Here is a 134239-nt window from a genome sequence, read left to right on the forward strand (position 1 = left end):
TGTTCAGTTCATTGTATTTCTTAATAAATCAGTTTTTAATGTAGAATATGATTTGATAAGCTTATTTTTTCTTTTGTGTCCAGCAAATTCAAGGCAATTTAACAAATAAAACTACTTTTAAATTCTGCTGCATGTAATTTAGCTCACTTCCAATTTCCATCTAAATGTTGCTTTGACGTATCACAAATATGAAGTTTCTTAGAGACAAGGCATACGCTGTTTACATTTATTTAAGCAGCTATTGAATTGTAAATGGTTATGTAGCTTAACATAGTTATTCAGACTTATTTAATCTTGTGAAGACATTGTATGCATCCTTGAATTACGATATATAGTAAAAGAACTAGAATAGTTGAAAGAACTATAACAGCTGAAAATTCACATATCATTATAGCTTCACAACATGAATCAGCTTTTCTTTGGGATAATAAAAAGAGAACAAGATTGAAATGCGTGACAATGTGAATGAACACTTCTTTTCTGGTGTTGGTACGGTATTTTACATCAATTCATCCTGAAAATGCTGTGTAGATCAGGCCGTTGAACATTATCAAATGTTAAATACAGTATAGCTTGTATGATGGGGTCCATCTTTGCCTTTGCTGAGCAGGAGTGAAATGCATCTAACACTGCTGAGGAGACAGAAAGCCAACACAGCAGGAAAAACAAGTTTTAGAAGTTGTGGGAAGAAAGGTGCAAATGGAGCTTGAGTGCATGTCCATTTTCACCAGCATGACCCACACCAGGGAGCTGCCTCTCTCAGCCCATAGCACAGGAAGAACAGGGCTTGTGCCAGTGCAACAGGGGGACATGCTGCAGCCCGATGTGCTGCAGCCCGATGCAAACCATTGCAAGTCCAAGGATACAACGATGCAAAATTGCTAAAAGAAAACAGTACCAAAACTGAAGAAGCTTTAACTTTCATCTCTGATTAAACCGGAGTTACCCGGGCAGTAATTATTCTCCTCATGAAGCATAATAACACTCAGTATTTTCCCCAGGGGGGTAAGGCAATCTTACATTTTTCAGTTCCAAACCCAGAGCGAAAAGAAGATTTTCTCTGTATTGTGAAAACCTAACAGCCCTACACTGTGAGACAAACAGTGCTGGGGCACTATTGGACATCATTGTTTTAGTGATGTTCTTTGCCTCTGCTTTCAGGTGGATTGCAGAACAGTTTTTTGAGGCAGGGATCAATGCTTATGTTAGAGCTGAAGTTGAAGGGTGTAGAGAGGACACAGGGACAAAGCAGAGCGGAACATCTTCACATGAGCTTTGCAGAGAACAAAGTGGCTCACCTCCTTCTAATTTTTGTGAAAGAGGCATGAAAATAAGTTTCTTGCTTCTTTATATGGCTAGGGCTGTACACATCCGCATGTATGTATATATATGTTTATATAACAGTTACATATGTTATATACAAAAGTCTTGAATCATTCTTAAAAACTCTTCTTAGGGAAGAAGAATCAACCAACTGGAAATTAAGAGAAGGACAGTCATCCAGGCTGTTTAAAATCCTAAATCTCATTTATGGTCCTTTTAAAACAGGCTGATGGAATATGTGAGTGTTCCTCGTAATAAATAGATGTATTTTATTGTGCTGTCAGATTATTTCATGGGAAATATACCAGAATCTTAAAAGCAATCACAATCTGGTTATCAGTTACAAACTTTATTGATTTTTTTTTTTTTTAAAATGAAAATGTAACTGGGAAGGTACAATATTTGCTTTTAAAAGATGACAATTTTACTGACTTGTGTGGGTTGAGAATAAAAGAGGCAGCTGATGGAAAGTCTGCATATCTGATTGAAGAATCAAACAGAAAATTACTCCTGCATGAGCTGAAGCATAGATAAATAGCCCAGTTTGCTGTGTTTATGACGGCTGTTAGTGATCTGGGACCAGAGAGGAGGCAGGGATTAATAATATTTTATTGCTGTTTAGGGAAATTTTAAATGGAGCCATTGTGATCTTTTACTGGTTAAAGCTTCATAAGGGAATGAGAAATGACTCTTCTAGATAGTGAGTAAAGAAGCAGGAACTTCTTGCAGATGGGTTTTGCATGGGAATTGGTACCTCTATGGCGAACGTCCGTGTTTATGATGCAGAGTACAGGTACAGAAGACTACTTCATTACACATTTTTTCAAGACACATAGGCCAGAGAAAAATGTTCAGGAAAGAACATGTATGTCATTGAGAGAAATTTGCAAGTCTGCAACATAGTTCAATGGGACCCAAAGGAAAAGAAAAAAAAAAAAAAAAGTTAACAAAACCCCAGATATGTACTTAACTGCTGCTGGGAGAGCTATACCAGAGCTGGAAACTCATCTCAGAAATGTCTAGCATAGACATTTCACAGATGCTTTTCCATTTTTATCACAATAAGAAGGGAAGGAAAATGAGAAAGTGTAGAATCCAGGACATAAAGAAGCCAATGATGAGCCGCCTCAACGGGTCCAGCAGCACAGCCTGTTTCTTTCCTGAGGTGTAGTGAGTTGCTTCGGGAGGGAAACCATTTGTCTGCCATCACCCCATTTGACCTTTTTGGTCCCATGAAGAGAGGGGACACAGGACTGTGCTCTTCTCTTGGCCTTTCCCTTTGTGACAAACTAGATTTGTGCATTTGCAAGGAGAGAAGGGTGGTGGGCCTTAAGTTTATTTCAGGAGTTTTGAGGAGGCAATAGGGAGGGATATGGAGAATGTTCACTTTTGGAGTGGGCATCTGCCAGCCTGCAGCCGCTGCCTGGTCCTCGGGTCCCCAGGTGCTGCTGTCTGGCCCCATGCGCCACAGTTTCCATACAGACCCAGTGCCTGTGTCTGGGCTTCTTTAAACTCATCCTCTTCTCAGGCTTCCCAGATGATGGATTTAGTCATTCCTATTTTACATCCACTTACTCCTAGAGCTGGGGTGCCATTGCAGAGTATTGATGGAAAAGACTGCCTCCAACTCCTTTAAGGGAACTGCAGCATGCAGACCCGCTGACAGCCTGTTTCACCTCTGAATTTAATTAGTTTTAGCAGGACTGATCCAAGGCAGTGTCAAAATCAGTCTTTTATTATCGCATAGTCTGTCTGCTTGCCTGCGCAGCACTAAGCACACACTGAAAACCCATATGCAGCCTCACTAGGATGCTGAACAAATCGGTATTTATGAACAAGATAAAGAGTAAAAGATTATGACAAAAACTTCTAAAAATTTCAGGCTGCTTCTTTTAATTAAAATGACAAACTGAAATAAAGTTGTGCTATTTAAAATGAGCTTGCCAGAAGCAAACAAGTGCACATGGGGCATGATGGCTAATAAAAAGGATAGACTGCTGATGAATAATAAAGCTTTTGGCACTTCCAGCTCATTCTTTAAATACACCTATAAGGAAGGATTATCAAAGAAAAAAAATAAATTTGGTGCCTTGAACCATTATTTTCACCCTTTCAAGTATAAAAATCTGCAATTCAGGGAAAGCATAAAACGCGGAAGTTTATTTCCATTGTGTTCCTTTCCAACTTCATACTAAAAGTATATAAAAATTTGTAAAAGTACATATAGAAGTAATAAAAGTAATAAGCAGGTAAGCATTAAAACAACTGAAACGGGTTTGTATTTTTCACAGGTCTGGTTCCAGAAGACAGATGTGTGCCATAAAACTGAATCAGAATTTGCATCCCAAATTAAAGAAAAAGGTATTTGAGCTTGTTGATAGCACTAGGCATGCGAGTAGTCCCACAGATTTGGTGATACTGTTCACATGATTAAAGTTCTTTTGTCACACATAAAAGAAATTAGACACGGTTAACTATTTTTCAATGGTAGTGCCAGCTAGCATTTCTTGAACATCTGGGTGGCTGCTGTTTGATGTAAAGATCTGTATTTGCTTATATTGGGTTAAAAAAGGGGAATGGGAAAACAAGCCTGATTATGGTACTGCATTATATCTCAAAGATAAATTTATTTTCTTTTTAAATATTCAAAATTGCAGTGAGACTTATCTACAGAAACAGTGTCAACAGGAGCATATATCTGCACTCAGGTAACAAGTCCTAAAGTTTTTTGATCCAATATTTAGGGTAAGTCCAGGCTTAAGCTACTGCAAAAGTTTACCACTTCAGGTCAAAATGTTATTAAAAAAAAAATTTCCACATTATGCCTTACAGTTTTATGCTCTCTTTAAATTAAGGAACAGCTGCCAGCTCATAAGAATTTTGGTAGATGATTATCATAAAAAGTTTTAAGTGAGAGCTCTGCTAGAGCAGGTCTAGAGAGAGGTAACTTTTAAAATCAGGGCAAAAATATGAGGTAAAGGGGGATGGCCTAATATTTAGGAAATGCTCTGCAGTAAGACTTTACTGTTACTTTTCCAGAAAGGTAAGTCCCAAAGAAAAGCCAAAAAAAAAAAAAAAAAAATAGAGAGCTGGAAAAAATGTATTGGAAAAAACATATTGGAAAAAACCCAAGGTGTCTAGAGGCTTTTGCAAGTACAAGGCAAGGCAGCTATTGCCTCATGTGCTGAAATTAAGCAGGTTGGCTTCAGAGTACAACCACTTAGGTAGCACTTTAAGAAGTGAAAAGTTGAAAGATTAAAGGAAATCCTGGGAAAGGCGGGAACTGTGGTTAACTGCGGTTGGCCAGGCTGGGATAAAACCTGGCCAGTGCTGCCAGGAGTAATGATACAAACCTGATGCCAGCTGCCTGGGTCTCCAGAAACCTACATACACGCACATCATTGCTGTAATTTCAGAGCTGATCCCTGAAAATGGGAGATGCTCTAGCAGTCTTTACTAAGTCTTTCCCTTGGACTTACTGATATTTCCAGGCTGTAGATGATGGCATTGCACCCAAGCCATGTGAATGGGAGGCACTGGTGTTTTCCACCTCACAAAAGATGAACACTTTTCACAAGGCAGGAGTTCAACCTGATGCCAACAGAGCAGGGAAGGACCAGGGAGGGGCGATACTTTCTGCCTGCTCTGCCCCTGCATCAGGCCTGGCATGGGCAGCTTGTGCTCAGGGGTGTGAAACATGGATGTGTTGGTTCCAGCACCAGTGGTTGGTGACCCTTGGGGAGATCCCAGCATTTCCACGCTCCATCTTCACCTGTTGGTCAACAGGTCTTCCTCAATTTCAGTCTTACAGGATCCAGTACTTCCTACACAAACCACTGTGTTTTCAGCAGTGGAATGGACAATGGTATTTCAGAGGTTTTATGGACTTCCAGTAAGAGCAAACTAGGAGTGGGGATGAAATGTTGACATGAGGGAGTGCTTGCTTTTGCTTGCTTGCTTTTTGTAACCCACAGGTGTTAGCTCTGCTCCTCAAAAGCACCTAAAAAGCATTGGCTCAGGGAGACTGATGCATAAACAGCAGCTTCCACTCACAAAACCTCAGATTCCAAAGAAAATTTCACCTTAACTAAAACAGTAATTTTTTTCAGGAAAATAGTGCTATCTATCATGATTGCATTTGGCAAGCCTCACTAGCTTTACAGTTGTTATTTAGAAACACAGTGTTTGCCAACATGATATAATCATAAATGCAAGTCTCTCTACTTCAAAGAGGAAATAGCTTTGAAATGGCAAACGAAGTTTGGCAGATTTTGGCAACTACATTAACAGTGAATTATTACTGAAAATATTCTTTTGCTATGCAATCACTCTGTTTTCCATGAGAACTCCTGCTGAGCCAGTTCAGGGACAGCAGACGCAGTGGTACCACTTTCATAAGCTAAGATGAAGCCTTGGTAAACTATTAACAAATATCTACAGCTGTCGTCTAAGCTCTGATTTAAAATAAGATTATTCTTTGCATACTGAGCAGTTGGTAGGCTGAACTGAGATGCTTAGATTATTTGATTGATTTCCATTTCTATGATAATCCTGTGTTTGTTCACTCTAGGCTCCTGTTTGATGCCAGGGATTGGTATTTGGGTTCCAGAGGTTTCTCTCAGCCCCCTCCATATACATTGGTGTACAAGAGTTGGCAATGCAGTTTGGTTTGTTGCTTGGAGACAGCTGCAGGGACGCACAGTGGCATAAATCACACCTGACTGTTGCTAAGGAAATAAGACCATCTCCTGCTTTTCCTTCAGGCCTTGTAATAAGAGAGGGAAGCAAAATTTGTATTCAGGATATTTAAAATATTGCTTTAATTTAACAAAAGTGAAAAGGAAACTACATAATGCACATATGTAACAGCTTTCCTGGCAGACAAATACTGCATTTTCTTTCTCCTGGAGGTGATTACTGGAAGCACAGGATTTGAGCATATTGTGTGATGGAGGAGAATAATTAGACACAATCTGGATTTGGGGCATAAAAACTCAATAAACTTTTTGGAGGGTTTTTAAACTTGCAGAGCAGTGCCTGTTGCTCACTCTAACGTTTATGGAGTTTCAAATTAAAAAATAAGAAATTTTTGCTACCAAAAGCTTGACTTTAAAAGTGAAAATTAGACTTGAGAAGGTAGTTCTTCCTTCAGGAAGACCATAGAAGAAATGAATTTGTCAAGCTAATGAAGAAGCACAGATGCATACTTCAGTTGCCTTTGACCAAATGCTTGTTAAAGAGTTAGCTAAGAGAATATATTTGGGGAACAACAGAGAATCTGTGAACACATTTCTCAGTTTCTCCCAGCTTTCCCTTAGGCTTCTTATGGAGAGAAAACTGGGAAGCCGCGTGAGTGTGAAGGCTGGTCAGATGGACCTATTGCTGCTGCCGGTCCCTCAGAGCAGCGGGAAGGAGTTGGGCATCCTCTGCTCTGAATTGTTCTCTCCCCTTGGTGAAAGCGGCCTGCAAATAGCTCCCTTTTGTAAACATGACTTCACAAAAGTGCAGCATATGTTATTCTGCCATTTTTCAAATAAGACAAATGTTCTCATCTTTTATTCTTTGCGAAGCCCATGTAAGTTCCTGATCAGAACAGCATACCAAATCTATGTGTTGCATTGCATTGGAAAAAAAGTTCACCACTACAGGGAAACACATGCTTGGAAATTTTACTCTTGAGAAGTATTAAGAGGTTTAGAGATACCTAAACATTTGGAGTTCGTTACTAGTACTGGTGCTGATTTGCAGGTCTCATAATTATTTCTGTATTTTATTTTGATTTACACAAACAATAATGGAAGAACCTATCCCTGTCCCTAAGCATTCCTCATAACTTTTGAGATGTTATCTTAAACTTCCCAAGCTTTATCAGACAAAGCACAAGCAGCAACATTTATTCCCTCTTATGATTTTTTTTAATACCCTAGCTTAAATGCCAATCGTTTATCTTCCTGAGATTTGCCTTCAAAATTCAGGAAACACAGCTGGGCTTTGTAGGCTTGACCAGAATGCTTTTCCTTAGAAGAAACAAAAGCGTCAAACAATACAAATCTTTCCCAGTAATTCCTCCCTCAGATGCAGGGCAAGGCTGATGCCATGAATGGCTGGTCCTGGTGATGGCCAGTGGAGGGTCAGACAGGTGGTGTGTCCTGCAGCTTTCCCCACCACAGGGACTTTGGAGCTGTAGGAGCCACTAAGGTGAGCTATAGAAATGCCAAAGCAAAAACCTGCCCAGAAATGCACATTTAACCTCCTAAATACTAGTATGCTAATCATTCCTTCAGGTCATTAATTTGTATTGCACTACTGAGTAGACGTCCCTATTAGCCCGTCATTGACAACAACACCTGATCTGAAAAATTTACTACTATAGTAAAGAAAACGAGTTACAAGGAGAGGTAAAAGTGAGGAAACAGTGAGGGTCAGGGCAGTACATTTTGCTGCCAGAGTGTCTGCCTAACCATTGCAAGTTGTTTTGTAGGTGCTGTCGTGTAACTGTATTACGAGAAGAATTTAAACTAAATTACTGTTCTTTCTCCTTTCTCCTGCCCTCTTATCTCTCACAGACACAGGCAGTTTTAGCAGAAAGATTCATTGCCTTTTCATGCTTATATTTTAAAATATTTTCTTTATGTGTGTAAGTGAAATGCCAGAGGTTCTTTCTGTATCTAGCAAGACTTCTTTTTTTCAAGGATGGGGTGCACAGTAAAAGGACATTCAGATTAATACCAATGTACTTTCAAGAGGATTTTTTTTGCTGGAGGTATTTTTCCTTGGTTGGGAAACCATTTATCCACTGCTGGCACACGCACAGCTTCTGAGATCCTTTGCTCTCATATTTTTCTTAATTTCATTATTCATTGTCCTAGAGCTCCTCCTGTGCAGCAGAAAGAAGGTGGCACTTCAAACCAATTTTAGCTGAATATCTCTAACTTACTGGAAGTTGCTCAAACAGCTTCTCCCAACAAAGAGAATTTCTAGAATATTTTATAGTGAGAAATATGAAGAAGAGGGTTGGGGTGGTGACCAATAGATATTCTTCTCTCTGTGTTGAAAACCTCTAGTGTGGGTGATGCACCATGCACCAGCTAGACTTCCAACTTCAAGTATGCATGCATGAAGTGCGTTTCTCAAAAAAACTTTACTCTTCCTGAAGGCAGTAGGGTTTTGAAGTACTTAATTTGTCCTCTGGAATGCCTTTAGTTTGGGGCATTAAGGATATCTGTGTCCACACAGGTCAAGAATATTTTCAACCTGTGATCCCAAATTTGTTTCCAGGAAATAAGAAAGATGCAGGATATCAGTGTGTATTTCTGACTCTCATTTGCAATGGAAAAACTAGCTCCTGCTTTTCCTCCTCCTTCCACAACACTCTGGCTGTTTAGCCAACAGTGTGACTTGCAAAGCTCTTGCAACATTCCAGGGAAAGCCAAAACAGTACACATGAAGACTGGCTCCCTCATGTTTGGTGCTGGGCCTCCCATCATCTTCAAAGGGGCTAGGATTTTACCCACTGCGTCTCCTTAGTCTGTGCGTGATTCATGTTGTTTATCATCCAGACCATTCACAAACCTCCCACTGCTGCTTCCCTTTCAGCAGTGGAAAATTCTTCCAAAAATGAAATTCTAAAAATGGGACTGAGTTTTGCTGGCTTTTTCACTTCATATGGCTAGTGGAATAACACATCAATGCTCCTGTTTCTCACATGGCATATGCTTAATGTAACAGTGAGACATTATCAGTCTATCTTTATAATTTATCTGCTGCTGAATATGCTGTACCATTTCCATGTAGAGATTTTCAATAAAATGCTTATGCCCTGAATTAATGTACATTTTCTTCCATTCATAAATACGTACTGTCTGATTTTGATATGCTTACATACAGACACTGGCATAAATCTGTTGATTTACATAGAACTGCATCTCACCACACTTCAACCCAGAAAGGATCTTGTTAAAACAAAGGGCTAGCACTTAAAATTACACTAATTAAGCCTACATAAATACTTTGTTATGTTCTGCCACTGTGCTTTGCTCAGAAAGGTCTTTTCATTTGTCCAGAGAGCAATGAAACCAAACCCCAGGCTTTTTTTTCTTGCCCGCTTTTTCCTCTTCTGCAAAGCTATCTGCACCTCCTTCATTTCATGGTGCTTTTGCTGGCGCTGGGGACTGCCCTGACAGCAGCTGTGGACACAAGACAGCTATTACCTGGCTCTCCAGACCCAGGCTCCGTGTCAGCCCCAGTGCCCGAGGAGCTTTCTCTGCACCATGGCTCACTGACAGCGACATTCCCAGTACCGCTCCCGCCAGCCACCTCCCGTAGCCCCCGAGGCTAGTTTAGCTTCATCCTCAGGTATGGGGGCTTCGCAACGCTGTAATTACCATGAGGAAAACACCCTGGATCTTCCCTTAGTTGAAAGAAAACAGCACGCACACTGGCTGTATTAAGTGTTTGCTTTCTGCAGCAGCAGCAGAAATTGGAAATCCGTTGCTCTGCACACACAAGAAAGGGTATTTCAGTGAAGTTTGTACATCTGTGTGCAGATTGCTGCAGAATTCTTTTGCTTTTTGTTGTCTTCTCTATGTGAGCCCCCCCTGACCTCCACAGGGGCTGGAGCCGACATGAGGAAGGGCAGATGCTGCACATTATTACACAGCCGTGCTCTAACCTGCTCAGCCCTTGCAAAAACATGCATTGAAAGCAGCTCGTTTGTGGAAAGAACTGGGAATATTTACTGCTGTAAAGGATTTACTGCTGTAAAGGATTCAGTATTGGAAAAAAAAAAAAAAGAACAACTAAAAGATCAGATGTATATTAAGGCAAAATGATGGTACCCTGAGTTCAGGCTATGAGTCAAGGAAAGGAGCTCCCCAGCCTGTTGAGGGAAGTACCAGGGCTTTGTTTTGTTGTCAGAGTGCTGCTTTGGATTTGCAAGTGACACATCAAATTTAGAGTCCACTTTTGAGGAGACATCCTTCTCCCCTTGACAAAACAAAAAAAAAACCCACAAAAAAAAAACAAAATAAAAAAAAAGACGACCTCTAGTGCTCGCAGTGGGTGATGTGGAGGTGTGGGGGTAAGGCACCAAGAGCCACGCTCACAGCCCCAGTCCTGCAGAAATGCAGGAACACTGCCTTTCCCTCTGGCTGCTCATCCCGAACTGGCCCCATCCCTCCCATCACCATCCTGCTGGGATCAGTCTTCCCTGGCCCCTATTTGATTTAGTTGATGGCAAAAGACAGCTTTTGAAGGAATGATTTTAATTTGGCTAACGTATTTTTCAACAGGGCTCTAGATGTCAGGAAAACGCAACCAGACCTAAGGTCTGGATTCCAAAAAGCAGATGCTGAAACCCTCTTTGTTATACTATGACCGTTTGTAGGTGCCTCAGTGGATTAAGGCCTTATTTTGATTTCCAAGCTGCTGCAACCAATGAAAAAACAGTTAAACATGGGTAAAACAGGAAAACACTGCTAAAATACTGGCAGGCTATGAAGAGTACTGTATCAAAGCTGTAACCTGCATGAGCTGCTGGAAGTGTGCAGCATCTGCAGCACATTGGGGGGCAGTTTGCAGGCTTTTCTACCTGCTCAAGAGCAGTGGGAAGAGGCTGGTTGGAGCCAGACTACACCTTCTGCCCTTTGTGTTCATATGCGTGGAGAAGTCTCTGATGGCCTTTTTAACCCTGGTCTTTCCCAAGAGAATTAGGCAAATATTTTACAGCCTAGCAGATAAAATGTGTGACTTTATATTGCAAAAAAATAATGAGTTTTAATCTTAAGGGGATTGTATTTTTATTAGAAATTTCTCATGTCTTTTACTCATGCAGTGTTATACGGATCATTATGTTTTCAAACTTAATTATCTTTATAATCCAGAGCTGCACTGCATTTAATGTTTTTAGCAACTTTTCATTCTGGAAGCAAGTCGTGATGCACAGCAATTATGGCCTAATCCTGTGGGCTGAAAATTCTTTCAGAAACTGATGCCTCATTTTCAAGCTCTAGCTAGAAATATTGACAGCCTTTTGCAACGGTTCATTAGGTACAGTGCAGTCAGGCAACTAAGGTCTTAGGTGCATAATTTAGTTAGCCATGTAAGTCAATGATGAGGCAGCAATTCAAAGCAGAGAGAAGCACAGCCAAGTCCATACAAGCTGGGAGGAGCTGGATGGCAGAGGGACAGATGTTCTCTGAATGAAAAGCAAGACCAGCTCCTCCACCCCATTGCCCCAGAGGATGGAGGTCTGGGACAGAGATAAGCCCCAGATCTTGGTGATACTGCCACCTTTGGATATCAACCTTTGGATATCCATACTCTTGGGGGATTCTTTTCCTGCCTTCATTGTCAACCACTTTTTCCATTCTCTTGTTCTATCCCTCTTTCTCACCTCGTTGAGCTTGGAAGCTTCCACCTCGGGCTGGAAGAAAAAATATCCTTGGTTTCAGGTAAGAAGTGTTACGTTGTTGCACATGGTATTACCTTTGCGCAACAACTGCTTAGCACTCCTTAATATCACAAGGTGGAGTGGGGCACACCATGGAAACGCTGACTTCCCACATTTAGCTGTCAAGTCTGTTTCTCTAGCATCTCTGCCAACCTCTTCCGACTTCTTCCTCTACAGAAGCCAGGTGCACCAACCCTTTCTTTGGGGTTGAGACATTGCCCTGCACCCTGTACTACCTGGCCTGCAAATGCCAAGCTGGAACAACTGCACTGCTCACACCAATCATGCAGTGTACGTAATTAAAAAGGGACGTTACCTCTCATCCTGCTCAGCAGGCACTGACTGCAGCCTGTGAAATGTGGCTAGCATACCAATTTGAGCAGTGTGCTAAAATCTCATTAGTCCTGCTGACTATTTTCAACACCTTTTGGGAGTGCTTTATTACCATGCAAACAGCAAGAGGCAGAAATGCATCTTTCATGAAACATGACTCCAGTTGCCAAGAGTGGAACTGACCACTGTTAGCACTCTGCAGCTTGTGTTGGAAAGTCTCTGTGTCATCCATCATCCTTTCTATCTAAAAATAGAAAATACTTTTCATCCTCAGCGGCTTAGGATATAGGCACAGTAGATGCATCAGATAACAACCAACTGATACTAGTTTTCCATCCAGAGGATCCAAATCCCACTGAATTCAGTGAAGTATTTTCATTACCTTCACTGATTTTGGATTATCCTCCAACAGTCACAGAAATAAAAATAATCTGCTTATTATTGCTTAGTATTAATTGCTTAAGCAGCCACTATATATTTCCTTGCTTTCACCATTTTCTCATGTAATGCAGTTCCCATTTCTTCTAGCCTCTTTTAAGTAACATTTACTACAGAACATGAACAGTTTGACTGATGTTTTCTCTTTTTAAAATAATCCTACAGCAAAGAAATGGGAACTACATAATAGTGCATATGTGCCTCTCAGTCTTAGCCAAGATCAATTACAATATGTCATTCTGAATATCTTGATGGTAAAGCAACAGTTGTAAAATCTGAGAGTCCCTTTTTATAGCACTTAATTTCCATAATTTAACAAATTAAAAAGTACTTTACTATCTATTTAGAAACACTATTTTCCTCTTCTTCCTCAGCTGCTAAATACCTTGCCTGGTAGGTCTGAACTACGTCCTAAATGGCTCACATATACAAACTGATTGCATCTTCCGTTTCTGGTGGCCCACTGTAAAATCCTGCGAACACTATCCACTTCTGATCATCTCATCCATTTCATTCCTGCTACCTTCATTGATTTTTCTGTGTATGGTTTTGTCTTTTCTAACCACTATATGATAACATAATAAATATTGTCAATGAAAATAGCTTTTTTTCTTGACTGGATTCTGTCTTGCATTTTTAACAGTTTTTACCCTGCCTTGAACATTCTTAATTTGTCTATGCTAGCTAAACACCAAAGGTGAGATCTCAGCATCCAGACAATCTGAATTCTTCTGGAGTGTCTTGTCTATTATCATACTGAGTTTTAGTAAGATTTTAGTTAGATTGATCAAAATTTTCTCTTTACAAGGGCTCTGTTTTCTGACAAAACTATGTAGAGTCATGAGACTATCTGACTGCCTTGAAAACTTTTCACTCTTTTTTGCTGCCACTGGAAAAATTAAAAGTTAGGAGGGGGGAGGTTGGTTTGGGGCTTTCAACTCTGTTTTTTTAACCAAAGGCAGATATTTTCATATTAATAAAGTCTTTTGTAACAACACCAACAGTACATTGGATGGCTACATGCATTATGATCAGCACTGGGGCTTTCTTCTCCACTGCCTATGGTAACTTCACCACTAAACTAGCTCATGTAGCTCTTATTTTTGTTAAAACACTGTTTCCACCTTGGGAATGTGCTGAAATTCAGATACTTGAAGTAAGCTTTCTCTGCAAATGCTTTACCAAGCTAAATGTGGGGCCTCCAAGTCACAGAGACTTGTCCATGACAAAAAGTTCATGAGTTTCTACAGAAAATCTTGAAACATTGTCAGGTCTGTTCAGAAATAAAAAGCAATTTCTCTCATCCTTCCTTGTACTGAAGTTGCATACTCTGCTGTGATTTTATAGTACTGGATAGAAAATAGGGCTTTTCATGTTCTGCTGTTGCTGCTTTTGGTAATGCCATTAGAGCCTTAGCAGTAACGCCAACTTAACCAAACACATTTGTTTGTAACCAGATAAAAAAGTAGCACCTGCTGTGTTTCTAAGCAAACATCTTATGTGAGACACAGCATGACTCTGCATGACAAACTTATAGAAGAAAAAAGCAAAACAAACCTTCTTCCAGAAACCTGAGAAATACTCTGGAGAGAGGAGTAGCTATGGTGAAATTGATTTCCACCTGAGGACTGGGTAGGAATATTAGCATTCATCTTTTAGCCTCTTTATTTCAAGTTTCGAGAATTTGGTTAAACAAACTGTCTTGACATACCTGTCATTATTTTATTCTGTTATAATAAAGGATATAGTATGCATTTTGGTCTTGATTTTTATTTTCATTGACACATATGCTCCCTTGAGTCTTCTGGATATTATTGTAATGTCTCTGCTTTTGTTCTAAGGTATGCAAGTAAAAACATATATTGCATCTCTAAATTAACCCATCATGTTCACAGTGTCTGTAGTTCACAACAACAGTGTGGGAATAACATTGACATCTTGACATTTGTCAGCTGCCCAGAACAAATATGTCGCCTTCTCAGATTCAGTAACAGCACCAGCAAGGATGCTCAGATCTTCTTAGCAGAAAATAACAAATCAGAGTGCAGAATAAACATCTTTTTTTTTTTTTTCACTTGAAAAGTAGAAAGAGACATATTCTTTCCCATAAAATGAAGAAAAGACTATTCACCCTGTTTCTACAAGACTTTTTTTTCTGTCTTCTCAGAAATTCTGTAAGTTGTGAGGTAAGATTGTCAAAGTTAGCTAGGTGAAGTACGAAATTACAACAAAAATACTTGTCACCTCTTCTATTCACCTGTATGGTCATTTGAAAAATGATCTCTTCTCATTCAATCAATCTACTTACTTTGACTCTTTATGTGCTTGTCTTCCAGATAAAAACTACTTTACACCTGTTAGCCATAAAGAGTAATGAAGCTGAGAACAAGGCGGATCCACTGCATTCTCAGGTAACAGGAAGATAATTGGGAACTGAGCTGCAGACAACTGGAAGGGCTTTGCTGCCCAGATGTGACTGATGGTGTCATTTAAAGCCATGAGAGCTGCAAATAGGGTACGGCAGCCAGGATTTGTTCTGAAAAACTTCTGGTAATAGAAATGGGCAGTAGGAAGGAGGAAGAGACCAAACCCCAGAAGTAGAATCCACTGAAAAACTTCAAATATTTAAACAGTAGTAATTCTTCTGTTCAAAGCATCATTTTGAATTCATTAATAACAGATTTAGAGTAGCCTCTAAATAAATCAGATATAATAGGAAAGTTACAGAGACACAATACCCCATTAAGCCATTTTTTCTTTTACCTTTCAGGGTGGAATGTACTTTATGTAATTTAGAGAAAAAGATCCTGTTACTCCTCTGTAATTTATGTGATTAAAATAGATGCCAAGGACATATGAAAAGGCAAAGTATCAGTCTGTTAAGATGACAAAGTATAACAGTGAATGTTTACCACTAAAATGCTAATTTTTAAGAGAATAAAAACAATGGAATGCCTTTTTCAACAATGAAATTAATTTTGAGTGCTGAAGTGACATTCCTACTGGCTAAATTACTCTGGTTTTCTGTTCCGTAGAAGCAGACATGTCACTATTCATCCATGCTGTTATAGCTTCAGACTGGAGAGAACACAATACGTGATGAACAGATAGTACAATTTCAATTTTCCTTCTCCTCATGGCATCTTCAGTGAGCTCAGCATAGCTGTGAATGAAAGAGCAAAGATGGTATTTTTCAGTATCTTGGCACTGCCTTTCATTTTCGTTGTACCTGGTCTCTGTTAAGCTTTTTAAGTATTTGATTCCTGGAATCCACTTTCTTTGACAGTTCAGACCTGTGATGTGTAGGGATTTCAATAACTTGACTAAAGATGTAATTTTTTGAAAAACTTTTTACTCTTTTGAAATAGGAACAAAAGTTTGTGTGGATGGTCTGATTTTGATTTACAGGCTGCTGTTGCTTACAAATCTGTTAAAATTAGTAAAATAAGAAATTCAAGCTAAACCACAGTAAGCTGCTCTTTAGACAAGATAAGCTAAGAGTTTGCTCTGGTTTTTATTAAACTTTTCCTAAGCAGATACATAAACAAATGCAGACGTTTCAAACCACTGAAAAACTCCAAAAAGCTATCTTTCTTAGTCAAAGCTTCCACGTAAATGTTTCATCAGATTGCTGTAGAGATGCTTACTACTTTCTGTCCCATAAAGGTGTCCTCTGCTACCCTACTTCCCTCCAAATTATTTAAGCCTGCATTCCCACGAGTTCACAGAGACCCAGTGACAGATTTTAAGCCTGCTATCTTTGCAGCTACAGTGCATTAGAAACAGAAGCAAACCTCTTAAAACATGATTAGTGTGAGACATGTTAGAGGCAACCGGTTTTTACAAAGCAGAGTATCCATGGTTTGAAAATCCAGACTATGAAGAATCTTACTTTGGCTACTTAAAAAAAAAAAAAAAAAAAAAAAAAAAAGATACAGAAGCTCTAATTAGTTGTAGAAGCAAAGGCCAACAAGTTTCTAGTCAGCACAGAGAGGGATATTTACAGTTTCCAGTAAAGTAGAAGGCATTACTGAGAGACCTGGAACGATATCAGATCGTTTAGGCACTATTATACATTTTAAAATGACAGGCTTTTGCAGGCATTTGTTTTGTTTTGCTCTGAGCTACACCCAAAGCTATACAGAGGGAAGAGATCAACAGCAGTATTAACATGTTTAACCTTTCAATAAACTGTATACTCCAGTTTTATCTCAGAAAAGATAGAACACATAGTGGAGTGGATAAAAATTCAGCAGCAGTTTGCCAGGTAACGAGTGCAACCCATTAATAAATTTGCCACTGAAACTGATTTGATCCAATCATGTTCATAAAAACATTCATCACTCCTTACTTGAATGCTCTTTAGAAATGTTGATTTTTTTTTTTTACTATAATTTTTTCCTGTCCTTTGAACAGGTTGTAAAGTAACATCTTCCATCTTTAGGTCATTAGTGGGTTTTTTCTGTTTTTCTCTTTATATCCAAAATGTGGATTCACACTTTTTTTTTTTTTTTTTCTCCCCATGTTTGCTAATACCAGTGATTTTGGAAGGGGTAGATTAGCATCCTAACAGGCAGGAAGTAATACTACAAAAATTAAACCTGTCTCGATGATGGTCTGCTTACTCCTCCTCTTTCATTTACTACTTGATTCAGGTTCAACATCTCCCCCGAGGTGAACCATCTGTTCACATTTCCCCAGTCAAATCCCACCTCAAGAGCTATTTCTATTGCAAAAAGTGAGTCAGCAAAATTTCCTTTATTTCAATACCTCAGAAATATTATCTCATTTTTCCAAGAAATAGTTCTTTTATTTAATGGCTGAAGGAAGAGCTTTTCTTCATACTTGCTCTGGAAACTTGGACAGAAAGAGAGAAGAGGGTTATTGTTAGTTATTCCCTGCATTTTTATTTCTAAAGTCAGCTGTTATAGAAAATGTTGAACTGAAAACACAAGCTACAGGACCAGGCCGACCCCCCTAGGAATTCAAAGTGAACTGATAATTGACCCTGGCGCAGGCATCGCTCTCTCCAGGCAGGCTCTCTCCTGGCATTGTTTTTGACACGTCTACCAGGTGAACTTCCACATGCATATCAACAAGTTTGATAAAAAACAGTCAGTCACACTGAAGTCAAAAGATTAGGCTTGCTGTGACAATTCAAGATGGCCCACAGAGCTTGACCAGGTTCGTTTGCTCATTGGTCTGGAGGCAGTAATGTAAAATCCTTTGCTAATGACAGCATTTAAGATGCTTCTCCAAAGGCAGTTAGGTTGGGAATGAGAATGGAAGATACTACTTTGGATCACCCTTAAAGGACAATAAAAAATCATTGCCAAAATATTACAGATCTCCAAGGAGCGTTCAAGTACGAAGCAATGTTTTAATGTGAGTAACCCGTTGCAGAAGTTGTTTGTACCCGAGGCAGACAAGCCTGCCTCAGGGATCGGCTGGGAGAGGTGCCCAGGTCCCAGAGGAGGAGGCATTCAACCAACGAACCGCCAAGGTCAGGGAGGTTATTGCAAAGTCTCAGGGCTACGCAGGGGAACAAAAGCCGGGCAGTGCCCCTAAACGCCATCCCAGGAGCACATGCCTCGTAGCCGCAGCTCCGTGGCCGAGATCTCGGGTGGGCTCTGCTGCCTCCACCCGACCGGGGGGGCGGCAGTGGGGCTGAGCCGGCCGGCTGCAGCGGGGCACGTTGGCGGGTGCGACGGGCCAGTGCGCCTGTGGCTCCCGCCTAGGGCCTGGGCCGTGACCCTGCTCCCTCCCCAACCCCCCCCTGTTATTCCGGGCGGGTTCGTCCTCCCGAACACCGCCCGGCCCCGCCAGCGCAGGCCGCCGAGAGGGGACAGGGCGGCACCGGCGGGGAGCCCGGCGGCGGCGGCGGCAGCAGCAGCAGCCCGGGCGCTCTCACACAGGGCCCGGCGCGGCGCCGCAGGGAGGCGGCCGGGGGCAGCGGCCGGGCTCGGCGGGGCGGGGGGAGGTGGCGCGGGGCGGCGCCGGGCGGGCGGGGCCGGGGCCGGGGCTGGGGCCGGGCGGGCTGGAGCGAGCGGCGGCAGCAGCGGCGGGAGAGTGGCAGGGGCGCGGCGGCGGCAGCAGCGGCAGCGGAATGGCTTCGTCGCAAGGGAAGAACGAGCTGCGGTTCGCCGACTGGATGGCAGCCCTGCCCGGCAGCATCCACCGTACCCCGCTCACCAACCTGGCCATCCCAGGTAGGTGCTCCCACCTCCCCTCCCACCGCACCCCGCTCACCGACCTGGCCGTCCCAGGTGGGAGCTCCCACCTCCCCGCCCCGCGGGCTGGGGTGCGCCGGCGAGAGGAGCGGAGAGCGGAGCGTGCGGCGCGTCGGGCCGCTCCGTGCCGCCGGGGAGGCAGCGCGCCCCGGGCCCCGCCGCCGCCGCTCTCCGCCTCGGACACCTCCGTGCGCTGCCTCGGGCGTGTGCGAGCGGCGCGGGTGCGTGCGGAGGAGCCCGCGGGACGCGGTTCCTGCGGCCCCGAAGTGCGCCGCGCCGGGGGGCTGGCAGTGGGCACGGCCTCGGTCTGTCACCCGCGTGGAGAAGTAGCGTGTGCCTGTACCGCCTGGCTGGCGGAGCAGTCCGTTTGCTGGACCTCACGTACGCCCAGAATGCCGTGTATTGCCTGTGTCCGCGTAAACTTGTGTGGCGAGGTGGGGTCTGAGCGCGGGGCGAGCCGGGGAGGGATGCGGGGCTGCCGGCTGTCGCGGGGGTCGGTGGACTGCACCGCCGTGCGACTTCGTTTCTTGTCGCCTCCGGAAAACATTCCACCTCGACGCTGATTTAAGTGGAATCGGAAATGGCACGTCACGGTGCTCTGACAATAAACTCTTTCTTTCCTGCACTCTCTGCCTTTTTTTGATAATATGTTAACTATAACTGTAGACTTACGCGAAATACCTATCAGAATCCAAAACAGTAATTGATTCAGAGGATTCCTGGTCTGAGGGAGCACCTCATGTTGCAAGACCTCTTTGCCAGCATCCTGTCCCCTCTGAGGTGTCTGACAGGAAAGAGGGAGGTTTCAGAGATGCCGAGGCTGTAATGTTTCTTAAGCTCCTTATGAAAAATGTTCACTTTGTGCAACTTTTGTGTAGCAGCCGCTCGTGTTACAGCAATTTTTATAACACTAGTCAAAAGATTTTTAATCTTCAAGAAGATGTAATTGAAGCAGCTGTTTGCTAGGATGTGTGTCGTGTAGTTTCGTTTAAACACAGGCGTGCCCTTTTAAAGTCATGTGTCTCTTAGTTTGTTACAGTTTACATAAGCTGTATCTACTATTTTACTTGCTACACTAGTTTTTGCTATTGATTCAATATATTCTGTATGAAATGACTTTGGGGGGTAGGAATGCAGCATCTGTAACTATTACATCAAACTACGTTGGAGCTGTAAAAGCTTTTGGTGTTAATTAACTATTTATTAACCCACAAGCTATGGAATGTTCTTGCAGAATATTGGCTATGATGAGAAATTAGTCTGTTTGAAATTCATTGGGTCTTTACAAGTTAAATGTATTGTTTTAGAGACTTTTTCTTAGTTTTTTTATGAGATCATGATCAAACTTACTTGCTTCCAGATGCAAGAAATTGCCTTTGGTAAGCATCACCTTTAACTAGCTTCTTTGACTGAAGCATCATGGGGCCATTACTGGTGCATCTGTCTCACCAAGATCTCTCATAAACCCTTTGTAAAACGTAGGACAGTTTTTCATGGTGGGTATTTTTCAGCTCTCTGGCAGTAATGGTGTAAGCTTTCACACTTGGTTGACATGTTTAAATTTAAAAACAAAACAAAACCAAACCTACTGTGGGCTGTGAGTGCCAGTTAATCCCAGTACAGCATTAAGCAGTGGGCAAGTTCTGCAGCCTGTAAGTGCTGTAAGAGATTGACCTGTTACATTGGCAGAAGGGTTGTTCATGGTACAGCCATGCACACAGCCTTTTTGTGAAATTAGCAGCAAAACTTCTATGACTTGACTGGCATAGTGTTAAAACCTTTGAAATTTGCCCTTCTGTTATTGTAAATTGACCCAAACAACTTATCTGTCCATCTCACTATTAAAATTCCAGCTTTGTCAAATAGAGCCTTACTGGGGAGCAGGGAAATGTATTTCATATGAATTTGTCAGTTAAGGAGCCTGGCACGCAGGCTGTAGGTATCAGCACAGTTTAAATATTATCTTATAACAGTAGATTTATTATTATATTCAATGTACAGTGTGGAAATACACGATGTTAGTACAAAGGCAAACGTGGGATTGGTTTCACCCTTTAAGAAGAAATAACTTTTGAGACATGCATAAAGTTTATTTGGAAGTTTCCTCCATATGACCACACATGAACATTAGTGTTATGTGTGTGTAATAGCTGTTAACATGTGACTGCTATTCAAGTAGTTAATGCAAGGAATGTGTACAATCCAAAACCTCATAGGTCAAATCTTAATAGTTTTAACTTGGGAATTTTTAATTGTGTTGGAAACTAACAATTAATTACTAATGTATTCATAGAACCACTGCTATATCTTGTAAATAGCATTTTGTTTACATTGCTGTTTTTTTTTTTTTTTCTTAAAAAAAGAAGTTAACAGTACATTTTTATTTTTTCCAGTAGGATGTAAACTTCCCTTGTGCAGTAGGAATACTGATTTTGATCCTAATTTACCAGGATAATTCAGTTCCAGAGTGAGAGTAAAAGTCCAATGCTAATGTTGAAGAAAACAATTGGCTTGAAAATGTTAGAATGAATTTTTGAAATCATCACTTATCCAATACAGAGGATGTTCCATTATATTAGGGGGAAAATGCTGTTGTTGTATTAGAAATCATCAGTACATTTATCATTGTTTAGAAGGAGTGGTTGGAACTGAGATGATGCACTGTGTTGTTTTTGCACAGACATGCAAGTAATATTTTAACCATTCAAAGAGAAGCACAAAACACATTGTATTCTGTCGTGATTGTTTTTAAACAATGTTGTTGAAGGTATGTTATAGTCATATTACGTTTAAAAACATGATTGGTCACATTTTTTTTTTAATTGGTCAGTTGTTAAGCTTATGGCACAAATTTATAGTATTTAACACAAGTTATGCTTCCATAGTCAATGTTGGATTTTTTTAGTATTCCAGTAAATTCATTTACTCGCTTTGTTCTCTGCAGTTCAAGCCAGGTACTTTGGTTTCCCTAAGACCAGGAATTCAGTAGATGAGGCAGAGGTCTCTGATATAACATGTGCCAGCTTTGTCCATCAGAAACTTTTCCATTTGGATTTCTTCCAAATACGAGGACGATGTGTTATACCATGATATTTTCTTCTTTCATTGTACTGTCTATGTCTGTGTTCTCTTGTACTGCAAATGTCAGATTTACCTCAAGTGAAGGATACCAGTAGCAAATAGTAGTATATGCTATTTGGAAATAAAATAATCTCTTAATTTCCAGAGAATACCATGGATAGTTAATCTTCTATTGCTATGACAATTAGAACGATGAAAGGATATAATCTTAGGATTTCAGCACGAGGTGTATATCTCCTAGTGTTTGCCTTTTATGTTAGAAGATACACCTGGCTAAACTCACAACAGTTGACTAAGAAAAAGGGTGGAGAATTGTGGATTTCTGTTGTTATTGTTGTTTGTGGGGAGCGGCGGTGTCTTTAAGTAATTGCTAGAGTGTAGTTTTGTTCAATGCCTGTGTCTCTTTGACCAGGATAAGAAATATTTTTTTTGTAGATAATGTACATTTATAGAACTGATAATCTTTGTGACCCCAAGTTGAGGCTGGAAGGTGAGGTATAGAGAGCCTATGTATTCTGCTGTGTTAATGCCCTCTTCTTAATCTGGGTTCAGGACATGAACTATGGGCAATGCAGTAAAATAGACATCAGTAGGCAACATTTCCTTACAAATCGATCACCTTACTGAAAAATTAACTTTCTTATTGACAATCTGTAAATGTGTATCTAGTTTTATATGAGTCTGAGTTTTTGTACAAATAATATGTGTAATACATGTTGCCTTTTCCCCTGGTGCTAATATTCCAAGCCTCTGAGAAGTCTGTAAGAATAATTTATGATGGAAAAAAGTATTTTCCTCCCCAAGTAACAATCCCTCCACCACAATTGGTGCTAGTTTAAGATCTGCCTTATGAGCAATCCTGATATGTGTTAGGGACATTTCTGTCCTTTGGATAGTATAGATAAAATCTTCTGAGTGAATTTAAAACCTGAAATATCCCTTGAGTGCATAATTTTGAGAGGTGGGAATATTCAGGCTTTTGTTTCTTAGGAGAGTTTTCTGCTTTCTTTGAGCGGATGAAACCTTTGGCCTCGGCACATGCTCTTGTCACTGGAGAATTCACTGTGAGCAATATAATTCTCAGTGAAAATTATTTTCACAGGGTTGCCAGCTTGGCAGCCATGTTTACTTAATGTACTTAAGAGGAATGCAGAGGACCTGACTGGCTTCTTTTGTTTCTCAGATGATATTATTTTTTTTTTTTGTATTTTAACCTATGAAATTCTTTGTCCATCAGCCAGAAATAAGTTAATAGACACAGCAGAGCTAAAGTTGGCTCATTTTAAATAAGAAGCTGTTGGCAGGTGCATTTTTTTTAAGGTAACCATCTTTAGAAAGAGGATCTGAGACTTGAAATTTGTATATCCCACTAAACAACCATCATCATGCTTTGAAAAGAAAGAGCAAGACCTCATAGAACATCAGTTTACAAAAAGGATGTGTGTTAGTGTCAAAGATGTATTAAGAGATGGGAGATGGTACAGGAAGATTTGGGAAAAGAATGCATGTTACTGTAGCTGGAATATTTTAGCCATTCTGTGAATAAAGCACTGCTGAGGTAACGCAACAGCTCTGTTTCAAATATTTTAAGTTCCTGTCTTCTGTTGTAAAACCCTGAAAATGTTCCACTGATTACTTCTTGGGTGGATGCTTCTCATTCTCAGCCCCACGGGGAAATTCTTTCATCTTAAAAATGACTAGAAGTACTTCCTTCTTGGCTACATTTTCACTGTTTAAATGTTATTAGGGAGCTCTTTACTTTTGCGTTTGAATAGCTGATAAATTGGATGTTCTTAAGAGTGATTGTCTTTGAGAAGCACTTGGGACCTGTTTCATCCCTGTCTGTCCACTAGTGGTCAACAGAGTACCTCTGCTTCGCTTGCCAGTGTCCAGTTCTGTACAAAATCAGCTCCATCTAGAATTGTAAACTGCTGATGCAGGCAAACTTATAAATAAACCTATAATGCAGGTTCCCATTAGCTTTTGACATGCCTGTAAGTATCGGGAAGAACTGTTTCTTTTTTCGGTGCATCCTGTGCACAATTTCAGTGTTCTTCTACCTGAAATAAGTACTTTATGTTTTATTTTCTGCTCAGAAAATGAGCAAAGATATTCATAACTGACCTTCGTAGCTTTTTTAGTATAGCTCCCTTCTTCCTGATTGATGGTCTTCTTTTTACATCACTTATCCACAAAACCCTCTCTTGCTGGCCCTGCATGGGCTAATGTGTCATTTCCAGCCCTTTCAGAAATATTTCTGTGTGATACAATTTCCTGTGGCATTCCCATTAATTTCCCCTGTCGTGACATGTTTCTAGAATGTACAAAATGAAGCTGTTCAGTTCCTCACGCTGCCATAAAAATCACAGTTCAAGCCCTTCAGTTACTTGCCCATCTGCTACAAGAACTAATTTGAAACTGCTTTTTCTTGTTTTCCCAACAGGAGCAATTTATTTAAGCCAGCAATCTCTATCCACTCTGTCTCCTGTGGCTTAGTTCCAGCAGTGCTGGTTTCGTCTCAGACTGGCCTCGCATCCCACCACCGTGGCAGGTGTGGCAAAGGGAATGGCTTTATTACGATGTGGAATTATTCCTCTCTTTCCACCTCCTTGTATTTCGGTTTCATGTCATCTCTTGGGCAAAAACTTCTTAATTGTTCTCTGTATCCAAACTGCCCTTACCTTCTGACAATTTTTAACTTTGTTTGGTATGTGTTTTATGTTTGGTAACTCTCTACAGTTCTTACTATAGTGTAACTTGTACTGTGCCTTTCACACAAAATGATACTTGTTTCAAAGATGCTCAGACACACTCAACTGTGCAAATAATTAAAAATGCAGGTGCAAAGTAGACAAAGTTATGGAGACTGTAACTTTGAGTCCCCTAAGAGGGCTATGCAATCTATTCCACTGTTCTGCATAGTTATTAATTAAAATTTTAGCTACTTAGTTAGAAATTGATTGTATATCTTTAATAAATTATTTTCAGATTTTGTAAACAGATTTGTGTTTAACAGTTCTGCCCTTCAAAGAGCAGCCAGTTTCAAGCAGATTAACTTCCATGCCCATTTCGTCCCTTCTTAGAAGTAGGTACAAATTATACGTGCTTAATTTCTGAACAGATCTGCCTGTGCAGTCCTTATACTAAAGCCCATGGGACACTGCAAAGAATATGACTTGGAAGAAAGATGGTTCAAGATCTGAAAGTTTGGATTTTAATGGCTTTTCATTTGAGCTACTGTAGCATAACTTGGTTTAATCTTATCTTTTCCATTATTTTGAACAGCTGTAGAGTATCAGCTAATAGCTGTACAGAACTACTGAAGTGCTGGGGTAAATCAATGCAAACAAATGCAGTGAAACACTTATTTTCCCTTCGCATGTAGCCTTCCAGAAATGGGAATCACTAGTGATTTCCTCTGGGGGACACCCATCTACAAGGAGGATTGGAAGGAGGATCCGGGGAACTACAGGCCTGTCAGCCTGACCTCGGTGCCGGGGAAGGTTATGGAGCAGATCATCTTGAGTGCCATCACATGACATGTACAGGACAACCAAGTGATCAGGCCCAGTCAGCATGGGTTTATTGAAAGGCAGGTCCTGCTTGACTAACCTCATCTCCTTCTATGACAAGGTGACCAGCTTAGTGGGCGATGCAAAGGCTGTGGATGTTGTTCACCTGGACTTCAGTAAAGCCTTTGACACCATTTCCCACAGCATTCTCCTGCAGCAAGTGGCTGCTCATGGCTTGGATGGGTGCACTCTTTGCTGGGTAAACCACGGGCTGGACAGCTGGCCCCAAAGAGTGGTGGTGAATGGAGTTCAATCCAGCTGGTGGCCTGTCACAAGCGGTGTTCCCCAGGGATCAGTATTCTCTTTAATATCTTTACCAGTGATCTGGATGAGGGGATCGAGTGCACCCTCAGTAAATTTGCAGAGAACACCACGTTGGGTGTGAGTGTTGATCTGCTCGAGGGCAGGAAGGCTCCACAGAGAGACCTTGGACAGGTGGGATCAATGGGCTGAGGCCAATTGTATGAAGTTTAACAAGGCCAAGTGCTGGGTCCTGCACCTGGGTCACAACAGCCCCATGCACCACTACAGGCTTGGGGATGGGTGGCCGGAGAGCTGCCCAGCAGAAAAGGACCTGGGGGTGCTGGTTGCACTTTTGGGCCCCTCACTGCAAGAAGGACATTGAGGTGCTGGAGCGTGTCCAGAGAAGGGCAACGAAGCTGGTGAAGGATCTGGAGAACAGATCTTATGAGGAGTGGCTGAGGGACGTGGGGTGGTTTAGTCTGGAGAAGAGGAGGCTGAGGAGAGACCTTATCGCTCTCTACAACTGCCTGAAAGGAGGCTGTAGCAAGGTGGGGGTTGGTCTCTTCTCCCAAGTAAGAAGTGATAGGACAAAAGGAATCAGCCTCAAGTTGCAGCAGGGAAGATTTAGGTTGAATATTAGGAAAAATTTCTTCAACAAGAGGGGCTTCAAGCATTGGGACAGGCTGCCCGGGGAAGTGGTTGTGTCACCATCCCTGGAGGTATTTAAGAGATGTATAGATGTGACACTTAGGGATATGGTTTAGTGGTGGGCTTGGCAATGTTAGGCTAATGATTGGACTTGATGCTCTTAAAGGTCTTTACCAACCTAAATGATTCTATGATTCTATGTTTTCAGTGATGAATAATTTGTGTGCTTACTTTCACATATTTATTCTTCTGATAGAAAACTGTACTGGTGCTGCGTATGTTTGCACAGATAGACCACTTGAGGTCATATTTCACATTTTTAAAGTAAGGGTTCAGTTTTCTTACTGGCTATAGATAGGTAGCAAAGAAATAGTTTGCACTAAGAAGCGGTTGGTTAATCTAGAGTTTTAAAATAATTTGGGTTTTTTTCTACCATTGGCTGCATGGAAGAACAGCTAAGCAACAAAACTAAATTGCTGTTTATAATACCAATAGTATCCCCTCCTTAAATTGTCGTCAGTCCATAATACTTGAAGCAAAGCTGAAGATCTTTCTTCCCTTGTAGATTAGTGCCTGGTAGATGGGGACTAAATGCTGAAAGGTGCTGAGTGCTGCCAGCTCCCTTGGAAGCTGAGAGTCTTCTGTCTTCGATCAGGTCAGGTCCAAGTATCCAAAGAGAATCTTCACTGTGTGATGTTCCTACTGTAGCAAAATGTCACAGCCACTTAAAAGTTGGGGTTTTTTGAGGTGGAACGTAATATATTGTTTCCTCTGTTTGGAAGTACAGATTTGGTCTTTTTCTGTCTATTTTAAAACCATTCCACGGTTTTCACCGTGATCTAATTTAAAACAGATCACTAGAACAGCTTTTACATGCTTTACCACCTTTTAAAACATCTCTGTTCATATTAAATAAAGTTTAGCCTTTGCTTCATCTAATCTCTTATCTGGTTAGCTCACATACCTCACATGCTTACATACTTCATCTTAGTGTTTCAACTATGAAATATAATATTGCAGAATAGCTAGAAATAGAGAAAGTAAGGGAAGAAAAAATGGATTACCTTAGTTGTGGTTCCAGGCTTCACTCTTCTCTGTGTGTGACGCTTAGGATGTTTCGGATGACTGGGATGTGTATGACGTGCTGCTTCTATGAAGGCGAAAAGCTATCCACAAAGTTTATTGGATTAGAAATTTTGGTTATGATTTTAAAAAAACAGGATAAAGGCTGAACTAACTGGGTCTTTAGGTAAATTCTGTAGCTTGTTTTTGGTTGTGTTTGTTTTTTTTTTGTTTTTTTTTTGTTTTACAGAAGTACCCCCAGTGAGATGAATGGTATACTTTATACTTTAAGTTGTTGTCATGCTATCATCCTCAAAGTATTTGTGTTTTGATAGAAGATTTTTTTTTTTAAAAAAAACCTTATTAAAACGCTTGGCATGTGTTTATACTTTGGCAGCCAGGCAACTTGGTTTTGTAACTATGAAAGTTTGCTAAACTGGGACTTAAGCGAGAGCAGGAAAAATGTAAAATATATGAGTTACATGTAGTGCTGTGCAATCAAACTGTCAGTTTGGGAGTCAAAGTGTATTAGTTTGTTGTTTTTGCAAAATCCTTTTGTTAAGACCTCATATTCTTCTCATATTCTTCCAAAAAAATATGCTTCAAACTAGTCTAGATGTTCTCACCAAAGCCAAATGACATGTTTGTACATCTTCTGAACCAGCACATGACTGGAGTTGTCTTCTGATGTTTCACTCTGATGCCTGCCATTAAAGGATAGAGGACAAATGCAAGAAGTTCTAGTCATTTTCATTATCTATAAAGCTGCTGCATGATCTTAAGAAGGCTGTTAGAAATCTCTGACATGTTTTCTTCTTTGCAGACCAGGGCTGGTAATTTCAAGAGGACCACTGATACTGAGGCTGGCCTTGTTCTTAGGAGGAGAGCTGAGTTAGGAAGTGTGCTTCATGGGTTGTGGAACAATTCACTGACCCCTAGGCAGTGATTTGGGAGGAAGGCTGTTTGTTTTACACTGCAAAGCTCACTCAACGTTTTGTTAGAGTGCTGCTCTTCAGCCATGTGAATGCTACCAGAAGTTGCTTTGTTGGCAGAGAAGATTGAGTAGGTACTGATTCTAGTTGCTAGCACAGGAATCCCAACATATTTGCTATTTTAGGATTAGTCTTCTTTCTGTTGAAGACCTTACATTTTGCAAGATTATCTGTTCTAATTCACAGAATCACAGAATGTCCTAACATTCTAACAAGGGAGCTCAAAAGATCATCTAGTCCAACCCCCTTGCCAGATTGTGTAGATCATGTTCACAAATTCTGTCTCAGAAGCCGTGCAAGTCAGCGAGATGGTGTTCCTTATACCTCATGTGTGCATATTCATGTTCCGATCATGTGACCCAAAAATGTGAGCCTTTTGCATTGGTTCCCTCAGACTTGAAGTGTCTGCTTTGACATCTCAAAAGTGGCTTTGAAGCTGCTGCAGAAGACATCTGGCCGTTGCTTTTTCCATTGCTGCAAAGCAAGGAGGACAATGTTGATGCTCCTATTGCACTGCAGTAGAAGTCAAGCATTAGTCAGTGCACTGAGGTGAGCTGGGGCTGGAAGAAGCTGAGTTTGAGCAGAAATTCCCCAGTTATCCTCAGCCACAAAAAGGAGGAGGAGGGTGTTGCCTGGAAGTTCTTCTGGAGGCAAAGATCTAACTTGGGCATTGAACAGCAGAAACTGTGGATTTGTCTGCATTCATCTCTGTGTCCTCACTGCACTAAAAAAAGTGCTTTTAGGGGGTTACATCACTGGATCCCCAGAACCTTTTCTCAGCAGGTGCACACTGAAATTGGCTGTACTTGTGGCCTCTGTGTAATGGGTTTCAGAGTACACCACAGGAGTCAGCAGTGTATTTTTGTGGTCAACAAAGTGCATGTTCAGTACTACTTAGGCCATGTAAGTATGTGAATTTTCTGTTTCTGGAATTTTCTCTTTCTGGCAGTGTTTGTGAGTTGGTTTTGTTGTTGTTGTTGTTGTTGTTTTTTTTTTTTTTTTCTTTTTCCTGACACTTCGGCTTTTGCCCCATTTATTATAGTTCTCTCACCATCTCCAGGGTTGAAGTGCAGGCTTTTCCAAAGGTGTGGAGATGCTCAGTTTTGATGAACTTTAATCTTCAAAGCATTGCTTGGTTGGAGTTCTGGCTTACCCTGCTTCTGATGAAAAACTGACAGCCTTTATGCTTTCCACTAGGAGAGGTTGCCACAAAAGGGTCCTGCCTGGGATGTGAACAGGGAGCACATGTATTTTGACCTTCTACTCATGCTTCAAGGCTTATCTAAAAGTGCAGGCTTTTGCTGCGAGAGGGAGCTGGACTCGTGCCGTTAGCTGAGTGTTATTTAGTGCATATGCCTAGTGAGTGTTTTGAGAAACATAAGTTGACAATAAATAAGGAGAAATCAAGCCAGCTTCATTAATTTTTGGATGTAGCTGTTTTATAGGGGAAGCAAGCCAAGGGACACTATGAAGGACAAGAACAGTGCGTATACATATGAATGCTATTGCTTATAGTGTGCCAGAGAAAGGAATCCCTTTAAAAATCACAATGAGAAATATGGACAAAACTGGGATTTCTCAGATTGGTTTTAATGAACTGGCTGTCAATGATGCAGGCTTTTCTGACTGGAAATTGTGTGCGTATGAACTGATAAAGCCAGACACTGACTTGTTTGAGACCTCGCGATGATGCAGTGGTGATAATGCAGAGAAATGGTTTGCTTTTATGCCATTATGTATTTGGCCCTGTTGCATCCTTCTGCTCTACAGGGGTCAGAACAAGTCACTGAAAGGTTAGCTGGTTTGGTCCACCTTATGATTTCAATTTCTAGCTGTTTGTACATGTACTTTCTATACCACAAATTTCTTACAGTTACCTTTGAGGCTGCATCCTTTACTAAAACAGGAGTAATCTGTACTGTAAGAAAGTGGCTTCAGTTTTGCAGGAGAGTCCTGTCAGTACATGGACAAATAAACGTAATGAGTATTAAACTGAACCAGGGTTACATGGTGTGGAAGATGCAAGAGTGTAGATCTAAGGCGAGGATGAAAAGTGCTTTACTGAAGGAGGTTAAAGGTGCAGTTAGTTTAATGCACTGGCTCTGGTGTCTTCTCTGGCGTATGTCAGGGAAAGGGCTTGAGGGTGAGGTGAGAATAAAGGGATATTCCTCCCACTACATGTACCCCTTTACTCTCCTGGCCTGTGGATTCTTGAGCTAAAAGGCTGCATCCAAATTATTATGTTGTATAACCCCTCATGGACTGCTTTTCCAGTGGCTTTCAAGGGAAAGCTGTGTCCCTTAGTGCGTAAGGGAGATTGGAATAGGGACTTCCCCTATTCCCCTTGGCTGCTGGAGAGTGTGAGGTTTGTATGGCCATGGGGAGAGGGCACAAGAGGGTTTGTGACACTGGGTCAGTGGTGGGAGAGCATGACTGGGACAAAAGAGGACCGAGACCAGTTTGGGTCACTGCTTCTGGGACTGCTTAGGTTTTTGACACTGAATGGGTACTGGGCAGAGCAACAGAACCTGTGCTGGGGGCAGCGTATGCAGCCTCAATGCCTCCTCCCCAATGCAGCATGGATGTTTGTCTTGTTGTGGTCTCCTGGGGCATGTGGATCTTGTCCATCACTGTGGAGATATAGGGGCATGGCTGGAGGACATGCTCTTGATGCTCCTGATACACAGTAGCTTCTGGCAATTTACAATCCATGTAAATCAACATTTCTCTGCTCTGGAGGAAACACGTATCTTTCTGAATTGCATGCGTTGTGCCACCTGCCCTAGAGGAACTAACATTTGTGGTGGCCTCTTTGCAGCCCAGGCTATTTCTCAAGTAAGTCTTCAAGTCTTCACAATAAGCCACCAGTGTAATTTTCAGAATTGGATTTTATCTGTCTTTGACATTGTTTTCCCAAGTATGCCAAGAGAGATAAGGTTTCTTAATCTTTAAACCACCTTTCTAGACTGTGAATTAGAGAGGAGGTGATGGTGTTTTGTTGTCATTTTAAGGTTTTAATAATAGGTGTTTTCATATTTTGAATGGTTTCAGAAGTGCCAATAAACAAATTTAATGCCTTGAAAGCAACTTCTCCAAGTCGTGTGAGAGGTAATGCCCTTCTCTTTCAAAATTGCTATTTCTAGAAGAGCATGCTGTTCCTGGAACACCGAAGCTAAAAAGCTAAACGGAATACCTTTTACAGCACACTTTCCTTCAAGTGTAATTTCAATTTGGTCTTAAGCATGAGATACAGGCCAGAAATACTTCGTTAGAGAATATATAAAGCCAGTAGAAATATGGAGAAGTATTCTTCTAACGGGGGAATCACATTTAAAAATAAGTGGGGATAGGCTAGCAATCTTCTGTCTATCTTAGATAGTAATTTTTGAGCACTGTTTTAATCTATGAGGCAAAGTAATATGTTTTCAAAACTCCCACCAATTTATGGACAAGGAAGGCAAGATCCAGGAGGGAGAGAAGTAAACATTTATGCTTTAAGTAAGCACTTTTTCATGAGTTCAACCTAGTTCACGGTTGAATTTGGGTGGCTTTTTTTTTGTTTGGTTTGATTTTGGATGGTTTATTGGATAACAGAATTCACTGACTGCTAGGAGAAATTTTGACTTGTCTGACTGGGTCTCGTTTTCCACTGCCTTATACCATGTGTTAATGCAGATCTGTCTGAAGTGTCAGTAAATCAGAGCAGTAACTCTGTATTTTTACTTTATGCACTATGTGGTGTGGAACTGAGTCTGTCTGGATTAGTTCTTGATGAATAAATTGCTCTGAGCAGCTGAAGAAAGCAATGCTGATTAGATGATGGACTTAAATATGGCCCTCTAAAATACCCAGTGAAACTCGTTTGTCAGAAAGACGAGTACCAGCTTATGTCACTTCCAGTCTTTAAGTGAACCATAATCTGTCTTCGAAGTGAAAAAATCAAAAGGTTTACAATTCAGCCTTATCCAAAAGTTCCATTGTCTTTGATTATAACCTAAATATAAATTAGGGAACAACCAGAGAAAAGCAGGATTTGGGATTTTACCTATTGCATTTTGAAGTTGACTGGCGGACGCACTGTGGTGACTAATAGTGCTAGATCAGTTTGTTATTGTGGTGAATTAAGGAACATGCAGAAGCGGAGGAAATAGCATATAATCTAATCTTTTTTGAGACAGTGCGCTACCGAAATACCACTAAGTAATATTTTGGGTTTGGTATGCATTATAATGATACTAGAGCCAGCTGTCCGTTCATCGACTTTCTCTTTTTTACTGTAAAGTTAAGAAAATATATGAGGCTTTCAAAAGTATTAAGATTTATTTATAATATTTAGGCAGCAGTATCTGAAAGCCAAGCTACATTATTTTCAAAGTCTTAGCATATCTTTTAAAATGTTCATATAATTGAAGCCTGGAGAACTCTTGGGACAAGTAAAGGTTGTAATTTCTGGTTTTTGTCTCCCAGTTAAAATGTAGCAGTCTGTTCCTGGAATTGCTATGGAATTGAGATATATGTAGAAACAGAAAATATTCTCCAAGAAAGGGCTTTAAAATGTCAGTGGTGTTTTTGAGGTCATGTATGGTTGTTTCATGGCAGCAGTATCTGTCTGTTTTCTGAAGCCCTGGAACACCAAGGCTCTTCATATCTCTTTTGAACAGCTTCTTACAAAAGACCAATCCTCTTGCTGTGGTCTCTGATCTTGGCTGGATTTTCATGAAAAATTACTAACTGTGGGATAGTTTGAAGACAAATAGCTTAAATAATACTGAAGTGCAAGGGGAGAACAGAAGAGCAGCTGTCAGAAACACTGTGTGGATTTGTGTATTGCATTAAAGGTAAGGATTTAGAATCAGAATCATTTTGGTTGGAAAAGACCTTTAAGGTCATCAGGTCCAACCATTATCCTAACACTACGAAGCCCACCACTAAACCATGTCCCTAAGCAACACATCTATATGTCTTTTGAATACCTCCAGGGGTGGTGACTCCACTGCCTCCCTGGGCAGCCTGTTCCAATGTTTGACCACTCTTTCAGTAAAGAAATTTTTCCTAATATCCAATCTAAATCTCCCCTGGTGCAACTTGAGGCCATTACCTCTTGTCCTGTCATTAGTTACTTGGGAGAAGAGACCAACACCAGCCTCATTACAACCTCCTTTTAGATAGTTGTAGAGACCAATAAGGTCTCCCCTCAGCCTCCTCTTCACTAGGCTAAACAATCCCAGTTCCCTCAGCCGCTCCTTATAAGACCTATTTTCCAGACCCCTCACCAGCTTTGTTGCCCTTCTCTGGACCCACTTCAGGACCTCAGCGTCTTTTTTATACTGTGGCATCCAAAACCAGACACAATACTCAAGGTGGGGCCTAACCAGTGCCAAGTACAGGGGCACGATCACCTCCCTGCTCCTGCTGGCCACACTATTGCTGATACAGGCCAGGATGCTGTTGGCCTTCTTGGCCACCTGGGCACACTGCTGGCTCATGTTCAGCCAACTGTCAACCAGCACCCCCGGGTCCTTTTCCGCTGGACATCTTTCCAGCCACTCATCCCCAAGCCTGTAGCGTTGCATGGTGGTGTTGTGATGGAGTTTTTGATGCCTGGACTGGGCACTGAGAGAAGCAGTAGAGCTAGAGATGTTTTAGACATCACAGTGCAAGTGACCAGACTAGGTGACTTTGATATTAGACCAGCTAAAACATTCAACAGACACATCTCTATCAGTGTGTAAAAACACTGATGATTGGTGATATGGCTGATCTAGGACAGGGCTTCTGACTTCTGGGCTTTGCTAATGCTTCCAGAGGGAGATGTGAGATCAGATGCAGTAAAGTGTACTTAGAACCAAAGACATGTACTTAAAGTTTGTCTAAAAGAAATGATCAGAGCATGGAAAGTGTATGTATCATTTAGTTATCTCCATAGCCTCCATACTAAACAGAAATTGCGAGGGATTCATATTCTGTATTATGACAGGATGTTTTCAATGTTTCATGGACCAGAAAACTAAATGGCTTGCTTAAAATGAGGGAGGCTGAGGCAGGAATAGGAAACGAACCCAAGTTTTATAGATCTTAATTTAGTGACTTGGCCTTTGAACCATGCTTTTTGCTAAGCAGTAGTGTAATTTAGAATTAATGTATTCTGCTCTGACACTTGTCCTGGTTTTGGCTGGGATAATTTTCTTCCTAGTAGCTGGCACAGTGCTGTGTTCTGGATTTAGGATGAGAATAATGTTGATAACACACTGATGTTCTAGTTGTTGCTAAATAGTGCTTATCCTAAGTCAAGGACTTTTCAGTTTCCTGTGCTCTGCCAGTGAGGAGGTGCACAAGAAGCTGGGAGGGAGCATGGCCAGGACAGCTGACCCGAACTAGCCAAAAGGGTATTCCATATCATGGAATGTCATGCTCAGTATATAAACTGGGGGAGTTGGCCAGGAGGGGTGGATCATTGCTCAGGGACTGGCTGGGCATTGGTCAGCAGGTGGTGAGCAGTTGCACTGTGCATCATTTGTCTTTCTTGAGTTTTATTTTCCCCTCTTTTTGTTATCTCTCTTGTCATTGCTATTATTTTATTTCAATTATTAAACTGTTCTTAACTCGACCCATGAGTTTTACTCATGTGCCACCACCAGTTCTCCTCCTCATCCCACTGGGGTCCGAGAGGAGTGAGCAAGTGCCTGCGTGGTGCTTAGTTGCCGTCTGGGCCTAAACCACAACAACAGTGAATTCCAGAGTTGTGTAATAGAGGACAAAGAGTATGTCCAAAGCTTCTAATGACAGCTGACACATTAGGTTTTTCATGTCTGGTACGCAAGACTTGTGTGGTTTGCACTTTGTCATACCAGCAAGTAAAGAAAACATTTCACAAAGGAAAGCAACACAAGTTCATTAGTCATCAGAGGGTGTGATGGCATACGGAGCACTAGATTGCATTGCCTACCTCTGAGGGGGTCTCTGAAGAGAAGGACCAGTCAGAGGTGAGACTTAGCGTAAGCAATTGTGGTAGATCCCCATGGGTTAGTGGGTGAGCTGCAGGAGATGAGGTTTCAGCCCTTGTTTGAAAAGCAAAGAAAGTGTTTCAGCAGCTTCAGCTAAATGGGAGGTTTGCAAGGTCTACAGAGGAAGGGCTGGCCAGTTAGCAACAAATTCTGAGTTGCATTAAGGGTTGCATGTGCCGTCCTTTGGAGTTCCATGCAAACACTGCCTTCCTGTTGTGCTGGGTGTTTCCTGGTGCCATCCAGTAGCACTTCCCCTTTCACCAGGTGAACCATAGCCAGCTGGTTTTATCTGTGTCCTTCAGTCACCTGTGCAAAGAACCAGGGTGTGGGATTTGTTTCCTGAAGTGAAGACTGTTGAGCAAGGCGTGTATCACCGTAGTCTTTACTATGGTGTGGGGGGTGGGACAAGGTGTGAGTGCTCAGAAGCCTCCTCTAGCACTGTCTGAAAGCTTGAAGGGAACAGTAGTTTCATCCATTCACCCAAAAGCATGCAAGAGAGAGAATATAGTAAATTAAAAGGGGAATAAATATGCTGAAGGCTGGAGGGATGAGGACAAGCCATTTAGGTGACAACGCTAAATCTCTGTCTGCAGAGATTAGGTGAGCGCTGACAGATTTAGCTCCATCTCTTTGGAAACTGTTGCTTCAGAAAGCATCTAGAGCGCAGCCCAGGATTGGTTTGCTGACTGATTTCAATTCTAAGACTTCAACAAAAGTGAAGGCAAATGTGTGCTCAGAAAGGCGGGGCACAGGTATTATGCTGCTATTGGGAAAATAAGTGAAATTTACAGTAACAAACCCCATGTTTTACTGCTAAATAAAAGGATATACCCAGGCACTTTACCAGCTGCTAAGGTCATTTGTGGGCTCTGAAAAGACTGCTTTACTTCTATCATTCTTATTTTCCAGAAATATGTATCACTCTGATATCTGTATCTATTATATTTTGTCCTCGGGACCTCTGGAAAGAGCTGTCTGTATACCGTTGCAGCCCAGGCCTTTCTTTAAAAAACATGAAAGTGACAGAATTTGCTGTGGAGAAGTTTAAGTAAAACGAGTGATAAACCATACAGGAAAAAGGTTTCTGTGAGCTCACAGGAGAATGGGGCTGTGTTCTGACGATTCAGTACTTAAATAAAGTTATTTTGCAGTATTGAAATATTCCATGAGTTCCAGGATAAGGATATTTAAAGTGAAACTGTTGATGGAAGATTTTTTTTATAGCTGCCACATTTAAATCAGGATGTGGAATTGCTGAGGGTCTAAAATTATTTTTGCCAGTAGGCCTGCACCCGCTGTTAGACACTTCTTGCTGCTTCCCTTGACAGTGAATTCATGCTGACTTTAGAGAAATAAGCTTTGAGTAATATCTTTTCAGGGGGAAATGACTTTGGCAAAACCACAGGTTAAAACTTGTTTACTGTTATCCTGTTATGTATGATACTTACTAAAAAAACCCAATAAAATAAAATCTTGGTGGTAGTAGTGTTTGCATCCAATCAATCTGAATGGCTTTCAGGTGAAGATGGCACTGAATTGGGTAAAACTGGGCAGGGTGTTTTTTCGCTGCAGCAATGTCTGGGCCCTGTTTCATTAATAACCTAGAAGAGAAAAAGCTTGTTGTGAAAATATGTGAGTAATTACAACTAAAAAAAGCACATGAAGAAAACAGTAGCCCATATTGTACCACAGTGAAATGAACTTCATTTGGATAAAATCAACTAATAAGCTGGGGCTGAACTGTAGAATTGTTCAAAAGGCAGGGTTTTTTTCAGAAGAGGGTTTTAAAATGTGATAAATCAGGAGGACATCTGGAGGGTAGCGGTGGCTGGGAAGAAACCACCATACTCTTAAGCACAGTGTGTAGCATACAGATGGTAGTCTGGTGCGGCTGCAAATGAAGTGTGGTGTTCATTGTTACTGGAAATACAGATAGAAACGGAAACTGGAAGTGAAGTGACAAAGGTCTTTGAGAATCTCAGTCAGTGTGAGGAGTAGTGAAGCACCCAGATACAGCTCTGGAAATCTGGCTGAGATCAGCAAGAGCTGACAACAGGAAAATGTACTGATGGTGGATTAATTTACTATGTGATTCAAAGCAAAGAAATGAGGTATGATCCCTTTGAGTGTCTTTAAATATTGATTGGAAAGAGTGCCTTGTTGTAAACTGGAAAGTTACCAAGTTACCAGGTGAGTGCCCTGCCTGACTTCAGAAACCCTCTCTTCCCATCCTTTACTCATCTTCAGGAAACCTAAGCTGAAATGTGGTATTCTTCAACCAGCCTCAGTTGTAGTAATGAGCAATAAATCACAACAGTTCATGTGTAAAAACTTGAGGGCTCCTGGGGGATCAAGCTTATGTAATCTTGAAGCTGCAGCTTGGCACATCTTCACCATCACCTGTAGCTATCTTCAAATCTCCCTTCTCTTCCAGCAGCTTTAGCTGTCAGGCTTCTTGGGGAAGTTACACTGCATGTTGATAATGTCAGATGGATTCTGCTGAGCACTGGTCATCAACTGTGCAGGGGACTTTCTGCTGCGGGTTGGCAGCATGTCCGTGATGGTTTACTCGTAAGGTAACCTTCCATGGAACAATTCTAGAAACCTTTTAAGAGATGAGAAATGTTCATCCATGCCTCATTGATGTCTCTTGAATTGAGATCATCTTCTCTCAAAAAGTATTTAGCAGAAGTAGTTTAGAGAGTAGCAGTGAAGATGCTTTTATAATTCTTCATCAGGGACAAATTTGGAGGGATACTGTAAATTCAGCGACTTTGCTGCTAGTGCAAACTGTAGGTGAGTTACTGGAACTGTGCCCTATAAAATTTGATGCTGCTAATGCCTTGATGTTGTTGGTTTTGCCATGCTGTATAAAAACTTGGGCAAGCACTGAAGAGTGGATTTTCTTACATGACTCGATCTGTTCTCTGAGCTCTTCTCTGCAGGGGGCATCTTAAGCTCTCTCAAAATTCAGTGCTCCTTTTCAGTGAAGTTTTGTGCTGGGTAGCTCCATCTGGTAGAGCCAATATCTGTGACCTTGGAGCCTCTCTAGATAGTTGTGTGTGTAGCAGGGCCTAGCCAGTTGAATTATAGCCTGATAATTAAGCAAAAATCACTCCTCATCAATAAGTGAATTTTGGATTCCTTTTCTCTTACTGGTGGTGTTTTTTACATGAACAAGCCTACTGGTAGGACTGCTTACACCATTAGAAACCCCTTACAAACTGGAGGATGACAGCTGTAGTTGAGCCTTAACTATTCATGGATGTAATTAAGGTGAGAATTAAATTCATGCCTTAAGCTTTGCTGGAATCAGAGCATATTCTCGCTTAGAAGAAACTCTGAAGCAGGGAGGATGTAAGGAAATATATTAACAAATAAATGCAATATTACTTTCCAAGGTACAGTAATACTTGGCTGCCCTGAGACATGGGGGCACAACTGACCAAACACTGTACCAGGGCAGTTCCCTGACAGCCATGCTGCCTGTATCTTCCCTCCCATCCGTCTTGAGCTAGACAGGCTGAACCATTATTTTTGTCTACTGCCTACATTGTCCTTACTGTTCTGCCAGCATTTTAACCTTAACCACATGGAAGAACCTCTGCAAGATCCAGGCAAAGAGGAAATTTGACCTCTCCATGTGTGCTTCTGGGGTGCTAGTTGTGTCCACTGTTGCAGAAACACTTCCACGAGACAAAGGCAAACCAGAGGTTTGATGATGTGGAAAAAATGACTAGTGCCTCCCTTTCTGAAGCTTATGTTGTGAAAATATATACTTTAAAAGAATTACTGTTAGTTTTAGTTTACACAGTTCCTGAATCTGTGTGTTAAAATGCTGTTGTGCCTAGCAGAGAGCCCACATGGTACCAAATTACCCTCTTCTCCTTTAGAGAGTGATGCTAATTTTCTGAGCTGTCCCTCTGCAAAGGAAAGAAAGCACCAAGCCAAACCCTACACAATTACCACAGTATTTGTTACTCTATTCACACTGCTTGAACAACCCTTCCATCCCAAATACAGTCCTTTTTTTACCCTTGTAAAGACATTATGCCTTTCAAAGAGTATTTGAGGTTCATGTATATGGCAGGGTCATTCTGTATAAAAGTGTATTTCTGACTGTGCTAAGCTCCATAATCACATTTCTCTGTTTGGCTAAGAAGAGAGTATTGCTGTATAATATGTCAGAGTAGGATTTCAAAGCTTCAAGAAGAGCAAATGGCGAGGAATTGCTTACCTCAGCCAAAGGAGGGGGAAGCTGGCGATATCAGGAGAAGAGTCTGAAATCTTTGCTGCTCCTGTGTGTTTCAGTCTCAGTATCCTTGGGGGTCAGTTGAAGATAATGTCCCATAAATTATTGCATGATCTGCCCTTTTAAAGCTTTTAATGACACATTGTATTCTGACACTAGAAATTATGAAACGCTTAAGAGACCATTTGCTATATCAAGACCATGAAGAAGGTTGGTGTTGGGAGACCCTGTGAGATTCATATTTTTGATGGAACGCTCTCTTCCTCAGAGTTTGAAAATGTTTCTGGATCTGATTAAAGAATATGAGCAATGTTTTTTCAGAGTGTCTCTCCAGTAGGATCGTAACTATCACAGCGTGCTCTGAGGGTAGTCAAGAAGTAAAATATAAATGTCATTTTTACTCCATATATATCCAGCTTGGAATTAAACTGTGCATTTTTACCAATGAGACTGCTAGCAAAACTGATAGATTGAGAAGTGAAATCTTTTAAAGCAAGATTAGAGTCCTTTCCAGAAAAAACACTCTATCTCATAGAATCATTGAATGGTTTGTGTTGGAAGGGACCTTTAAAGGTCATCTAGTCCAACCACCCTGCAAAGTCCAACCCCCCCTGCATCTCTGCACGAGGTTTTGTGGTTGCTGTAGAGTCTGTTGAATGGAATTATTCTGTAGCTTGAACCAATTCTGTGCTATGCAACAGTCCAGCATAAATAAACTTTACCTATTTTGGCCTTAGAAGTCTTCAAAGAGACCCTGATCTGAAATCCCCTAAGACTGTCATTGTTTATTTTCCAGTAAATTCCATATTGTCAGGAAAACAACTTGGAAAGTAACAGATGCTTTTCTTCATTGGCAGTCGACAAAAGACAACAAAAAAGGAATACTTTATTTGCAATGGAAAACCAAGCATTTTCGTATTCAAAAAATGAAAAGTTTTACTTCAGTCATGAGCCAATTTAAATGTGTTAATTCAGTAATGGCAAGATATATCAAACCCAACGGATTTGTCAGGCATTGGAACAGCCTGCCCAGGGAGGTGGTGGAGTCACCATCCCTGGAGGGGTTTAAGAGACGGGTAGCTGTTGTACTTAGAGACATGGCTTAGTGGTGTTGGTAGAGCTAGGACAAGGGTTGGACTCGATGATCTTGAAGGTCTCTTCCAACCGAAACTGTTCTATGATTTATTTCAAACCAAGATGTTATGTTTAAAGTGCCATATCAATAGCTGTACTGCCATCTCCCCATTGTCTTGCTGCCCAGCAGTGACTGTATGCAGAGCCTCAGGGAAGAGCAAGAACAGGGGCAAGCAGAGCTGCTGCTTGCTTTATATACTCTTGCAGTTTCCAGCTACTAAAAATGGCATAAACTTTGCTTTTGTTTCACTGAAATATTTGTGCATCTTCTAAATCTTCTGGTGATCCTGAATGAAGAGATGTGTGCTTTTTCAAGTCCATGAAAAAAATCTTCAACTAGTTCTGTTCAGAAAGCTTCTAAGGTCAAAGTAGCTATTTATTCTCCAAATTTTTCCAGATCTTGAGGGTTTTCTAACTTCTCTCTAGGTCATTTTACAAACTTCTTGTAAAGGACACTTCTTGTAAAGAAATAATTTGCAGGGACCTGAACACCCCTGTACAGAATGCTGTACTTCACTGAAGCTATGCATATTAAGCTCCTATTTTAAAGCAGTTTTAAAAAACGAACAGATTTCTTGCTGAAAGCTTCCCTTTCTGTGACTTTTTTTTTTTTTTTTTTTTTTTTTAAAAAAAAACCCACTTATGTTACATATTTCAGTTTTTGGTGAGTGTGGACTTAGATTAGAAGAAGGACTTGTAGGATGGAAACCCTTGGCAAAGAGTGAAGATGAGCTAGAAATACTCCAGAACTAAGTATGTTTTTACTTCCAGTGTTTTAAATACACTTCTCTTGTGGAGCTGGCTGTTGTAGGCTGTTTTATTATTTTTTTGAGTTTTAATATGATTTTGATGTGAATCTGTAGATATTGTCAGTGAATTCCCTTGGGTGTTTCAGCATGTAAGGCTGCTTTCTTCTAAAATAATACCTTGCAGGCATTCTTGAACAATAAAATGTGTAAGCTTGGATTGATAGGTGATCACACATGAAAAAATAATGTTCTCTCTTACTGATTTAAGTAATAGAAAATATTTTATGGAATGGACAACATGTCTTGTTAGTTTATGTCTAACAAAAATAATCTTTTTTCTATTACCTGCGAGACCTGCAATGTGTGGTAGTATCATTGCTTTGCAGAATCTTCTGCAATCGCTGTCAGAAACCAAATCATTATTTCTTCCTTTTATTAAAAAAAAAAAAAAAAAAAAAGCCTGCAAGAGGCAGAGGCTATTCCTGACAAGGTTATGAAAGAATATTTCACTGCAATGCCAATTTTACTGTCTACTTCAGGTGGAATTTTACCTGGATGGTTAAGCGACTGGCTTACTTGTACATGCCCTAAAGCACTGAGTCTTTTTTCGTCTTTTAGGAGCAAGTTTGTTTTTTAGGAGCTAGAAAAAGGCAGTGATATCTGAAAATACTCATTTAGATAATATGCAGAGAATACGTGGGCTCACACGGTATTCCCCTCCAGACTGAACAAGGAGCAATAATTGTGACACAGTTAATCAAGGGTGTTTAATCATGGCTACAACAATTTCTTATAACTGGGGTTTTGTCTCATATTATTTCTTCCTTCATAGTCATTAGACTTACTTGATCAATTTGTACAACAAATAGCGCAATCCTGTTGACTTGTACAATTTTTACTTTCCTTACTTTTAACTGTCCTTTGACATTAATTATGAAGTGTTTCATTTTCAATCTTTTAAAAATCAAACTATTATTTTGTAGTACTGGAATTAGGTAATTTCTTTTGTCTTTTTATGCTTTTTTGACAGAAAATACAATGTTTGGTACGCATTTTCTTTTGGATATTTATTTTTCCCTGCAGCAGAGTAAGATCTCAAATATGGACAGTTTAGAATGAATTCATAAACGTCAATTGTTGTGGGGTAGATCGGGGTAGACAGACCAGATTGTAACAATGAAAAACATGTTGTTTTCAGATATAACTTGTATTCAGTTTTTCTGGCTAAAGTATAATCTTTCCCATATCAGAGTTGCTTAGATAGGGCTTTGATCTCAGGATGTTTTATAAAAGCTCAAATTCTAAAAGCTTACTCGTATCCTCAAAACAGAAGAAGTCAGAATGTGAATAAGGTACAATGTGGCTGTGATGCTGGTTCAGTAGGTTAAAAACATTTGGGATATAGTAAATTGAAAGTACGAAAAGGTACTTCTTGAATGCAGTGACCCAGTGAACTTTCCTGAACACTCACATAACCTTTCTTACAAGAAGCAATTATGTGTGGGAAACTAATTTGAGGGTTTCCTTACCGCTACTCATAAAGGAATAAATGGGTGAATCTGACTGATAAATAGGCTGTAAAATGGAGACAGTATTATTAGTCCCAGTCAAATTCAGTGTTTCAAAGGAAACTGTGGACTAAGCTACCTATATGAAGAGGGAATCTGTATGCTTGGAATATGTGTAAGAACTACAAACGTGAACAGCTGGGCTATGAGATAATGAAAGAAACACCTATAAAGCACATAAAGGCAGTGAATTTTCTCAACAGGTGATCAGCAAAACGTAAAGGTAATGTGCATGAGAATATTTTCTAATTCCTTGTTTACAGAACAAGCACTGGAATCCCAAGAAGCAAATGATATCTGTAAATATTTTTCAGGCTTCCAGGTGCTTAATGACAGGTGGAGATTTACAGCATGCGAATATTTTCCTGTAGTATTTAACGTATTTAACAAGTAAATATCTGCCAGTTTGGGATTTTTACTGTCATTTACTCAGGTAACGTGTATATGAGTTTACTCTCACAGCAACTAGTAAAAGTTTAAATGTGGATTTTCAAATGCACCTGGAATTCACGAAACCACGCCATTGAGAAGTCAGAATTTGGTCAGTGTTGAGGTCCATGTATGTGTTTCCCGAGGCTGGCCTATATGAACCTTAAGTAAATTCCTGTGGGCTCCCCTGAGTACAGCAAGTTTTTTCTGTTTTCAAGACATTTTGAAAGTGGCCCTGCTATGTGACCATGTTTGTGATGCTTGCCCCTTCCTGAACGCAGGGCAGATTACTGTCTGTCTCTGGATGTCCTGATTTCACCACATCTTCTTGAACTGTTGGAGAGGGCAGTGAGTAGGATTAGGATGTAACAATCACTGGAAGGATCCATCACAGCCTTGTAAGGGTGGCTGTACACATTGCAAGGTAACTCTTTAGGCTCCCATTCAAAGAAGTCCTGCACACTTTTTCATTCATATATATACGTGAATGATTTTTTTAATTTGTGTGTGTGTATGTATGCATATGTGTATATGTATGCATATTTGTATGTGTGTGTGTGTGTATATATATATGTATGCATAGAATTCGTCCATTTTTTTTTCCAACTGCTGAGCTAGGCTTTTACCTGTAGTGATCTTCTCGATCATCCTCTGTGCACAGGTAAAAGTGCTGTATGACTTTTCTGCTCAAAGTTCATCACTGCTTCATTGTACATCGGAGCTGGCAATATTTAGTGTGCTTAGCTCTGTGTTGGACACCAGCTGTGCCACTGATTTGAGAGGTGGTTATTAAAAGTACCTGAAGGACTAACTTCTCTTCATCAAATATTGTAACCAGCTGAACGCAGGGCTTTGTAGCTAACTTACCTCCTCAAAGCTGACTGAAAGTAGTAATATCACTCGTATTTGGACTTCAACACTACTCGCTCACCTTTCCTCCAGACAGATGCTTTAGTGACTGGGGTTTCTTTCTTAAATTCTGGAAGCTAGCTCTTTGAAACACATTGTTAAAAATGGACTCCCAGGGGCAGGTTGGTCCAACCTGTCCCTCTCCCTGCTGTGCATATACAAAGGGCTTGAAGATTAAAGAGCCTGGGCTTGCTCTGCACTGTAGTTGGGCATAGGCCTCGCATGCTGAAAAGAGTAGTTAGAAGACATACTATTTTAAGTCTTGTTGAATTTGTGCAGTTACATACAATCACAGAATCACAGAATAGTTTGGGCTGGTAGGGAACTTTAAATGCCCTCTAATTCAAACCCCCCTGCAATGAGCAGGGACATCTTCATGATCAAATGCTTGCTAGAGGCCAGCACAATGTTACTTTGCTGTGTCAGCTCCTTGTTAGACCAACCCTCCAGGTAGAGGAGCTGAGACTCCTTCTGGCAGTAGCTGTATTACTCTTCCTGCACTGGGAACAGGTATGCAAACCACTCATAAACATGAACAGGGATTTGAAAAATTAATTTTCTTTCCATTTGTGGCTGCCACCAGCGGTGATATGCAGATTTGTCTTTTTATTCTTAGTCTTTTTCTTCTTTTGCACTGTTTTATCTGTCCGTCTCTTGTCCATGTTTCAGACTGTACAGCGTCCAGGACAGAGGCTGGCTTAGAACGCTTAAGTTCCACACAGGGGTAATTTTAGCAAAATCCTAAATTCTTTTACAAAAACAAACAAAAATCCCCAAACCCCAAAACAAACCAAAAAAAAAGCAGGGTAGAGGACCACACTTGGTGTCGCACTGGCTGTTGGACTTTTCTGATGAGTGAGTGAGAGTACAGGTCTCAAGAACTAAAAAACTATCCTGGGTCAAATCCTGATTGTTTTGAAGTCTGCCTTCTTGAAGACAAGGCAAAACTTTTCTTCCCCAGGAAAGCAGATGATGAACCTGATGAACCTGATAGCCTTCTATGATGGCATGACTGGCTGGGTGGATGAGGGGAGACCAGTGGATGCTGTCTGCCTTGACTTCAACAAGGCTTTTGACACTATCTCGCATCACATCCTCATAGGGCAGCTTAGGAAGTGTGGGATAGACGAGTGGACAGTGAGGTGGATTGAGAACTGGCTGAAGGACAGAGCTCAGAGTGTTGTGATCAGGGGTGCTGAGTCCAGCTGGAGGCCTGTAACTAGTGATGTTCCCCAGGAGTCAGTACTGGGTCTGATCTTCCTCAATATATCCATCAATGACCTGGACGAAGGGACAGAGTGCACCCTCAGCAAGTTTGCTGATGACACAAAAGTGGGAGGAGTAGCTGACACACCAGAAGGCTGTGCTGCCATTCAGCGAGACCTGGACAGGCTGCAGAGCTGGGCAGAGAGGAACCTAATGAGGTTCAACAAAGGCAAGTGAAGGGTCCTGCACTTGGGGAGAATTAGCCCCATGCACCAGTACAGGCTGGGAGCTGACCTACTGGAGAGCAGCTCTGAGGGGAAGGACCTGGCAGTTCGGTTCGACAGCAAGTTAGCCATGAGCCAGCCATGTGCCCTTGTGGCCAAGAAGGCCAATGGTACCCTGCGGTGCATTAAGAAGAGTGTGGCCAGCAGGGCAAGGGAGGTTCTTCTTCCCCTCTACTCTGCTCTGGTGAGGCCACATCTGGGGTGCTGGGTCCAGTTCTGGGCTCCCCAGTTCAAGAGGGATAAGGAAATACTGGAGAGAGTCCAGTAGAGGGCTATGAAGATGGTGAGGGACTGGAGCATTTCCCTTATAAGGAAAGGCTGAGAGACCTCGGTCTGTTTAGCCTGGATAAGAGAAAACTGAGAGGGGACCTTGTTAATGTTATCAATATCTAAAGGGTGGGTGTCAAGAGTATGAGGCCAGGCTCTTTTCATTGGTCCTCAGTGACAGGACAAGGGGCAATGGGCACAAACTGGAACATAGGGAGTTCCACATGAACAAAGCTTCTTTATTTTGAGGGTGGCAGAGCACTGGAACAGGCTGCCCAGGGAATTTGTGGAGTTTCCTTCTCTGGAGATATTTAAAACCTACCTGGGCATGGTCCTGTGTGATCTGTTCTAGGGGAACCTTCTTTAGCAGGGGAGTTGGACTAGATCATCTCTAGAGGTCCCTTCCAACTCTTACTATTCTATGATTACCCCTTCAAAGGATAAAAAGCTAGGTTTCATGTGATGCTGAAGTAATCACCTGGTTAATAGATTAATAATTTGGATGTGTGTTAATCATTGCATTGACTCCAATACATATGTGTGTTATGTGTGTGTTTGTATACGTGTACATATAGTTTTGTGTGTTTGTTCATTCAGGTGACTGTTGAAAGTTCCTAAGGGATGAAATTAGCATTTTTTTTGCAAGCTGCATGAAGTATATGGAACAAATGAAGTGATAGATGAACAAGCTGTAAAAGGAAAACTTGTTTAGAATGTTCTTACGTCTTTTTAGGAAACCCTCAAAAGCTGAATAATGCTTTTTCAGAGTAAACATTGCCACCATCTTCTCCAATTCTCTGTTCCTCTGTTCTCCGTGTGTGTGGCACTGTTGAACACTTGGGCACCCTGCACCAGGTGATGCAGAAGCAGCAATATGTGTCTTACTCTGACAATAACCCATGTGGGAGCTCTCAGAGAATGTACATGTGTCTGCTCAGGTATTTTATAGTAGTGATTGCTGTACTGTTTGACAAAGAAAAAGAATGTATTTGTCAGGCAAATTATTTTTATTTATTGGATAGTTCATATCTTTATGTTTTGTGAATGAAACTACCCCAGAGAAGTTAGATTCAATTACCAGATCCTTGCACAGATGCTCTACTGTAGTGTCTGTACATCTTCCAGGTTTTTAAAAGCTAAATGACAATTATTTTCTTTCTCTCAATATAAATCTGTCTTGGTTTGAAAAGACAGGTGTCTGTGGAGGAAGGCAGGAGCCTCCCTTGAAATGGAAAGTGCAACCCCCTTCCCTCCAAACTATTATAATTTTGAAATTAACGGGCCTTCAGGCAAAGATATGGGGAATAGGAATAACAGTTCTTTACTAATATATATATGTATATAACACAAGGCAGGGAAAAACAAACAACCCACTGGTTTACACTGACAAGAGTCAGGAATACAACCTGACACCCTGTTAGGGTGGCAGTAGCAGTCCGATAAGATGCTGGCTGCAGTCCTCCTGAAGTGATGGGTGTAGTTCTGTTGAAGCAGCGATCAGGTAAAAGAGTCTGGTCTTCCTCCGAAGGTCCAGTGGTCGGCAGGTAGCTCTTGTCCTCTGGAACTCCAGTGGGGGGAAAAGCTCCTCTGGGAATCCAGTGGAAGAAAGGCTGCTAGGGTGTTCAAAATCTCCGTTTTTATTTGGCATGGACTGCTTGGCTCCTTCCCCCCCCTCCCCGGGCGGAGCATCTCACAATGGGATGGGGAGTCGTGAGGCAGTTCCTTGATGGGCCATTAACAGGAGATAGCCCAGGAGCGAGTTACCGATGGGTCAGGCGATAAGGCATTGTTGTGCCCAGTAACAGGAGATAGTCCAGAGGGGGGAGGCAGGGAGCACCGCCCCACCTGGTCTCAACAGCTCCTGAAGATGGTAATAGAATATATTTTTTTTTTCTTTTGGCACATTTTACACTGTAACCCAGGACAATATATTTTTTTTTTTCCCCAACACCTGTACATTCTGTCTGATTTGGCTGGAAAAGCTGCTGGGGGGAAGCAAATTTGAAGAAGTGTGGATTGTGTTTTGGTACAGGGTGACTTTAATTCTACAGCTCCTCGGCTTGTGAGAGCTACAGCCCATGTTCCCACTGCAAGTGGCTACCAGGCACTTGAAACAGCCCCATGCTTTGATCATGCCAGTTTTCAAGATTACACTTAAGCTCAGTAACCCTGTCTTGGGGGCATGATCCCTGCGAATAACTCAGTGTTGGTATTTCCTCTTAGGTTATAAAACTATAAGATTTAGGGCCACAGATCAAGTAGCATCTCTTTGCCTTGAAGCCTTCTTAGTAACTAAAGCATGTCTTTGGCAAAGCTCCGTCTGTGTGAGGACAGCGCATATTAGAGTGGGCTCCTTCTGGACTCTGACCATTAATAGCAACTTCACAGAGAAGCTTCCCTGGAACACATGTATTTTGCTTGTAGACTAAAGCATGGGTCATCAGGCAAAATAAAAAATGCCTGTATGCAAAACATCCTCTACATTTCCTTGGCTCTGCTGAATATCTCCTGCACTGTAGTCAAGGTTATTATGACACTGTTTCTATTTCTGGCCCCTTGCACAGCCTTTTCTTCTGTTCTTGTCTGGTCTCTTCTGATCTAGATGATCTGCTTTATTGCATTGTCTCTTCCTGTCTTTTCTTTGAGGTTTTCCCATTTATGAGTTCTGATTTTTCAATATCTTCTCTGTCTGTTCCCCCCACCCTAACCCCTCCCGCTCACGGCTGCTGAATATTTGGGTTGGATATAGTGGTTAGGAACCATTAGCCAGATAGTCAACTTTGGCCAGGAGTCATCATTGCCAAGGATCAGTAATTACTTTCTCTGGACAGACACAGAGATATTTCAACTTCCTTCTTGAGAAAAGAGGCATGGAGTAAAAGTTAAAAGCAATTCAGTGAGCTGCTACAGTGAGACTGGAATATGTAAGATGATGCAATCAGATTGCCCTCATTCACCTGATGTCACAGTTTGTTTCCAGTTCTAGCATTGCTCTGGTGGGTTTGAAGGGCTTTAGAAAGGGTGGTGCTTGTGGAGAGAGCAGACACCTCTCCAGGGACAATGTCATGAAAAATGTGTGCCTGGTCAGAAGTCCGCAAAGGATAAATGGACCACGTTTTCAAGCTGAGATGGATGCAGTCTCTGTCACTGCATGTGTCACCAGCTGGACCAAATGAAGAGTCTTACTTAATTTCACTGTGATGTTGCTTTTGAAGTGAAGTTTTGCATCTGTAGACTGAAGAAAATGGACCTTGTTTGCTAGGATTCATTAGAGGTAAGAAAATTTTTCAGTGTGGAATACAGATGTAGATTTAATCTTTTAGCAGTAAAATGGGCACTGGTTTTAGAGGCTTTAGGCAAACTGTGTCCTTCTACTTTCTTCGGTTAAATGCTTGTCATCCTCCCCAGCTTTGCTGTGATTGTTCTGGAGGATGCTGCTGGATATGTGCTAAGGACATTCTCTCCTGAATGGAACTTAATAGGGCTTTGAAATATTGATGAATAAAAGGTTATTTTTTTAATTCCCCATCAGTCTGAACTAATTGGAAGTCAATGTGCTTTTGTCCAAGAGACTTTCTGACATTATATGGTTTAATGTGTCTGCGCATTTAAGTAAGCGTGGAGCTGCGGGATTTTGCTTTCCCGGAGGCCAAGGTGTTTAGTTTAATAGAAGAAAATGGTTTTGTGTGCTTCTATTCATAGTTATGCCAATGGCCCAAATCTGCTCTTGCATATTCTTTGACTGTCATCACATAATGCTGCTTCCATTGAGCTAATCCAACCATAAGGTCTTCAAGAGCTCATGCCACAGATCATATCTTAATAAATTAATACTGAGCTCATCTGAACAACGATATCCTGTAAGCACAGTTGTAAAATGTATTTGTATTTGTGTTCCTTTTTTGTGCTGAATCACTGACCTGCTATGGCTTCAGTTTTGAATGCTTCATTTATGCTTGTAGCTTGGAAGACCTGAACAGCTAGGGTGATGGTTTTCTCACGTCTGTCCGCATTTGTGTTTTGGTTGCCTGATGGTTTTGCTGAATTAAAATTCTGTATTTCTATTATGTCTCTATTTGGAAATATAGAATGATGGTCACAAATCCTGATTTTCATTAGTGGGATAGAACTTCACAAAATACAGTGGAAAAGAAATGTTAATCTCTGTTTTTTGTAGTCAAATGTTTCATTTGAAATGGATGAAATACAGCAAGCATGTTATAGCCTTTTCATGCTGCCAGGATAAAGAAGCTTAATAACACTACAAGATACGGTGACAAAGAACTGAGGAAGATGGGGAAATATTTCCTTCTGCCCCAGGAAAATACATTATGCAGTGACTGCCACTGTGATATGTGCCTGACTGAGCCAAAACCCAACATAGTAGGTGCTTAGCTTGCATTTCTGTTTGAGTGAGCATGGACTATGTTTGCATAAGCAACAGCCTCTCAGTAGGTATGGCCACAAGGAGAAGCTGCTAATGGTAAGTCACCAATATATCTGCTTCACTGGTAGTTGTCCAAAAGATCAGTTCTATTTGTGTATTTGCCATCGAGGCATTTATGTGAGGCCATCTCTAGCATTATGAGTTTAGCCACTCCACTGCCAGAGAAGATAAACTTGGACTCTTTTGCTCTTGCCTCCTTAATGCTTTTTTCCTGCAAAACTGGGGAGATGATTGCTAGTATATGCACGGTAATAAAGCTTGTCAGACACAGCCAGCCAAATCTTCTGAATTCGCATTTAATTTATTCACAGCACAGCATGCAGTAGAGCTGATGGCTGCAAGTTAATGTGCTGCACTTCAATGAGATAAGTGTTCACCTCCCAGGTTTTGAGGTTTATGCTAGTTTTATTTGTCAATGTGGCCAAAGCCAGAGCTGTAAGGAATCACAGCTGTACATGGAAATATTTTATTTACTTAGGTGATGCTTTTGGCAGAAAACGATGAGGTAATTAAATAGTGCTGCTTCTATTTTAGAACAGGATTTTTTTTTTTTTTTTTTTTTGAGCCTGCAGTTTACAATATGTCATTTTCAGTGTTCTGGCTTATAAGTATTACCTAGATAAAAATATTCTATTCACAATTTCTCTGTACTTGTGGAATTAAATTTCCACCTGTCTTTGAAAATTGATCTCCTCTTCTCCTTTCGTTTAGAGGTACATATTACTGGGGACGAGGAACAGGGGGAGAAATATAGGAACTCTGTAATATCAAATGGAAATGCAGAAATTTCAGTGTGACAGAGTGCACTGCAGTCTCCTGTTAAACAACAGATTATATGGCTGCACTCCAGTTTTGAAATCCAGTTCATGCCAGTCGAGTCCTTGCATTAAAACTCAGTCTTTTAACAGTGGCAGTTCCTCCTTGTTAACTAATTACTGCATCCATAATGAAAAGAAGATGAACGCTAGTCAAGAAAAATGAGGTTATGATGCATCATTAATGAGACGATTTCTGTCGCTCGATGGGAACACGCAGAAGGGTTGGGAGGCATCTGGGAGCATCACCCTGCAGATGGCTGTCGAGTGCCTGCCTTTGCAGGTCTGCTGTCCGAGCCAGACCACCCCCTTGCCTCAGGGGGGGCAGAGAGGAGCACAATGTGTGGACATGGTGTCTCTTATAGCAGTCTTGGAGTCTGAACTGTTTAAATCAATGTAAGTGTCCTCTGAGAGTCTTGCACTGATTTATCTAAAGCCAGTTAAAATATCATTTTAAGTCTTACTTGTACTCGTGCCACTCTGTGGTGGACTTGGCAGTGCTAGGTTACTGGTTCGACTTGATGATCTTAAAGGTCTTTTCCAACCTAAATGACTCTATGATTCTGTGCAGAAACATTGCTTCTGTACACAAAAGAGTGCTTGGAAAGGAGCCTTTGAGATGGAGCTAAGATCTTTTGTGTATGTTAACTGTTAATGTCTAAAACCTGTCAAACTGAAGGTCAGATTGATCTTTCGCTTCACCATTGTACCCTTGCATTATGTTTTCTGCAAAACCAAAGCCTGCTAGACTTGCCACGTGTTTCAGCAGGAATACAGCCGTGTTAAGGAACCATGTAGTTCTCTGTCAGTTTTGTGCAACATTTTTGTGACATAAAGTATTGTCTGTTTGGATACAAATGCATAAATAAGTAATTATTAGGAAATAGGCTTCAGTTGAAATGTGCCTGATATTAGTTATGATCTCGTCTCCTCTTGTTTCTTTGCTGCTAACAGAAGGTTGAGGGTGTGGAGAGGGATGAGGAGGAAGTGTATAGGAGGCGATGTGCCGCTGAACATAATTGGTTTTGGGAACAGGGACAATCAGATTTGTGTCCAGCCCTTTGCTGAGAGACTTCAGAAAAAGATAGACAGTCTATATTTGGAAATAGTAAACTGTGTTTGACAATCGAGTCAGGCAATGTAACCCATAGGAATCACAAGATTGAGCTGACCTTCTATGCTTTTCTTCAACCAAATTAACAAACGGTTGATTTCCAATGCCATGCAGGTGGAAAGAAGTACATAGACAAAATATCAGCACATTTGGCTATCTGTAATGCTTTTTATTTATAGGAATCTTTACTTTGACATGTGTGTGTCTTCCCTCAATGCCAATAGCGTATCAAAAGTAAAAGTCACACACGTGTGCAGGGAGGGGTTGTGAAAGTGGCTAAGGGAGAAGAGAATTTGCCTTTGAGCAGTTGCCACCTCTATAGCAAGGCAGTTCACGCAGCTTCTGAGGTTTCTTTCTCCTCTTAATGATGGAGCCTTAGATATTAGAGCAGTCTGAGATTAATAGTTGTTTATGTGGCAGAGGAAAAGGTAAATTACTGCCACGAGTTGCCAAGTGCTGTTTCCTGTATTGTTAAGAGCTGGCGTCTGAACTTGTTACCTGTTGATCAGGAGTTAATGAAGTTAGCTTAATGAAGAAACTTAGATTCACAAAAATATTAAAAGTTTAAGAGGTTCGAGTTTTTATTAGCCTCCTGCTGCTCAAGAAATGGTCTTTTTAAGGACTTTGCTCAGAATTTGTGTCCAAGAGTGTTCAATCTGGTGTTATTGTTATTTTTCTTGATGCTTTCGTAGGATGTTCATTTATTGCTGGCGGTGGGTGTTTTTCATCATGTTATTAAGATTTCATTTTTGGTTTTTTGTGATTTTTTTTTTCTGGTTTTGTCTGTTATCAAATTATTTTGGCAATGTTTTAGGGTTTGTGGTGTAGTGCTTGGTTTTGTTTCAGGAATGGTTTTTTTTCAGTGTGTTGGAGCACGTTTCCTGTTCCAATTATTTCCTGTGGAGTTGAGTAGCTGAGTGAAAGAGATGATTTCTCAGTGTTTGAAATTCTCTACTTAGTTGTATATTGTAATTAAAAATGTGTAATACTTAGAGATTTGGGGGTATAGGTATTCCAGGTATGGTGTGCAAATTTGAGAACTAAATGGTAATGTGGCTTCATTTTTCTTAATTTTAGGCAAACTCCATTTAGACACCAAATTCAATACCTTCCCATGTTGTGGCAGTTTCCTTATGGCTGTGATTGTCCCAGGCATGTAGAAAAGATAGTATCCTTTGAGTACCGGTGGAAATAATTGGATAAACTTTTAGGTATGAAACCTTTCTTCAGGCCTGAAATGGAAGCAGCAGACTTCAGGCTAAGTACAAAATTACAACCTTACACTAATGCTAGTGCCATCGAAGAATAAACACAGTCTGAGTAGCTCAGTTGGTGAAACATAAAAGTGTTACTGTCCTGTCTGAATATGAAATGGAGTCCAGCGTGACTTGTGCTGAGCATATCCCAAAAGATGCTTTGGACTGCCAAGGACTGACCATCTAGGCACTGTTCTCATGTGGTAGGGAGAGAAATACCAAGGTGTTTTTTATAATTTTAGTTTGTCCAAAAAGTGTTACAGGGTGATACCCTGTTTCTCCTTGTAGGATGTCTGTCTTGTAGCTTACACAGAGCACTCAGGAGGGGTTTATGGTGGTTTTCTCTGGTCTGTGTGTGGCTATGTACTTTCCTCTCAACACAGCTTGTGTAGAACAAATGCGCAAAGAGAATGGCGGGTGTTTCTGCAAGACTTGTAACAGCAACTCTGGTCTTACAGGCTGTCCTTTCTTTTGACCTTATCCACACTGGCCTACCTGTCACATCAAACATAGGGTACTCACCCCTGGTTTCAGAGCCCAGCTTGCCCCAACTGTAGTCCTGGAAGCTGTGGAGGATTGGTTCTTGCCCGCGTTCCTGTAGTAATGGCCCCTTCTGTTGAACCTGAGTCAGCATCTCCTACAAGCACCATAACCTTGTCGCTGATGCTTTTTCCTGTATTTCCTGGAGGGAGAAACACTGTTTCAAAGTAGGAGTCTTGTTCCAGTCTTTCCCTAAAATTGAGCTCTTCTGTGATGTAAAAGCATGAACCACTTAGCAAGCAATTTATGAGCTGTGACTTTTTTTTATGCTGTTAGTTATTATATGTGTTTGTTTCAGCTCTCCTCTTTTGATTTTTATTTCTACTTTGTGCATTTATTTTTATTGTTAGATGGTTAGTTCCTTTCAGAGATACAGGCTTTCTGTGATGTATCTCTGTAGAAGTTTCTCCAACTCGTAACTTGAGCAAGGCAGTCGTGCTCTTTGGTGAGGACTTCAAACTATCCCAATGAGATGTCACTGCTATGATTGTACCTCAGTGAGACAGAAAAGAAATGGAGATGTCGCTGAATGTGGGAGAGTACATTTAAAAATAAAACAAACAAACAGAACAACAAAAAACAAATAAAACAAAACAAAAATCCCCAAACCTCAAACTGAACATTTCTGCTGCTCAGTTTGAAATATTGTGGGCCTGGATTTTGCAGACTTCTTTCACTCTCAACTGTTTTCACCCCCCTGCAATACACACCTATTATCACTTAACAATAGTCCTTCCTCTGGACCATGTGGCCTGATGTCTGGAGTTGCTGAGCGCCTTCAGATCTTTCTGATGTTCTCTTGTGTGTGCTCACAGCTTAGTTGCTAAGTAGTGATTTAGAGCAAGGACATTTTAAGTTTGTGCATCCATACAGGGATTATATGTTGTGTGGGCGCACATCCATGAGACTGACTCATTTCTGGGCAACTCTTATTGCTTGGGAGATGCTGTGGTAAGTAAGACTTTCTATTCTTTGCCTGTCTGCCACAGAGGAGTTTTCAGGGTCGTAGTTTTAGACTTTAAACTTCTAAATTCCATGTAGATGTACTTTAAATTCTTTTAAGGTACAATTTTTAGCCTCTCAAGACCCTAACTTGTCCATTAGTAACGCAGGGATCATACTTCCCTCCCCTTAAAGATGCCTTCATTAACAGCAGAAGTATGTGTGCTGGGATTTATCTTGTCTAATTTTAGCTGCCTGAAGTGAGATGTTTTTCTCATTTAAAGAGTGGAGATAAACAATCACTTCCACTGGTGAATTATCCTAACTTATATTAGATGTCTACATCTGGACAAGATAAGTACACACCAGAGGTCTCTCTCTTTCTGTTATCTCTGTAGGAATTTAGATGACTAGTACCAGTTTAAATGAGGGTGCTTACTTTTAAGTTGTTACAATTGGATGATGTGGTCAGGGTGATAAACATGGACCAGCTAAGTGGATCTTCATCTGTGTGATGAAAATAAATACTCAACACACTGTTGCTCCTGCAAACAGCATGTGTTCAGCTGGGGGCAGTTTTACTGCTAGTATTTTGTAGAGGTTTCCTACAAATCCACCCATACTGAGATCCTGGAAATCTCTATGTCTAAATACTACTGTACGGTTGCAGAAGTGAGATCATGAAAACATTTTTTTCCTTTGGCTTGGTTTCAAATAGTGACATCATTTTTATCAAACTGCCTCTATTAGTGCTTTAATTCAGCAAACAGAGATTGCTAAGTAAGGTTCCTTTTCCAGCCAAAATGTCAATCAGAACTGCATGCTCTACTGAGTACTGTACAAATTAACATTTTAACATCGCTATTGCAGTAATTATTCTGAGCATCTTTCTTTTATGATAATCATAAGAAAAGGGATGACTTGTTGCTGATTTTCCAGACTCATTTTCTCTCTATATTAGTGTGCTCTGCCGACATCTATTTCCCCTCGGGCTGTGCAGTGTTCCTCTGCTGCTCATACCCAGCTGGGAGCTCCCTGTCTTAGTTTTTGAGTTGCTGCAACAGAGGGCAGGAAGGATCCAGACAATCTTTGTGTATGTGAACAGGTGGTTTGAATGTTCAGAGGATCTGATGAATAGACAAACATATGATTTGACTGTTAGGTAGATGATTTGATGGCAAACAAAAGGTCACATACCAGAAAACTCTTAACTGGTGGCATGAGGGTGGTGACTGCTGTTCTGCTCACAGTTCATTTTCCTCCTGCACTAAGGGGCTGATTCTGCCTCCATTGCAGCTATTATTGCTGCACAGGATGAGCAAGCTCTTTTGGGTGGTGTGCCTGTGCGAAACTACTAAATAAAGCATGCAGCAGACAGGGATGGATTTCAGCACCAATTGGTTGCCGTGTCTCCTGTTTTTCTTTGTGGGCCATTTATGTGTGGCATCATACACAAACCCGTGCCAGGCATCTGCATTTACACTTGCCTCATCATCCTTGGATGCTTCATTTACTGTCCAGAGTGCAATGCCCTTGCATGCCTCTTTGGTGCTGCTTGACTGTTGAAAACCAATCAATGCCATGAAATCTGGCTTTCCATATGCAAATAATTGAACTATCTTGTTCCTGGAGTTCAAAGGAGGCTCACTTGTGGAAAAACGAAACAATTAGTGTTTAATGTGGATTTGTACCTCTGCACAGAGAGAGGTATGTTAGTGAAATAAGGCAAAAGGTGGAATATATCTTTTGCTTGGGGATCAGGTGCAATTCTGGCCTTTTTTTTTTTTTTTTTTCCCCACAGCTAAGTACTTGGAGTGAGAAGTACCTGTGCTTGAAGTGCACTGCAGCAAATAAGAAGCCATTGTATTGTCAGTCTCTGCTCAGACAAAATAGCTTGCAATTCAAAAGCTTTTCTTCTCAAGGTTTTGTGCTGATTATTCCTTTGGCTTTCATTCACCTGTGCTAGGTTTGCTTTTTATTCTTACTACTTAGGGAAAATTATGGTTCACCTAGCAGATCCAGCAAACTCATAAAACTCCGCACTTGATAACTGGGCTGCATTAAACCTGCCTGGAACAATGCTCGGAGATCAACTGTGAATGTTGAAGAGCTGTATAGTAATGAGATCTGAACTTCAGCAACACTGACAGCTATGTCACTATTATAAAGGGTAGAACTCTTTAATTTCAATTTAAAATTCCTGCCTTTTCAATTGCAATAAGACTGCATGTTGTAGTTAAGCACTGCCAGGCTGAAAAATGTCTGTCTCTTTTGGAAAACGTAGATGTCACTGACTCCCAGCAGTAGACAGAGTCCTGTGAGTCAATGTTTCAGAGGTTTTTGGGAACAGAAAGATAGAATTATATACTCAGAGGGTTTTCAAAAGAACTGAGGAAGATTAGTTTCTGTGTCCTGTTGAAATGTATTTTAAAAAAAATACTGGTCCCTATAGCAAAGGCATTATTTCTTCCTTTTTTTCTTTATTGAGTTCAATGAAGAGAGATTTTAATACATTTAGCTATTTGCAGGTGGCTTTCAAACAACTGGAGTACTTAATTGGAAGACAGGTATGTCATAATTTAAGTTGTGAAAAGAGATCTTTTTTGTTGCTTTAGGGACTTCTGTAAGATTAAAGCAATTGCATGTTGATAAAGATGCAAAACTGCTTCATAACAAGTGCACTGCAAATTTTCTAGACAGTGATTATAATGTGTGAATTAGAGCTAATTAAAGTATGTCAGTAACATAATGTACAAAATGGCTGATTGCCAGTTGTGGGAACAGATTTAGGAGCTTCCTGCAAATTTTAATTTTTGATGAATATGTTTAGGTTTCAAAACATGCCTTCTGAAAAGAGATATTTATTCGTTGTTTATATGTCAGTGCTGTTGCTAGTAACAGAAAATTATAGACTAGGCATTTGTCATAGGTGAGAAATAATTTGCCATGCAATTATCTTGATACTTTCTTTTTAAAATATTTAAAATTTTCACTGAATGCAAGGGCGAATGTTTTACGGTTGTGAGCACAGCACAAAAGCAAACTTCTGCAAAAAGGCCTCCTGTGTTTTCTGTGGGATCTGTTGTATCGGTGACAATGCTACTGGGGCAGGAGGGGAGGACAATGTCCTCCTTGTGGCTCCATCTGGAGCACCACATGCCTCTGAGGATGAAATGCAGGCTCTGCAGGTGCCGTCATGGCTATGTTCAGCTCGCTGAACTGGCAGCAGCGCCGAGGGGCTGCCCAGCTGCCTGTGGCACACGAGTTTGCCGGGTGGAGGGTAGCAATGCAGCATGGTGGCTCTTGGGTGATAGGAGTATCCTTATGGTCGATGACAGCCATTAACAAGAATATTGTTAATCTGTTGACTGAGTGTTTAGTCACACCGGGTACAGCCTCAATTGAAAATTCGGTTCCTATGCAGCACTTTTTGCTAGGAGACTTTTAATGAGAGAGAGTGTATTGACATCCTTTTTGCAGGAATTACAATTGAGCAAGGAAGAGACTTCCATGAAAGCTAAGTGCTGAATTTGTCTTCCACACTGCTGTTTGGGTCACAACAGTGTGTCAGAGAGATGTGGGATCCTGAGAGCGTTGGCTCCACGTACTCCATGGCTTCAGTGATGTACTGGCAGGAATGCAGTTCTGCATCCAACGCAGAGGTTAAGGTTGTGAAAAAGCTTTTTAAACAAAATTAAATACAAAGATCTAAGTCTCTATCCAATTTGATCCACTTTTAGATTATTGCAAAAGGCTTTCTGGATTGATTTTTTTTTTTTTTTCCCAGTACAGCTGCTCCTAAAAGAAGTAACAAGGATTTTATTTTTTGAAAGATCTTAGTTTCTAAAAAATTGTCAAGTTCCTGAATTAATATATATAACTGGAAGAAAGCAGAGAAAAAAAGGACACTGTCTGATAAAGACTCAGATTTGAGTGCCTCCTTGAAAAATGGCAATAATAGCAGTATGGAACAGCTGCTATTGTGTTTGGCTGGGGAGTGGGACTGTCAAACTGAGATGCTGTCTGCCAGTGCCCGTTTATTAAAGAATTACTTAATGGTTTAAAGCAAAGAGTCTCCTTTCACACAAGCCACTCCTATTGTCTCACAAATGGATTAGAAATGGGCTGTCTTGAGAAAGTCCTTTTAATTGTCTTGAAATAATATATACTCAGGATGGCATACAGCTAGAGTGGAGAGGAAGGGTATGTACAGGCAGTTTGGTCTGTGATATTACTCTGACAGGAACAAGGGCAACATCTACCCAGAAGAGAAGGGTGACACAGAAGTTATTAGAGAATTCAAAGGAAGCATGAAAGAATTTGTGTTGACATCATCACTGCATTGTAAGTGTCAGCTTTACCAATGTTGTCAGCTTTACCGGTCTCACCAGCTGTGGGATTATTGCAGATAACAGTATTTTGACTAAGCTGAGGAAGTGTTACAAGTGAAAACACAGTTAGTCTAGGTGGACTGCAGTCATTGCCATGATGTTAAGAGAAAACATGGCGCTTTTGGGCACATTCAAGACTGAAGTCATTCCATATTTTTATGCTTTGAAATGTCCTTAAAATACTAATTTATAAGGTTTACTGTATCAAAGTTAACTTTTGAACCGGGGGGATGAAATCAGCTGAAATGAGTTAGAGGGAGGATGAGGGTAATATCCACTTACATGTTAGAAAATTATTATGAAATGTATTGATGTAGTGTTAGTATGAAACAGCTAAACTACTTATTGTTTTTAAAGACATAAGCATCTACAGTGTAAATTAGATGTATCCTGAGCCTGGACAAAGTGCAGATCAGCTGACTGTTCATTCATTTAATCAATAGTACTGCCTGTGCTTTTTCATTGACTTCTTAATGCTAAATGGTAAACACTAACAGCCAGATCTGGAGCAGTCTAAATTGGCCTAATGGGTCATTAGAGCTGTACTGATAAATACCAGCTGGGAATCTGGTGTGCACTGTAGACTGGGAACTTAGGAAATGGAATACTGTTATTTTATACCTTGTTTCTTTCATTTTTATAGTCCTCTGTATTGTATGGTGGCTTATTTAATTGCTGTATTGACTCAAGCAGGGATACTGTTAGCAACAAATAATGCGAGAACTGGATTGAAATTGGATGGCTAGGCACAGTGTGTTTGCTGGGACGCTAGGCTGATCGATCATGCAGGGCTTTAAATTGCCTGTTCAGTGATTGTAGAAGAGATGAGTAAAAGGCAGGCATTGACATTGAATCCTCCCTATTCTGTGTGTCTGCTTGTTGCCATTCTGTTTGCAAAATGAAATTACTAGTCTCTTTATGTTCCTGGATCAGAGATGATGTGCACCAGGTGATGTGGCTGATAGACACGTTTTGCAATCTTAGGTAAGACTTTTCCAGCTGTAACACTTATAACACTTGCTTGTATTATGATGTGGTGTGGTTTGTTTTTTTTTTATTTGATCTATCAGCTAAAATAGCATCCAAATGAGTCCCATTTCCTTCCTATTGGTTGAGATGGAGAACTTTCTTTATGCCTCTGGTGTTTTGCTGTGTTTTCTTTTCTGTTCTTTTGTGATATCTCTTGGTCTTCACGGTCAAAAATTAAATGTGTCACTTATGTGGATAGTGAGATTATTCAGAGTTATAATTAAAAGCATGGACACTTTGGAATGGGTATTATTAAACCTCATATTTTAGGATTTAACCTTATTCAGAAGTCAGGTTGTGAACGTGTGGGGAAGAGGGGTTGGCAGATTATCCCTAACCTCTGTCTGGAGGGCTGTTAAACCTCTGCTGGCGTGTAGCCCCTAGCAGGAAGAGAATACTGCCTCATCACAGCATGGCTGGTCTGACAGTGCTTACTTGAACCACGCTGGGCTGCAAACATACTTGCATTTAGCTTGGATAGGATTTATTTTTGAACCTCTCCATTTGGTTGCAGAGAGGTCTCCTGTCTGTCCACACCTCACATTCAAGGAGTAAAAATGCAGCTCATCTTTGCTTATGTTTCCATTTAGTAGTGACCAAATAAATAGTTTTATATAAGCTTGTTCTCTGGATTATTATTCTACAACTGGCTGCATCTTTTCACTGTTCCTCTCTATAAAGCCTCTTAGCTCATTGTCTTCTAGTCTTAGTGTCATCTCACTGCAAGAGGCTCTTTTTCTGGCATGGATCTCGTGTTTCACAGGTGATGTAGTCGCTTATCTTCACTCAGCGTGCAGCCAGTCACATATTTATCTTCTATACATGCTCCTGGAAAAAGGATAGTTTACAGTGGCTCCATGGGACTGTGGAGATCTTCCATGAGAATTTGAGCAGCAAAGGGTAGTGCAAGAAGGTGGTGAAAGATGTGAGGGCAGCATTGGCTGTGAGGAAGACATGCTGTGATGTCTGCCACAGATTCTGGGTGCCAGCAAGTTCAGAGTGTGTCATTGTCTGATTGTTCGTGATGCCTTACAGCCGACATCTTATGAAAGGCACAACCATCTTGAACTCTTACATGCAAAATCTCTGAAATTATTTTTCTTGTTCTGCAGTTGGATGTAAAAGTCAAATACTAGTTATGTGGAGGAGACAGTGAGGCCTCTTAGAAAGGTTATTTTTCCTCCTATATTTTTCCTACGTTTTTTTTCCGTACCTTTCCACGGAGTCATGTTGTAAAGCAGTGGTTGCACATAGTAAAGCACAGCTGTGCTGTATTCGTAGGCCTCTGGGCTTGAGAAGGCCAGTGGCACCATGGTGTGGTAGCTTGGTGAAGAGGTTATGTTTGTGGCCAGCTGAATGAGCCTGTGTGCTTCCTTGTGGTGGCACTGCTGCAGTTGCCCATTTTCATAGACTCATAGAATGCATTGGGCTAGAAGGGACCCCCAAAGGCCATCTAGTCCAACCCCCCTGCAGTGAACAGGGGCATCTTTAGCTGGATCAGGTTGCCCAGAGCTCCATCAAGCCTGATCTTGAATTTTCTTGAACCCTATTGAGTTACAGCAAAGCAAACTGACTGTAGGATAGGCCCTGGGCCAGAGGGGTAGTCCATTTGTATGTGTGTAGCTGCTGACTTCCTAAAGGTCAGGCTTCAAGTGCTTAGGGCTGTTTTTCTGGATTTTTGCAGGAGAAAAAATGCTTTGGCAAAGGCGACGTAATGTTTTCCATTATCATCTCTGAGCCCAAGGGGAAATATTTCATTATTTCCTTCTAGTGAACATGAAGTCAAACATTACAGTGTCTTTACTTATAGTTGAGGAGGCCATGCATGAGAGAGACTTCTTCCAGAGCACCTTGCCTCAGGAGACATATCTTGCATTCAGCACAGTGGCTAAGGGAGTTATTTTGTTTGTAGCAGTTTGTCAAATGTGACAGGCAATACACAAAAGTAGAACAATGTCTGCTGTGAAGATTTAGGGCAACAAAAGGATGAGGAAAGGTGCAGAGCATGGGGAGTGGTCAAAATATAGCGCCTTACATGCTTCCCTCTTCCTCCTCTTCCTTTGCAGTATTTTACATCCTTTTGTTATCTGTCAGCCTTGGTGTGGTCATTCAGCTAAGTTTATATGGGCAGCTTATTAAAAGTGGTCTTTTAAGAGGGTTTGTATGTGAAAGACTTTGAGAACTGACTCAGACAAGGGAGTAATATTTCTTCCACCTGCTTTCCCAGCTGTCTCCCACAAGAATCAGATGAACTGCTCAGATTTGCCCCAGCTTTTCGAAGTCAGTGACTGAGAAAATGAAAAGGAATCCAGCCTGGATTTCATGCATGGTAATAGAAGACTCTATCAGTATCATCCCTAGGACAGCCCATACTGGAATGCTCATAAACTGAATGTCAGCGCACTCATTACAGTGCAGGAGGAGTCCTTACTCTCTTTGTTGCAGGTGTCCTTGCAGCAGAGTTTGATGCTTATACAAACAACTGAAAAATCTTGCATTTTAAAGTTCTTGTGGGGATCCATCTCAAATGGCAGTGTCTTTCTTGTAGGTACCTTAAAAGTAACAGAAAACCTGTTTTAAGACACCATTCTTCCACTGGCTTTGCAATGCAATCTCATTTTATCTGGCCACACTTCTTGGTTTTCCTTTTCTTGGGCTTAAAATAATGGGCAAAGATGCAGAAACTGCATATGCTGTGTAAGTAATTTCTGCCAGCTACAAGATCACTAGAACTGTTCAGTAGTGCTGGTCAGATTTAATACAAAATACTGCACTGTTTTGTCTTGTTTTGTTTTCTTGTTTTTTTGTTTGTTTGTTTGTTTTTTTTTTTTTTAAAGAAGGCAGATCACAATGAAATAAGAACTATACTGAGGCTAATACACGTGTCAATGCAGCCATAAGTTAGAAGAAGGCTATACTGTATATGCCAGAGGAAAAAGTTGTAGACCAAAAAGAGGAGAAATGCAAAATCAAGTATCCGAAATGTTCTGTGTTGCTGAAAAGATGTAGTAAGTGGTGCAAGAGACATCTGGATAATCAGAAGCAATTAAAAGGAAATTTCCCATGTTACCCAGAGTATTAAAGGACTTTTTATATGGAAAGAAATCAAATAAATAAAAGCACAGGAAGCAGAGGTTGTCTGATTTGATCCTGTTTTAGAGTGTGAACATCGAATTACTTGTGGCTATACATAATAAGTAGTACTTCTTGTGCGCATGGAGAGGAAGAGATATGAACAGATCAATGGCCTGCTCTCTTTTTTTTATAAGCCTTCTCAGTTGCATACTGCCCTTCAAGGCTGTCCTGTCAATGGTAGCATTAGGATTATGAACAAGAATTATGATCAGAAGGCACTTGCTGTGGGGAGATGCCATTTCGCATGCTCAGGAGAGCTGCCTGGGGTCATCATAGCTTCTCGCTAGCCCAAAAGCTATTGCCTCACAATTCAAGTGCTGCTGATTGCCCCAGGAGATATGACTTGGGTGCTGATGACACGCTCAGCCAGAGTGAGCTGGTGCTGGAATAAAATACGCCCCGAACTATTCCTGGCACATTAATTTTATGCTTAGAGTCAGATACACCTCTTGCTTTTTTTTTTCTCTCTGAAATGTTCACATTCTTGTATGTTAGTCCCTGAATTAAGAAGAAAAATAGCTAATATGGTATTAATACAGAGACGAGCGTTTAACTAAATGTCAGATCTGATAGAGGTCTCTGATGCATCTGAACAGGCAGCAACAAGCTTGCAGAGCAAAAGCAAAAAAAATAGCATAGTAATTTGTTTGCAGTGTTCCCAGAAAAGCAAAAAACTTTGAAAGAATTGTCATTTGTGAAGTGCTGATGATAGACAATAGCTACAGCTCTGCCCTCAAGTATTTTATTTCCAAGTGATTAGGTAGCTAATTCATCTTCAGATTATAGTTGTCCACAAAATACAAGGTTGTATGTCATGCTTATTAATGTGATGTAGAATATTTTATTCAGTCTTCATATATGCAGTCAAATTCATAAATGATAAGGCCATGGCAGCCTGCCTATAAGAGCACTTGACCTACACCACGCAAGCCATGGTGTTGTGTCTGATCTGCTGTTGAAGGTTTAACTTTTGATGATCTTAAACTGTATATTTTATGTGCTTGGTCAATCCTGATGTAAAGATTCTTTTAAAAAATGGGTAGGTACTCTTGCTGTGTCAGAAATAAGAGCTGATTTACTAATTTTTGTTACATTGAGTTGAAGTTCTTGTTCCATGAATCCTGCTGGGTTTTAGCCTGATAAGTAAAGGGAGCCTTCTTCTAGTAAAGAATTTGTGCTATATGTATGCTTAAAAAGCATTGTGAAATCATGTTTATACTTTCACTTTATTGAACAAAATAACTTTTTAGTAGCTTATTGTAGGGCAGGTTTTAAAAGTTTTAAGGCTTTTGCAGCTTTTAAAATTTTCAATGCATTGCACAAGTGTTCAACAGGGTTTTTTTTGCATTTGGTGTACACACAAGTGATATCACTGCCTTCCTCCTCCACCTTTTCTTCTGCGTACAGCCAAGAGGTTTAGATCACATTTGGAAAAAAAATAGTGAGGAAGGCATACCAACTGGTTCTTTTAGTCCTCAACATGATCACTTCCACTTCTACATCTGTAATGCAAAAATGTTCCCCATGTTGTTTTGCATTTAGATGTCTGCAGGAAATCTAGTGGCCTTACTTGCGCTCAGCGGAGCAGCTGTGTATGGCTCTAGGGGCTGTGGAAATAAGGAGAGGTTGTGAGCAGTGCTGCTACCCAGAGCTTGCCCTGCTGCCACTGTGGCATTGGGCAAGGTCTCTACTGAGCTGATTAAACGTGAGAATTAGTGTGCTCTGCTCTGTGCTGTGGCCTGATCTTGCAGCCCTTTTTCAGGTTTCCAGTGGTGTTAATTTAACATTTGTCTGAGTAAAGACTGGCTTGTTTAGAACCTGCATTTGATGAAACTAATAATTCACTTAATAGTGAGCTTTTAAAGTACAGTAATCTGGGGCTCTTGGAAAACCCCCACCATTCATGTGCTGCTCCACCATGCTGCCTTCTGTGTGCAGCCTGCATGAAGTCTGCAAGGAAATATATCTGGAGGTGGTTTGACTGGGAAGAGGTAGGAGGCTATCTACGCTTAGCAGTTTTTCAGAAAACATTACAGCACCTCCTCCTACACAAATAATTACAGGACAGTAAGGAAGTTGCTAAGTGAGAGGGGAAACATCCTCTCAAGAGGGCAGCATGTGCTAATTTTCTGTTAAAGAATAATTTCTTACCAGAATTGGCCTTGTGATGTCCGTAGTTGTGAACATGCTCATACTGTTTGGAGAGCTAGAAATATAGTTACAGCTTGTTTTTTCTTATGTCTTTACTTTTCAACAGAGTATTGAGAATTTGAAGTGTGGAATTAACTGATATAGTGCTCTAAGAGCCACAGGAGCTGGTCTTTGCGTTTTCAGGAGGGAGCTGTAAGGGACTGACTGTGGACACTTTTATGTACATTAAACATATTAGTGTGAATTGAATAATGAGTAACCTAATGAGATTTTTAGCCAAGCTTGCCTGTTGTACTGTGATAATTGCTAGTTATCTTGGGCCTTAAAGCCTTCCCCACCTTTCAACCTGTTTGATTTTAGAAGTGAGTTACTTATAGGAAAGAAGCAGTGCTTAGGTGAGGCGCTGATCTTGGCTCAGTCTAGTGACCAGAGACACTTCCCGAGTACAGGCACTGACATAGTCCACAAGCTGTCTCTTATAGAACGAGTCATAAATGGTAACAACTTCGGCCTGAGTAAAGAGCGGTTCATCATGGTTGTGGAGATACTGGCAATGTTGATAGTTGTAGGCTTCCCTTGGCAGCAATTGTAGCCGTGTTCAAAAGCACAAAATGATACTCAGGAGTATTTCATAGGTGATAAGGAGATGCCAGAGGAGCAAGAATAAGTAGTTGCTTAAAATCCTTTATTGCGCACGACATTTTTCCTTGTTTATAAGAAGAACAAAAACATAGAGTCATTCCAGGTCTGAAAGTTGGTCACTACATATGGAATGCTGTCTCCAGACTGATGGACTACCAGTTCTTCTTTCTTCCTAGCTAAGAAGCTGGTTCGGGTAGGTCTTTTTGACCAGTCTTCAATGATTTGTAGTAATCTGTGTAAACATTTTTCTTTCTTTCACTAGCTTCTCTTTGGACTCAGGAGTAGAGGGAGTTGGATCGGATAACCTCTAGAGATGTCTTCCAAACTTTTTGATTCTATGAAGGATAAACTCTGTTCTGTATCACATTTATCAAAGAGCAGTTGCTTTGTGCTAAGTTTTGAACATTCTGTACTTCGCCGTGTACAGATCTAGGCTGTGTCCATTGATTCAGTGGTAGTTGTGCTGTGACATTCGGTGTGGATTAAGGTGCTCCAGCTGAGATGTTTTGTCTGAGAAATGCAGAGTTCCACCTATGGCAGAACTAGTGTTAGAAACCAAGTTTGGCAGAGGTTGATGAAATAGGACTTTGAAGTGGTTTTTAATACAAAGTAGTTCTACTCACCTTTGCAAGCAAATCATGTTAAAATGTTTGCATACTAATTACTGTTCACCTATCTGGTTTCTCACATTGTCCCTTTGACACTCAACTTTGCCTGCAATAGCAGCGCTGATAAGGCAGCACAACGCAGGCTCCTGGTGCTATGTCTCCAGGCACATGACCAAGATCCAAGTTCTGGTTATGTGCAATTCCAATGGCTGGTCCAGAACTCGCATGGTGATGGAGGGAAAATGCAGCTTTATCTCCAGCAGGAAGAGGGTAAGGCTTGAGGGGAAGGCTACCAATTCAGAGAAGTAACAGGGCAGGAAGGAAGCAAACGGTTCCTTTTGTTTTCCCACATTATCACCGAGGTCTTCAAGGCAGAAGGGGTTACAAGCAGAGGAAGAGAAGAGTTTGTTGGAGGTGATAGGTCTTGCACAGAGGACATGGGCAGACTGATGAGTGGATAGCTGATGGGGAAATTGTGATTGTCCTGTATTTGCAGCAGCTTCTAAATTCTTGAGAAGAGAATAGTAAAGTAACAAGTGTTGCTTTAACAGCTTCATTTCTGTCACTCCTTTCACCTTTTTTGTTTACATTCTCAAACACAACCAGAATATATTTTCTCTTTTGTAACTACCTGCCTCTTCTTGCTCCTTGATTTTTGGTGACTTCAATTTATCTGGTGTTAATGTAACTCCAAAGAAATTTGGAATTCTCTTCTTTTGAAAGAAGCTAAAGCAAAATGGGGCTCTTTCCTGCAGACATCAGTGCACATAATTAAAATCATTCAAACAGTTAAGTGTGCTTAGAATTGGGCTCTGGATTTGTACTTTGTCGGTAATCTCCCATTGAAAATCAAGGTTAATTCATCCCTGTAGTTACAGTTTGAAAGCATTAAAATGCTTCCTTAAAAGTTAAACCTTTTGACTTTGGAAGATTTGACTGTCTGGATACAAAGTTGTTTGTGCTGTATGACCTGGAAGAAGATTTTATTTTAAAAGTGGAATGATTTGTATTCATGTTACCTCACAGACATTTCAAATTTGTTTAATAGGCTTATTTAAAAATGTCTTTATTTTGGTTTATGTCTATTTTTTCAAGAGAAACTTCAGGGCCTTATATACAAAAAGTGAAATAGCTCTTCTGTTTTCAGTTGCTTGAAAGGGGGTGTTTCAGTTTGGTTTGAGTTATGTGTGGGCTAGCTCATCACCTACAAAATGCAGGCTTATAAAATATTTTTTTCTTACTTTTTGATCTGACAATTCACTTGAATAAAACCCAGGTATTCTTACATATTAAAAAAAATCCTGTCATGTAAAGAAAAGTCCAAATTTTTATTTTTAATGAAAATCCCAATTTCCATGCTGAGACCAAGTTACAAGAATGTGTGGTTGTTTGGCTGGCCAGAACTCTGGGAATAGCACCCGCTGCTCTGACTTTCTGTTGAGAAGGTTTTCTAAACAATTCTGCTGGTGCTGCAGGCAACCTTGCCTGAAGAGCATGGCTAATTTATGGACAGTGCTGCAGGAACTCGCAGGCAGGGAGTTGCAGAAATCCCATGCGTCTGTTGGAGGTTGAGACTGGGAAATGAGACAGTGGGTGAGCTTCCTCACCAGGTAGCTGCACCCTTAGGTGACTGTGCCAGTTTGGGTGGCTGAGACCTGGGAGGTGGCCAGCTCAGTCTCTGCAGACTTCCTAATTCAGACATAGAACAAAATGAAAGTTTTGGGGTTTGCAAGGAGAAAGCTCCCTGGTCTCTCTCTAGGGAGGCAGTTTTAGGCTTCTCAGTTCCTCTTCACCAAATCTAAGTTGACTTGCATGGGGCTGTCTGTCCATCTTTAACTGGTTTACCTAGAAACAGCAGCATGGTGTTTGGAGAACCAAGCTGTTTCTCATAGGGTTTTCATAGAGGTCATGAGCCTAGCAAGATGTTTTATGGGCATGAGAGCATTGTCTGTTCACATTACATCATAACTTACTGTGATCAGATACACAGCCAGTGGGCCTATGTACACAAGGGGTCAGACATCTACTCTTGTTCTGACTCTTGATGACTTCTTCATCATCTGGATTTTTTCATTACCTGAGGTAGTGTCTGCCTCTCTCCCCGTGTCTTTGGATTGTGGAGGGCTGAGTGTATATAGGTGGCTCAGCCTTGTGACCTTTGGTTGGTGTCAGGGATGTGCCACTGGTGATGAACACTGGAAGAACAGCTGATAAGTGAGGCAGTTGCCTGTGGGGAAGCTGAGTCACTGCATGATCACAGAATGGTAGGAGTTGGAAGGGACCTCTGGAGATCACCTAGTCCAACTCCCCCACCAAAGCAGATTCACCTTGAGCAGGTCATACAGGAGCACATCCAGGCAGGTTTTGAATATCTCCAGAGAAGGAGACTCCACAACCAGCCTGTTCCAGTGCTTTGCCACCCTCAGAGTAAAGAAGTTCCTCCTCATGTTCAAGTGGAACTTGATCTATAATATCTTTTTTCCCCAATTTTTCTTTTGCTCTCCTGGGTAATCCTTTCATAAAACTGAGCTTGTATCACCTAAGCTGTTTGAATGCTAAAGGTAACTGGACTGTGAGATCTGAATTATATTGCTCTGTGAAATCTGAATTATGTTGCTCTTGGTAGCACCTTTTGGCTTCCTGAGATGTGCTGTGGCTTTGGTGGAGAGAACAATGCTCAGCTGTCTTAAAAAGGTGCAACACAATATTGAGGTGCACCAACTCTAGTGTCCATGACTAGGCTTGAAATCTCACTGCAGCTAGGTAAAGATTCATAGGGGTTTGTCCTTGTTTAATTGACTTTTCAGGCCAAATAAGATAGTTAGAACAGACCAAATGAGATTGCAAGAATATCTGCATTGGTCTCCTGAGTACCAGACATCATGAATTTGTCCTAGCTGTTCTCCATAACATCCAAGAAACGTGTTGTGATCTGCTGTCCATCACTGTAAAGCCCTCATTGATGAAGATGTTTTCAAAGAAGTCAGGCTGCACTGCATGTGACATTTCAGCAATAGTCACAGAGGGATGTAATCTCCTAAATATAGGAAGACAACAGCAGGTAAAGCTTTTAATGACACCCAAAGCAGTAGTAAAAGACTTCACTTGCAACAGCTGTTGGGTAATTCCCAGCACAGAGACAGGAGGAGCTTGAGATCTATGGGAGAAGGGGAAGAGAGTAAAACACGCCAAAAACTGTGAAACTTCGCTTCTATCTGAGGTTTTCCTGTGACTTGTGGATCTTCAGGCTGTGGTTGCTGCTGTCTGGAGCATGTTGGGCAGCACTGTTCGATTCAGTACCTCTATTTTAAGGTGCTGTTTACCAGGCTGCTGTTATGAGGGATGGCCAGAGAGGAGGGATGGCCAGAGAGGATGGTGAGGCAAGGGGAGGGCAGAGCAAGCTATGCTTGCCAGCTTTATGAATGATATGTAAAAGCTTAACCACCAAAAATAGTATCTTTGCTGTGCCTCTGTGGGACTGAAGAAATGATTCTGAACTGAAATGCACTTTCCCTGAAGGACCTTTTTCAGCACTGAGCCAAATTATTTTTTAAATGGGGGGTTTAGCCCTCCAGGGAAGCCATAAATATGTCCACAGCTGAGCTGTAGTGGTTATATATTCCCGATTGTCCTATTATGGGAATTCAGTAAAGAAAACAGGAGACTGTTCTCCCTAGTAAAAGTACTAGCAGCTGTTTTATTGCAATCTAAGTGATACTGAACATTTTACTCTTGAATATCTAAATAGTGTTTGGCCACGTCAAAGTTCATGAAAATTTAATGTCTCAGTGGTTGAAATTGTCCACTTCTGGTTTTGGATCATAGCTGGTGCAGACATTTTAAGTGTCTCTTGATAATTGCTCCTAAGGTTGAGAGACAAGAAATGAATCTTTTTTTATCTTGGGGGATGGGGGAATAAGCAGACACAGACTAATTTATATTGGAAAGGAGCTCCAGAAGTCATCTGGTGTATCCCCTTTTCAAAGCAGATCTAACTTGAAGTTAGATGAGACTGTCAAGCCAACCGTTGAGAATCAGGGATACAGAGTCCAGCCCTGCTGGGCTCCTGCTCCAGGGCTTAACTGGTTTTGTGCGGAAGTTGGTTTTTGCTTATGTCCAAGTGAACAAGTCTTTTTTTGCAGAGCTGCTTTCTAGCCAGTTGGTCCCCAGCTGAATGAGATTGTCTGTCCTGGGTCCATCTTGCCTTTGAACTTGTTAAGGTTCCTGCCGTCCAGCTTCTCCGCTTGCTGAAGTTTCTCTGAATACCAGCTTTTACCTTTAGAGTGTTAACCTCTTCCTCCAACTTAGTTTCACCTGCAAGCTTGCCGAAGGTGCTCCCTATCATGTTGTCTGTATCACTGATGAAGATGTTAAACAGAATTGGCTTGTAGTCAGCTGCAAGTTGTCATGACCTAAAGTGAGAGAGGGCAGCCTTACAGTGATCTTGGCCTGCACCTTCTGCATGTTAACATGAATCCTTTCTTGTCCCACCTATTTATGTGTGTCTAAACTATGTAAGTAGTCCTTAATTCAATCACCTTTTACTAATGAGAAGCTGTTTAAAAAAGAGAAAGTACTAGGCAGAGAGACATGGTGTACTTGACAGCAGACCTTGCCAGTGAAAACTAAGGCAAGGAAGATAGATACCAAGCTCTTCAGTTGTTTCCTTGTCCTATGTTGTGAGGTCTCTTGCCCTGTTCAGTAGTGGTCCACCATTTTCCTTGCTCCCTTTTGTTGCTGACGCATCTGCAGGAGCTTTCCGTTGCCTTTCCTGTCCCTTGCTGGTTTCCCAGCTAAGGTGTGCCTTTCCTAACTCCCTCCTGCATTCCTCCTCTGTTCCTCCCAGGGAGCCTGTCTCTGCTTATGCCTTCTGTACATGTCTTTTTAAGTTTGAGCTTACTCGGGAGTTATGCATTTAGCCAAACTTTCCTCCTGCCTTACCTCCTTGTTTTCTTGCACACTGTTCATATGTTTTAGAAAGAGGTTTTCTTTCAAGTCCAACTACTTCTCCTGAGTCTTTTGGCATTTACGGTAATTCTTCCACAGTCTACCACTTACCAACTTCCTGAACAAGTTAAGATTGCTTCTCTGAAATCCAGAATCTTTGTTCTGCTATTTGACTTCCTTGCTTTGCTTAGTATTTTCAATTCTTGTATCACCTCAGAGTCACTCTGGCTAAGGCTACTATCAGCCTGCATGTCCCTAGCCATTTCTTCCTTACCTCATACCCTGTCCAGCAGCACGCCTTGTCTACTGAAAGGAGTGCCTGCAGAAAAGAAGTCTTTGATGCTCTCCAGATAGCGGGTGCCCTGCTGTTCTGCTTTTCCACCAAATGTCTCAAAGTTCCCCATGAAAACAAGCCCTCTTTGTTTAAAGCTGTTTAAAGAAGGCTTCGTCCACTTTCTCTTCTTGACTGCGTGGTCTATACCATGTGCATACCATGTTTACCCCTTGTTTGCCACCCCCGTGATCCTGATCCACAAGCCTTCATCCTTAACTCCTTGGATCAATGATATGTTGTGCTGTTGAAATAGTGGGGAAAACAGCATGCAGTATCTTAAGAAAGTGCTGGACTCTTAGTAAACTGGTCAGAAAATATGTTTGCACACAAGAAGAATATCAGCTTGCTTCTTCTCCCTGCGTCACTTGGAACAAGTAATTTCCCGCCTTTGTTTCCCATGTGTCAGGCTGTGAAGTCTCTGTGATAGAGATTGTCCCATACATCAGGTCAGTGTGTCCCCTGCCCTACTATAATAAAGATAGCTGAAGTGCAAGCACTGCTGCCTTCCAAAGTTTGCAGGCATCATTGCATTAGTATTTCTGAATGTACCTTACATCCTGTCTTTGAGAGCTGAAATTTGGTGATACAGAGAACCTGCAAGTCCACTTCCCAGTGGCGAAGTAGGATGGGAATGTCCCCATGCACCAAAGCAAGGTTGGAAGGAAACCTGGTTGCTAAAAACAAGTGTATGTTCTTACAGGATTCTCTCATTACCAGGAACATAGTGATCTTGGGTATGACAGTGGAAAACATCATACTCTAAATTGCTCTGCCGAGTGTAAGGAATTTGAATTTCCTCCAAGTTACATGAGTAAGCTGGTTAGGACAACAGGGCAGGATGGAGGCAAAAGGAAATGTAGATGAGTGCATGATGAAAATAAATATTTAAATAACCTGTTCAAATTACTTATACATGTGGAAAGACAGAACCTTTGCTGTATTCTTCAGTCATGAGGAATCTTTACATACTCTTGAATAGCTGACATCTGCTTCGTTCAGTGTCAACCATGTTAAGTCAAGCCTTATTTTCTTTTTGTGGTATTTAATAGGGCTTCCCCCTTTGGATTACAAAACATGGAGGTTCCTAGTGCACTGTATGCTTTTCTCTGTACCTTCCATGTAGGAATCCCTATTTTTAGGCTTCAATTTGTGCATGAAGACCTTAATTAAGAAAAAATAGTTTTCTAAACTGTCCTGCTTGTACCGTTCAGTCGTTTCTAACTGTGGTGTTTCCTGCCCTCTAGACTCTCTTCTTTGTGTTTCGCATTGCCAGTAGCTAAAAGCTACCTGCTGATGAGTTGTTCACCTTAGTTTTCTGCTATGAGAACTGTGCTGCCTCTCTCGGTTTAAGTAGTTTTAAGTAGTGGTTGGCACTATGTTGCGTATTGGCCACAGTGGTCATGTTTAGCTACCTCTTCTGCAACTTCAGGTTGCCAGTGGCTGTACATCAGACAATAAAGGACAAATGGTTTAGTTAATACCATTTTGAGCCTACTGCTGCAATCATTTGATCGTGTTTATACATGTACTTATTCTGACATAAAATTCTACTGAAATAAGAGGGGCTTCAATGGACAAAGTGAGGGTTTTCAAGATCCGTTCCTGGCTTATATCGGTAGCTATGCCTTGTTTTAAACAAGACTGGATTTACTTTGATTTCTAGATTAGTGCAGGTTACACTGAGCAGAAGATTTAATGTATCTCATTGATTTTCCCTGTTATACTGTTGAAACACAAGTCCCTGCTCTAGTCATTTGTTTTACCATTAAAATTCTGTATGCAGATCTGGTCTCCTGGGATATCATTGTGCAACCAGATACTCCATGATCTAATCAGATTCTGCAAGGAATATGCTATTGCTTCAACACTTAGCAGGGGAAAGCTTCATCAAAATGGAAAATTTATCTAATATTTAAAGTAAAATGCAGTTCAAAGAGACAACCATGAAAACCAGGGGTGTATAAAATTCTAAGACATTTCTCAGATTAAACAAAGACAAATCCAAGCCAGAGTCTAAGATGATTTGTCGTGACTCCATGTATTGTTAAAGAAGAAAATGTTATAGCTGTCACTTCAGTTTATAGGTTTGTTCCAGCCGAGTTAAAATAGCTACACAATCAGAAATGACTGACTAGCAGGATTTCGTTAATGTGATACTTATTTGCCACAGTATGCGTGCTTTGGAAAGTAATTTTGAAAAGCACCTACAAAAGCATCAGTCACAGGCAAGACTTGTGCTCTGAACTCATTTTGATGCTAGGATTTGGATCTCTGAGGCCAAGTGATACAGTCCATTTCAGAAATATAAATCCTGCTGACCTTGAAAGAGTTTTGCAAGCAGTGTGACATGTAGGCTGAGGAGCAGAACTTCTGTCTGTGGTGAGTCTGACCAAGAGCATCCCCTCTGGCTGGGACAGTGGGTGTGCAACTTTGCCTGCAGCCAAACAGTATTTCTGTATAAACTGCCAGATTTCACCACCAGGTATTCAGAAGGCTAGTGGCAGGCAAGGGTGATGAGCATCTCCTAGAGTCAGCTCATCTCTCCATAAAGCAAGACAAAGTCGCTTACAGAGGAATGATCATGTATTTGCACGTGGCCTTAGGTTTATCAGCTGCTTTCATGTAAATGTCTAAATGCTGAGAAAAATAAGTTCTTGGATTTTTGTTTTGTCGTTGTCTTTTTTTTCTTTTTTAAAGGACATACCTTGACACAGAGATAATTTTGCATAGCAAAGTGTCTTACATATTTGTATTCCACTTCATTATGTTGTGGAAAATGATAACTTCTGGACATAGGCATGTTAAATAATACATCTTTTTCTTATCAAGAGCATGCAGTGGAGTTTCTGTATTTTATCAGTGGAATGCAATGCTATCCTTGGCTCTATCTGTTGTACTTATGTAGCAGAGGAAAGCAAGGAATTTTAGAAGTAAATTTAAGAAGAAAACCAGCATTCAGTAACTTTGTTGATGACCAGATGAGACTTGAAATAAAGAAAAGGTCAGAAAGGTTGACATGTCCTTGGCATTTTTCGATTTTCAACATTTTTCAATGTATGTGGGATGTTGATGGTTTGTTCGGGTTTGTTTTGTTTTTTTTTTTTTCCCCTGTGGTTCCACAAATTAGACAATGCACGATTCAGTGTGCAGGGCCAGACTCTCCTCGTTGGCTCTAGGGATTTATTATGTGACTAGCTTTGCTGGAGTTACACCAGGATTGCTTTGACGTTCAGAGCCCGCTGACTTCAGTGAACTTAAAGGCACAAGTAAGAGCTAGAAGAGAGTGAGGGAGTGCCCAGACAAGCAGTGAAACAGGCACTACCTTTCCCTCAAGTTCCTGTGAGGTGCTGGTGAGGTAAGTGCTGCCAGGCAAATGTAGTATACTGAGGAAAAGGGTAGAGAAGGAGTGCATTGGTGAGTGGTGGTACAGCTCAGAAAATCATGTTTATTAAGAAAGAATCACTAATGACTTTTAACATATGAATACGATACTAATCGTTTTCCTCTGTTGTGTTTTTAGGGTCTCATGACTCATTTAGCTTCTACATTGATGAAGCCTCTCCAGTTGGTCCTGAACAGCCAGAGACGGTCCAGAATTTTGTGTCTGTTTTTGGAACTGTGGCTAAAAAGCTGATGAGGAAGTGGTTGGCTACACAGACCATGAACTTCACCAGCCAGCTTGGGGCAGGTATACGGTATTTTGATCTTAGAATTTCCACCAAGCCCAGAGACCCAGACAATGAACTCTACTTTGCTCATGGTTTATTCAGTGCCAAAGTCAAGGAGGGTCTGGAAGAGATCAATGCGTTTCTTGCTGACCACCCAAAAGAAGTGGTCTTCTTGGACTTTAATCACTTCTATGGGATGCAGAAATACCATCATGAAAAGCTTGTCCAAATGCTCAAAGACACGTACGGAAACAAAATGTGTCCTGCTATATTTGCCCATGAAGTCAGTCTCCAGTACCTGTGGGAAAAGGAACACCAGGTGCTGGTGTTCTACCACAGTCCAGTGGCTCTCGAGGTACCATTTCTTTGGCCAGGCCAGATGATGCCAGCTCCCTGGGCAAACACAACAGATCCGGAGAAACTAATTCAATTCCTCCAGGCATCAGTCACTGAAAGAAGAAAGAAGGGCTCCTTTTTTATATCTCAAGTAGTGCTGACGCCAAAGGCTAGTACAGTGGTGAAAGGGGTTGCAAGTGGTCTCAGAGAAACGATCACAGAAAGGTAAGTTTCTGGCAGGTAACACATGCTGCCTGTGCTGAATATGTGTGTTGGTAATGCTGCTTTTCCAATTCCGTTTAAAGAAACTCCAGCACTTGTGTTTCTTCCATGCTACTGTGGATTAGTCAGAACTTGGACATAATGCTAAAAAATTTAGAGAAGAACATTGAAGGAGAAGCTTTTGTATCTTGAAATAAAATCTGACACTAAAGCCTAATGAGATCTTGTGGGATAGTTCCTTTTTTGTTTTTTTTTTTCCTGAATGCAGGTTTTTTCATTTGTTCTGTTTTTCAAATGTGGTTTCTTACCATGAACACTGAACATCTTGCCTTGGATTTTCTTATGTGGACAAAACTATCTGAATGATCTACATAATATCAGTTTTTATTTATGCATCAGGCTTCAGGTATTGGGTATGTAATTTTTTCACTTTGGCTCATCAGCCAAATGAAGCCTGCACTGCAGAATTTGCGTCCTTAACTATCTTTACACACCTTAAAGATGCGTGGCTTTTCTTTCTGCATACCATCACATGTTATATCAAAGATACCAAGACACCATTAGAGTGAGTTTGCCTTCTAAAAGGCCTTCATTTATCACACAGGAAAGAGACTGCAGACCATTGTAGAAGTTCTGTACATGGAATACTGTGTTGACAGGCCATTAGTTGTTACGTTATGAAAAAGCCGTCTGTGTAAGATATGTATTATTTATGCCATTCTGACTTTGATAAATCACAGCCAATTTTCAGCTTAAAGGCATGTATATGTGACTACGTTCTTGACAACTTGGTAGGAAACCTGAAATTTAATGCCAGGACACGAGAGCTATTTTTTTTTCCCTTAAAGAAAAAAAGATTTGCAGAGAATAAAAAATGTATAATGGGAGTCAATGGCCTGCTAATGTTCTGCTCTCTGCATGGATGCGCCTGTGCCAGGAAGGTCTATTTGGAATATTGTCCCCTTCAATGAGATGAATGACGCAGTGTCTGTGACACTACAACCTGCAAAGAAGACATGCCTCATTTTTGAAAAAGGTTGAGTCATTTTTTATGGCAGCTTTACCAAGCGACTAACAACTTGAAAAAAACAGGGAAAAACTTTACCTGAAATGGTAAAACACTGACACAGAAGGTTTTGTAAGCAGTGGATATGATTCAGAAGTGCTTGTGCGACTGTACTTGCAGTTGTTTGTATGTCTTCCACATACATTTTTATAGGCTCCATTGGACTGGGGATCTCCTTTTCTGCTGAGTCGGAAGAGCACTTCTCTGTGTGAAAGGTACTTTGTTGAGGGATTCTACTGTTAAGCACTCACCTTGTCATTCAGGGATTTGTTTTCCCTGGTAAACATCTTTGTGAGTGTTCTTTAGAACTTGAAGTAGCACAGTGAAGAAACTACCAGGTTCTTAAAACTTGCTGCATCAAGAACACAGCCGTTAAAAATCCCTTTCTTCATCTCTGGGTCATAATGTGCTTCCTTGAAGCTGTTTAGAAAAAATAAAAACTTCAAATGGTTTCTGAATGTGTTTGGCTGAGCTCTGAATGACTTGAGCCTTTGAACTCTCTACAGCAAATTTTGAGATTATAACTAACTTGAAATATCAGTAAATAATTGGGCTTGAATGCCCACAAATGTTGTTCTTCCAAATTGCAACCGAGATTTTTCACATGAGCCATTACTCACATGAGGTGTGTATCACATCTGCTGCGTGAATACTTTTATCTTCTTTGTATAACTCTTTTAACCATTGCAAAAGAAACGGACCTTTAAAATTATCTCCAAAGCCAGAATTTAGTCTTCCAAGTGTGGCATCTCATTCTGAATTTTTATTGGTGTTTTTATTCCAAAAATACACTGCAGGAAGACACAGGCTTGGAATGGTGTTAATCTACATGGAAACTGACTTTGTATATTGAGTTAACTGCTCTAAAAGTAAACATCAAGTTTACTTAGAACTCCTCCTCATTTGATGATGATCCTGTTAAAAAATAAATGAGCAATTAAAGGATGCAACACAATTTGTAGAATTTACAGAATTCTCTTCAATCTCACTGCTTTAATGTTTCAGTGACTTAGAAGTATGTAATCCATACTAAAGGAGCTGGGGCATGTATTCCATCTGCACTGTTTGCTACTTTGAACCATCTCATAATTATTTGTAAAAAGATTATTCTGTCCTTTTCAGAATAAATACATGGATCAAATGCCATTATTGTGTCCAGGTAGACAACATATGTAGTTTTGTTGCCAGTTGCTGCATAGATTTATATCTTTTATAGTATTTTCTGCTCATTAATAAATGCTAGCGAAGAGCTTTGCATTAATAACGCAGTATCTTTCCTTTGGCAGCCGTTTTGTAAGCATATTTAGGTGGGGTTTTTCCCTTACATTGAATTTTGAAAGATCTGAGTGTGGAGTAAGGTTGAATTTTTCAATGAATTCTGGTGTGGGTCATGTCTCCCGTCCCGTCCTCCCCCCCAGATTAAATATTACATTTAAGAAATGTTCCTTTGGCATTTTCAAATAAAACTTGTAGTCGTGCCTTTTTTTTCCACCATCTGTGGAGTGGCCATTTTAATTTACTGTATTAGCTTAAGTATTGGCTTAATTCTAAAAATAGTGCAGGGTTTAGATCCTTTCGGATCCAATAAAGCATACCAGATTTGGATCTCTGAAGTTGTTTGTTAGTCACAAGATTATTTACAATTTGAAAAGCAGTGGCCACCTTAGAGGGAGAACCTAGTTTCTGTCAGTTGCAGCATCTGTCAGACAAGGAAAACTGCAAGCAGACATTATGCAGTAATCCATGCTCCTTTCTGCTGCTTTGTAGCTCATGTTGTGAAAAAGCACAGTGAAATATTCCTCTGTAGCCAAGATAGTTGGTTTAATAGCCGCTTGTGGTGATGTAGGTCCACATGTTCAAACTGCAGTAGAGCAGTCTCCTAAGGTGATACCGTTCAGAAGGAGAAGCGATGATATTCCTCAACCTGTTCCCCACAGCACAGATATGCAAGATGGGAGGTCCACAGTAACCTTGATTAAAAATAAACCAAAGTTTCATGCTTCCTAAGACTGAATTCAGTAGAAGATGTACCAGGACTGTTTTTTACTGATAATGCTTGCTCACAGGCTTTGCTGTCATCACAGGTGATGCTCTGTGGGACAATAATTTGAAAGAAGGAGAAAATATAAAGTCATCAGTCTTTCTATCCTGCACGTATATGAGAGGGAAAAGCCATTTCTCATAGGATCTTCAGGACCACAGCTCAGTGTTACAAAACTTCATAACACAGCTTTCATCTTCATTACTTGAATGAGGAGAATTGCTTGCACGCATGCATGTTATGTTTCTTTGATTTGATAAAAAACTTTGAGAACTGACAATATGTTTTCAGGCTTAACATTCTGTCATGCACGGTTTAGATGCCAAGAAATGCTCTTTGATTAGCAAACAGTACATGCCAAATGAATTATGTTCCTTCTGCTTATTGAATTAACTTCACAGTGAGGCAGCTGCCTTTAGTATATCTGAAAGACGGTTGTGAAACAACCTTTTGATGAATGTAAAGCTGTTCTTCATAATAATCTGGTTTGTTTTCTGATTTGCAGTGAAATTACTAATTTTATCTCTGATACTGGAGACAAGCATGATATTCTCTTTGTCTCTGAGACTGAATAATATAGAAGAAGGATGGATCTCTTTCAGAGGATGCAAAAATCCTGTGGTACCTTTAAAGCTTTTGAGAAATAGAAAAGAAACACATACGCAGCCAATTGTCACTTGATTTCCAAATTAATCTCTAAGGATAATGTTCCCTGTAGCTCACATGTGACTAAATCCTTGCCTACCATGCTAATAAAGCTTCCCCCTTAGCAACCAAAGCAAATAAAATCCTGCACATGAGAATGAACCTTTGAAGTGCAGGCAAAGCAGCCACACTATTAACAAAAGGGGTGATAAGTAGGCCACAGAAGCTGTCTCGAGAAAAGCCCTCTCTGGGTGCAGTCATAAACTAAGCAGGGTCAGATTTAGCTAGCGAATAGGTGGCTGTTATATGAAAAATAATCCCTGAAGTTGCAAGAAGTGGGATTTTTTTAAAGTCAGTTACTCAGGGTGCACGCCTTCTCCAAGCCATATCTCAGCCAGCTGAATTTTTTAGAGTTTCTGTGTTGCTGGAAGACTGGGATTCAGTGATATTTTGATCCACACTTGGTACTGACTAATGCCATACTTAAACTATTTTATAGGTGAAAGAAAAACAACAGAAATGGCAATTGTGGCAACTATATTTTGCTAATTGTCTGGGCATCCTTCCTGCTTGTAACCTTGATGTCTGTCTCCATTATGAGCTGCAGGAGAGCAGCAGGCTCTGATGAGCTTGTTTGGGTTTAGGACTTGGCAACCCCCTAGTAGCACAGGTGGTGTGTGAGCTGTTTAACTGCCAAGAGGAAAGTATAGTCTTGGTCCCTCACTAAAGTATATAGTACAAGCATGCTTGTCCCTCACTGCATTTTACTTTGGAAGTGGCTGTCTTTTTTTTTTTTTTTCCTTTCTTTGTCTTTCTTTTTTTTTTTTTTTTTTTTTTCTTTTGACCCCAGAAGGCACAAACTATCATTCTATTATATTACTAGGGAATTCGAAAGTACTCTGGGCAACCCAGCAAAATCCTTAGGATTTCTGTTCTTCCTCAAACTAACTGTAATTACTTTTCTGGTCTTTCCACACAAGAGGCAATCTCTGTGTGTGCACACAGAGCAGCACAGGGAGACGTTGGTTTCATCTGAAGCCTCTGTCTCCCATGTCAACAGGCCCACACAATACAGTCCCGAATGGGCTGTGTATGTTCAGGCTGATTTTGCTGGCAGGCGTTTTAGTGGCATTTCGTCATTGGAGCATCTGTCTGCACAAGGATTTTAGTATAGCGTTCCCTTGGGAAATGCTGGGTGGTTGTGTCTCATGGCTTTGGTCATGAACCTGGAATAGTGTTAAAATGCCACAAAATACAAGAGCACAGGATTTTTAATAACTTTGTCAGGGAAGAGTATTTATCTACATACCTATTAGCAGTCTGTGGGATTTAGTCCAGAAAGGAAGTTGGCAAGGTGATGACCAGCTCTGTGACCACCAGCATTATCGGTGGCTTAGCTTAGGGATGTTTGTTTGGGGTAGTTGTCTTGGTGTTTTCTTGTAAGGGGTGGAGGAGTCTTTTCCTCTCTTTGGCCTCTTTGTAACTTGTCATGTTATGCACCCAAACACCTGCTTGTGGTTACAGTGCATGCTGTGTGACTACTTGTGAAGATACTTTATGTGATCCAATCATCACACTGAGCACAGTCTGACCCTGCATATACAGAAAGCAGAAAGTGTTTTTCATCATGAAAGGGAAATGTTCATTTCCTTGGCCATGCTGCTGTAAGCTGTCACTAATGTCTGCTTGTCTCACAGATTTCATGCTTCAATCTGCAGAGCTACTGTAGTGAAATTGCAAATGGCTCATTAAGTCACTTGGGTTTTCTTTGGTCTTTCTGACATTACCTAGATCACTAAGGAAACTCTACAGCTAATAGGTGCTAACAAGTGCTGACCCCAGGGGAAATGCATTTGCTGATGCTGGGCCTGGGTCTGCCTAGCTGCTTTTACCTCATTGTGAAGGGAACTGTTCCTTGATAAGTTGGTCCTTCTCCTCTCCATTTATAAGGTACAAAATAAGCACAGAGGTTTACACAAAGAAGCGTTCCCAGATTCATTCACAATGTGGCTTTCAAGCTGATAATGACTTTCTGTAATAAAGACATTTAATACAAACTCAAGCAAGTACAAACTCAGCAGGTATGACAACATCCGTGTCTCTATGCTGTATTAGCCTGTGCATGCTGCAAACCATTGCCTTCAGGACTATGTGAGTAAGTGGATCTATAGGCCTATCCTTGTCATTTTTTAGACAGAGAACTGGGCAGTTCTGGACTAAGTAACATGCAGTCGCTATATGTTTGGAAGTTTGAATTTTTAATCTCCTGTAGCTGCTCTGTGGTCCTGGAGTGGTACGATGTGGATAGAAATTGTCAATAAATTCCTGTCAGTTCTTAAAACTCTGTTACGCATGCTGTAGCATTCCTGATGGATTTGGGTAATTCACAGCATCCTCCAAAGCCTTAGTTGGCTTTCAGTTGTACTGTAGAGAGAATGCATCCACACTTTCCCTAGAGAAGTCACCTGCATATCCCCAGTTTCTGCAGTGGGTATCTCCGCTTGGATGGTAGGCTAAGGAAGCCTTAGCTACAGAAAGCCCCTGGGATCTGTTGTGAGAAGGTACACCAAGCCTGCAATTAATTTGATTAAATGCTTCCTCGTGCTTACAAACAAGTAGCCTTTGTGGACTGAATGAGCAGTTAGGCATGCAGGCTATAGCCAGAGTTGTGTTGGTGCGAAGCATGAGAGGAAGCAGAAAAGGATCTTGGCATCCAGGTGCCGCATTTGTACAAAAGAAGCAGCTGGAACATGGGAAGTGGAAAAGGACTTGTAAATAGGGAAGGCAGTCAGGCCAAAGGTCTTGTTGTTGTACTGCCTTCAGTACGATGCAGAATTGCATAGGCTATAAGAATGCCCATGGTTTTCTTCTGTTAAAGCAGAGATGATAAAGCTTGTTCACTAGGAATTCAGCAGTGTCTGTGGGATGCTATCCAATTCTATCTTAGTGAGCCACTGTCATTGTGAAAAATGCTGGATTGATACAATATAAAGCTTATTTTTATTTCTTTTGTTCTTAAAGCCTGGATATGTTTAACCTGATTTTATTGATCTTTACGACTTTACTCCTAGGTAAATGTTTCATAATTCCATTTTTTTCCAGGATTGATTTTTTTTTTTTTTTGGGGGGGGGGGGGGAGGGGTTGGGGGCAGGGGGTGAGAGGCTTAGATATAAATTTCATGTAGTCAGAGATGATAATAACAATTTGTCTGTAATTATAGTGATAGAATTGCATGTAGTGCCCCAGGCTGTACAGTTGCTTCAACACAGCACAACCTATTATAGTAAAATGTCTTTCAGTATTTATCTCAGGCACTAAGAAAAATAATAAAAGACATGTCTTTAGGACACTGAATGATCATACAGTGGGTTTTGACCTTTGGCAAAATTTTAATATTGTAGCTGTTGATCTAAGTTTTTGTAACTAAGCAACTGTCATCCAGAATGTATTATATCATAAAATAGTATTAAGATATGAAGGAGACTGAGTGGTTAGAGTGCAGTAGGACCCATGCTAAGATTCAGGCACTTTCCCACTGAAAATTTTTGTTTTCTGAGCTACAGCACAAAGGAGGAACCTTACTATCACTTGTTTCATGGTGGGGTATTGAAACCTGCTTGACTTTATCTTTCAGACAGTGCTGTAGTGCTCTCAGTTGTGCCAGCAAGCACTGTTTTGTAGTAAATAATGAAATCAGATCTTAGTTGATGGATTCCTTAATTTTGCTGCTGCACAGCAAGGGGGGACAGCCACGGACCTTTATTTCCTTCCTACTTGGACTTATATGCTCTCAAGTCTGAAACTGGCTTGTCTCCTTTCCCAGTGAGAGACATTCAAATTACAGTTCTGAGGCAATGCTGTAATCCAAATAATTCCTACAGGTGTGGAGGTGTACTCTGTTGCTTGAGTAACTGGGAAGGGATCATTTTAGCCAGTGCGTTGCTGCCTTGTTTCCCAAGGTTTGAGTGGATATTGCGAATAAACTTGCCTCCTTGTGAGCAGGCTTTTTCTCAGAGCTAAGTTCATTACAGTTTGCCTTGGTTTTGCTACTTACCGGAGGAAAGCAACAACAGGGCCACCCCTGTGTTCCATGCTTTTGATTGAGAAAAATGCTGAAGCAGTGAGGACTGGACTCTTCACTACCCGTCCTTGCTGTCCCCACAGAGACGTTGGCTGTGTGGGGCTCATGACGGCCTTTCACCATCTCTCTTTTCCCACATACGCTCTTTTTTACTTTGTTTTCATTTCTTCCTCTATGCTGTTGCAAGCAGTCTGCACAGCAAGTTTCACTTCTACTTCAGCTGCATGCACGGTGATGGTTAGGATTTGGACAATTAAGATGAAATAATTAAATCTGAGTGTTACCATCAACCCTTAAAGCTGCTACTGAGAGGACTTACGAAAGGATGTTTCATATCCAGAGATGCTGGTTCAGGCTGTGATCGGGTGCTACGTGGGTGGTCCTGAAGCTCATTGCTGGAAAGTCATCAAGGTACTTGGATGTGGCCTAAGACAGGCACTATTTCTCTGAAGAGTATGAGCGTGTGGCATGACAAGTGTCTGTGCCCAGTTTGGTCCATCTGTTAAGCATCCTCCTGCAGAAGGTAAAGGACAGGACTCAGCTGAGAGGGGTGAGTAAGGTCACCACTGCGGCACTGGAAATGAGAGCTGTGCTCTGGCCTTGCTCTCACACCAGGCATAGTAAATTCTTTTGAGCCTGTTGCTAATCTCAGTTCAGAGAACGTTTAGCTGGTAATGATCTATCTCATCTAGAAGCGTTTGCTGCTGGCTCCCTCTCAATCAGACAGCATTTCAGTGCTATTACTGTGTGGCTGCCCTAGAACAGAAGAGACATAAATCCAACTGAGAGGTTTTCTGTTGGTGGAAAGCTCCCTCCTTTGAGCTCTGCAGTCTGAGGAACATTTGTGATAGTAATTCGTATGATGAACATTTGGGGTTTTTTTCCTCTAAGCTATTTCTTATGAGAGTTATAGGTGAGCTGTTGCTTGAAAAGTATTTTCCTGCTCAGGCAGGCATTTTTTTATTCTCAAGTAAATGGAAATAATGCATTGGATGACTGACCACAAGCCTCAGTTACTGTAATTCCCTCTCAGTAACCTTCTGGGCTTCTCTCTTGCTTACAGCAGCGTTTACCATACTGTCCGTGCAGCTCTTCTTAGGGTATATCTCTTCTGAGACGCAGGCTCAAATCAGCATTTTTTTTTTTTTTAAGTAGTGTGTATTTTTCTATAGGCCTATGTTGTGAATTCTTGTCATTTCTTAAATAATGTGTCTGCTGATGCATAGTATACCAGCATGTTGGGCTACAACAACAGAGGCTGTGCTGTCTAGCACTGGGTGGAGGACTGCAAGGTCTTTCTGGCTGGGCTTTGATTCTTGATGAGAGGCAGATGCTCAGCTGAGGCTGACACCAGCATCTGATGTGAGAGGTCTTTAGGAAGAGGGGGACTGAAGCAGCTCTATGATGAATGTTACAGCTTGATCTGTATCCCACAAGAGGAGTGTGAGCCACCGCAGGGACTCTCATGCTCAGTGCATGGCTGACATGACAAGTCTATGTTTCCTTGTGCTGATGGAGCAGGTCCAGCAGGACTCCATGTCATGGTGAAGGAGAAGGGAATGACCGCTCTTGGCAAAGTCTCTTCCCACACCTCTTAAATGGATGGACCACAAAATGGGGACTGGGGGAGCAAAGTCCCTCTCACTGTAAGAAATGATCAGGTTTGTGACCACCTGAGGAACCTGAACATACAGCAGCCTATGGGACCTGACGAGGTGCATCCCAGAGTCCTGAGGGAATTGGCTGATGCAGTTGCCAAGCCACTCTCCATGATGTTTGCAAAGTTCTGGCAGTCAGGTGGAGTCCCTGGAGACTGGAAAAAGGGAAACATTGCACCTCTTTTTACAAAGGATAGAACGGAGACCCCTGGGAACCACCAACCTGTCAGCCTCCCCTCTGTGCCTGGGAAGATCATGGAACAGATCTTCTAGAAGCTGTGTTAAGGCACATGGAGGACAGGGAAGTGATTTGGGGGAGGCAGCATGGCTTCACCAAGGGCAAGTCCTGCCTGAACAACCTAGTCGCCTTCTTTGATGCAGCAGCTACCTCAGTGGACAAGGGAAGAGCTATGGATGTCATCTATCTGGACTTCTGTACGGCCTTTGACACGGTCCCCCACAACACCCTTCTCTCTAAACTGGAGAGAGATGGATTTGATAGATGCACTGTTTGGTGGGTGAGGAATCAGTTGTATGGTCACATCCAGAGAGTAGTGGTCAATGGCTCTATGTCCAGATGGAAACTGGTGACGAGTAGCATCCCTCAGGAGTCTATACAAGGACCAATGCTGTTTAGTATCTTCATCAGTGACACAGACAGTGGGATCAAATGCACCCTCAGCAAGTTTGCAAACACCAAGCTGAGTGGTGCAGTTGACGTGCCTGAGGGATGGGATGCCATCCAGAGGGACCTGGACAAGGTTGAGAACTGGGACAACTGGAACTTCATGAGGTTCAACAAGGCCAAGTGCAAGGTCCTGCACCTGGGTTGGGGCAACTCCCGGTATCAACACAGGTTGGGGGATAAAGAGATTGAAAGCAGCCCCGTGGAGAGGGACCTGGGGGTACTGATGGATGAAAAGCTGGACATGAGCTGGTAACGTGCTCACAGCCCACAAGGCCAACCATATTCTGGGCTGCACCAGAAGAAGCATGTCCAGCAGGTCAAGGGTAGTGGTTCTGCCCCCACTACTCTGCTCTGGTGAAACCACACCTGCAGTTCTGTGTCCAGCTCTGGAGTCCTCAGCACAGGAAAGACATGGACCTGTTGGAGCAAGTCCAGAGGAGGGCCATCAAGATGATCAGGGGGCTGGAGCACCTCCCCTATGAGGACAGGCTGGGAGAGTTGGGGTTGTTCAGTCTGGAGAGGAGAAGACTCAGGGGAGACCACCTAGCCTTCTGATACTTAAAGGGGGCCTATAAGAAAGGTGGGGACAGATTTTTAGCAGGACCTGTTGCAATAGTACAAGCAGTAATGGTTTTAAACTAAAAGAGGGCAGATTCAGACTAGATATAAGGAAGAAATCCTTCACTGTGGGGCTGGTGACACAGTGGCACAGGTTGCCCAGAGAAGCTCTGGCTGCCCCCTCCCTGGCAGTGTTTAAGGCCAGGCTGGATGGGGTTTGAGCAACCTGGTCTAGTGGAAGGTGTTCCTGCCCATGGCAGGGGGGCTGGAACTAGATGAGGTCCCTTCCAACCCAAAATGTTCTATGATTCTATAGTGGATCACCTCTTCTATGAGGACAGGCTGAGAGCATTGGGATTGTTCACCCTGGCAAATAGAAGGCTCTGGGGAGACCTTATTGTGGCCATTCACTACTTAAAGTGGGTTTATAAGAGAGGTGGTGACAGACTTTTTATCAGGGCCTGCAGTGGTAGAACAAGGAATAATGGCTCTAAACTAAAAGAGGGTGGATTTAGACTAGGTATAAGGAAGAAATTTTTTACAACGAGGTTGGTGAAATACTGGAACAGGTTGCCCAGCGAGGTGTTAAGTGCAACATCCCTGCAAGCATTGAAGGTCAGGTTGGACAGGGCTCTGAGCAGAATGATTGAGTTGAAGATGTCCCTGCTGATTGCAGGGGGGTTGGACTAGGTGACCTTCAAAGGCCCCTTCCAACGCAAACTATTACATGACCTCTTTATGTCATGTCTCAACAAAATATCTATTCCAGCTTCACTCCAGGAGGATTTTAGTTTATTGTTGGTGCATCCTCTGCAATCCCTTGCTGTATTTTTACAAGTTATAAAATGCATTTTTTAGTCCACCTTTTCCCTGATGATCTGTTTCATTTGTGGTATAGAAACCCTAGTTCATCAATGTGGAGTTCTCATTAAATAAAATATGAGATCAAATCAGAAATTACCAGTATTACTGGAAATATGAGACTTCTCATAATGTCTACCTATTTTTAGTGCTGACCAGAACCCTTAAGATTTCTCCAAATTATCAAATTATTTTTTGTTTTTAAAGCTAATTTGAGATCACATCAGTAGTATATTGGTTAATATTTTATTTTCTTTTTTAAGAGTTTGGTCTATAGTTGTTAGTTTGTTAGAAGTGGCAGCAAGTGCATGTTTGTGTAAATTGTTTCAGCCCAATGATTACAGAACCGTTTGTTCTTTTTCCCATTGGTACAGCTTTTTATTGAAAACGGCAGATATCTTAAAGTCTACTCTCTTTTTCAGTAATGCATCCTTCAGTGTTTTTCTCCAGGGAGTCTATTTTAGCAAAATACTTGATGTCAAAACATTTCAACTTTGTACTTCTATTATTTCTATCTTGCCTTCAGATTTATGTTACAGTGTTAATTCCAATATTTAGTGCTGTTTCTTATATTCACAGCTTTTCGTTTTTGTATTGAGAAATAGGTCTTGAACTTTGTTTGATGGGAAAGGCGAACATTTTGTATTTGCTTTCTAATTTGAAACAAAACCACGTTTTGAAATGACGGAGTTTCTCACAGAATAGCAGTTGTTGGTTTTAGGCCAGATCTTTTTAATACCACAATGGAAGTCTAGCACTGAAGTACCCAGCCTTTACTTGCCGCTGAATATCACTGTTGATCAACTGACAGTCTGCAGACAATATCAAATTTTTTCTGTCATGCCTGCTGTCCATTTTAATTTTGGTTGTCACTATTGGAAGTTACAGATTTATCCATTAGCTATGGGGTGTATACCACTGGCCAAGCAAAGCAGCAGTATTATTAACAATAATAATTCACCTGGTGTGCATGGAAATAAAGACTGTAGGACAGAGTTCTTCAGGGAGACACTATCATCTAAGTAATACTGTTGGCACATCCTCATGACTTTTACCGTTTTTGGGAAAAATAAGTCAGAACTTGTTTTTCATTTTTCTCTAAGAAATTTCAACAATATTTTGGCCAAAAGTGAAATGGCCTGACAGCTCTCTTTAAAATTTAAAATTATTTAATGTGAAGGCGGACAGCCTGATGGTAAATGTAGTCTAGAGTTAATGATTCAGGACTATGCCATGTGGAAGAGTCTGACTCAGCTTTATGACTATCTGAATTTTGCTGTCAGTCATGTTATGTTGCCATTGATTGCATCATCTAGATGCTTCAAGACTGGTGGCTGTAAGTTTGAATTAAAAGAAAAGATGCATATTACCATTAGATTACAATGAATGTTAAAAAGATTGGCTCAAAGGTCAGCAGAAATATCTACCAGAGTGAAACAAGCAGATGTTATTCCTTCCAGTGGATTCCTTTGCACAGTGCACTAAGTAAACTGTACCAATGTTATCTAATGATAGGCCCTTGTGAGTTGGTTAAAATAACTGTATTAATCCTGCTCATCTTCATGTTAAGTTCTGCTATATTCAATGTGGAGCCTGGAAGTTAGTTTTTCATACAGTGTTTGAATTGTCAGGATTCCTCTTGGAGCGTTCTTTGTGACTCCTGATATCACTGGGGAGTATGTTTCACTCATCTAAAAACGGCAGGAGAAATGGTCTGAGCCCTCAAAAGCTTTCAGGAGAAGGCAAGACTGAAGAGCTTAACTGGAAAAAGTCATAATTAAAGATACAGAGGTTAATGGAGAGTAGGATAAACGTTGATGAGGTTTTTACCAAAGGTGGATGATGTCAGATGATCTTCATTTGTTTTTGTAACTAATTCTGTTGAAATTTTACAGGAAAATTTTGGGATTTCAGTAATGCAGCTGGTAAAGTGTTAAGTAGGTTATTATTAACAGAAATGAATATGGGAATCAGAAGTGGAGCTGGGACTGGTTGGAAGTACCAGACTGAAGAGAAGGTAATTGTAGCATTCCTCAAAGAGCCTGGTTGTCTTTAATATGTCCAAGAAGGACCTTAGATTCGGCTGTAGGATACTGCTAGTGGAGTTTGCTGATAACACAAAGTAACAGGCTATCATCATAACAGAGGACAGCTGAGGGGTAACATAAGCAGTAACTGGATGCTGTTTAGGAGGCTATTGCTTCTGGGATCCATCTGGTTAACAAAGCTGGTTTAGCTGTGTGAGGCCAGAGCTAGAAGCCAGAAAATGTATAGAAGATAATAAGCAGGTTAGTCTTCCTCTCTGGTGAGATGAAGCAGTTGTGGAGGAGGAGCTAGTGGGTGTGTGATGACCGTACACCACCACAGCCTGAGGTCCAGAGGCAGGCTGGGGTGCTGGGTGGCAAAATCCTAGGTGGCAAAACCCTAGGTGGCAATGACAGCAGTGCAATAAGGATCCTTGGTGCTGTGTATCTATTTGATAGACACCATGCAAGGGAAATGATAAAACTGGCTTTGCATATGAAGGCTTGGGGCAGAAAGAGATGGAGGAAGTTCAGTCCGTGCAAAAGGCAGTTGCTAATATAATCAAAGGAAGCTACAGCAGGAAGCAGAAGAGGTGGTGCCTCAGATGGAGAGAGGTACAGTGGGGAGGAATTTTCATGCTAAACAGAAGTTTGCTGGAAGAAACAGATTTGTGATCAGCACAATTGATACTATTTGTGAAATTGGGTAAAACTTGATGAGTTAATTGTATTTGAGCAAAATATGTAGGAAAACATTTCATCTTGATGTTTTCTAACTTAATGTTTTAGAAATATTGAAGTATTTTGACAGTTTCAAAATAACTTTATTTTAAAATGACAATTTAAAATTATTTTAAGACTAAAAAGTAAGAAAAGCATGTTTAATTGGCTAACATTAACTAGAAATTTAATTTTTTTAATTAACTGAAAAACTGTATGTTCCTATGTAATTTCGTCCCCCACCATCTCATTTCCTGACTTGTTTTTGTCACAACGTCATTCAAATCAGAGCTGTAATTATGCCAAATTTCTGTTATTTGGATGTGCAGCCTGAAGCTCTTACTATATTCTCTGCTTCTTCTTGCTGTCCAGATAGCAGCAGTGATCAAAAATTATTATTCCCCTGTGCCTTTTATCAGAGATAATTATTTTTGTCATAACATTTAAACCTCGTTGAGTGTATTGCTTCATTGTAATCTACTTGCTGACGTTTCATGAATGAAGCAGATTTCCACCTTCTCTGAAGAATCGGAAAGTGTTAAATTCATGGGAATGCTGCAATACCCATGTCTTTACTGCAGCTTTCTCTGATTTGAGTATGGTTATTTTCCATTTTTCAGCATGTTGTTCAGTATGAATTATTCTACAGTATGTCTGTCTGAATAATCTATTGTAGAATATAGTGAGCGAGGTACTATGGCAAACAGCTGCATGCAGTTTTCTGTACTTCAGTTGTCTGTTCTCTGCCACTGCAGACTGACTTTATATCTCCACTTTATGGAATAAAAAAATTAGGACCACTTAGAGCTTTTTATCGGAAACAAAAAGGAATTTGCTTTGCTCTGTATTCAATAGCAAAGGATTCAAATATAGATGAGATTTAGTTTAATTTCAAAGCATCTGCAGGAAGAAAACATTAATTTTCATGCTACACTATTAAACTAAAAAAATTTAACTTATTTAAGTAAGTAATTTAAATTTATTGTAGCATCTATTTCAGTGGAAACTGTGCAACGATGTGTGAAATTCTGTTACAGGTCATACAGTGGAGTAATAGTGCTGGCTGTCAGAAGTTTGTTAAACAACTCTGCCTTCCACCTAGCTGCTCAGCTTTTTCCTCATAGTGATACATACATTTTTACTAACTTTTCTAGTTACTCAAAAGTGGAATTTTCAGAATCACTCTGATAATTCATCTGTGTTCCAACATTCTGTGCAGGACTAAACACTGGTAAAAATCAGCTCTTCTTGTTCGCTCTGGTAGACCCTATTTCATGATTCTCCACATTAAATATGAGAGTATTTCCTCTATGCACAACCTTTTATAATTTCATTTTGTTTTGGTTTTATTCATTGCCTTTTAATTTTTCTCTTCTTTCTTACATCATTCAAATTTTACATGCTCAAGAATGTGAGTTTTTTAATGAAAGGCTGATCCAGCAGCAGAAGTGAAACTGTGAACTGGGGAGTAGCTGAGCAGCTCCATACCTTCAGTCCGCTACCAAGTTCCTCAGCAGGAGAGCTCTCTGAAAGGTCCCAGGTGACACATGGTGGCAACTGCTGGAGAAAATGGAGCCCTGGGCCCAGTCTGATGGAGGAAGCCTTGGCCATGAATGGTCTGGTACTGGCTACAACATACACCTGTGACAAAGCAATTCCCACTCTGCAGTCAACTATAACACCTGATATGAATGATTGATTGAGCGATTCAAGTGTAATGAGTTTGTGACTAAATCATAATTATTTTTTTAAAGAACTAGAAGATAGGGGCAAAAAAAGCCCCAAACCTGTAGCTGTTCCATTGATTGGTGACAAATGTTTTCTTAAGTAAAGTAGGGGTTCTCTGTGTTTCACAGGCATTAGAATTAAGTTCCAGTTCCTATTTCCATAGCCCACACTTTTCATCATGTCTGTGAATTTCTTAGCATTTCTTGAATGGTTAAATTTCTGTGTGGAACTAGGACCAGGACCTACTGGTCTCAAGCAGGTAAACTGTGCCATGGGGAGGCACCTGGATGAATGGGTGTTCAGGCTTATCTCTGTTTGGGCCACAAAAAGTGTAAAGGAATAATGACTGAACACCACTCAGAGCTCTCTGTTCCTCTCCATTTTCATAGCTTAACACTTGCCCTACTGTTATGAAAATGGGAGATGTTTCTCCCCTGACTCAGCTCCAAAGAGATAAATGATTATCATATAATCATAGAATGGTTTGGGCTGGAAGGGACCCTAAAGACCATCCAGTTCCAACCTCTCTGCCCTGTGCAGGGACGCCTTCCACTAGACCAGGTTGCTCCAGCCCCCTGATCATCTTTGTGGCCCTCCTCTGGACTTGCTCAAGTAGGTCCAAGTCTTTCATACACTGAGGGCCTGAGAACTGAATGCAGCACTCCAGGTGGCATCTCAGAAGAGCAGAGTAGTGGTGTAGAATCACCTCCCTTGTCTTGATGCAGCCGAGGATATGGTTGGCTTTGTGGGCTGCAAGTGCACACTGCTGGCTCATACTCAGTTTTTCATCCACCAGTACCCCCAAGTCCTTCTCCGCAGGGCTGCTCTCAATCCGCTCATCACCCAGCCTGTATCTGTGTTTGGGATTGACCCGACCTGGGTGCAGAACCTTGCACTTGGCCTTGTGGAACTTCATGAGGTTTGCCCAGGCCCACCTCTCCAGCCTGTCCAGGTCCCTCTGGATGGCATCCCTGCCCTCCAGCATGTCGACTGCACCACACAGCTTGGTGTTGTTGGCAAACTTGCTGAGGGTGCACTTGATCCCACTGTCCATATTATTGACAAAGATGTTATACAGCAGCAGTCCCAATACTGACCCCTGAGGAATGCCACTCATCACTGGTCTGTACTCAGACATTGAGCCATTGACTGCAGCTCTCTGAGTGCAACCATCCAGCCAATTCCTTATCCACCGATTGGTCCATCCATCAAATCCGTGTCTTTCCAGTTTAGAGACAAGGATGTCATGTGGGACAATGTCAAGTGCTTTGCACAAGTCCAGATTAGAGGAGCAGTTGACAAACTTGTCTAACTTGATCTACTGGATCACTGAGAAAAGCAAGTCTTTGAACACAGGCACCCTCATGGCAGGCAGTAGTTTTTTAATCCCTGGACTATCATGTGTTTCTCCATACTAGCATAGCTATGTGTGTTACATCAGTTGTGATGTAAAAGCTAAATGCCTCACTTTGTGTGGTAGCAGTTACAGCTTTTAGCTCTGACATTGCCCACTTCAATTCCCCACTGCATTGACCAAGAGAGTAGCCAGAATACTAGAGCTGCCTCATTAATGAGATTCCTTATACTACAGGGCCCACTGAGTCCTTTCCCAGCTGTCTGCACTCCTAATGCTGTTAGTTAATGCCCTAGGTGCGATGGCTAAAAACACAGACTTGGGGAAAAATAGGATGTTGAACATTAATCATCTCCAGAACCACCATTTTCTGCTATTAAATGTCCCATTGCATTTTTGTTCAAGCATAGAGGTTCATGTTCAATAAAATCAGCTGAAATGTTCTTTGAAGGGAGGGCAGGAAAGGCTCTTTTGAGCTCATTTCTGCCTCCCCTTAAAAATAAAACATAGAAAGCCAACAATAGCTCAATAGGAAAGTGAAGACATCTGGCCTCTGGTGACTCTCCAGAGTAAAGTACTGTGATCAATTACGTTAAAATATTAATCTGACCCCAGCACAGTAGTCTGTGTCATCTGATTAGATGTGTTTCCAAATGGTATAAAGCAATTGAAGATGGATGTTCATAGATAAGCACTTCAGAATAAATTCAGGGCTGTTGGACCTTAATGTAGGTTGGTCTTGCAACATGACACCTCGTGGGCAGGGCGGTTAAGGATCCAGGGAAAGGAATTCCCACCTGTGTGCCTTTGAGACTATTAATAATAAAATTTCATCTGGCATTGCCCAAATTTTCTAGTTCTAGTCAGTCTGGCCTTGGTAGTGCCAATTTTATGGCCACACTACTGTTGCCTAGAGAGGATCTGAGGAGTAAGAAAGTGAATCTAAGGAGTTTCTTCCCAGCCCGTTCATGCTGAGCTCATGTAAATCTCTATGCTTCAGTTTATTTGTTCCTTTGTTGTGTCAATTCAGTTTGGGAGGTCCTGTTAAAAATCAAATCTCACCAATGAACTGGGCCATTTGGGACAGAGGTAGAGCAAAAATAGTTGATCTGTTTCTGTTAATCCAGACTATTTCCATGTGCTGGTTTTTATTTTGTACTTAGAGGTCTATTAGCTTAACTGAGAGAATGGTAGATTTTGATCAGGGAGCAGAAACAAACAGCTGGTATGTAAAAGAAGAACACCTTTTAAACTAGTTTTACCACAGAGAAAATTACGGTAGAATGATGTACTGTGGAATGGTACCTAAGGTTCATGTTCTTGAAAGAAGCTTATTTACTACTGAATAGTAAATCTTTAGCTGGCGCGGAGTGAGGACACGGTGAACACTCTTAAACAGCGCACCTTAATGCCATTATTTTTGGTGGCATCTATTTGTGGGTACTCCAGTTGAAGCTAATGAGGTTGTATAAGGATGTTTACATGGGGATGCTCTGAATACAGTGGAAGATTGTGACATCTCCATCACTGGGGGCTTCTAAGTACAGACTAAATCGAACATTTACCAGGAGTGGTTTGTATCATTGATCCTTGTGTAGCTAATACTGCCCAGGATGGGCTGGATGAACTTGAATGACTTTTCAAGGTTCTTTCCAGTCGTGATTTTTATGATTCAGTGACACATAAGACATACACTGCTCCCACTGGAGTGATGAATTCTCAGCATCCTTGAAAAGCCAAAGTCAGCATGTGCTGAATTATGGCTCCGAAATTAATTGGTGTCTTGCAAATTTGGGTAAAATTGGGTGGAGCGTGGAAAACTTAGATAGTGTACGGATTCAGATTCAGGCTCATGTGAGTACATTCTCCTGTAGAGGAGCACTGTTTTCTTGAACAAATGTGCAAAAGGTTGCAGGGAGGTAGAGTGTGTCCTTTGCTGGAGAGGAAAGAAATGCCACATGTCACTTTGCCCTGAGCAAGTGGACCTGCTTTAGTTCTCGCTGGTGTTACTGGTAATGGGCACTTAATGATAGGCAGCATCGCACTCTGTAAATGAGACCAGTTTCTCACTCTGGATTAGGTTGTGTTGGCTCTCTGCACTCCAGAAGAAACTCTGCCTTTAGTGATCAAACTCTCATTAAGTGAACAGCCCTTTGGCTTTTTGTTTACCAAGTTGCTTTTCCTCCCCCTCTCCCCTGAAAGCTCTGCAGAGAGGAGCGGCTGTTTCGCCACGGGAGGTCCTGTCTTAGAGCGCTGCTGTCGTTAGTCTTCTGTCACGTTCAGGCTTTGATGACTCAGGCATAAAAAAAAAAAAAAAGCCACTACCCCTCTTTCTGAACTAAAATAGCCTAACAGCAAAATTTTTAAAGCAAATTTTAATGCAATTAGTTAGGTCATATTTTCTTTCTGAAAGCTTGTAATTGGACTCACAGTTTTGCTGCTTGAACTGAAGCTACTTGAATGTTTAATTATTATTTTTTAAACAAAATTCAATACCATTGGAGTCCACCTGAAATCTTTGATAGATTAGAAAGGAAAAAAAAAGAAAAGTCTTGAATATTCAACATCTTTGAAAAGGGCTGTGCATGTTTTGTAGTTTAGGGCAATGTTTCTCAGCTGAGTTCTTTAATGCATCAGAAAATGGTTCCTGAAAGAAGTGGAAAACTTAAAAAGAGATTTGTGCACATTTCTGTTTATACAAGCAAGCAAACACAACAGGGAAAATAGAGGTAATAAAATAATTGCCAAAGCTGAGCCTGGATTTTACTGGATTGTAAATGAAAATCACTGTAGCAATTCTTTATGAGAAGGCACACGGCTCCTCAACAAAAAAAGGCTGCAAACTGTGATGTAGAGCGTGTTTGCATGCATGATGTAAGCTTCCTGATACGCAAGCCCTGCCCAAATGATTAGTACCTCTGACTGACTGAGTGAGGTGCCACCTAGAGATAAAAGCTTTGGTCTGAGAGGAAATACAGCCACATTAAATGTCTCTGTATGACACTGCATTGTCCAGAGCAGGTAGGTCCCTACTGCCCAGATCTCCTCTGCTGTCTCCCTCTTATGCAGACTTTGTGGCAGGTCTGAAAGCCCCTGCAGGAGGCTGTTGGGCAGCGTGGGTGAGGGGGTGGATCTAACCCTTGGTGCCGAGGTGCAACAGTGGTGGGCTGGGGCTGGAGCACAGCCCTTCCCATTGTGTCCAGTCACTTCGCTTTCATCCCTCTGCTCTCTCACCCTCAGGGCATGAGGGGCCGCAGTCTGGTACCTCCTAGTCTCTAGTCAGTGCAAATAAGTGATATATTCCAAGTATTGCTTCAGGACAGAAAATTTTTGACCAAACCCACTTAATGTGCTGTTCCCCTCTTTCCCCGTCACTGCTCAAGCGCCCCAGCCCTGTGGCTTTCCCCTTCCCTCTGCCATGGACTTCAGATGCTCGTGTGTGGGGCAGCGCTGCACTGGCCTGGCAGTGTCAGATCTGGCCAGCCCTGACCTAGGTTGGTGGAGCTGCTACAGGATGAAAACAGTGTCCCAGATAGTGGGGTGAGAGGAGACTCCTCTCTTTCTGCCTGCACAGGTTTTGCTGATGAGCACGCCTTCTCTTCTCCCTGGATCTAGGCTAAGGCAAACAGCACCCTTCTGGGTGAGTGGCTTAGCGTTACGCAGTGGCTTTTGCAATTAGGGGGTTAGAAATTATTCCTTCCAAGAAGTGGGATTGTGGCTGCAAGGGCTGGGATGCACAGCTGCGGGACACAGCCAACTTCAATAAGTTTAAGGGCTGGCAGTATTCTGCATCTATCAACTTTTCCAACTTCCTGGCACTTTGTTTGTAGCCTGTAAATGTAGGACTTTTAATCTTGTATGCCCTTCAGAACATTTACTTATGGCACCCAAACCTCACAACATATCTCTGAGGCCAGTAGTACTCCTGATCAACTCATCTAGCTGTCACTGCATCATTGACATGAAGGCAGCTGAGGCACAGAAGGGCTGCAATACTTGAGGTTGCCCTCAGGAGAGGGAGAGCCTGTCCTGCATGCAGTTTCAATAGAGGAATTGCTGTCATCATTACCAGCATGACAATGTTTTATTAGGAAAGCTTGTTACACTAGCCGAATGGAGCTGTGGATGTAGTTACAGTATGACTACATGCTGTAGTCAGTGGGGTAACAGCAGAGATTACTGACCTTGCAAGTGCAGTTTGTACTCACATGCCTGGGCTGTCCTCAGCCCTTGCAGGGCTGGAATCTGAACCATTGGTGCCAGAGCTTCAGTGAGTCCCATAAGCATGGGCGTCAACATCCAACATCCTCCATAGGAGAGCCAGGACCTGCCCAACACAGAGGCAGTGATGCTGTCAGGGCTTGCAAGCTGAGAGGCTTGCACATGCTGGTGCACAAAATCATTTCTTATCAACATTGCAAGGATACCTATGAAGATCACAGTATGTACTGGATTTCTGTGAGCACCATCATGTAGGTGGCTGCCACACAGCGTGGTTTGTATTCCTCTGACTAAAACCCTTAATGAGAACAATTACTAGTTTGAGGCTTGCAGAGAGTGGAAATTACAAGGAAGGGTGAACAAGGTTTTTGCTGCTATCACAAAGACACCCTGAGGAATGTTAAAGCAGGCTTATTCTAATTTATTGTGAGCATGTGGGATATTTGTACTGAAACTGAGCAACGTGTGGTTTCTTATAGTCATTGATGTAATCCACTTTTCAAGGTGGCACTATGGGAGGAAGATGATCTGTATGGGTTTTTTCTATGAATTCCTGTCATAAGCAGATTTGCATAGCCTAGATCAAATCTTGAAGGTCAATGGAATCTTTTGTTCTGTTTTGTTGGGTTTGGTTTTTTGGTTTTTTGTTTGTTTGTTTGTTTGTTTGTTTTTTAAAGGGATTGTGTTCTTCAGCTTTGGTATGTAAGTAAGCTTTTTGTTGCATAATCTGATTCACTTTTTGACTTATCTTTGAATGTGCTCTAGTCTTCTGAACAAAGAATTTCTGTGACTTTATCTAACAATTTGCATGTGAGCAAAGGGTCTTGCAACTGTGTCCTGTGTGAAATAATTGTAAAATGTGAATAATCCATTTAACTACCAAGCCTAACTGGGGATGAAATTGCAGGGCAAACTGCCATTTAAGATAGAATCATAGAATCACAGAATAACAGGTTGGAAGGGACCTCAAGGATCGTCTAGTCCAACCTTTCAAGGTAAAAATATAGTTTAAATTATATGGCCCAGCACTCTGTCAAGTTGAGTCCTAAAACTGTCCAATGTAGGGAAATCCACCACTTCCCTTGGGAGATTATTCCAATGTCTAATCAAAAAGAGGCATGACTATCTGTTAAGGCTGGCTTAATAAGAACACAGTAGGAAAAAGAAAACTTAGTATTTCGGTCTATATGGCTAAGTGTATAGATAGCAAACTCTATGGTCTCAAGGCACAATTACGTCAGAATCAGCTTCAGAACATATAAAGGACACCAAAAGAAGTTAATTATGCCTCAAGGGGGTGTAAAATATCAAGAGTATCAATTTATACAGAAGGAAGGAAGAAGAAATCTGTGCCTGCCTGCAGTCAATCTGTTCACCTTTAAACCTGAAACTCTTTGAGCTTAAATAGGATGATATTAAAGACAAAGGCAACATACTGCCATCTTAGAAGTTCAGCCTTGTGTCTTTGTCCAGTGTTCAGCAGTATGTCTTGCATGTGAAGATGCAGTAGAGTTTTCAGCTGCTCTGAGCTGCCTTTTATCACCTTGGTGGTCCATGCTGTTACGCTGATACTTTTCCTGGTTCTGATTGCTCATAGATCTTTTCAATCAGTCCAGGCATTGCTGGGTATTTAACACCTGACCTGTGCCTGTTACAGTTCCACGGAGCAGCTTTCCAGGATTACGTAAACTTAAATCTAAAGATGCTGACTGGGTTCTTATATAGCAGAGTGGTTAAGCTCAGTTTTATGAGCTTATGTGCATACATACACAAGTTTCAGTCATATTGAATCAATCAGTGAAATGAAATGTGTTGCTGGACTTAAACATGGAGCTTATGGTAGATTTAAGCACATTTTGCTGACACAAAACCTTAATGTTGTGGGTTCTCCTCTAAATTTAGAGAGAGGCCTAAATATAACTTCTTGGGTTTTTTTCTGTATTAAATTGTTTTAAAAAATGACTGATTCTGGTGGCCACTGACAAGTACAATCAGTGGTTGCTAATAGTTAGTTCTTCTTTAAATCTGTTTTCATAAAGCTTTTGGGAGCACATTTAGGTTCAGCATGTTCTGCTTGATTTAAATTACTGTCAGAACAACATTTTACATGTACCTTGTCTCTGTGAAAAAGTCTGTACAATATGCTGACTGAGAAGGAATCACAGATTTATAGATTTTAGAGCAAAGGGAGAACACAAGGTACACGTAAACTGATTACTGCCCTGCCCAGTCTGTAGGTTATTTATTTAACTCAGCAGCTTGAGGTTGACCAAGAGTGTATTTTTGGAATGACATCCAGGTATGATTTAAAGACTCCAAGAGCTGCAGAGCTTGTCAGTTTTTGGGAGTTTGTTCCAATGTCAATTACCATTACGCTTTCTCTGAAAGATACCCTTTCTCTGAAAAATCTGTACCTTATTGTTTGGAATTCTGTTAACTTCGGTCTTCTGAAAACTGGATCTTGCTGGCTGACTTTTTAGCAGGTCTGGGGAGCCCTTTATTTTCCCAAAGATATTTCTTGTGATCATTAGTTTATATTTTCGTAGTGTCAGAAAAATTTCTTTATACTCGCGAACCGAGTTAGGCTTTTACACCCTGGTGTTCTGTGATAAGGGTCTGACATACTAAAAATATGCCATCTTAGAAAAGCATCGATATGACTGTGGTAGTTCCTGTTTCTACTAACTACTGGTTTATGATTAAATATAATTCATGACTAGCATATTAATACTGGGAAAGAAAGGGTATTTGGTATATGCTGTACTTATACTGTAGAAATCATGGTTGCTCCGATGTCCCCTAAAATATTATTTTCAATATTTTCTTGAATGTGTCAAACATGCTTTGCAAATGGCTTGAGTTCTCTGTTACTTCTTTTTCTATAAACTTCATTCCCATGGAGTCATGTGGCTGGATGATATTGAAAAGGCATCTGGCCCATGTCCTTGCCCCTAGGGAAGATCAATAATTACTGTAATCCTGTATGATCTTCCTTTCATTTTTTTCGACTGAGAAGTTGAAATACAATCAATATATTATTTCCATAGAGAATTAAAATTATAAAAAGAAACACTTTCAAAAAGCCTGAGCAGTAACCTGTGTCCTTTCTCACATGGTTCCCTTAGAAACCAAGATCAGTGGGAGTCATTGTTGGTAAATCCTGCATGGATGCATTTGTCTCACTGCTTTATGAGTAATTATTGTTCTTGTTTTCTCCTTAGGGCTCTTCCTGCAATGATGCAGTGGGTCCGAACTCAGAAACCAGGAGAAAGTGGTGTGAATATTATCACTGCAGATTTTGTAGAACTTGGTGACTTTGTCAGCACAGTCATAAAGCTCAACTATGCCCTGGATGAAGGTGAAGATGACACTACTTGATAGTGCTATAGTATGTATGTTGTTGCGTTATTTAGAATGAAAAAAAAAAAAAAAAAAGATTGCATTTTAAAAGAATTATCTTGTAAAACACTAATCTTCCTACAACACGCTGAGGTGTTTAGGGCTTTAGTGGGTGGCGTAGGTGAAATGTTTTAATCAGTTATGATCATTTTTTACATTTGTGTTTCATGTGAAGAGCAAAACTAAATATGTTTACAGTGTTTGATAAAAGAAGGCCATTTACATGTTTTCCATTAGGTACCAAATGCGATTTATGTGTCTTCTATGGTTATGAACAGTGCCAAGAAATTTGCTGCTTTCAGAGCAATGGGATGTATATTGCCCTCTGCCTGTCGACAGCAGGACAGTATATTTGACCTGAAAATTTTAAGTTGCTACACATCATTTATTAGGTGGTTTAACTGATCATATTTATCAGTGAGCTACAGGTTTAAATGCCTTTGTGAAGTACATCCAGAGTCACGCCTCTAACACACGCATAATCAGTGGACAGTAAACATGATGTATTGGGTAGCTTGCACAGAGCACAGGCTAAATCCTGCTTGCTTTTCATACTCAAATGGGGTTTTCCAATGTCGCTGCCCCAGGTCAAGTCAACAGCAATGCTGGCCTAACTCTGTACTAGGAGCTGCAGTGCATATTTTCCCTAGTTCTAGCAGGAACAAAGTTAGGCCAGCTTGGATCACTGCTTCCTCCCAGGATTAATCTTATTAAGAAATTATTAAGAAATTCTTTACTGTGTTCATGGTGAAGCACTGGAACAGGTTGCCCAGAGAGGCTGTGGATGCCCCCTCCCTCCAAGTGTTCAAGGCCAGATTGGAACTGGATGATCTTTTTTGAACTGGATGATCTCTAAGATCCCTCCCAACCCAAACCATTCTGTGATTTTATGATTATGTAAGACCTTGATCCACTGCCCACTGAATTTAATGGGGAAAATTTCCTGTGTTTAGCATGGAATTGGCATAGGATCAGTAAATTGTGTAAGGTGGGCAGGATTTTGTCCCATAGTGGAAACCCGCTTTGTGCAGGACTAAAACAGCACTTATAAAAAATAGGTGTAGTCTAAGCTTCTCTTTAAGGCAGCTACAAACGCAACACTTCTCTGCTGATTACAAAAAATCAGTGCCAGTTTCATCAGTGAAAAATTCCTGTACTAAAGAGTGTAGTAGTTAATAAGTAGCTAATAACAATACTCTATAGTCCTTAAATTGTTTGTGGGATATAATACTGCGTAACACAAGGTTGGGAGTCTACTGAAGGCACTGTTTTAGCAGCAGAACCGCTGATCATCCTATTTCTAATGAAATAGATATAAAACTCAAATATATGGAAAACTTAGTGATTTATAAAATGAGAGCATTGCCACTGTATGACAACCTAACTGGATACAATGCAATCAGTCATATCTCCTGGACACATCAATGCGCAGGCACACAGCTTTGGAAAGCAGAACATTTCATTTGGGCAAAACAATAGATGCTGTAATGTCCTAAAAGGAAAGTGTTCTTTGAAATATTGCAGGGCTTTGTGAGATAAGACTAAGGTCAAGTTTCTGTTTATATTACTAGAACTTTTTGTTCAGTGAGAAAAGAGAATGGCATCATACAGTCCTTTGCGTTTTTCTGTCAGATGATAAGGAATACTATCTAGCATCAGAGTTTAGAAAAACAGAAATGCTCTTGTCAAACAGATGGGCTACAGGGGATTATAGGGGTTTTTGTTGTTGCTTTTAGTTTAGGAAGAAGTGGAATAAAATAAGCACTTGCTGCTATTTTGCACTGAGAGGGTGCCTTGGAAAAAGTGTGCGTGTGTGTGTACTATAAAGAAACGTTTATGTGTAGTATAATGATATATTTAAATCGTTTCCAACCAAAATGATTCTATGTATATGACACAAAGACATCCATGCACACTTGCATAATGATATTTGTGTTTCTGGACAGAAGTATTTTGTATATTTGGTTGAAAAAACTGTGCAGCTGTTGCGAAGTTGTGATGCCTCCTTCTTCAGTAGCATCTTCTTCTGTATAGGTTAGGACTGTAAGATTCATCCCCAGTGAAACCTGTGATCTAAACCAGTTAGGTTTTTTACAGTGTTAAAACTCCACTTGAACTGCCTCAGAGATTTACCAAGAGTCACAGCCCACCGTTGCATTGAACAACGGGTAGGACTCTAGTGCTTTCACCCACAACTAAGCAAGATACAGGGTGGTTTGATGCATTTTGTTTTCATAGGCTTTCCAAGCAAAATTCATGTAACAAACACATAAAGTGAAACATGAGCATATGGGGTTTTTTTAACTCACCCTATGTTAGTGTCCCGCATAGAAACATGAAAATTGTTGCTTATTTATTGGCGATGTGGTGTGAAATGCTCTTTTCATTTTTCTGTTTAGCTGGATTTGTTTGCTTCCAGACACAAGGTCAACCTTCAGCTTCTTAAGCATAGTCAAAAGCAACATTAACATATCTTTTTAATATAGTTAAGTAATCTGAATCCTTAGGTGGAGCAAAAAGCATGTTTCTTTTTTCTGGGTTCTGATTGAAATTCAGTTAAATCTGAGAACGTCAACAACACTGAGTTCCTTCTAGGACCCCCCTGCTCAAGCACACACCAGACACAGCGAGCTTTTTACTTGCACAGAGGTGTACTCAAAGCAAATGTTCTGCTATATTTAAGAAAAGTGTGTGTGTGTGCGTGCCTGTATATATGAATAAATATATAGCTATCTTGAGCTTGTTAGCATTGTTATGAAATGTTTGCTTAGCGTCAGTTTTATTCTAATTCTCATTCGGATGCTGGAAAATAAAAGCAAAGCAAAAAAAAATCCTCTGACAAGAAGGATAATAGACAATTCATATAGTTTCTCCATTAATGGGGAAAAAAATTCTTAGCAAAATGTTAAATTTTGGTCAGAAAAATTATGTTTTTATTTAGCTGTCAATCTCCTTTCTGTTGGAGAAGCACAGCACTTTATGTTAGGGACAGGTAAACAAACTTGCCTTAATTACTAAAACAAAAAAGTGCATATGGGGGCATACTATCCACGCTTTTCTGTTGGTTTCATCTGCGAGGCCTCAGAACTGTAAGTCCTGGTAGGGATGCATTCCCTCGTTGATATTGCTTGGGAGATCTCATGAGAAAAGAACAACACAGAAGGGACTATGCAGCACAACTGGACCATTCAAGAGCCCAGTTTTGTCACTCGTATGCAGTTAAAACTCTCTTTGATTTCAACCAGAAATGTGCTTGTGGGGTTGGGTCGGATGAATTGTTCTGACCTGATTAGTTTGAGAGGTTTCCACATATGTATTACGAGGAATCTTGCATGGGAAATTACATGAGTGTAAGTCCATCAGAGAAGAAATACCTGTCTACACTATTGATCTTCATAAGCATCTAGTTACTCAAACTGGCAGTTCATTCTCCGCCGAAGCAGGTTTTTTTCTTCCTGTGCTCATTTTTGCCCTCACTATGTTCATTGTATGCACATCAAGTGGTGTTGTTTTCTGATGTTTTCATGTGATTCCTTCACCCTTTCTTTTCAGTCATACTTGAAAAATTGCGACTGCACTGCACAACACATGCAGTGTCTCAGCTGGTGTAAACCTATCTGGCTCCATTTTTCAGTTTACACAAGCTGAGATGTCTTTGTTCGGTCCTAATCCAACAGGCAGCAATTTGGACCAATAGCAGCTTGTCCCGGGGTCTGATTCCTCACTTGTGTGGAGAGGGGTAAGATCAGAATCAGACCACAGAAGCCTAGTTTTAAAATCAGTGGATTATTTACATTCCTTTGCTGTTGGCTACATTACTGATTTTGTAGGTCCTGCCATTTCAAGACATTCTTTTAAACATACACGTGTGTGTGTGTGTGTGTGTGTATATATATGCGCATACATATGTGAGAGGGAATGTATGAGCCTATGTGCTGGGCTAAGTTTTTCCATCATACTAATACAAATCTAGACTATTTCTGCTAACTTCAGAGTAGTTACTAAACCTTCAGCCTGGGATGAAAGGGAGTAGATAGTCAGTATGTAGTAAATATATACTGTGTTGCAAAGGAAATTTAAAATTGTGGAGCTTAACTCCGCAATATCAAAAAAGTGGAGTGCCCTGAAAACACAGCTCCAGTGCTGTTTATCCTGAATATAGTATATGGAGCACTAGGTATTAGCAACTGAATACACTATGGGGATCTTAAGAGTTCAGGTAACACTATTTTAAACTTCTAAACTTCTTTTCAGTGAAGTAAAAGCTAATAGTGTATGTGATGTATTTGCCATATATCAGTGGTAGCTTCTGTGTTACATACAGTTAACGTTGTTCTGAATTGTATATGTTTAGCCAATGATGATGTTAAAATATACTGTATAGTATGTGCAATGTATTGATTACAAGTATGTTGAAGTTCAGTGATCTATTTAGTTTTTAGTGTGCTGTTGTTTCGTAGGGGTGTGTGTGTATGGGAGTATGGGTTGTCTACAATGTATGAGGAAATAATAATTAATCCTAAAGGAAAAGGGCAGTTATGTAACCTGCCTTAATGCATTTTCATAATATTGTTTAAATCCTGTAATTATCAGTTCTGATTTCAAACATTACCGAGGATTGTCCATAGGGCTGACTCCCTCCCTTTTTGGCGCTAAGGAGTTAAACTTGAAGTTACTTGGAGCTCACTTACATATTGGTAAATAAAGAATTGAATGTTTGCCTGATCAACTACCTTGATTGTACAAGGTGGCAAAGACATGGTTTCAAGTCAGCTCCTGGTGATGCCAGTGGGAATTGTGATCATGTAATTGAATGGCCTAAAATTCATCTTCTGGGATACACTCATGATAGGAGGGTAGTGATGTCTTGGCTTTGGGGAAGTGCCTGGATGCTATGCAATATTGTTCATGACCCATGCTGGAACGTAGCTGTAAATTTACAGGAAGAGCTTCAAACTCTGCTCCAGTCTAGGTTGGACTGTAAAAACCTTTATGTAAAAGTGGTAAATGTCAGAGGCCGAACAGCCTGGCCTGGCCTGCCCACGTACAGCATTCTGCTTTCAGGAGCCGCGGCAGCCTTAATTAAAAAAGCTGTAATAATTCTCAGTGGCTGGCAGGACTTAGTGGTCTGCTTAGGAATCTCTACATTGCCCACAGTTATGACCCCTCTACCATTCCCACAGCTAAGTCTCGCTCTCCCTTCATGGTTTCTGTCTGAGATGCCTTTGTCTGATGCCAAGGGTAATTCTGAAAGAACATAGAGAGGGTCCACCTTGTGCCTGGCCAGTTGGACTGAAGAAGACAGAGCGTGTATGTTTTGTGTGAGGTCGGCTTCAGTCAGACCCACCTGGACAGTGACTAAGGGAAGGCAGAAGTCTTTCAGACCCTCTTCTGTTATCTTTGTCTAGTTAAAATGCAGTATCTTCCCACTCTTCTCCTTTGCCTCTGCTCAGTGCTCCTTATCACAACTTCTGCATACACACTCCTTTAACTGCCATCTGTGAGCAACACTGCTCAAAGTGAGTGTTATATGTTTGTCATCCTCAGTACACCATAGCATTCCACAAGTTCGTGTAAGATGTAAGTACGGGGCTAAAAGATGGCAGTGTCCGACACCTGATATTGCAAGATGGTTTATTTCCACACTCCAACTCATGTACACATGTCCTCTTAGATGGGCCTCACCTTGGCTAATAAGAATTCAGTTATAAACTTTCTCCCTCCAAATTAAAAACAGATTGGATGATATGTCAGTGAGTATCTCCTAAGATGGACGTGCACTCAGGCTTTTTTTTTCTGCAGTGAGATGACACATAGTAGTCGCTTCCCTCAGCTCTGGGTCCTACGAAAGTCAATTTGATCAGGAGAGATTCCTCAAGTAGCTGAAATCAGTTTAGCTGTGAAGCTTGGATCCTTAAAGCGGAATCCTGCATTTATGTGTAATTATTATTATTGAAAATAAAAGTGTAATTTTAAAAAGGAAAATAAGAAATTTCTGGGCTTGCCAGGACAGTTGTTAATTTTTGACTGCCTCAGTCATCAGCAGCTTTATGATCATGTAGGTGATGATTAGAATGGTATTGCCTCACTGCCTCCTGACACTGTTCAGGGTCTCTGTACAGAAGCCTTATTATTGCCAATGAACATTAATGCATTTGAATGACTTTTCTCCATTTTGGTGGGAAAGACGATTGTGTAACACTGAGGACATGGAGCTCCCTGTGTGTTGTACCCTCAAAGGTTCACAGAGCTGCACCTTCTCTTTTTAGGATCTATTCAATGGTACTTTATTAAATGTTGTGTAAAAAATGCCTACAGTTCTGTATAGCAAATGTGAATTTTTATGACAAGAATGTGTATTTAATGTAAAAAAAAGAGTAATATAAAATCGTTTCTTTGTATCCAGTGAAATATCTAATAAAGCTCTGATACCTGTATTGGTTTATGGCTTCATTGCTGCATTCAAGACTTTACGTGTAGGAGGCTTCTTAAACACAATTCTGAGATACGGGGTGGAGTCAGATAGACCCAGGCTGTGCTATTATGTTAGGGGCCTACATGGACTACCCCATGAGGGCATTGCAATAGGAATACCATTTCCATCTGGTTACTGTGGAACCCTTGAATACCACAGGACACTGTGATGTGTTTGTGCTGCCTTTTTACCTGGCAGCGCTTTACAGCTGCAATTCGCCTCAAGCACCAAAGCATATGACCCAGCTCTGTAGCCTGCATGAGCCCATGCTGCTAGTCTTGCCTTCTTGTAAGAAGGAGGGAGATGGAAGGCAGGGACCAGACCTCTGAAATGTTAGTCTGTCCCTTTGCTCCCCTAGGATCTCCCAGCATTGCTGCCTGGAGCTCATGTAGGTGCGGTGAAGAGTGCCCACCACTGGTGCAACCTCAGCTTGCCTGCTGGCACTGGTGGAGCAGACTAGGCACTGCCTCACGCCTGGCTCCAGGACGTGCTAGCCAGCGGGTGACTTCCCTCCGTCATCTCCCTCGTGCCTCCCTGTGGGGTTTGGGGACCTGCTCCTCAGAAGCAGATACAGGCTTACCAGGAGCTGTCTCTGCCCAGGAGCATGGACAGCAAGGCTGGGCTTTGCGGCATCCTGCAAAGGTGAAGTGGGACATGTTAGAAGCTAAAGCCTTTCTGCATGGCGACGGTTTGGAGTTTAAGGTTTGTATTACTTGTTCTTCCTAGTGAGGCCAGAAGTTTGTTTTGCAGGACAGACCCCTTTTGCTTGCCTCTCCTACAGAGTCAGGCAAACCCAGCCCTAGTGCTCTGCTCCCGTGCTCTTCATGCCCTCTCCCTTGGCCTAGTTTGAAGACAAGGAGCCAGGTGCAGGCTGCCAGGGTTGCAGAAGAAGATGCCGTGGAAGACAAGCAATGCCAAGGAGGCCTCTGTGTCAGTGCCTCACTGCAGAAACCCGTGAATTAAATTTGCCTGCTGCTTAAAATGTCTCCCCTCCTCTTCCTATCCCACAGGTACTCTCTTACTAACATGAGTGTATGGGTTGCTCAATACACACAATGAATTTTCCTCATTGCAAAAGTGGTTCTCTTCTCTCTCCTCTTTTTTTTTTCCTAAACTACTCCAATAAAAGAATCGGCAGGCTAACTTTATCCTGCTGTTGCAGTACCTGCTTTATTCCAAGTATGGGTTGCCTCTGTGCTGTTAATATAGTGGTCTGATGATATGTGAGAACGCAGCCAGCTGAGATGCTGATGTCTTTGAGAAAGCATGTGTAATGATAGGTGAGACGGGTATTTAGTAGATGGTTCTGATTCCAGAAAGTAATTGTATATTAAACCACTGGATTTGAGAGCGGGGGAGGGGGGAATAGAAAAATGTTTTACTCTCATCAGTTTATAATTTGATGAGAGAGTTCAATTAAAATGCAACTATTCTCTCAGAAGGTCAATTTTAAATAGATTTTATGTAAATAAGCAGTTTATGGGCATAGGAACAATGTAAGTGATAAATAGGACTTCTACGTTTTGGGCCCAGTTTCTCGCTCCTTAGTGCTCTAGCTGCAGTTTCTGGCATTATTCATTTATTTTTGTTTTTTTTCTCCCAGCAACTGTGAAATTTCTGAGGAAAAAATAATCGCATTGCTTGAAATCAAAGTAACTTAAATAACTGGTCTTAATCATGTTTAAATCTTCAAGTACGAAATAGCCATACAGGTAATGAATTTTAGTCCTGCTTTTGCTTTTTTCATCATATTTTTTTTGTTGCCTAAAAACAGGTTAATCCTTACAGGTAACCATTAAGCAACTAAGTGGGGTAGCACATTATACTTGGTATGTCTTTGCAGGAGGGTGAGATATACACACGGGTAAACAAGTATATTTTAACATACTTTCATATAGATTGTTATTTCATCTTTTATTTTGTGAGGAAACAGCAAAAAGCATTTCTTACCAATTAAATTAATTTTTTGAGTTTTTTCATGCTGTCTCCTGAAGATGATTAGAGTGAATTAACACATATAAAATCAGCACTATGGCTAATGAAAAAGTATTCTAAATAAAACGAAGTTAAATATGCTGGATCCCACAGAAAATCTCTAACGCTGAAATCTATGGAAAGCCATTTACTAAATGAAAGAAGTTTGATCTAGGGTTCAAGATTTGAGTAGGATTGGGTTTTTAACAATTATCAAATTCTCTTCTTTTTTTTTTTTTTTTTAGGGCCAAACCACCCCCAAAACAGGTATATACTTTTTGTTCAAAGATAAGAAGAAAAAGGAAGTCTTCCTGGCTTTTAAGTCAATTTTTTTTCAGCTTTGAAAAAGCTAATTACTGAATTAAACTAAAGAGAGGAAAGCTTATTGATTTCTGCTGTAGAGATCCCACATGCCAAAAAAGTCTGTCACTTCAGGAAACTTCGTTCCTCAGTGCTTAGAGCTGGGGACATCACCCACTTCAGCTTTGTACATTTGTCTGTGTTTCAGTGTGAACACAGTCGAAATTATTTTATTGTACTAAATAATAAATGTAAGCTTTAATTTGGATAATTATCTATCACCAAAGCTTCCATCTCTCCTTTCAATGGTGGAAGTGTTACCCCCAGTTTTCATATAGTCATTAATAGCTAGCAAACCTTCCCAGAAATGAGGGAAGCTAGAATCAGATCTGCAGCTCTTGGGAGAGAGGGGGAGTTTGATTCTTACCATGGTGAAGAGCAGCATGGTGGGGATGGCACAAATGGCAGAAGGAGCTGATCAGCTGGAAGGGACCACAATGAAGGGATGTCCTGGGGGCTGTGATGTGGAAAAACAAATGTATTTGGGGGAAAGTCAATCAGAAAGTGGAAAAATCAAACGGCAAGGGGCTTTTTTCATCTGAGAGAGGAATTATAGCCTCAGGAGGCATCACATGGGAAGGAACTGGGTTTGCTGCTTCATAAAATGCAACAATAAATGCTCCAGGTTTTGCTGGGAGACGCAGATGTGAACACCCTGCCTGGCTGATCACACAGATTCAGCCCAGCCTGAAAGACGTACCTGAGAACTTTCACTTTCACATAAGCATAGTTGAGCCATGGCAATAAGACTGAACAATGAGCTGCAGGCAGATAGGAGCTTGAAGGGCTTCAGAAGAGCCATTGCTCCCTCACAGCATTCAGATTAAAAGGAAGAGCTTTAAAAAAATCCTGTGCTTAATTTGCATGATGCACGTGGAAGTTGCTTATTAACGCCACTCGATCTATGCAGATACATGCACAGGTGAGGAAGTGTCACCCTCATTAGCAAAACTATTGTCTGACCAAACTGCTTCCATTCCCTGAGTAGCTGTCACATTTCTGAAACTTATAAACATCTTAAAATAAAGCTTGTACAATTTGCAAGGAAGAATTGGAGGGCCTGAGCTGGGGTGTATTTTAGATATATTAGGTACTACATGGATGAAACAGCCAGAAAAGATCTTACTTTGGAGTGCAAAAGCCTATTATTAGCCAGTTGTCTGAGTCCTCTGTATTTGCTTTTCTAGTAACTCAACAAAAATGTGAAACCTGTCCCTCAGCTTGCATTCAAATCCAGGAAGACAGGGCGATACCTGAATGAATTGCTTGTTGCCAAGCTTGCAAGCCCTGCCTGCCCCATGCAGATCTATCCTGCAGACAAGGCGCTGTGCGTGACAGCACTGACGCCAGCCAGGGTTTAGCACTTTCATCTGTCTCTGGTGCTGTGCTTGTCAACCTGGCGGTCATCTGACCAGAGCTATGAAAGATCTTGCAAAAGGTTTTTGAGGATTTGTTTCTTGATAGGGAATCACCATTTATTTCCCTGCAGTAATGGGAAGATTTGTCCATGTTCATTAGACTACTTGACCCAAAATCTGAACGAACTCCTTTTCAGGTGTCGTGTGTCTGCTACACCGTAAAACTCACCTCTGTTCTTCCGCTAATTACAGCATTAAGAAACAGAAAGCATGAAAAGTTGTCAGAAATAAAGCATGCTGGATGTACTTTTACATACTCAAGCCTTGTAACTCATATAGAATCACTGCAAGCTCACAAAGTGGCCAATACATTTTAATAATCTCATTGCCATTGGATTGTTTCAGGAGCAAGTGTCTGGGTTTACATTTTACCTGAAATTAAATATGCCACTGCAGTGAATACAGACAGTGAGTTGCTGTAGCCTATTCTCCAGGCTATTGAAAAATGTGTATTTGTCATCTGGTTACCTTTTGATCCTCTACTGACTGTTAACATCAGCACTGAAACAAACTGTAAATAATGGAGCAATAAAATTCATTTGCTTTGGCAGTCAAAAAAGCAAATCACAGTAGGGATCATGAGGAAAGAAATAGGAACAAACCAGAGCACATAATTATGTGTTCATCTAAGCAGTATCTGCATCTCAAGTACTGAGTGCAGTTTGGTTAGCCAGTCTTAAGTAGTGTGCGACAGATCTGAAAAGGACTCAGAGAAGGGCAATAAGGATGAGCAAAGTTGTGACTAACTTCTACCTCAGAAAAGACTAGGTCAGGACTCTTCAGACTGGAGAAGAGGTTGTTACAAGGAGGTATGATAGAAGGCTGTGAAACCACAAGAGGCATGGAAAGGGTGGACTGCAACCTGTGGCCCACAACTGGAAAGAGGCATCAGCTGAATTTTGCTAGAAGCATGTTCAGAGTAAACAAAAGGAGGGAGTTTCACCTGCTGTGTATTTACATCAGAGAGCTCCTTGCTGTAGATGCTGGGGCAGGTACTGAATGTTTTCATCAGCCTAAAGGGAAAAAAGGCAAGTTCATGAAAAATAAATGTATTTAATGTTACTAAATACACAAACAGTGGATTCATCTCAGGCAGTTCCTAAACTGCAAATGGCTGGGGGCTGGGAGGGTGCTTAGGAGCTGTTGTTTCATAACAGAAAGAAAAATTACTTTTGTTAGTAAATAAAGCATAATCTTTCACACAAATCAAAAGCTGATAGCACTTGCCTAGTGATGAATACAAAAAAAGTTAATTTATATTATATGGATGTGAAGGTAAACTGCTTGGATAGCCCACCCTTGAGCTCTCCACTGATTTGTTATCATAGGATCACAGAATAATTCAGGTTCATCTATTTCCATATCTAATCCTTCCTAATACCCTTGGCTAAACAGGATTCTCAGATGCTGAAACATTATCTTGGAGGAAAAGATCCTGCTATGCCTTCATTCATCTATTTGATGTACTGTTTTTCATAAGACTGCCTGTCTATTCACCCAACCCGCATTTGTGTGATTGTATTTTTGTGGGCTAAAGGTTTGCACATGTGATTTACAGCAGAGTGGAGAGGCAGGAGTACTTTATTAGCTGTAGTCACAGCTTGTCACAGGGCCTAGTATCAAACCAACCTGCATGCCTTGTCTCCATAGTCCAATCTAACAAGCTATTATGTCTTCATCCTCCATGTTCAATGAAACACAGACCGTAATCACCTTTTCCAGATGAAAAGTGAGCTTCCACATTGAATGCTTTGGGATGATTAACTACATAGTTATACAAATGGGTAATCGTACCCACAATTCATGGACTTGCACCAAAATAGCAGTGCTCCAATTAATCAAACCGTTTAAAGACAAGTTTGTCATCTGCTTGAATTACTGCATTCTTGAAGCTCTAATATGGTCAGATTAGGTACTTTTTGTAATACGAGGATTATTACTCTGTACATCTGTTTGGGCAGACAACGTACTCTGCAAGAAAATCAGGTAATCTGTATTCTTCTTACTAGAACAGGTAAATGTGCAAGCTAAACTTGGCTGAACCTTTTTGTACATGTGCATAACCAGTCTGCATGTAACAGGGAAGGGAGAGGGAACTTCTTCCAAAAGCTGCTTGCAAAATCCAACAGCACCACCATAAGCACTGACTACATAGTCTGAACACTGGGATTTTAGCTTGCATATAGGAAAATCGAAGTTGAAAGTGAGGGAACAGTTGGGGTGATGAGCTGCCTCCTCTCTGAAACGCAGCAAGGCAAAGCTGGTGTACCTCAAGGCTAATGAAATGGGGTCTGTAAGATGACACATAGCCAGCTAGTGCTGGAAGTGAGGACTAAGGCTCCTTGTATTTAGTGCAGAAGAGGGGCGTAGACCACCCAGCCAGCCATTATGGAGTACTTCAGATACAAGAAAATTAGGCTTTGGGTTTTATTTGCAATAATTTATTAAGAGCTGATGCCCTGGGCTACCTCACTGTTCTGTCCAAAAGAAAGCACATGAGGTAGGATCTCAGCTTTCTGAGAGCTCAACTAAATGGTTCTGGTTTTATAAAATTTGGCTGCAATTTAGCCTGATGATGACAAATTGATGATTTAAAATCAGAAATAGGAGCAGGTGAAGGCAACTGCAACCCCACCATTCCTGAAGCCGTGTAAGGTGAGGCTGTTTGCTGTGAAGGGAGTAAACACTGCTGCTGCTGCTCCCAAATGTTTGCCATCTTTCCTTGACTTTGTTTTTAATAAAGCCTGAGTCCTAATTTAGAGCTTGCTAAAAGGACTTGACAAAGAGAAATGTAAATCAACAGTCTGTGATGAAGCTGCTTTTCAACTTTCAGGGCTGCTCTTCCTCTGCATTGGAAGTGTCTGTTGTGCAAAGGCTGCAGTTAACAAGTAAGTGTAAAATGTGTTAGTTTGCCTGTAATCATAATGCTGAACACAGTAGAGCTCTGAGGAGCTTTTCTCTTGATGTTCTCTTTGTGCAGCCAAGACTAGATTTTGGATTAAATAAATACAACTTCTAGAGTTTAAAAGGAGCTTAATATAAAAGACCAAATTACTGATGTGAGAACTTGTATATATGTTACTAAACTAATTATTCAGTGAACCTCCTGCTACTTTTTTTTTTTATTTCGCACTTTTACCAAACATTCAGAAAAAGTTCTTGACCTTCTAAAAGAACTAAATGAATAGCTTGGAGAATTACAGTGACAATTTTGTAGTGACTTTTAGTCCCATAGCATTATGCAGAAGAACAGTGAATTGGAATGGAACATCTCACTTTTCAATATCAAACCAAATGCTTGACCTGCTACAGCTGCAAGGAGCTCTTTTTTTTCTCTTTCTTGGGCATCATGGACAAAACCAGAACAAAAAATCAGTACAATTAACTAGCAGTGTTTAGTGCCAATGCCCTTCAGCTCCTATTATAGCCTTTGCTGCATCTATCAGATCAGGTAAGTGGCAGGAAGCAGTTTAGTGGGACCTTTGTGTGAGCAAAATATCAGTGGTAACTTTTAGTCTTGTGTGTCTTGTGGGACCCAGTGTATGCTCAGAAATAGTTTGTTAGTAATTATAGGTGGGATTTATTTACAGGTCTGTGCAAGTTCTCTCTTACTTCAAAACAAGTGGTAAATATTGCAGCATTAATAATCTGAGTGCTATTTTGATGCATCAAGAATTTATGATACTGAGTTACAAGAACTTCAGTTTTTTGAAAGGTCATGTAAAGGAGCTGAGCCAAACTATATTTACAAAGACTTGTCAGTAAATCTATATCTTTTTATCCTCTGAGAAAAAAAGAAACACTGATTCTGCTCTGTGAACATCTGTAAACATCTACATTTATGTGAGCGCTTGCCTATGAATATGCATTTAAAGGGAAGAGAGATGACGTCCTCCAAGAAGTAATTGTCCTGTGTTTTTATATTTTACAGCCTTGCCTATGGGTTTGTTTTTTTTTTTTTAATGTTTTGTTGTTTTGTTTTGTTTCTTCTTTTTGAAGTTTGTTTCCTGAAACATACAGTTTTTCAACACAAAATTGCTAATCTATCATGTCAGACAAATATTTTGGTGGTGTAGGAGCCCTGGGATCCGTCCCCAGGCAGCTTGCCAGGAACAGGTCTGTGCCGGCTAGCATGCAGCTCTTCCATTCTCTTCTCCTGGGGCTCTTTTATATTTCATTGAGCATTTAAGTACCACAGACATGTGGAAAATAAGATATCACGATTCAAGTCCATACTCCCTTAATAACTGGGCAAGATGGAAGGGAACAAAATGGCTTGGGGATCTTTCTCTTGCTATTTTTGTGATTGTGAAGGGGACGTGTAGCTTCAGAAGAGTAAAGAAGAAAAGACAAAACATGTTCGTCTCCTGTTGTCTCTCATGCACGTTTTCTTGAAGTGCAACACAAAACCTGTGTGGCAGATGGTTCAGAGCACATTGACCTACCAAACATAAAACATTTTTCATTTCTGAGTAAAAATAGATGTTGATTCTCCCTGTCTGTGTTATATATATTTGTGCATGCGCAGCTGTTTGGAGGTCAGGTCCAATCTCTTAACATGGGATTGCCTTGTGCTTGCCTCTTACAGCATTTCTGGTGTGAGGATATACCCCCGTTTTGCTCTGTTTTGCCTGCTTTCAGTTTATTTGCTCCACTACCTCAGAGCTTGCCTGACATTTATACCTCTACAATGTGAGGTTGAGATACTGGTGCTCTAGTTTGCTGGCACTTCATATTCGTTTGGCAAAAGCGTAAAGCCTTGAGAATGGGAGCTTCTCTGTGGATTTTGCAGGCAGCTGGGTGTGACAGTGGTGGGAGACTCGGGGTCTCGCATGTGCCCAGCTGCCCATGGGTAAGCAGAAACAGCCTTCCCATCCTCTAGGGAAGGCAGGCTCCACTATATCATGTTGCAAAGGATTCTTTTAAACTACAGTATGACTGCCAGTTTCTATACCTTCAAGCTGTTCTTAAATAACAGTGTTCTCTTTGTCTGTCTGACTGTTACGTCTAATCTGTGTCATTTGAGATCCTATTAATTGCATTTTTATGACAGATGGAGATGGCTCTTCCATTTCTTTGCTGTGTCTCAAAGTTTGCCTTCAAAGGTGCAGTCGGCTTTCCTGTATGGGTAACATCACCCTGGTAGTTCCTGGATATGTCAGGATAAAAGCATGGCTTCATAGCATGTCCAGATGCCTCAATGTTGCAGCTGCATGTCCAGATGACAGATAGCATACTTTCTTTAAAACACTGTCTGCAAGCTACACTAATCTTGTTGCTTTGAAGCTGATGAACTGTCCAGTTCTGAGTGTATTTGCATATTGATGAAAGAAAGAAGAACTTTCAGGAAATTCAGGAGAGACATCTGACTCTGAAATGACCTCCTTCTTCAGATCAGACCTGGGGCTTGGATAGTTCTCAGCCTTTAAGGACCCAGTTCTTGTTTACTACAAATCTGCGTGATCCCTTTGCAGTTACTAAACCAGCATTGGATCAGCTTATTGCCTGGCTCTCATCTATGCTTACATCTCATTTATGTTTGATCTCACTGAATCCAGCCCTCTGGGAATCATCAAGGGTTTAAAATACTGCCGTCCAGGCTGACCTGCAAGTCCCATGCAAAGAATGTTGCACTGGCATTGGGGGTTTTACAGAAATTTTGCAATGGCTAATTGTGAACTAAGCTATCCCCAGACACCTCTGCTGGTCCTTCTGTTTTCAAACCCAAAAGTTTAGCATGGACTTTTTTTGGCGGGAAAGGGGACAAGCAAACGTCCATTTTCAGGACAGTGCCCTCCTCTTCCCTATCCCCTTCCTGCCCGAAATGTGCTTGTGAAACCTAAATACACTGAAGTTTAGTAGGATTTAGAGAATCTGGGTCGCATAGGTCTGTGATAGTTCCTGTCACAAAGTTACTCCGGGATCAAATCAGGTGAAAATGGGCTACTGGAAAACAAACAATTAATGTGCAATGTTGGCAGCTGTAAGGCTGCGCAGACAATTTAGTGCTACCTGCCAAACATTCAAATGCATTTATGTGGTACTTTGAACAATTCAAGGCTTAAATCAAGATCAGTGCTTTACAGTGGCTTAGAAACCTATAATACCCTATATTAAGGAGCTAAACACATGTAATGCGAGATGTGTTTGTTTTGTCCAAATGTTCCTAACTGTTGATCTGCAAGCGTTCCGTGCATTATTTCCATTGCCAACCACTGTTAAGGGTGGCATGACTTGGTTTTTAAGTCTCTGTTGCTTGATTCAGCAGTGTCGTTACACTGTCATGAATTATTAAATACAGTAGTTGTTACTGCAACACTAATCCATACAGTCTCAGTGTACGTTAGCCCTGGACTTAGCTCTGCATACTAAGGCATTAAATGGCAGTGTTTGCTTCCCCTTATAAGGGGTGATGGTGTGGCTGCAAACCACTCACCTGAATGCAGATAACAAGGTTCTGCTGTGACTTAATTAATACAGATCTAGTTTTTGTGGTTATCCCCGAGGGCTTGAAAAATATCAGTTATTGCTCGTCTTTGTAAATTCTCAAATGAATAGTGCAATTAGGCTTCAAGTGATATTTAAAAAACTAAATCAATATTTTTGTAGCACCTCTTCAACATTCTTGCCTTGTGTTAAGCAGAAAACAGTAAGCCTGCCTATAATAAACACACACGCGTGCCTATATACACGAGGCGTTATTTGCATCAAATAAGTTGTGATTTCTCTTGGGAGAGCATTCAACACAAGCTCCCTGTTGTACAGCACTGTTCTCTCACTTCACCCTTAGCTGCCTGTGTCCTACAAATCCATCATGTATAGTTTCAGTTCTATTTGCTTTATTTAATTTAGCAACTCTACAAGACTGCCTCCAGATCACATCATCTTTCATTTTAGTCAGATTGTGAGGATTCTAGAAATGGGAAGTCTTTATGCACAGCTGCTACGAGGTATCAGCTGGATCACATCTAATTAGATAGTGCACACTCTGGGTAATTAATTTCTTTTTTAGGCAATGTGTCCTTCTTTTTTTCAACTGTTCTAATTCTTCCACGAGACCTTCATGATCACCAAAACAATAAAACCAAATTCCTCTGTCAGTGAAGCTGAATCTCACCTCATTCATTCGTAAGAAAAAGGAAGCTGAGTTAAGATGATGATAATGTCGTGTGGGAAATTTAGTTTGCGTGCAGGGATATGGTTAAAGGGATTTAGCTTGAACATTTAAACCCTATATTGTCAGTACACAGGTGACAGAGGCTTGGCTGACTATACCTAAAAAGTAAGTACTGTCTATCATGTCCATCAAACCACAAACCCCTGATCAAGGACCGAAGCAAGAAACAAAAAGAAAGAAAGGAGTTGATGAAGTTCTGGAAGATATCCCAAGATAAGGGAAAACTGTTGAGAACAAGATAGTCTGGACCATACCCACGGTGTCCTTAAAAGATTCTTGGCCAAACACAGTCAATTAGAGGAGTTGTCAGGACCCCTGAACAACCACCAGAGACTGTATGAGACCCTCAAGCATTCACACATCAAGCCTCGACCATGATTCAGCATAATGCAAATTACTTTTGAATATGTATTAGTTAGCTGATGAATAATGTATATTTTCCATGAATAATGTATGCTTTGGGACATAAATGCAACCAGCAGGTGTGCCCAGGTGTGCTTGATTTGTGGACTGATTCTATCAAGCACCCAGGCTCTATATCTCTCATGGGTGTGTGGAATTGGCTTATTGCACACCAGGTAAAGAATCCACTTTTAGGACAATACCAAACCCCTAATATTTTATGCAGGTAGCTTGTTCACAATTAATTAACACTCCTTCATGGGCTTGGTCACACAGAACATGGTGGTCTTTTCTATCATCTTCTTCTCCAAACTTCCAGCTCTCATCACTGCACTAATCCCTCCTCTGCATACTCACTTTCTGTTGCACTCATTGAGCACCTCTGACATTTCATCTAAAATAAGCTTCTCACCTGGCTTGCTCTTGTTCTTGCTTTTAATTAAAAAAAAGTTCCAGACACTGTGATCATAAAATATCAAAAGAATCTCAAAATGAAGAGTCCTTTACTGTTCTTCCCAATGCTCTGCTTATGACCTTGCTTTTAAGTTTGACCTTTTCTAATATTTGTCTGAAGGAACAGCCTGTGTACACCTAGAGATGGAGCTAACCATGGCTGTGGCACTGTCATTGTACTGTGCTGTTTGTATTCAGCTTAAAAAATTCAGGGCACTAGCCATGTTCTTACCTCTGCAGAGCAGAATTAACACTACAGTGTCAGCTGGACATAAATGACTTAAATTGCCTTTAATGAAATGAAAGGCATTTTGCATGAACTTCTTGGTTGGGGTCAATAGCAGAAAAAAGAAGGCAAATCTCTGATATATGTTGCTTAATTTGTTTCCACAGGTTCCCTTGGGCTAAATTACTGTAGTGGTGCAGTCAGCTTTCTTCACAAGGCCTGCCATCATTAGCAGTGGTAAAAAACTTCTCATTATGAGTATCTTTACAGGGCAAAGGTAGTGTTAAGCAAGTGTTCATGTAAGGTACCATGTGTCTGGTGATGGCAATATGCTGGTGCTGCACTAAGTGTTCAGCTCATTCCAGGTTCTTTCACCAAGACTGGCTTCAAACTTTGAAAAGCAGAATTGTATAGCCAAAAACATGATCTTGGAACATCCCTTTCGTATTCACCACAAGGCCTACATGCCCCTCCAGTTGGCTGTGAAGCAGCTTGTGGTGCATCAGTGGAGAGGGATACAATGGCAGCCTGGAGCAGCCTGTGGAGGAGAAACCATAACCAGTGCAGCCTAGAGCGCTGCCAAGTCTCTGTGCATACAGGGTGGGTGAGTGGATGTAGGGACAGATGGATGGAGAGAACGGGACCAGTGGAGGACAATGTCAGCATGTCGTTTCTGCACAGTAAACTGGACAAGCAAAGATGAGTGTCACAACTAGGGTGGTTATGTACCAGGAACCTATACAAAAGCTGGGAGCCAGGGTTGTCTGTGCCCAAGCACTGGGAACAGGAGGATTTAGTGGAGAAAGTGTGGGTGGGAAAGCCTCAAAATGCCTGCAGTTAGCTACATTGATGCAACAGGGGCCCAAGCGCGGTGCAGTAGCAATAAGACCTCCTTCCTGTGGAGTTAAATCCCAGAGAGCAGCATGGGCTTGCATCTTCATCAGCTTCCTCGGTTAGCAGGCTCCTTGCATCCCGCATCCTTGTGGCTCACAAGTGCAGAACAAAAACCCTTCTGGTACATTTCCTGCTTCTGCACATCACTGTCCTTTCTCTCCAGTGTGAGTTTGTGCAGCTGGCAGGGAGCAGAGATGGGAACCCAGGCTGCGCTCGGCTGTGCTGCAACATGTGATGAGAAACAGAGCTGGTTGTCAGCGATGTCTTTATCCAAGAAAATTAATAACTTGAAGATCATGTAGTGGATTTAGAGATGAATAAATCTTTTTTTTTTTAAATAAGTGAATAAACCTCTGGGTCTAAAAATAGATGAGGAAAAGGGCAAGAAAATAATTGACTTGGCATAATCCATAGAAAAGAAGGCACGGGACTGGGTGTTGTAATTTCTTGTTCCTAACCTCGTATTTGGTTGTCTGGACTACGCATCCCTCTGCTGCCCTATCTTGAATTTCATTAATTTAATTACTTCAATAGGAACAAGAGCAAGACCTTAGGCCAGGATTTTCAAGGACAGGTGAGGGAGCCAGAGACTCATAGCTGTTGGAAAGCCAAGATCTCAGTTACTTGTAAATGATGGCTTAGGGAATTTGAAGTTCACTTATTCGTCTCTTGCTTGCAAAGCAGGAGGTCAGAAGATTTAGGTGGACCTTAGTTGAGCCATCAGTTGATTGTTGTATTTGTTGGTCATTGCTTGTAGCCATCATGTTCCTTGACAGATGGGTATGTACATATGTTTTATACAGCACATTTTTGAGACAATTAAAAAAAAATGTGAAACTAAGAGTTGTGTGACAGGTAGACTTAAATCAACAAAATCACAATATTACCTACTGGATCCACCTCTTGAACACCTCAAAATGTGTTAATATAGGTAAGGCTGAAGATAATAAACTCAAAAACTACTCACTGAGGACCTACTGACACCTTGGGCAGGGGAAGGGACAGTCTGTGACTGCATAGGCATCCACAGCGGGGAGCAAGGAAGGAGTTGGTTTTCCCTCTTCATCAGTCTAACTGTGTGAATTTCCACCTATGTGTGCTACAGAGGACTGACTTAGTAGTGTGAGCAGATCATGTAGATATAACAGAGTTCCCCCTTTATTTTCCTGGATATGCAAGTATTTATAACGTGGGTCAGCAGATTAAGGCTGTCAGATGCAGCTGACCTAGGAGTTGGGTCAGCCTAAGGGTCTCACCATGCACTCTGAAGCAGCTCAGTGGGAAGGGTGAGGAGGAAGACATCTGGTAGAATGACTGCCTGACCCATATGACATTTTTCTCCCATCTTCATATAGGTGTTCAAGGGGTCATGCATGCATGGATGTGCAAATTTAATGTGTGTGCCACAGATACAGAGGCACACATTAAATTTGCACAGCCAGCTGCACTCTGCATGCAACTCAGGTGCAGGTAAATGCACATGCAGCAAATTTGGCATGCAACTCGCCTTCAGACACACAAATGTCAGCATAAGGCATGAGAATTAGAGACCTACGCCTGAAAACTTAGCCATTAACGTGCAAAGGAATTTCAGTATCATCAGAGTCCCATGTGTTTTGTCTTGCCATAAATGGATCATGAATAAAACATTCTGACTCAAGGAGAAGAGCACAGCTCCCATAATTGCAGATGAGTGACGTAAAGATGGCATGGCAACACCACAAACTCCATCCCACTGTAGGACATGCAGAGTGACAGAGAAACAGTAATCTTGGCTCTCTCAGAAGAGCCATCTCAGGAGCCTGTCTGCCTGCCACGAAGGCACCAGCAAAGCATCGTTAGATAAACATACAAAAACAGCTCCTGGCTCTGCTGCTGGGATGCCGGACTGGGAGTTTAGGTCCATCCCGAGGCTTGGGTGGAGATCTGACAGCACGCCTTTCTAATGCAACACCTCCATTGACTTTTGGATTTCATCAGTAAATTCTGTCCAGCATTGGACAGAATTGCCTTATCTAAAAAACGCATACATATAAGTGCTTATTCATGTTTGCAGAACTGTATTTATAAAGGGGACAGAGCTGACTTTGAGACAAAATTCCTTTCAGGATTTGTGGAAAGCTGTGGTAACTTACAACTCTCAGTGTGCCCATGGCAAAGATGTTACTATCCAGCTGGAACTGTGGTGTTATGTGCTGTCTTTAAAGCCTTTCTATAGGGGTAGGGACGCTAATTGCAGAAGATAGAGTTGATGTTTTGTCCCGGGGAAAGCAAAGCAAAGTACCATTTCCAGATTTGCCCTTTGCCTGGAAAAGCTTTGCATAGGGTTCCTGAAGAAAGACCTGCTGCTTGCTGCTCTACTTCTGTTGTGGGTGACCTGTAAAACAAGCACACAAATATGCATGCATGTGTCTGTCATTCCAGCTGCAGCTCTGAATAAAAAGATCTAACCGTGTACTTGTTCAAGTTACTTTCTAAATCCACCATGATTGGTAGTGTGTCATGCTTCTTGGAAGTGGCCTGTTTCAGGTCACAGAGCGTAATTAAAGGCAATTAATGCAATTACTCACAACTGTGCTTCTGATAATGCTCCAGATGCCACTACGGCACTGTGCTTCCTGCTGCTGGCTCTCAGAGGCTGTGCCTTTATGTTTTCCTAGTGTTGTCATTGTGGTTAGACCAGTAGGCTGGAAATGGGAGAAAAGTACAATTTACTCTTCCTAACTCCCCTCACTCTGAAAATTTCAAGTGTGCTAGGCAGACCTCAAACCCATTTGTCTATTCTTTTTTCTGTTCACTGAATGATGCAGAGTAAGGAGACAAGGGTGAAGACTGCCATGGAAAATGGTCATAGTTGAAACGTTATAAAGCACTTATATATAAAAAATATATAGTTTACAGTAGTCTGTTCTACAATTAAATATGTACTAAATGTGTTGATTTCCACTAATGAGTTTTATAATTATGGAATAACTATTCACATGGACTATAACTTCAGGCAGTAAAATCTGAAAGACTTGAATTAGCTGAGAAATTCAAACTTTTTGTTTGGAATCCAGCCCTGTCTTTCCCTTTTGTCTCAGGCACTGCCAAGTAATTTACAGGTCAAGAAAGGCTAATGGAGATATAAACAAAGCACAGATGCCTCTCACATTTCCTTTATTGGGCTGTGGTATGAAAATAGCCACCGCTTCCAGGGGAGGGCACATGCGTAATTAGAGAAGTGCCTCAAGTCTCCTGCTTATCTGCAGAACAGGTACACCATAAATCATCTTTTGTCTTCAGTGGGTCTGGCTTAAGGAGATGAAACCTGCCTGAATTCACTTTCTGTCCTCTGTGTTTATTTTTGTAAAGTAAGTGTTGGCCTAGCTGGATGATCGTTAAACTCATTAAGTCTCCAAAGAAGGATTGACTACTGTAAGTTCGGTTTTAAAAGCTGTCTTAGGTAGATAGTGGGATATCTTTGAATCGCCTGGTGAACCTGTCAATCACTGCAGGCACATTAAAGTTCAGCATTTCCCACTCGCACCAGCATGAAACAGAAATAGCTAAGCTGAATGGTGCTGAATCCATTTTATAGCGATGCAGTTGTGACTGGGTTCATTAGCACCAGGTCAGGGTTGCCTCGTGTTCTCCTGTTCCTCTCCTGAAATGTAGGTTCGGCAGTGCTGGAGCCTAGGCAAACAGCACTGTCCTGCTACAGCTGACATCTCTGAGGGCCAGCTCCTCCTGCTGCTGCTGTTGCTGCGACAGGGGCGTGGGGTGGTCAACGCAAGCCAAAAGCTTCGGCAGGGAGGGCTGAGCCCATCTCCCTGCTTCCCACAGGGATGGTTGCAGGAAAGGGGAGTCCGTGTCCTTGGAAAGATGCAGTACAATTCATCCAACACTTCCTTTGGAGAAGGCTGACTGTTAGCAGATGCCAGCAGCTGATGGTCAGCTTCACAGCAAGCAGGTGTCTTAGTGCACACATGTGTATTTCAGGACATGACTCCAAATGAGCAGAGGTAAGCTAGCCTGCACGTGCACCTTGCAGTTCACTCCATAGTTTGCAGAAGCTGGGTTTGCTGGCTCTGGGACCTTGCTAGACAAACAGTCCTGTCAGATACAGATGGGCTCTGTGCAAAGCTGAGGCTGATGTTCGGCTCTTTAGTGGTCAGCATTGCCCTGCAATGAAGAGGCAAAGAGACTGGGTCGTATATGTACCAGCCAGCCAGAGGAACACCTTTCTAGACTGACAGTTTTCATGAGCTCTGAATGATAAACATTTTCATCTCAGCTGACAAGAGCAATGGTTTGATTTTTAGGTCTGCTTAAATATATCACTGGTCAAAGCACAGCAGGGTTGCAGCAGAGACCTTGGGATCCCTCACAGCTCAGGGCCCTTTTAAGTCATCCCTGCCCCCCATGAAATTTAGGCTGTTCCACTGAGTGTGTGGCTTGCAATGCATTTTGGAGAGCCAGCCTTTATGTGGATGGTATGACTATAAAGGCAGGTCAGAAACAGGGTCTCCAATATATGATATTTAGGATGGTTGTTCTGATACCAAAGGGGAAGCAGCTTCTGTGTGCATAGGGGGTTATTTCTGTTCTGCATTGTACAGCCCATACAATGCCCGGCAACCCTCAAGACTTTCACCCTCTGTATGGTTTCTCCTATCCAGCTTTGCAAAGCATATCAAGCATAACTCAGGTACCTACTGTTCTCAGCCCAATCTCATCTCAGCTACCTACTTCTGCTCCCATCCCTATTGCCCTCAAACACACAGTGGACTAAGGATTTTCCAGCTGGGGTCAGCATCCCTGGCCAGCCCAGCAGTACTGCAGCACAGAAGCTGTCCCTGTGTGTTGTCAGGAATGTCACTTTTAATGTCATTGCAATGTACAAATGACAGGAGCTTTCCTACTGAATTAAATTACACCTTCTTTTGATATTTAGAACATGTTCACTACAGTCATATGACTATCGGGAAGAACAAAATATGAAATAACATACCATTGGGTAAAGAGAGAGCCTTAATCCAACTGGAAACGGGCTACTATGGCGGGCTAGATGAATGCAGTTAAGTTTCCACACAATAACCAAAAGAGTTTTCATAAGAGTGCTCAGTGTGCCATCATCCACTATATCAGGTTTGTAGACCTTTGCATCTTGTGTCTTTTGACAGCTACAGCATGTGCATGTTTGCTTGAAGAATTTTCTTTCAGTCATGGCTCCAGCCACGGAGGAGAACCCCTACAAGCAGTGGCTATAGTCTAGTCTCCAGTCAAACCTCCTCTGTTTTGTGGGAATTGGTGTGAGGTATGCCAGGGCTGCTTTCCAAATGGATAACAGTCATGAATGCACATCCTGGTTGTTGGGGAAAATGAAGACTAGGAAAAGCTGCAACTTGGGTGGCTTCTGAGTCACTGAATAATCAAGGCTAACCCCACCTCCTTGTGTGAGAAGTAGAAGATAAGAAGTGAAATCTTACATTAATGATCAGTTTATTATTCACAAAGCCATTTAGGAGTTCAAGTTGTGTTTACTTGAGGCCCTCCCTTCATTTCAGTATCCTGAGACTCCTGAACACCCCCATGGAACCTGGCCCACAGGGCTAAATCCAGAACGGCCACAGAGTTTCACAGTGCAGTCTGACACCATCCTCAATGTCACCCCACTCTGCACAGACATGACAGCAATGCTGAAGGTTTGTGTCCAACTCAGAAAGAGAGGGTGAGGAGGACATAATACAGTTGTGCTTCTGGCAAGAGTAAGAGAACTTAAAGAAGTTCAGGGTGAGCTGTTATCAACTATCTCTGGTCTGTCAGTCCTGTGTAGACTGGGATTCGAGCTACAGCTCTGAATTTTCTCCATCTTCCTCTGAGTCACTGCCAAACACCATTCCTGATTTGCCACATAAAAAAGCAAGTTGTTTGTTCTCTTGGCTCTGTAATGTACTTCAGGTTTGACCTAGAAGGCTCATATCTGGTGGAGAAAGACTCCTTTTGTGCGTGGCATTTGTCTTTTTTTATTTTATTTTATTTTTTTTTTAATCGTGACAAAGTTACCCATCATATAGAAACTTGGAAAAAAAATATCCATCATTTGCAGAGATGAATCAGCAGAGCTCTTGATCGGTATCAATTTACAAACCTTGCCTAGTGATCAAGTAAATTAAAATCTCTCACCCCATTACTCCTGATTCATCCAGTTTCTCAGTGGGCAGGTTTAAAAAATCGCATTTTAAAATATTTATTGCGTCAATGTCAAATGCATTCTGTATTTTATATTTGTAGTTTGATTTCAATATAGAAAAGCTCTTCAAAACTTTGTCTGTTGCTGCTCCCTAGTGGTGAAGTTTGCCTGCAGTAAAACTGCAGGAATTTTGCTGATGATTGTGCAATTCCGTATCTTAATTGCTTTAAATTTAAGTCCCTCAAATAGCCTGTTTGTGGGTATAAAGTCATTCACACATATCAGTGCTTGCAGGACTGTGCTTTCACGTAGCACAGTGCGGTTATGATGTGAATAATGTACACAGCAGCAAAAAAAAAAATCCTTTTTCTTTCCTAGGATTTGTTCATTTCTGTCCTTAGCATTAATGTGCTACACAAACCTCCCAAATGAGATGAGATATGCCACTCTTGTTTCTTTTCTCATGCTGTATCAGATATAAAGCCAGGCACTGATGCGTTCAGGATCACACACACACACAGACGCATGGAGAATATTTCTGCTCTCAAACCCATCCTGGAGATCCATTTCCAGCAGAAAGTGGTTTGGTTCCCAGTAGGGTGGTCATTCCTGTGCTGGACTCCGTGGATCCTTCCCCACAAATGTGCCACGCTGTGCACAAAGCATTGCCTAAAAGGACTTTGATGAATGCCAAACTGGCATCAACCCATGCCTTTCTCTTGGGCTGAACTTTGCCCACTTGAGAAATATCTGAGAGAGGAGGAAACCCCACAGCCATGAGTCTACTCTTGCCTGCAAAATAGCTGTACTCGGCCAAGTGCCACACCTCCCTAGTGCGGCAGGAGCCAAAGCACAACCATATTGCCCCTGAGCAACAGTAGTTAAGACCAAAAAAAGTCTCCTCTTCCCTCAACCACTGCCAGCCGTGGTACAGGAATTACTCTGAGCCTGAGCTGATGGACAAAGCCTTGCAGACTGGATTTGCACTGGTAAATCTTCATTGTGTCAATCTGTTCCAGCACAAACTCCCCTTAGGATTTGGTTTTGGGTTTCCCAGCACATGCTGGGATTTATATTTACACAGGCAAATGAAAGAACAAAATGAGAAGTTGGTGCAATCTATATATCCAGAATAGATGTATTTTAAGTACACATATATAATATATATAAAAGTATATAAAACATGTCTATACCTTTTAAATCGCACCACTCTCAAACACTGAATCCCAGTGCAACAGTGTCGGCTCAGGTTCATTTATGTGAAAGGTTGCTAAGCCTCTATTGCAGGAAAGCGAGTACCACAGCACCACATGTGCAGAGGTGGTGGGATACTTCTGCCGCAGGGAAGCTGTCACTAATCCTGGTCCAGTAAAGGACAAGGCTGACTCTGATGGTTTAGATTTTGCTGAGAAATGGAAATTGTCCTAGGACTTCGAAAGGCCCTGAAGAAAACAGTGAAGTCTGAGGATCACCTCTTTTTGCATAAAGGCAGTGAGTCTGAGCAGGGAATGGGAGCTCTGAGAGAGGACCGGTGATCAGGGATGCACCCGGCTCCCTTCACCTCTCCCCTGTGGAGTGGCTTTTGGGTGCTGATTTAATCAAACCAGGTGGTTACCAGATGCTTTGATTGATGATTATCGAACTTTTTTGATAGTAAATACTGTTTGCCAGGGATACTTATCATTTCACATTGCTCCTTTTGAAGATTTTCTACCCATTTTTTTCTATCAGGCAGGATCTTATCTTCCTACCTTCAGCGTTTTCAGCACCATGTTGTCTCTTTCAGCCAGTCTGCTGGTAGGAAATTGAAATCAGTCTGTGGAACCCATATAGGAAAATTCCAATTTCTAGTATTTGCATGCACATTACTAGACTTTGCCTCCTGGTGCAAGAAAGCCCAGTAGAGCAGATGGCTCCTGCCACGGCAAAACGTATTTCCAGTGGTGTGGAAAGAGCCTTTTCCCCATGACTTGGGTTAGCTTTCAAGAGTTGGTTCCCTGGGAGTTTCCAGGCAGGCGATGTGCACCCTGGTTCCCTCTCTGCAGATAGGGAGCAGTTGCCCTGGTAAATATTGGGGAAATCAGTTGTGCCACAAGCCGCTGTCTCCTGAACTCTAGGTGTGTTCACAGGTACTCATGGTACTGCCATCTGCGTCAAGCATTGATAGAGCTGCAGAGTTGTTACATAAAATGACAGGTATTTTCTCCTGTCTTTTGTCTAGAATACCTGCTTAACTATGGGGTACAAAGGCGTCACAGCTCTGCTGTCCCTTCTGTTCGCTAGCACTCCAGAAGTACTGTCATTTATTGTAGAGGGACTAAATGTAGATGCAGCTTCCAACACAACTTGCTGGGTGGTGTTTCAGGGTTCCCAAATCTCCAGCCCTATTCACTGTCTTAAACCTCAGCATCCATCTCTCACTACAGCGCTCTAGTGCCTATGGGTATCAAGAGAGAGTTATTTTGCTCAATGACTTAAACAGTGACTGGGAGTAATTTAGGAGGTGACTGCAAACAGGGACACCATGGTCTCACATTGCCACATGACAGATGATCGGTATAGGACAAAGTGATGGTACCAGCTCATGTGCAGTGATGTCCATGGTCCAGCCATGAAACACGGGTAAAGCCCTTGACACTGGGTTGATGACGCAGAATGAGAGCATGGGGCTGAAAAACTGCTGTCTCTGTCCTGCATTCAGCCCTCCGCAGGCTGGGTGCTGCTGTGGTAATCTAGGTGGTCCTTAAAAGCCTTGATGGAACAAAACCCACTGACTTCCGTGATGGTGGAAGTCATGTATCTCCTTTAGATTGCACAGGGAAACTTGCCCTTTATAGCTCTTCCTCAGTGAAAAAGGGAACACAGCCACATTTTGTAGCTTGTGTTATTTGCTGGGACACGAGCCTCTCTCTGACTTCTCCTCCACAGAGGAATCCATCCCAGTAAATGTTGTGCTTATAGAAATCAGAAATTACATAAAACTTGTGTTATAAATTATACCTTTAATATAATTTATTAAAATTATAAATTACAGATTGGTCCAGGTAGCCTATGCAGGGGTGGTAGAAAGACTCCCCCAAGATCCTGCCTGTATCTGTGGGCCCAAGCTGCTCTGAGGTGCCTACTCTGCACCTAAAATAGAGATACCATGAACAGAAAATGCTGGTTTCTCCATCAACAGGCCTCAGGAGATGTGTATAGGTTTCTGACCACAGAAGGGAAAAGTATCATTGCAGACTCTCTGTCCCAGGAGCAGGGAGCCCCAGTGCTAGCAGCTGACTATTACAACCAGTATGGGGAAGGGGCACATTTTTGACACCAGAAGAGGCTAATGGGTTTAAGTTTTGGCAGTTCCAGTTGATTTCCAGCTCCTTCAAGACAAGAAGAGACCTCTCCTGGTGCATCTTTTAGGAGATATATTTTTCTCAAGGTTCTTGCAGGTTTGTTTTAAGTATTATTTGATCTGGATGCATGAAAAACTGAGAAATAACTGTACTGAGGAAATTCTACTCTGTAATTTGTTCTTGTCAAGCTTAATCACCTTGATTTAAGCACTCACAGGGTTGTAGGAAGGGGGCGGTGTATACATGTGATTCAGGTTTTTCTGTGTGCACCACAATCAGATCTTTTTAGAAGAGAGAACTGTGGGAAAAAAATTGCAAGGCAGTGGAAAAATATGTCCATACTTCTCAAATTAAATTCAAGCATTTTTCAAGTGAAAATTTCTACTTTTTCTTGATGAGGAACAAAAAGGAATAAACCACTCCCATTTAAAAAATGTCATAATAAACACGAGTTTTCACATCCAAAAAAATAGAGAGAAGGTATTTTCAATGAAAAATGTGAAAAAGGCAATTTCCATTAAAGTTATGACAAATATTTCAACTGGTCTCTTATAAAAATAATGATCAGGGTATGTTTCACTGGTCACTAAAGATGCCATCTCATTGGACTTATGAAGTGTTAACCAGGAAACAAAAGAGTTAAACAAATCACTTGTTTCATTTAGTAGTGTGGTGGTTTAACCCCAGCCAGCACCTAAACACCACACAGCTCTCTCCTTCCCCTCCCAGTGGGATCTGGCACATCCCCCTAGTGGGATGGGGAGGAGAATCGGGAAAAAAAAATAAAACCCGTGGGTCAAGATAAGAACAGATTAATTAAAAACAAAACAAAACAAAACAAAACAAAACAAAACAAAACAAAACAAAAACCCCATGATAATAATGAAGTATGATGATAATAATTATTATTATAATGAAAATGAATATAATGAAATAGAGAAATAAAACTCAATAAAAGACAAGTGATGCACAATGCAACTGCTCACCATTCGCTGACCAACGCCTAAGCAGCCATCCACTCCCCTGCCCTCCTGGCCAACTCCCCCCAGTTTATGTACTGAGCGTGACATTCTATGGTATGGGACACCCCTTTGGCTGGTTCAGGTCAGCTGTCCTGGCCATGCTCCCTCCCAGTTTTTTGTGTACTTGCACACTAGGAAAACATGGGAAGTTGAAAATTCATCACTTTCCTAGCAACAGCTAAAACCATCAGTATATTATCAGCATTCTTCTCATACCAAATCCCATACTGAATCCAAAATACAGCACTATTCTAGCTACTAAGAAGAAGAAAAATAGCTCTATCCCAGCCAAACCAGAACAAGTAGGCATGCTTTAGATGCAAATTCCTCAACATAAGAGCAGCTTGAATCGTAGGTCTTTTATAATCGGTTTTATTTATTCTGAAAAGTTGTTATGAGGTAAGGTGACATTCGCCTGCACTAATACAAGGTGTAGGTCAAGCAGCCCAGCTCACACATCCTCCTTCTGGCTCTCTACCTGAATCATTAGCTAGTGCCGTGTGCTTTCTGGCCTCCTTCCTTCCCAATAAACTTTACAGTAGTGGCTGCTGCAGACTCCTTGCAGGGTTGCAGCTCAGGCAATGGAAGATGTGTGACTCTTCTGAGACAGGCCAGCTCAGACTCTCTTCATTCAGATGCATTGCTCCTTCCTTGGTGGCTGGTTTGGCAAGCAGGGTGTTGCGTAAAGGGTGGCTGACTTTCTATCTACCCTCCAGAAGGAGGTGAGGTGGCTGAGCGCTAAGTGAATGCCTGTATACAATGTTTCTTGTTGGTTCCCTGTCCTTCTCTCTGGTAGTAAAGTGCCTTACGACCATGGAAACTGGGATTTAGTTTCCCCAGAATCTTGTTGTTCCACGGTGTGGTAGATAAAACCCATTTTTAAGCGCTTCAGTCCCTGGCAGAAGGAGTGCTTTTGCTGCTTTGGAAGAATGTGCCTGTGTGGTAGTTGTGCTCAGGTAATCCTGTGGTCATGCTTCAGTGCATCAGAGGTCAGAGTAGTTATTGAGGTGTTAATGGGGATGAAATCCAATGTGGTCTCTAAAGGTGAAAAGTCTCAATTTGATTTCCAGATGATCTGTGGGACAAAGAAGCAACAGAAGAGTAGCCTGAAAGCGTGGAAATGAAGGAAGGTGCTGAGCTTGGTTTTCCTTCCTTGAGTCCAGCTCCAACATTACCATGGGGTGCAAGCAGCAGGGCTGAGACCTAGCAAACAAGGCTCATGCTGGATCTTCCTGGTGATGCAAGCAGCGGAGGAGCTTTTAGGAGCTAAACCACCTGAACTGCACCTGATCCAGAGTAAAGGTATCTGAACACATTTTCAGAAGCAGTGGTTGGTTTTGCTTGCTGCTGCCCCAGAATGACCTTGGTGCTGACCTCTGCGACAATGAAGTCCTGAGTCCTGGGTTACTACTGATGCACCAAATACTTCCAGCTTGTTAATTAAAGTCAAGGAGCAGCAAATTCTGCATACAAGAGGGAATACCTGACTGTTCTTTTGACAAAGCAGCTGGAGAGGCCAGCTGCAACTCAACTCTTTCAAATCCTGCAGCATAAAATCTGGATCTCCTAACACAATCCTTGGACAGAAATTGTTTTTCCTTCACAGCTGCTGATACAACCCCTCTTCTCTAAGCCTTTGCCTCTGCTCTTCGATCGCTCCTTCCAATCAGTGGTGGCAGCCAGGGAAGAGGCAGCAGCTCATGTTTTCTGGTAAAGCAGAGCACAAGCAACGGGCGCCTGGTTGCAGGCAAGGCTGCCTGCCACTGCCGTGTCATGCCAGGGGCAGTGCCATCCCCGTCATCAGACAGCCCAGTGATGGACACAGTAAATACGATATTTTATGGTTCACTTTTCTTATTGCCACAGGACATGTCAAAACAGCTCAGCATTGAAGCCATTCAGATGGCCTTTCATACTGAAAGGTGCCTTCATTTTTTTGTTTCAATACCCCTTCTCACGGGGGGCATATAGGGTGATAAAAGTTTAAAGAGGAGGAAAAATACCTCAGTGAATTACTGAACTGAGTGCAAAGCATATTCTCCTCCCAGTCCAGCCTGATATTAAATTTTAATCTCCATGTAGGGATTAGAGTTTTCTCTTGTACTTTGTTTTCAGGAAGATTTTGAGGGGAAAAAAATATCTAGTGAAAAGTGTCAACTTATGCTTTTAAAACTTCAGACTTTGTCAGAGAGCAGACAGCTGAAGCCCTGTCTGCAAGATCTGTGTGGGATGAGCAGTGCTGTTCAGTAAAGTTTTGCTATGCATCATCCAAAGAACTGGAGGAAAGTGGTAATAGTCCACAGTTGTGACTTTTGTGGGGCAGGATTAAGGTTTTTTCCTGTCTGCACCTAGGGGATCTGGAAAGGTCCAGGGAATGTCACTTAAATTGAAGAGCTGTTTGACTTCTGTTTTGCTTACCTCCCAGAAAATGTTGTGGTGTTTGCCCACTTCCTTCTGCTCTTTCTCCTTTACAGCTCTAGAGTTTCTCCCCTGAGTAGAGCTTTAGGGTGAGATCATAGGCTG

The 134239-nt window shown here is 41.3% G+C and overlaps 1 protein-coding gene across 1 annotated transcript; it reads left to right on the top strand.

The window, feature by feature from the left end:
- Nucleotides 1–18650: 18650 nt before the first annotated feature.
- On the top strand, nt 18651–101775 carry PLCXD3 (phosphatidylinositol specific phospholipase C X domain containing 3). Its single transcript, XM_086479973.1, has 3 exons — nt 18651–18753; nt 76046–76754; nt 101619–101775. Exons 1-3 carry the CDS (start codon nt 18651–18653, stop codon nt 101773–101775), a joined length of 969 nt encoding a protein of 322 aa, XP_086336099.1.
- Nucleotides 101776–134239: the final 32464 nt, after the last annotated feature.

The sequence above is a fragment of the Leptosomus discolor genome, chromosome Z (assembly GCF_034619465.1).
Source record: "Leptosomus discolor isolate bLepDis1 chromosome Z, bLepDis1.hap2, whole genome shotgun sequence".
Classification (NCBI taxonomy): Eukaryota; Metazoa; Chordata; class Aves; order Leptosomiformes; family Leptosomidae; genus Leptosomus; species Leptosomus discolor.

Excerpts from the sequence above, each read along its gene's own strand:
- PLCXD3 (XM_086479973.1), top strand. The coding sequence starts at position 18,651 with ATGGCTTCGTCGCAAGGGAAGAACGAGCTGCGGTTCGCCGACTGGATG. Across the intron at positions 18,754-76,045 it reads CACCAACCTGGCCATCCCAG|GGTCTCATGACTCATTTAGC; the intron begins GTAGGTGCTCCC and ends TTGTGTTTTTAG. Across the intron at positions 76,755-101,618 it reads AGAGAAACGATCACAGAAAG|GGCTCTTCCTGCAATGATGC; the intron begins GTAAGTTTCTGG and ends TTTTCTCCTTAG.